Here is a 143,078-nt window from a genome sequence, read left to right as displayed (position 1 = left end):
TAGCTGCCCGGCTTCGGCAGGACAGCCGGTGTGTCGCGGCGATCAAATGTGATGGCCTGCTCTAACCAGTTTAGGTACTGGGGGGCCGGCGGTATGACCGCGTTGACCTCGAGGGAACGGCTCTGCTGGCTCGTCTTGTCCTCGGGCTCGGAGGTGAAGATGGTGTAGGTGGCGTCCTGGGCCAAGTATCGGCCGCCATGGTGCACTTGGTTAGCCTCGTGGTGCTCAAGGTTGGCGTTTTCTGCGCCGGCTTGGCCACCCGGCCCGCCGGCTGGTGGAGGCGGGGGTGGAGGTGGGAGAGGTTCACCGCTTGTCAGCCGCTTCATGAAGTGGCAGTCGCGGGTGGTGTGGTTGGAGGGGTTCTTGCCACTGTGATACTTGCACGGCGAGTCGAGCATTTGCTCGAAGGTGTACTTCGGCTTCCAGGGCCGGTCTTGCTTCTGGCGCCGGCTTCCGCCAGCCGCCGCATGGTCCGACACGGCCGCCACTTGGGTGGAACCGTACCGGCGGTCCGGCTGGTCGCTGTGCCGCTTGCCGCGGTAGTTGTCCCGCCGGCTGCCATGCGAGCCGCCCTCGGCCGGCTTGTTGTTGTCCCGCCTGGCGGGGGCCGGCGAAATTTCAGCCGGAGGCTTGCCGGCTTCCTCAGCCAGCGCGTACTTGTCGGCGATGGCCATCAAGGCGGCCATCGACTGGGGGTCGCTGCGGCGTAGCTTGTGCCACAGCATGGTGTTGGGCCGACAGCCTCCCATGAAGAAGCTGATGGCCTGGATCTCGTGCACGCCCTCGCAGGAGTTGCGCATCTCGCACCAGCGCGTTAGGTACGCGCGATCCGTCTCGTCCGGGCCCTGCTTGCACATCTCCAGCTGTTGGGGCCGACCCGGCCGGCGGTAAGTGCCGGTGAAGTTGCTGATGAAGGCCGCTTCAAAGTCCACCCAGCCGTTTATGCTGCCGGCTGGCAGGTTGTTGAGCCATGTGCGGGCGGAGCCGAGCAGCATGAGGGGGAGTAGCGCACAGCCCAGCGTTTGTTTCCTTTGGCGATGCCGACTGCGGTGGAGTAGTCCAGCAGCCAGTCCTCCGGCTTGGCAGTGCCGTCGTACTTGGGGGTGTCGCGCGGGAGTTGGAAGCCGTCGATCATGGGATCGTTGATGATGCGCGGCCCGAAGCACTTTGGGCCGGCTGGCGCTTCTTCTTCCGCAATGCGGGATTCGACCAGCCGGTCGAGGCGTTCTCTGGCGTCGGTTGGCTCGATGCGCGGGCCCAGCCGGGAGCGTGCCGGCTGGCGTGCGCCGCTTGCTTCTGGAGCCGGCCGGTGCTGTCGGCGGGGCTCGGAGTCTTGCTCCTGGTTCCGGCTTGGAGGAGGCCGGCTGCGGCTGCTGCCGCTCGGCTGGTGGTTCGGCCGGCTCGAGCTTGCGTGTGTGGCCCGGGAGTCACGGTGCCGGCTTGGTGCTGGGGAGGCGGATTCGGCCGTGTCCCTGGCGCCTTCCCTGTCGTTGCCTGCAGCGCCACGAGCGTGAGAAGCTCTGGGGGCATTGACATACACAGGGTCGGCCGCTGCACGGTGGCTGCGTTGAGCAGCTCAGTCACCCGCTTGGTCTGGCGGCGTAACTCTTCGCCTTCAAGGCGGTTCAGCTCTTCTGCGGCGGCTTGTGCCGCGCGCATGTTCTTGTCGGGGGTGTTGTAGACGGGTTGCTCCGCGGACGGAGTCGGCGAAGGAGCGCCGTCGCGGGCGATCTCGGCGCCAAGGTCGCGGCCCCTGCGGCGGATCTGGCCGGCTCGGCTGGGACCGTCGCCGCCTGGAGTGAGGCCGTGGGCGCGGTTGTACTCGCGCTGGGTGATCTCCATCTGGCGCTTAGCAGCAGCCAGTTCTTCTGTTTGCTTGAGGAGGAGCTGGCGGTGCGCCTCCAAATCCGCCACGATGGTGGCGGGGTCGCCGCCAGGTGTGAGTGGGGTGCTCAGCTTCGCTCGGACGTCGTCCAGCCGGGATGGTGGTTGCGGCGCCTTTGGGCCCGAGCCGGACGCGCCGGCCGCCATGTGACGCTCTAGCTCCGGGCCACGGATGCGCGCGGACTTGGTGGGCAGCTCGTCGCCGGTTGCCATGACCTCGTGCATGATGCAGGGGCTGGCGGTGGTGAGGCTGGCGCCGGCTCCGGGAGGAGGGCTTGCGCAGCGCAGGATCTGGCGTGGGTAGCGCGGTGGTGCGACGGTGGCGACGTAGACGTCGAAGCCGCCGAAGCTGATGATGTTGCCGCCGGCAGGGAATGGCCGGTCGGCGAAGCAACCAGCGTTGTCGCTGATGCAGTCGAGGGAGCCGAATCTCCAGATCAAGCCTGAAGCGACCCGCTCGCCGGTGGTGATGGTGAGGCCCGTCCGGATGAAGACACCGGCCGCGGATGCTGAAGGCCCCACGGTGGGCGCCAAATGTCGTGGTATCGTCACGGCATATGCCATAGGGTGGCTAATCGAAGGTGGTTCCTAGATGGTCTCACGGCGGTATCCGGAAGCGGGTATGGGCACGAGCGACACGGCGACGTACCCAGGTTCGAGGCCCTCCGATGGAGGTAACACCTCTACTCCTGCTATGTGTGTATATGGTGATATCACAGTACAATGGTGCTCCTTGAGCTGTATCCGGCTGCTCCCGGGAGGCTAAGGTAGACGAAGGTCTCTCTCACGGGGCAGCGCTAAGACTAGAATGAATGAGAAGTGATCGATCGTCCCCCGCACGAGAGGGGTCGCCCAGCTTATATAGGCGCTGGCATTTTACATAGAAGTCCCTATAGTCTAGTGGCCGGCTTGGCCGGCTCCGGCTTCCACTCCTTCCCGAGGCGTTGACGTCACGGAGCCGTTGAGGCGTAGTGGCCCGTCCCATCCGCCTGCTGGTCAGCGGTATGGCGAGGAAGTGTCCCTGTCGCCATCATGCCCTGTAGCCGGTACGGACCGACGTACGCCATGATGGCCTGTCCGCCGCGTGGCACTGTTGCTCCACAGTGCCCCGTGCTTTACGGGAGATGAGGTCAGCGTGGACCTTTGAACCCGGACCACCTACCCATTTCCTTCTCGTACAAGACTCGCCAGCCGGGAGTCGGTCTAAGGTGTAAACCCCAGTCGGATATGGCTTGTAGAAGCCGGCCCAGCCACAGCGTTGAGGGCCGTGGCCAGGCCGACTAGGACTTAGAGCCAGCCGACTCCTGGGTCAGCCGGCCACGACTCCAGCCGGCTGCTCCTCAGCCGGCCTTGCCGCGAGCCGGCCGACCTCCAGTCGGCTGCTCCGCGTCCATTGCCCTACCCGGGGTCTTCCCCCCGACAATCGAAAATGAGCTTGCACCGGCGAGTCTCAAAAAGCGCCGGCGCAATTTCGAGCCCAATAGAAGGACGGCAACCCCGCCGGCCCCTTGGCGAAGGGCGCGAATCGGGCGCGCCGGCGCCTCGCGGCACGGAAAATTTTGAGCGTGGGAGCCGCCTATCAGTGACGCCAGGGCGCCACACGGGAGATTTCCCGCCACGACGCCAGACGGGAAACTGCCCCGCCACGACGCCGGGCGGGAAACTCTCCCGCCACGACGCCGCGCGGAAGGTTTCCCGCCTCGCCGCCGGTCTATATTAACCCCTCCTTCCCCGCCTCTCATTTCAGTAGTGCAAAAATCTAAACCCACAATGTTCGATGCTTGGAAGGAGGCGACCCTAGAGGCGGCCGTAGAAGTCGTGTAGGAGTTCATGCAGCTTGCATGGTACGAGGCGTGGAAGGAGGCGGCGCTAGCGATGACCGTAGATGCATTTTTCACGGACGAGTGGCAGCTGCGGGAGGCGGGCCGGTGTCACCGGGAGGCGGAGCAGCAGCACCGGTGGGAGGTGCGCCGACGGCGGGGGTGGGAGGAGCTTAGGCTGCGGCGGGAGTTGCGGGAAGAGCAGCAACGTTAGGATGAAGTCTACGAGCGGCGGCGCTTGGTGGAGATGCAGCTGCGGCTACGGAGGCAGGAGGTGGAGCACCGTCGACGGCGGGAGGAGCTGGAGCAGCTGCTGTCAGGAGGCGGCGGCCGCGGATAGAGCGGCCTACTTGACATTCTTGGCGGAGAGAGCAGCGGGGGATCAACGACGGAGGAGCAGCGGAGAGAGCAGACGGCTCAACAGCAGGGGATCGTCCACCTCCATAGAGCCGGGTGGCCAGTAGGTAGTAGGCTAGAGATGAAGCAGGTTCATATATCATCCGGGATCGAGGAGTGAATAATATTTTACTCGGATTTTCCCTTAAACGTTATTCATTCCTCGATCCTGAACAACATGAAAATGAAACTGCAAGAAAATGTTTAGTTTGTCTAAAAATATCCTATCAGGGCCATCGGTTTGGGACGCCGGTATGGGAACAACATCCCTAAATAGAGGATGCAATGCCGGCACCTCTGCGGACGCCTATTTGAGGGCACATGTGGAGATGCTCTAATCCTTTCTGGTTTTTCTTTCTTGGCTTGCATGAGATTTCCTTTCTTTGGAGGGCAGATAACCTATACTAGATGTGGTTGTCCGGTAGAGTGCCGCTAGCCCGCTAGTGAACAGTGAGTTAATTGATCGGGTGGATCTTTGCAGCTTGGGCGGCCTACCTAGCCTAGCTAAGCTTAATGGCTATCTCAATGGAAGGAAGGCTCTTCCTCCACTCCACTGATTCCTTTCCCGTTTGTTCTCCTACTTCACTGCTGCTTTGTTGCTTGCTTGCACCTCAAATCTAATCCATGGGGGTTCCTGCTATGCGGCCATTCGGCCCAAGAGGAGGTTTAGGTTTGAATCTTGTTGGCTGAAATTGGATGGGTTTGATGACGCGGTGAGGGAGGCATGGAACTGCGACCCGGTGATTGTGGATCCTTTCAAACGCCTCGACGCGCTGTTTCGCAACACAGCTGCCTTTTTGCAAACATGGGGCCAGAAGAAAATTGGGAACGTGAAGCTACAGATTGCAATCGCACATACGGTCATTTTCAGGCTGGATGCAGCTCAGGATAGGAGAAGTCTATCTCCAGGGGAGGCGTGGCTGAGGAAAACTCTCAAACTTACAGTGCTAGGCTTAGCATCGTTGGAAAGGACGATTGCGAGACAGAGGTCTCGCATCAGGTGGTTGAAGGATGGAGATGCCAATACGAAGTTGTTCCATATGGTTGCGAATGGGCGTCGCACAAAGAATTACATTCCATCAGTCCGCGTGGAGGAGGAAGTGATCACGGATCAGGATAGGATTGTTCAAGAGTTTACAAGGGCATACACGGGTTTACTGGGCACGATCCAGAACAGAGACCATGCGATCGACCTGGAGGCTTTGGGCTTGCCATCTCATGATCTGCAGGAGCTGGATGATATTTTTACAGAGGAGGAGGTGTGGAATGTGATTAAAGAGTTGCCCTCGGATAGAGCTCCGGGGCCGGACGGGTTCACGGGCGCGTTTTATCAGAGGGCATGGCCGGTGATAAAGCAGGATATCATGGCGGCATTGCTGAAGTTGGCGGTTGGGGACGGTAGGGGCTTTGATAAACTGAACCGTGCGCTTATTACCTTGATCCCCAAGAAGAAGGAGGCGGAGGTGATCGGCGACTACCGCCCGATCAGCTTGGTGCACAGTTTCTCCAAACTGTTTTCCAAGATAGTCGCGAATCGTCTAAGGAGAAGATTGCCGGAACTGGTGAGCATGAATCAGTCAGCATTTGTGAAGGGAAGGAGTTTGCACGACAATTTCGTGCTGGTGAGGCAGGTGGCCAGGAGAATTAACCAAAGAAGGAAGACAGGGGTTCTGTTGAAATTGGATATTGCCAGGGCTTTCGATTCAGTGTCGTGGGGATTCCTGTTGGAGGTGCTGCGACATTTGGGCTTTGGGATTCTGTTCCGTAAGTGGATTGGGCTCTTACTCTATACGGCCACCACAAGAATTACGGTCAATGGCATGCCAGGGGATCTCATCAGACACGCGCGGGGACTGCGTCAGGGAGATCCGACTTTGCCAATGCTCTATGTAATTGGTATGGAAGTGCTAACTCTGATGGTCAGGAAAGCGGTGGACGAACAGCTGCTCACAGGTTTGGCAGGTATCGCGCCGCTACAAAGAGTGTCCATATACGCAGACGACGTGGTCCTGTTTGTCAAAGCGGAGGAGCAGGAATTGCTTGCAACACGATATATCTTGGATGTGTTCGGAAGAGGGACAGGATTGGAGATAAACTACAGGAAAACCACGGCCACTATCATCAGGGGCTCGGAGCAGGACAGGGAGCGAGTCAGGGACATTCTGCATTGCCAGTTAGCGGATTTTCCGATCAGATACTTAGGCTTGCAGCTAGCTCTGCGACCGCTGACTAAGCAGGAGTGGCAGCCATTGTTAGATTCAGTCCTAAACGTGGCACCAGCGTGGCAGAGGGGTCTAATTCAAAGGGCTGGAAGACTGATACTGATAAAGTCGGTGATCACCGCACGACCGATCCATCAGATGCTGGTCGCAGAGGCACCGGCCTGGTTACTTCAGGAGATCTCCAGTTGTTTGAGGGCCTTCTTTTGGGTTGGGAAGAAAAAGGTGAACGGCGGACAATGTCTGCTGGCTTGGGATAAGATCTGCAAGCCAACCAAGTTTGGGGGTTTAGGGGTGAAAAACCTGGAGTTACAAGGACTGGCCTTAAGAGTTAGATGGGAATGGCTGAGACGCACCGACCCTTTGCGACCTTGGCAAGGGTTATCAATGACTGGGGACAGGGAGGCCAGGGATCTTTTCAGTAGCCTCGCTGCAATTGAGATTGGGAGTGGTGCTAGGGTGATGTTTTGGTCGGACAGATGGATCTGGGGTCGCACGGTTGCCGAAATTGCCCCACTTTTGATCACGTTGGTTCCCACTAGGGTTCGTAACAGGAGAACGGTGGAGGAAGCATGCAGGAATAATGCATGGATTCTAGACTGTCAAGGTGATTGGCCAAAGGGAGGAAGCGTGCAATGTGTCCGACTATGGGTTGCTATCAGTGGGATCAACTTGGATGAGACGAGGCCGAACAATTTTCTCTGGAAAGGAGCGAAGTCGGGGAAATACTCTGCCAGAGACACTTATAATCTGCTCTGCCTGGGACAGGTGAAGTTTGGCATGGCAGAGCCAATCTGGCGATCTCATGCGCCTCTCAAGTGTAAAATTTTCGCCTGGCTAGCTCTGAACTATAGGCTCTGGACGTCGGATAGGAGGCAGAGGCATGGACTTCAGATTTCGACGGATGCCTGCGCGGTTTGTCTGCAGGAGGAGGATCATTTAGATCATATTCTGGTGCAGTGCAGTTTCGCCAAGCAGGTTTGGTTTGGGTGTCTAAGGAGGGCGAGACTGCGTTTGCTGGAACCACAGGGGAGACTACTTGGGAGCGTTGGTGGAGCAGTACCAGGGTACAAGTCGCAAAGAAGGATCGGAGAAGATTTGATACACTCACTATTCTGACAGCTTGGATGATCTGGAAACAGAGAAACGCTCGAGTGTTTGGCAACGACAGAGACAGGTGCAGTGAGGCACAGCTGATTGATCGCATTCATGATGAATTCAAGATATGGGAGAGGGTGAGGAGGAGAGGTGGAGGAGAGGAGAGGGAGGTGTTAGATAGAGAGTAGGCTTTTGAGTGTGTTCGAGTGTGTGGGTGGTGGCTGAATAGGTTGCTCACAACCGATTTTAGCTCTTGTATATGACTCTCTTATCTTCTATAAAAATATGGCACGCAATTTGCGTGCTCTCGAAAAAAAAAATCCATGGGGGTTCCGCGCCTCCGCCACGGCGCCACATGCCATAGTCTCCAGTGCACATGAAAAATTCCTCATCTGAGTGGGCGAGTGAGTGAATGCACAATTGTACTAGTATCATATAGATTCAAGTCTTCACATAATTGAGTTTTATTGATCCCTGTTTATGAACTCCACCCGCACAAGCTCGTCAGCTGGAAAATGATGCGATAGGATAACTCAACTTGGAAAACTAAAAGATAGACAACGATCTCTTTGTGTGCTAACTGATCGGACATTGATTGACTGATAATCAGCACATGCTTGACGGCAGAGAGATCCATCGATGCAGTTTCATGATGCGGTTTGCGCGTCATTGAACGCTAGTAGAGCCTTTTTGATTAAATGGCAGTACAATTCGTCAATTGCATGACCCCAATAATCATAATACGACTACCTCCATTCAAATGAATAAAACCTATACTTTTTGAAAAATCAAACTAGCTTAAAGTTTGGCCAAACTCTTATAGACAAATTAAAGGTTCAGTCGAACTTTACTTACCTTAACTGTTCAACAAAAAAAATACAACATATTCATCTGGGCGGAGCGAGTACCTTGTAAGTTCTATTTGATTCCCTAAGGGTTTGTTTGATTCACAATATCTTAGAACACAAGAATAGGAAAACTACCAAAACTATAGAATTAGAATGTCAAGTAGCATTCAACTCACAGAAAAAATAAACAAATTGCAACGTGAGGTTCGAGCGTATGGAAGTTTTCCATCAAAACATAGTGCAAACTGCAATGCACTCCAATAGGAAAAATTCTATGCATTTCTAAGGATTCCAATCATACGAATCAAACAGTGCACATAGAAAAAAATCCTCAAAACGAAAATCCTAAAAAAAATCCTATAGTATTTTTTGAATCAAACAAGGCCTAAAGATTTGGGCACTAGCAATCGGATGCCGATTTCTACTTGTTATCGGACTCATGTTTAGCCATTGGACTGGAAGGAGTTAGACCGTACGATTTTCCAGCTGCTTGACTGTCCAATCCCATTAAATGGAAACCGATTGCATGCTTCATGCTTCCGCCTTAGGGCATGTACAATGGTAGAGAATACACGTCTTCCCTTATACCGCCACATCATCTAGAGATGATAATAGATATAAGTCATACAATGTGTTATCTCTTGTAGCATTCCCTAGCAATTAATGGTAATCACTTAAAATTGGTAGGAAATTATGTTGCTAAGGAAAGACATGTCGTACAATAGAGAAAATGCATTTCCCTTATTTTCTAAGAGATGATCTCTTAGCTAAGGAAAGACAACCTTCTCTCTCTTCATTCTCTCTCCTCCAACTAAGCAAAAATCTAACGTGGCACGTCTAAGGAAAGGCTGACGTCACACCATTATACGTGTCCTTAAATATTCCCGTAATCCACGTCCATCCTGTCTGGGAGATTCCAAAACATAGTATGTGGGTTTGACTTCTTCCTCTAACCACTCTTAATTGATGACTTTTCGGAAACTAGTTACTGATTCTTGATTTTAATAAAACTAGCATAAATGCCCGTGCGTTGCCACGGGTATTCAAATTTCATTTTTCAATGCATATATATCATCTAAATTCAAAACAAATCAGTGATATAATAATGTATTAAGCGGAAATTCAATTCGGCTCCCGAGTGCGTATGCTCCCTCTACCAAAAAAAAATATATTTCGAAATGTCGAAAAATTTGGAAAAAAAATTCTACATGTACATCTCCATAATATACATGCGTTCGTCAAGTTTCACGAAAAACCAATATTTTGTGTGGTCTATATAAAAAAGAGAAATTTTATCTTGTGAAAAGCATTATTTTTAGCACTGAATTTTGTCTTTTTTACACACGTCACATGATAAGTCTATTTTTTATGAAACGACTTTGTGAGCATGTAGCACGTGAAGATGTACGTGCGAACTTTTAGTTTCAATTTTTTTAAAAATTTAAAATGTATGTAAGATGCATTTCGAAATATAGGGAGCGTATGCACCCATGTTCCAAAACACCGCTCCCTGTATTAAGACAATACTGAACACAATAACAAGATATCATTATTGTGCATAGGTCTTCTTATCACTCTTTCACGGTAATTCCCATATGTCGTTTTGGACCATTATACGTGTCAACTCAATAACTTCTCCTTTTAGATCTATTATTGCCTCATAAAACGTCTGCAGACATAGTTATAACTGAACAAATACCTCTTTTCCGATTAGTCAAAACAACACTTCCATATTCAAGAGGATACACTTTGTTACCAAATATAAGAAAATTACAAAAAATAAAAACCGAGCTGAAATACTACATTACTTGGCTTTGTTATTACTGAGTCCCTTGTCCGCACTATTCTCATCAGCTATTGCACTAATTAGAAAAGTTTCAGAAGAGTCCAACTTATGGACCGGAAACACAAAATCTGCTAACCTTGGATTCCCATGTCATAGTGGTTCCCACTTCCTAAGCCTGATGTTGATGTACGAACAGTGAAGCCCCCACCTCTTCATCTTCGTCCATAGCTTGCTTCAAAATATTATGTTGACTAATGCCATAGCTATTATGTTCTCAGTTTGCTCCAAATTTTAGGCTATCTCAAATAAGATACTTCTGCTCAATGTACTACTAAACCAGTATTAGTTTGCAATCAAAAATAAGACATGCATTCATTACATGGAAATAGTAATGCGTATACTTAGCAGCAATTTACTACTCATCTTGTGTCTTAGAAAGCAACTCAAACTTGAAAGGACAGTACAAAATATGAAGCGCCAACATGAAAGACATGGTTCAAGATAGAGATGTGTCACCGGCTGCTGATATAGGTGCTACAATAATCCTGAACCAATTTGTGGATGCCTTGTATCAATTATTTCCAAACCAAATTTCAGCAACTGCAGCCTTAATTTGGCTTTAGGCTTCCTGGATCAGCAAAGAATAAGACTGTTGATCCACGCACTTAATTTGTAGAATAAGCTCACTGTTATAGCTAGCAAATAAGATGGAATATCCAACTTCTTTGGCAAGAAATTTACATGAATTGTATTACCAGCCAGGGAAAATGACCTTGGTGAAGGGTAAAGCGGGGGATGGAATTCCATCAACTGGAACGTGACAGTCTGCGCAACATGAATGAGGCTCTCCCTCCTGGACTTGGACGATCAGCGCCAAGACAGATGTAGTAGCAAGGTTGTCCCAGCTCCAGATCAGGACGGCGTGGGCCTCCGCAGGCTTGGAGGCGATGCCGACCACACTGGAGCTCCAAATCGCCGCGGAGCTGGGTTGATGACTTGCACACGCAGGCGGCCACCAAATCGATCCGGCCGCAACGCAGATCCAAGCAGGGACAATGAAGGAGAAGCTCTGATGGCAGAGGGCGGTCACGGAGCAGATTCTGTAGCAACGTTGCTGGAGCATGACGAGAAGGGGCGGCCATGCCAAACCCTAGCGCCACCTCTCTTTCTTCTCTCCTTACGGGATCGGAGAAAACCGAGAAATAACGACGGGGTCAGATTAGTTGGGCTTGGCCCACTTGGGCAGGTGCGGGGCGATTGGAGATGAGCGGACGAAGCGACCAAACGGGGCGACGTGGTGGCACTGGTGACCGGAGGAAATAAAACCAGTTCTTCCTTTTAATATAGTAGAGATTTAGCATGTAGAATAATGTGTAGGTTGCTTCAGGTTCACTTCTGAATGTGTCCATCTTAATTACCCATTTCTAGAACAGGTGTGACTGAGTTGATAGAGCTCTGAAGACGTTGGAGCAGGAAGTAATTACCAAATAAAAGACATATTCAAGTTTACTTGAGCTCTCTAGCATCAGTTTGTGTAAATCAAATGGCTGCACATGTGGTCCTAACAACCTTATTTGTTGACAGCCTATATGATGTTAACATTATTTAATATACTTCTGCCATTGAGTAACACATCAGTTTTAACCTGAAGCAAATTACTGTGCACTGCTTTAAAATCTTAATTTCACGAAATCCATAGAGGGAATCTTAATTTTACGCGCTTGTATTTTCACTGATACCTAATATTCGCATCGAGAAACTACCATGTAAACCCAATTAGAGACCAGAGGAACTCACAGAGGCAAACTTGCGCAGATCCCTCTCCTCCTGCATCGCCTTAACCTCCTTCTTCCTAGCCACAACCACCGTGGTCCATGGCTTGAAAAATATTTCATTGGCCTGCTAATGTTACAAGGCCTGGAAAACAAGAAGTGCATCACTATGAACAGACAATGTGTTTACCACCCTGAACATGGAATTTCTGCTAACTGAGCATCAAAAGGTATTGAACTTTAGCGAGGTTTGAAAATGGAATGTTCTGGATAGCTAATCCCACATAACACCACATATGTGGTGCTAACTCGCTCAGTAAGTTAGATGCATCTAAAATATGCATAAAAATGACAACTATGTCTTGCAATGCGACAAATCAGCTACTCTAAATTCTCAAGATTAAGCTGAATGTTCTATAATTCTCTTGCTGTCATATATTACTGCAACCAACTTCACACATCATTCTACAGAATGGTTCCTAATGCCAAGCTTTTTTTTGTCATGAAAAACTGTTTACCAAGGATTTCCGAAGCAAGAAAAAAAATATCATTACTTTACAGGCATTGATTTGTAGGCTTATTTCTTACACTAAAATAACAGTATTCATTTTTTCTCCTCATTACAATATATTTACCTAAGAGATCAAATATCTGAAAAATAAAAAACTCTTCTTTCAATATTCGGAACGAAAACAAATGTGCTACCCGTGATTTGTTGATGCCTTCATGTGAAGCAATTTTCTCCAGGTCCTATGCGTCCGATGGCCCTGACATCGGACCCTGGCTCTTCTGTATGGTACATGAAATCGCAGTTATCAGTTTAAGACTACATTTTCGGCAGGAAAGTTTTACAGTTTTCCTAGCAGTTTCTACTGATTCATTTGTCTTAATGCTAAGTGCTAACCATTCTTTTAAAAATGCCTTAAACATATTGCAAAATGCTGGATTAGTACTCACGAAAAAGGAATCATGCACCAATTCTGTACCCAGCACAACAACTATGAAACCAAAATCCTATTCCAAACACATGTGAAGTATGCAACTGGGCGTCCACAAAGTAGCAGCAGATTGCGATGAGGCACAAAACTGATGATACATCGACTTTCGCCACAGCAGAGCTGAAGAGCCATCAAAGTACGCTACCCAATCCAGCAAAACAAGCCAAGCAAGGTTACTCACCGGCAAAACAATCAAGAAAGGCAAGATTCCTCACCAGCAAAACAAATCAACCCCAGGGTCCAGATCGGGTGGATCTCTGGTCCGAGCAGTGCCGAGACTCCTGGAATCGTGCCAACCCTCATCACTTGTCTACATGGATCAGGGTGGTGCCACGAATCGGGGCGGTGGGCGGGGGGGATCAGGGCGCGGAAGCGGTGGGAAACCCCAGGAGAAGAGCCTGGGGATCTTGATGCTGACGGATCATCTGGAATCGATACGGTCCAACTGGCTCGGCCATGGGGTCCGCATACGAGACGAGGAGAACATGCATCTGGCGTGGGTAGTGGATCTGGTTGGATAGTCATGGGGACTACATCCTAGTCCAGTGGCGCTATGGTGGCTGCCGTGCTGCAGACATTGCTCGAGATGGAGTGCTGGTCGGACTTTCAGTGCGATGCATCAGGTAGGTTGTTGCCATGGCGCGCGCGACGGGAGATGCAGTACAAGGCGCAGAGAGGGCTCGTGAGGCGGAGCGGTGGATGAGCAGGCCGCAGCTGCCGGCGGCACCTACCGATGGGATGGCCATCCTCTCTCTCTCTCTGTGGCGATGGCGTCGGAGGACGATGGGACGGGGCGGGGCGGCGGCGGCAAGCCCTAGCACTGCCGCTCACATCTGTGCGGGTATGGGGAAAATTGACGCCCTGGCATACGTACGTATTACGGAGTATGTGATTTGGTGGGAGGGTAAAAAGGTCTTGTTGAAAATATGCTTGACGAAAATAGCGACCGGAGGAAACAGAACAACTTCGTTCTTTTTAAGTAGTAGAGATAGAGATAGTTTCTCTAGCTCCCTTAGCTTATGAATGAGGTTTTGTTTCCAACTTCATTTTACTTTGCATTCAACTGAAGCGAAATTTGCTTGAAACACAATATAATTTTTGTTTCCCTCTAAAGAAACACGATTTCTTTTCCTTGCTTCATCTTATCAAAAATATTAATATATTTTGCTTTTGTATGAAGCACGCCGTGTTAGCCAACTTTGCTTCTTACACGGCCAACAAATGCTTCAAACTTATGAAAGTCCATACACTAGAGAATTTGCTTCCATGTGAAGGAATTACACAAATATTCATACCTATTCATATACTTTGCTTCCTTCTAAAGCACATTTTGTTTCCAAAGAACTTGCTTCAAAGTGAACGAAGCCTGCTTCAACTTCACATAAATGTGTGTCTTATGTAAGGGTACTTTTTTTAAAGCATCCAGATATTTCTTCCATTGTATACAAAGTTGTTTCCATCCAAAAATGCATTTCGGTAAATTACACATGCTTCAAACAAATTGACTAATCTTTTGAAGCAACTACAGATTTGCTCCTACGATTGGCTTCACATTGGCCTACGATACTTAGTGTTTACCTAAAGATTTGGCATGCGAGGGAAGCTCCATAAAGAAAAAATGTAATCATAGTTCCTGCCTAATTGCAAAAAAGAAGGCAAACCATGAATTTAGGGAGATATAAATGTTCTAGCAAGATTAACATTTAAGGACCTCTACGGGTCTCTGGTTAGATGAGCCGCCAGATTTTCTTAAGCCTAAGCTTGTAAAGAATTTGACAATTTATGTTAAAAAAATTATTAAGAAAGCTACCAAATGATTTATTCCAAAAAAAAAAGTGTTTTAGATATTCCCTTACTTTTACTTTACTCGTGTTTTCATAATTTCCTATTCCATTTAAAATTTTCCTAATGTTTTCTAATGTCTATCTTCCCCCAATTTGTTGTAAATCGCAATTAGAAAGATATTGTATATAATTTAAATTGCCCTTAATTTACTTTCACATATTGTTTACTAAATTTCCCAAAGCATTATTCATTTTTCACCTTTCTTCTAGTCAACTGACTTCAACACAACAACAAAAATAGAAATAGAAATCGAATGTCGATGTATTTGTTTATTTTTATTATTTTCTTTTCTTTCTCTGTCTTTTTTCCATCTGTTATGATGACTAGGTTTGCGAAGTAATCATTACCGCTCTTCACTGTAAACTATGACAACCGTTTATGGAACTAAAAATAAATTCAATTAAACTCAGTTTTGATTTTCTTTTTCGATTTCATGAGAAAAGATTCCTAATAACACTCTAGGTTTTTTTCCACTATTTTATTTTAAGAAAAAAAATGCGTGCATGTTACTTGCTCTGGCCCAAATATAATGCACATAGGAATATAGGATGCACACAATCAATACTTTTGACCACAGTTGGTGAGAAAGTATATGATAGATTGTCTTGAGAAAGTTAGTGTGCCATATGTCATTTTACTAGTATTTTATAGGCATACTGTAAACTAAAATCAGATGCAAAGTACATTGTAAGTTTTTTTAAATCTGACACGTCTCATATTTTCTTATGAAGAGAGTATTGTGTAGAACAAAATTTTATAATTTTTGAGGCAATTTTTTTTAGAATACAGTATACAATATTCCTAAAGTACATATCATTTAAATTGATATAAAGATTTCTTAATCAAAGAGTCTCGACATTAGAGAGAGAGAGAGAGTTGCTTGCTCGGTGATGAATCTGATTATAGAATGGTGGTAGTTGGCAAAAGGACGCACCGGAGGCAATGCCGTACGTACGTACGTCTGCCTGTCCTCTCCGCACGCTGCCCTACAAAACTATTCTCTTCCTTGTAGCGCATACGTGAGCCATCGTGGTGACTTGCAAGCGAGAAGATAGAGAGGAGAGGGAGCCCATGCCAGGGCGACCGTGTAGCACCAAGCCAGCCAGCCAGGGAAGGAAGGAAGAAAGGGACCATGTCGTGCATGGTTGACACGACTTTGATGGACGGATTGATGGATGGATCTGGTCTTGGAAAAGGAAGCAAGCAACCCATCCACAACAGCTCAAACCACGACTAGAGAAGGGCAGATGCTGACCCAGTGATTCATGTATAGCAGTTGGACAACTGGAAAAAAGAATCGGTTCAGAGAACTCAATTGGAGTGGCGTGTGCGAGCTCCCAAAGATCCGAGGTTGGAACTTGGGAAGGTGGTGGTGATCTCACACGAAACCATGGCGAGATACCTTTCGGTCGGCGCCGTCAACCAACGTTTGATTAACATCATCATCACCACGGAATCATTAGTTTACACGCCGGATGTGATCGGCTAATTAGCCAGTTTTGTTGCTCAGTACAGCACACAAGTGTACTAGGTGCTTAGTTTAAGCGTGCGTGTCGGGATCCGAAACCGAAAGGTATTCATATGGTCTTGGCAAGGTGAAGCTGAATTAGCATATATATGGTTTGACAATCTATACCTAATAATAAAGAAAATAACGTTTCCTTGGTTCGGTCCGTCAACTTTGCGCTTTCGTCCTACCACGTGTGCGCTTTCGTCCGTCCCAAGTCTTCTTACGCGGGTTTTTTTTCCTACTAACCGACCATGTCACCACAAATAGTGTTCGGTTCAATCCCGTTCTACAAGGAAATTTTTCCTAGCAACGTATTGCAGCAGGAATCCACAATCTGTGTACAACTCGGGTGTCCCTTCTTCTCACGTCGGGTGCCTATATAATTATCTACGGCTAAGCGGACGGGGAGTTACTTGCCACGAGCCGTCGATGCGCACCTCTCCTCGATGGCCGAGGCAGCAGTCTCGGAGGACACGTTCTGGCTTCTAACGGAGAGGCAGGTGGACATGGATGTGAAGGGCGCTCAAGGTCTCCGGCGTCAAGGCCGTCGAGGTCCTGACCGTCTCCACGCCGGCCGGCAGTGGCATGTGAGCGTAGGTCCAGCAAACTCTGATACGGATCAAAATAGGCTAGCTATACGTGGTGCGTACTTCCAGCAAACCATGATCCGGATCAAAATAGCCTAGCTAGGTTGTGTACGTCCAGCAGATTTTGGTCAGGATCAAAATAGCCTAGCTAGCTAGACAGGGATTCGCCTGCATCCAGGTTAATCAAGGCCCTCAACAAGTCAGCAGTTAGAAGTACAGAGTTCAACGAAGACATGTCACGATATAGACAAACGCCTCTTGCTTGTGGTCGTCTTCGGCTTTGTTTTGTGAGTTTATCTGAAATTTGATCAAAGAAAATACATACTCAGGCAGGATTTCTTCGTCCATCCCACTTTCTAGGTCCGTTCCCAACATGCACTCTAATGCTTTTTCAACAATCTTCATATTCCAGTCTGCTGACTTTGTTGATTTGCATTCCTTTGAAATCCATGAAGGAACGGTGGTAGCTCGGAGAAACTTTGCTTCTTCGTTAACTGCCGACCATTCTAACTTGCACTGCTCTGCATTATTCAGAAGAAGAGAGTTGGTTTCTGTTACCAGTCCGCTAATTTGTAGTTAGCTAGCTCAGATTTTATATTCGATCTATTTTCATGTAATTTAACAAGTGATTTCTAAACGATTATTTCGTACTTTGGTCCCACATGATGTATACAGTAAATTAGAATGTAAGTAGTGAGTTTTCTTTACTTTTGTGTGGATTGTAGTGTAGTGAGATATAGAAGAGAATTTAAATTTATGTGAAAATTAACATACTCTTTTGCAACAATTATACAACCAAAACCGATAAATACTTCAAACCTAAGATATCCGATCTATTTTAAACCCATTGCAACGCATGGGCACTTTTGCTAAAACGCTTCTTGTTGGTTCGTCTATTTTTACTCTTATTTTTCAATCAGAATTACAGTCATTGCCGCCGGTTATGTCCAAATAACAGTTCGGTCAACCGAACTAGGACACCGTCCACATTATCCTCTCGCTCGTCTCTCCTCATGGTCGCCGGTGTGATGATGACGGGGTGTCCCGTCGTCCTCGGCGACGACCTCTTGCGGCAGATCTTGCTCCTTCCCACCACGGCGGAGACCATGGAGCTCGAGAGGCAGCAAGGGATGCGATTTGGGGAATTTCCGTTATTCCTGTGCAACGCACGGGCATTTTTCCTAGTTGACACCGATATCATGTTGGTACCTACTGGTTGCCGCCTTTTTTTGACTAATCTAATCCATGGCAAAACTAATACCTCATCTGATCCCGGGTTAAAAATATTTCGGAATCTGGCCCTTGGTCTCGGCGCCAAAACGGATGGAGATAAAATTGTGCATGAGGCTGGGGCTATGTTCCCCATTTTAAAAAAAAAAATTGCATGTTGGTGCCAAGAATTCGCATCGCTAAAAAAGGCCGCAATGTAGGTTTAATATTGTAGATATTGTATCTACTGATCTTATTTTATTTGCATTTCATCAAACTTTAAATATTTTAATTTTAACTAAAAGTTATATGTGATATAATTTGGGAGAGAGGGAGTACAAATATTATATTGAGGGTCTCTGACAATTTTGATTTAGGTGAAACAAACTTGCTTCGCCAAAGAATACAAGGCATATTATTATGTGGATGATCAATGTTTTAGAAGTTTTGAGACCGATATTGTGACATCCTTAAAAGTTATATGTTTTAGAAGTTTTGAGACCGATATCGGGACCTAGAGCCAAAACAATCAGGTGCCGATGTACAAGTCACACATAATTTTTACCTTAGATTTAGGGTTGTCACACACTAAAAATGATTATAACATATCGAAGAAACCAGTTTTTATCAACCAAGTTGGATTGCAACACAGATGTTTTTGGGTCGTAAACGAAATCACAATTGGAAAAAATATAAATTATTAAAATTTGGTTCGTGATTTGTGCTAGTTATGATTTGCAACACGGAAGGATTTGATGATGCCATCTCATTCGACGGAGAATTAGCCACGCCCCTACCAAATTCAGTAAGAAATGTGGATCGTTCAAGATAGGTTTTTAGGGAAGTTAGAAACTGAAATACTCCTCCCGTCCCACTAAAAGTGTCTCAACTTTATCAAAATTATTTGATTGTGATTTGGAATTTCAGAATCGGAGAGAGAGGTAGAGGGAGTTGGTTGCTGTGTGAGGGCATCTCCAGCGGCGCGACGCAAATGGTCGCTGAGCGACAGTTTTCGTCCGCCGTGACCGGAAATGCGTCTGGGCCCTGCTCCAGCGGGGCGACGCAAAGTGACCAGTCCGTTCGCGGAGACGCAAACCTGGCCCAAATATGCACCAGGTTTGCGTCTCCGCGGACGCTTGGCGGACGCGTCGAGCGTCTGATGGCGTGTAACTCACACGTTCGTTGGGAACCCCAAGAGGAAGGTATGATGCGCACAGCAGCAAGTTTTCCCTCAGAAAGAAACCAAGGTTTATCGAACCAGGAGGAGCCAAGAAGCACGTTGAAGGTTGATGGCGGCGGGATGTAGTGCGGCGCAACACCAGGGATTCCGGCGCCAACGTGGAACCTGCACAACACAACCAAAGTACTTTGCCCCAACGAAACAGTGAGGTTGTCAATCTCACCGGCTTGCTGTAACAAAGGATTAACAGTATTGTGTGGAAGATGATTGTTTGCAGAAAACAGTAAAACAAGTATTGCAGTAGATTGTATGCGATGTAAAGAATAGGACCGGGGTTCACAGTTCACTAGAGGTGTCTCTCCCATAAGATAAAAGCATGTTGGGTGAACAAATTACAGTCGGGCAATTGACAAATAGAGAGAGCATAACAATGCACATACATGTCATGATAAGTACTGTGAGATTTAATTGGGCATTACGACAAAGTACATAGACCGCTATCCAGCATGCATCTATGCCTAAAAAGTCCACCTTCAGGTTATCATCCGAACCCCCTCCAGTATTAAGTTGCTAACAACAGACAATTGCATTAAGTATTGCGCGTAATGTAATCAGTGACTACATCCTTGAACATAGCACCAATGTTTTATCCCTAGTGGCAACAGCACATCCATAACCTTAGAGGTTCTTGTCACTCCTCCAGATTCACGGAGACATGAACCCACTATCGAGCATAAATACTCCCTCTTGGAGTTACTAGCATCAACTTGGTCAGAGCCTCTACTAATAACGGAGAGCATGCAAGATCATAAACAACACATAGGTAATAACTTGATAATTAACATAACATAGTATTCTCTATCCATCGGATCCCGACAAACACAACATATAGAATTACAGATAGATGATCTTGATCATGTTAGGCAGCTCACAAGATCCAACAATGAAGCACAATGGGGAGAAGACAACCATCTAGCTACTGCTATGGACCCATAGTCCAGGGGTGAACTACTCACTCATCACTCCGGAGGCGACCATGGCGGTGAAGAGTCCTCCGGGAGATGAATCCCCTCTCCGGCGTGGTGCCGGAGGAGATCTCCGAGAATCCCCGAGATGGGATTGGCGGCGGCGGCGTCTCAGTAAGGTTTTCCGTATCGTGGCTCTCGGTACTGGGGGTTTCGCGACGGAGGCTATTTGTAGGCGGAAGGGCAGGTAAAGAGGCGGCACGAGGGGCCCACACCATAGGTCGGCGCGGCCAGGGCCTGGGCCGCGCCGCCCTAGGGTGTGCCACCTCGTGGCCCCACTTTGTCTCCTCTTCGGTCTTCTGGAAGCTTCGTGGCAAAATAGGACCCTGGGCGTTGATTTCGTCCAATTCCGAGAATATTTCGTTACTAGGATTTCTGAAACCAAAAACAGCAGAAAACAGCAACTGGCTCTTCGGCATCTTGTTAATAGGTTAGTTCCAGAAAATGCACGAATATGACATAAAGTGTGCATAAAAAATGTAGATATCATCAATAATGTGGCATGGAACACAAGAAATTATCGATACGTCGGAGACGTATCAGCATCCCCAAGCTTAGTTCTGCTCGTCCCGAGCAGGTAAAATGATAACAAAGATAATTTCTGGAGTGACATACCATCATAACCTTGATCATACTATTTGTAAACATATGTAATGAATGCAGCGATCAAAACAATGGAAATGACATGAGTAAACAAGTGAATCATAAAGCAAAGACTTTTCATGAATAGCACTTCAAGACAAGCATCAATAAGTCTTGCATAAGAGTTAACTCATAAAGCAATAAATCAAAGTAAACGTATTGAAGCAACACAAAGGAAGATTAAGTTTCAGCGGTTGCTTTCAACTTATAACATGTATATCTCATGGATAATTGTCAACATAGAGTAATATAATAAGTGCAATATGCAAGTATGTAGGAATCATTGCACAGTTCACACAAGTGTTTGCTTCTTGAGGTGGAGAGAAATAGGTGAACTGACTCAACATAAAAGTAAAAAGAATGGTCCTTCAAAAAGGAAAGCATCGATTGCTATATTTGTGCTAGAGCTTTTATTTTGAAAACATGAAACAATTTTGTCAACGGTAGTAATAAAGCATATGAGTTATGTAAATTATATCTTACAAGTTGCAAGCCTCATGCATAGTATACTAATAGTGCCCGCACCTTGTCCTAATTAGCTTGGACTACCGGATCATCGCAATACACATGTTTTAACCAAGTGTCACAATGGGGTACCTCCATGCCGCCTGTACAAAGGTCTAAGGAGAAAGCTCGCATTTTGGATTTCTCGCTTTTGATTATTCTCAACTTAGACATCCATACCGGGACAACATGGACAACAGATAATGGACTCCTCTTTAATGCGTAAGCATGTGGCAACAATTATTATTCTCATATGAGATTGAGGATATATGTCCAAAACTGAAACTTCCACCATGAATCATGGCTTTACTTAGCGGCCCAATGTTCTTCTCTAACAATATGCATGCTTAACCATAAGGTGGTAGATCTCCCTTACTTCAGACAAGACGAACATGCATAGCAACTCACATGATATTCAACAAAGAATAGTTGATGGCGTCCCCAGAAACATGGTTATCGCACAACAAGCAACTTAATAAGAGATAAAGTGCATAAGTACATATTCAATACCACAATAGTTTTTAAGCTATTTGTCCCATGAGCTATATATTGCAAAGGTGAATGATGGAATTTTAAAGGTAGCACTCAAGCAATTTACTTTGGAATGGCGGAGAAATACCATGTAGTAGGTAGGTATGGTGGACACAAATGGCATAGTGGTTGGCTCAAGGATTTTGGATGCATGAGAAGTAATCCCTCTCGATACAAGGTTTAGGCTAGCAAGGTTATTTGAAACAAACACAAGGATGAACGGTGCAGCAAAACTCACATAAAAGACATATTGTAAACATTATAAGACTCTACACCGTCTTCCTTGTTGTTCAAAACTCAATACTAGATATTATCTAGACTTTAGAGAGACCAAATATGCAAACCAAATTTTAGCATGCTCTATGTATTTCTTCATTAATGGGTGCAAAGCATACGATGCAAGAGCTTAAACATGAGCACAACAATTGCCAAGTATCACATTACCCAAGACATTATAGCAATTACTACATGTATCATTTTCCAATTCCAACCATATAACAATTTAACGAAGAAGAAACTTCGCCATGAATACTATGAGTAGAAACTAAGGACATACTTGTCCATATGCAACAGCGGAGCGTGTCTCTCTCCTATACAGTGAATGCTAGGATCCATTTATTCAAACAAAAACAAAAACAAAAACAAACCGACGCTCCAAGCAAAGCACATAAGATGTGACGGAATAAAAATATAGTTTCAGGGGAGGAACCTGATAATGTTGTCAATGAAGAAGGGGATGCCTTGGGCATCCCCAAGCTTAGACGCTTGAGTCTTCTTAGAATATGCAGGGGTGAACCACCGGGGCATCCCCAAGCTTAGAGCTTTCACTCTCCTTGATCATATTGCATCATACTCCTCTCTTGATCCTTGAAAACTTCCTCCACACCAAACTTAGAACAACTCATTAGAGGGTTAGTGCACAATATAAATTAACATGTTCAGAGGTGACACAATCATTCTTAATACTTCTGGACATTGCATAAAGCTACCGGACATTAATGGATCAAAGAAATTCATCCAACATAGCAAAAGAGGCAATGCGAAATAAAAGGCAGAATCTGTCAAAACAGAACAGTTCGTAAAGACGAATTTTAAAATGGCACCAGACTTGCTCAAATGAAAATGCCCAAATTGAATGAAAGTTGCGTACATATCTGTGGATCACGCACGTAAATTGGCATATTTTTCTGAGCTACCTACGGAGAAGCAGGTCGAAATTCGTGACAGCAAAGAAATCTGAAACTGCGCAGTAATCCAAATCTAGTATGAACTTTTCTATCAACGACTTTACTTGGCACAATAAAACACAAAACTAAGATAAGGAGAGGTTGCTACAGTAGTAAACAACTTCCAAGACACAAAATAAAAACCAAGTACTGTAGTAAAAACATGGGTTTTCTCCCATAAGCGCTTTCTTTAACGCCTTTCAGCTAGGCGCAGAAAGTGTGTATCAAGTATTATCAAGAGATGGTGCATCTACAGCGGGATGCGGAGTTTTCTCAACCAGGCATAGTATATTAGATACATAAGTTTTAGCGTCCCCCTTTTCATTAGTCTTGGGCTTGCTACTCTCATCAAACAAATTTTCAGGAACAAGCCAAGCATAATTATTTTCTAGTGCATCATTCATCGCTAGGAGCTTACATGGTATTGGTGCTTTGATCTCCCCACCATCATTAATATTATTAGTGTACTTTATTCTATCCATATCCATCTTTTCAAGGATACTAACAAAATTGGTATAAGAACCAAGCATATCATATTTAGCAAAGACCTTTCTAGCCTCTCTTGCTATACCACCAAATTCTCTAAGGAGGGTTTCTAAAACAAAATCTTTCTTTTCCCCTTCTTCCATATCACCAAGTGTGAGAAACATGTGTTGGATTATAGGATTGAGATTAACAAATTTAGTTTCCAACATGCGAACTAAAGCAGCAGCAGCAATTTCATAAGTAGGAGCAAGGTCTACCAAGTGTCTATCCTCAAAATCGTCAATGGTACTAACATGGTTGAAAAATTCCTCTATATTATTTCTCCCAACTATAGACCCACGTCCTACCGGTATGTCTTTCGTGGTAAAATTAAAAGGAAACATGATGAATCAAGTAAAGTAAATGCAAGTAACTAATTTTTTGTGTTTTTGATATAGAGTGCAAGACAGTAAATAAAGTAAAGCTAGCAACTAATTTTTTTGTGTTTTGATATAATGCAGCAAACAAAGTAGTAAATAAAATAAAGCAAGACAAAAACAAAGTAAAGAGATTGGGAAGTGGAGACTCCCCTTGCAGCGTGTCTTGATCTCCCCGGCAACGGCGCCAGAAAAAGAGCTTGATGGCGTGTAACTCACACGTTCGTTGGGAACCCCAAGAGGAAGGTATGATGCGCACAGCAGCAAGTTTTCCCTCAGAAAGAAACCAAGGTTTATCGAACCAGGAGGAGCCAAGAAGCACGTTGAAGGTTGATGGCGGCGGGATGTAGTGCGGCGCAACACCAGGGATTCCGGCGCCAACGTGGAACCTGCACAACACAACCAAAATACTTTGCCCCAACGAAACAGTGAGGTTGTCAATCTCACCGGCTTGCTGTAACAAAGGATTAACCGTATTGTGTGGAAGATGATTGTTTGCAGAAAACAGAAAAACAAGTATTGCAGTAGATTGTATGCGATGTAAAGAATAGGACCGGGGTCCACAGTTCACTAGAGGTGTCTCTCCCATAAGATAAAAGCATGTTGGGTGAACAAATTACAGTCGGGCAATTGACAAATAGAGAGAGCATAACAATGCACATACATGTCATGATAAGTACTGTGAGATTTAATTGGGCATTACGACAAAGTACATAGACCGCTATCCAGCATGCATCTATGCCTAAAAAGTCCACCTTCAGGTTATCATCCGAACCCCCTCCAGTATTAAGTTGCTAACAACAGACAATTGCATTAAGTATTGCGCGTAATGTAATCAGTGACTACATCCTTGAACATAGCACCAATGTTTTATCCCTAGTGGCAACAGCACATCCATAACCTTAGAGGTTCTTGTCACTCCTCCAGATTCACGGAGACATGAACCCACTATCGAGCATAAATACTCCCTCTTGGAGTTACTAGCATCAACTTGGCCAGAGCCTCTACTAATAACGGAGAGCATGCAAGATCATAAACAACACATAGGTAATAACTTGATAATTAACATAACATAGTATTCTCTATCCATCGGATCCCGACAAACACAACATATAGAATTACAGATAGATGATCTTGATCATGTTAGGCAGCTCACAAGATCCAACAATGAAGCACAATGGGGAGAAGACAACCATCTAGCTACTGCTATGGACCCATAGTCCAGGGGTGAACTACTCACTCATCACTCCGGAGGCGACCATGGCGGTGAAGAGTCCTCCGGGAGATGAATCCCCTCTCGGCGGGTGCCGGAGGAGATCTCAGAATCCCCGAGATGGGATTGGCGGCGGCGGCGTCTCGATGGGTTTTCCGTATCGTGGCTCTCGGTACTGGGGGTTTCGCGACGAAGGCTATTTGTAGGCGGAAGGGCAGGTAAAGAGGCGGCACGAGGGGCCCACACCATAGGTCGGCGCGGCCAGGGCCTGGGCCGCGCCGCCCTAGGGTGTGGCCACCTCGTGGCCCCACTTCGTCTCCTCTTCGGTCTTCTGGAAGCTTCGTGGCAAAATAGGACCCTGGGCGTTGATTTCGTCCAATTCCGAGAATATTTCGTTACTAGGATTTACGAAACCAAAAAGCAATGAAAACGACAAGCTGGCTCTTCGGCATCTTGTTAATAGGTTAGTTCCAAAAAATGCACGAATATGACATAAAGTGTGCATAAAACATGTAGATATCATCAATAATGTGGCATGGAACACAAGAAATTATCGATACGTCGGAGACGTATCAGCGTCCTCCATTTCTTACCCGGTCCCGCAAGTCAGCGAGAGAAAAATCGACCGCTTCGACCTGATTTCTTTTTTCACCCTCGTTGGTGCCTTAGTGCGACGCCCCCGCCCCAATCCCCGCCGTCCGCCGCAGCGCCGCAGTACTCGCCGCCGGCACCGTTGTCGCCGCGCGGGAGAGCAGGATCGTACTCGGGGTTGGCTCCGGCGCGAACCTGCCGGCTGTTTTCGGGCGAAACGTTGCCGGTTGCGCCGCCCTTCCGCGCCGCCCACGACCTGTTCGACCTATTGCGCCGGTAGGTTCCTTCTCGTTTTTTCGGCGCGATTTGTGCGCGGCCATTGATCAACAGTTCGTATCGACGCAGATGGACGCGTGGCATATGGTGGAGAAGTTTCGTGCGGAGATGGTTGACTCCTCTTCGGACGACGAGTCCGATCAGTCGGCGCACACATTGGCAACTACTGCGGCCTCCATGATCCACGAGTTCACCTCAAACCCGGGGCCGCAGCACCGGGGCTCTGTGAAGGGGCGCTCGAAAAACCTGCCGCGCAACAGAGTGGCAGGGCAGGCCCGCCTCCACAAGGACTACTTCCACCTCACCAATCCGATCTTTCCGGAAAAATTGTTCCGGCGCCGATACAGGATGTCAAGGGACCTGTTCTTGGTCATTCTACGGGGCGTCAGGAACTACGACCCCTACTTCCAATGCAGGCCCGATGCAACAGGTGCGCTAGGCTTCACCTCCTACCAAAAATGCTCTGCGGCCATTCGCATGCTCTCATATGGAATGGCTGCTGATATATTCGATGAGTATCTTCGAATGGGTGAGAGCACCTGCCTTGAGTCCATGTACAGGTTTTGCCGAGCCGTGATTGCCGTGTTCGGAGAGTATTACTGTAGGGAGCCAACTGTTGAGGATACAAGGCGCCTCCTATCTATCAACGAGTCTAGAGGCTTCCCAGGAATGATTGGCGGCATAGATTGCATGCCTTTGGGAGTGGAAAAAGCTGTCCATTTGGATGGCAGGGTCGATCTGACGGGCATGAGGAGGGACGGACTGTCATTCTTGAAGCTGTCATATCTCAAGATTTATGGATTTGGCATTCATTCTTTGGCATGGCCGGTTCCAACAATGATATCAATGTGTTGCACCGATCACCGGTTTTCGAAAGGCTCATACAAGGCAAAGCTCCCCGGGTGAGCTATGAGATCAATGGAAATGCATATGACAAGCCATATTATCTTGTTGATGGCATCTACCCTGACTGGGCCACATTGGTGCAGACTGTCCGTAATCCAAACTCCGAGAAGACGAGGAGGTTTGCCAAGATGCAAGAGGCTTGCAGGAAAGATGTGGAGCGTGGATTTGGTGTGCTCCAAGCTCGGTGGGCAATTGTCCGTCACCTGGCAAGAACATGGTCGCTGAAGACCATGCATGAGGTGATGACATGCTGCGTGATCATGCACAACATGATCGTTGAGAACGAGCGTCCTGATGGCCGCAATAAGAACCAGTGAAAATTCCAAGGTGAGTTGGTTGCGCCAATTCCTGGAGCTTCTACTTGGGAGGACTATCTACATATGAATGTAGAAGTCACAAACGATACCGTCTCCAAACAGCTGCAGACGGATCTGACTGAGCATCAATGGACCATGGCTGGCCATGAAGATCATGCCTAGAGGACTAGTATCTTATTTTCATGTAGACTTTTCAAAATTTAAATGTAATAACTATGACTTCGTTGAAATCATATTTGTTGTTTCAAAACTTCATATTTGATGCAAACGCGGAAATGCGTCGCGCCGCTGGAGCCACACCAGAGTGCAAACGGACGCGCGAACAAAATTGGTCTGTCTCGCGTCCGCCGCTCGACGCAAACGGACATTTCGGACGTCCGAAATACGTCGCGCCACTGGAGATGCCCCGATGAAAACCCGTGGAGCGGTGGTGATTGGTGGAAGGACGCACCGGACGCAATGCCGTACGTCTGTCTGTGCGTCCACACGGCGCACGCTACCTGTCCTAGGAAACTATCCCCATTCCGTTCCGTTGTGGCGCATACAAGATGGTGATGACTTGCAAGCGAGGAGAGGGAGGCAGCCCATGCTGGATGGACTGACTTTCTTGGTCGACCGTGCGTCCGTGCATGCACGCGTAGACAAGCCAAGCCAGGGAAGGAAGAAAAAGACCGTGTCGTGCATAGTTGACACGACTGACGACTTTGATAGATAGACGGACGGATGGATGTATTTGGTCTTGGAAAAGGAAGCTAGCGACCTGTCCACGACTGCTAGGGGCCGCCTAGGCGCAACTAGGGGCACCACCCCCCCTCCTGTTGAAGCAGATGTTCATTCCTGTATGGCTGTTTTTTTTTTGACATATTCCTGTATGACTGTTGGACAACTGGGAGGTTCAACTTCAAGAACTCAATTAGTAGATGAGTGGCGTGTGAGAGCTCCCAAGATGTGTGTGGTTGGGAGGAGGCGGTGATCTCACACGAAACCATGGCGAGCGAGCAACGCGGTCGGTGGCGCCGTCGACCAAAGTGCCACTGCAAGCACGTATGTTTCTTTAGCATCATCACCACGGCATCATTAGTTCAGACACCGGTTGATTGGCTCATCAGTGCCTGCTTTTGTTGCTCAGTACGGCACACAAGTGCAGGTGCTTAGTTTAAGCGTGGGTGCGTGCGTGACGGCTGAATCAATGAATTGGCTTAGCGGCGCTTGCGTTGGTACGGTTTGACACTCATCGCAAGTTGGCGCCAGCGGCAGCACTTTTTAAATTTCAGAAAAGAAAACTCAACGGACGGTGGATCCGCTCTTCTGACCTAACAAACAAAACCTCTTCTGAGAGATTATAGGAGTGTACTAAATTAGCTTAGTATGCCGACAGAAACATAAGGTAGAAATTAGCAGGAAACCATGGCGGCCATCTCCTACTCCACTTCTCCACGCATCGCTCCGAGATCCCAAGTTATGCAGCCGCGACAGCCGGCCCATGTGGATCGACCATACATTGCATGAGTAGTACGTGCACGGTTCACCTCACCCACGCACTCCTCCTACTAGAGTACTTACTAACCCTAAAAGCCTAAACAAGCTATCGTTGTCAGAGACGAACATGCAGTAATTCTCTAGCAAGGCCGGCCGACAGTACTCTACTAGCACTAGATCCACACTCTATGTAGAGCTGGAACCACCACCACCACCGAATAGTCGAATTGGATACCAATTGCGGCCCAGATCTTCTCCCTTGCCTGTGCACGAGACGGCACGCTTGGGCAATTGAGGGAGCGAGACGCACGAGCGCACGTACGAGGTGTCGTCTCGGTCGCCGGTTGCGTCTCCGGCCGGGGGCGATCCGGCGGTTGGGATCGGTAACCTCGCCTGGAGTAGCAAGCTGCGTGCGTGTGGTGTGTGTACAGTGCAGGTGTGCACGCCAACGCCATGCTCCCCACAAAGTTCATCAGATTTCGAGACGCGATAGGGCGGTGCACATGATCGCGTGTGCGTCTGCAACAGTTCTGTCTGAAGTCTGAACGAATGGACGGACCGACGCCGGTGACTGACTGATGGATGGGCGGGCGCGGCGGCGATGTGTCTGACGGTCCGACCGTCACAGCCCCCGGTCTGCTGTCGTCCCTCTCTCTCTCTCCGTGTCTTGAATTGTCGGCCTTCCTGCTGCTGTAATCGCCATGTAATACGTACGGCTTTGACTCCGCTGCTCGCTGCCGCCAGGTTAACCCGTTCCAAGGTCAACAAGAATCACTCCCAGCTCTATTTCATAGAAAAGAAGCCGTACAGGGAGTTCAAACGCTAAGGGCATCTCCAGCGGGGCGACGCATTTCGGACGCTCAAAAGTGGTCGCGAGCGTCCGTTTGCGTCGCCCCGCGGACGCCAAATTGACCGCAAGGGGCGAAATGTCCGTTTGCGTTGGGGCTACCTCCAGCGGTTCAACGCATTTTGGACATGCAACTGTTTTTTTTGTGCTACTTCTTTACAGTTTATACTTGAATGATCAAGTTTTAAACGCGAAAAAGATGTACTCATGATGTCATATTGGTCCAATCGAATAGATTATAGCCTAAACAATTAACCGATCGACTAGATTCAAACATATTTAACATACAAATAAGAAGAAATTTAAAAACATATAAACTAAAACTATTTTTGGCCTTCTTGTTCGAAGGCCATGCGTCGTCGTCGTCCTGGAAACTCCTCCGCCTCTTGCTTGTCACCTTGTCGTCGGAACTGGAGGACGACGCGCCCATCGAGGACTTGAAACTGGAAGAAATGGCGTCTTCGTCGTTGTCGTCGGTGAACGGACGACGACGCGCCGTCTGCGCCAACGCCCTTGACTTCTTCCTTGTCGTCCGCCGCCTCCTGCGCCTCCAATCGGGCGAACTTGCTGTCGGAGTCGCTCATACGCTCATGACGTGCCGGTGTTGAAGAAGAAAAGATGATGAAGAAGGAGGCGGTTGAACTTGATTTACCGTAGACGCGGGGGTTATAATGTGCGCGGATTAACGGCAGCGCGTAAAACGAAGAGGCCGGCGGTTGCTCTTCCGCGGCGGTTTGGCGCTCCATTGCGGCGGTTGGTCGCCGGCGGTTGTGAATTCGAGGCCGATCGAACCTAGGTCGCTGCCATGAGAGCACGTGGGGACGCGAGCAGACGCTCGGAGCGACCGCCGAGCGTCCGCGGAGACGCAAACCTGGCGCATATTTGGGCCAGGTTTGCGTCTCCGCGGACGGCCCGGTCACTTTGCGTCGCTCCGCTGGAACAGGCCCCAGACGCATTTCCGGTCACGGCGGACGAAAACGGTCGCTCAGCGTCCGTTTGCGTCGCGCCGCTGGAGATGCCCTAATGAAAACACCTGTTCCCGATCTAAACAGTCCTTTTGCAAACTCTCGACTAGTTTTAACATTTCCTAGAACTTTCAAATTTTCATGGTTCTTCTTGATCACGCCATGCTGGATGGCTTAGCCTAAATGCATAACATGCCAGTTGGGCTGATAGACTGAAATGACTTGCCTATTTTGACCATAAATCAGCTTAATAATGTCATTTAGTTTATCTAGTTTGCAAAGATCTTGAGCTATCTAAGAAGGTTTTCGAACGCTCTGCGTAGAGAACAGGAAGATCACACCATTTCTTATGGCTAGATTCAAATAACTTGGTTACTTTTACCATAGATTTTGAGCAAACCTGTTAACCAAAATGGCGTGACCTTCGTTTCAGTTAACCTATCCTGCATGACGTGACGAAAAATGACCATAGAAATATTTAAGTTTCGGAGGGGGGAAAAGTGATCCCAAGTTAGAAAAAAAGGCCATTTAGGACTCTTGTCGATGAGCTCGGTAAGTTCTCGGTTACGGCCTCCGATTTTGCCACCTGCAACACTTTCCGCCGGTATGCAGGTCCACGCGTCATCCCGTTTCGCCGCCTAAATCTTTATGGCATGAGCAAACAAAATGTGTCGGACAGGGGCACTTCCAGAAGCAAACACACAATGATGACCTAAAAAGTTATTTTCGCATCCAGGGCCCGATGAAAACCAACAACGCGTGATCATTTTTGTTATCGAAATGCGTTGGACCCGATGTGCTCAACATACCCGATGTGCTCAACAAATTTTTGGTAGCCTGCATCGAAATCGTGGCTCACTGCGCCAGCGAGATGGGCTCACCTGCGCGTCGTGAACGGGCCATGGGCCATGAAAGCCGGATCGTTTGGTAGGTTGTGCGAAGGAACCCATGCCGCATCGTTTGGTTGCCCGTTTAACTTGCACGCAACAAAACACGAATCAGCTGTTTGGTTGCTGATGTCTACGCACGCTTCTATTCCTGTAGACAGTGTTGGGCCTCCAAGAGCAGAGGTTTGTAGAACAGAAGCAAGTTTCCCTTAAGTGAATCACCCAAGGTTTATCGAACTCAGGGAGGTAGAGGTCAAAGATATCCCTCTCAAGCAACCCTGCAATTACGATACAAGAAGTCTCTTGTGTCCCCAACACACCTAATACACTTGTCAGATGTATAGGTGCACTAGTTCGGCGAAGAGATAGTGAAATACAAGTAATATGGATGAGTATAAGTAGTAACTGCAATCTGAAATAAAGATGGCAGCAAGCAAACATGTAACAGAACTTGTTGGAAACGGTGTTTCAATGCTTAGAAACAAGGCCTAGGGATCATACTTTCACTAGTGGACACTCTCAACATTGATCACATAACTGAATAAATAAATGCTACTTTCTACACTCTCTTGTTGGATAACAAACACCAGTCATTGTGTAGGGCTACAAAAGCACACCTCAAGCCGAAGTAAACAAGCTCCACAACATCCGGAGTTCATATTTAAGTAACCTCTAGAGTGCATAATAGACCGTTGCAATTTAGACCGAGTACTAACATAGCATACACACTATCAACAATAGCTATGAAAAGGGGGAATAGATCGCATCAATACTATCATAGTAATAGTTAACTTCATAATCTACAAGAGATTACAATCATAACCTACGCCAAGTACTACATGATGCACACACTGTCAACATTACATCATGGAGGAGGAATAGACTACTTTAATAACATCACTAGAGTAGCTCATAGATTAATAGTGATACAAAGCTCATGATCACATAAAGATCACACCATTGGAGAGAGAGATGAACCACATAGCTACTGGTAGAGCCCTCAGCCTCGGGGGAGAACTACTCCCTCCTCATCATGGGAGACAGCAACGGCGATGAAGATGGCGGTGGTGTCGATGGAGATGACTCCGGGGGCAATTCCCCGTCCCGGCGGCGTGCCGGAACAGAGACTTCTGTCCCCCGAAACGGAGTTTCGCGATGGCGGCGGCGTCCCTGGAGTCTTTCTGGAGTTTCGTCAATCGTTCTAGGGTTTTCGCGACGGGGACAATATATAGGCGGAAGGGCGGCCTCGGAGGGGCACCAGGGTTCCCTCACCACATGGCGGCGCGGCCAGGGTGGGTCCCGCGCCCCCCTATGGTGTGGGTCCCCCTTGGCCCTCCTCCGGCACTTCTCTGGCTCTCTGGGTACGCCTCGGTAAAATAAGATGTTTGGCTTTTGTTTCGTCGAATTCCGAGAATATTGCCCGAACACCCTTTCTGGAACCAAAAACAGCAGAAAACAGGAACTGGCACTTCGGCATCTTGTTAATAGGTTAGTGCCGGAAAATGCGTATAAATGATATAAAGTGTATATAAAACATGTGAGTATTGTCATAAAACTAGCATGGAACATAAGAAATTATAGATACGTTTGAGACGTATCAGTTGCTCAAATCACAGTTCCATATCCTTAGCACAATTCAAATAGGGTGAGATTACCATGCCATAGCATGTCACATACAATCAGAGACCACTCAGAAGAACAATATCCTCACGATCACCACAATAAGGAAGATGATAAGGAAGGCGATGATGTAATCTTTGACCCGGCTAGGACGTACCTCCGGTGGTGCTCCTTGTAGAGCATGTACTTCCTGACAAGGTATCAACTTGTCAATGCCTATGGATTGTAGGCTAGGGTTTAGTTGGAAGTAGAGGGTAAGTAGATCTCGAAGGTTTCAGCCGAAAAGTACTCGACGATTGTGAAAACTAGGGTTTGTAGACAATGATTCGATTATCTCTTCGTCCCTCGACTCCCCCTTTATATAGGAGGTGGAGCCGAGGGATTCGTGCTATACAAGTTACAGAGTCCGGGACGGTTTCTAACTCATCCCGCCAGATTACAAATAACACTTCCTATTACAACTCTTAACTTTCCTTAATATATCTTGGGCTCCCGAATCTTCTTATTCTTCGGGTAGTGGGCCTTCAGTAAACCCCGGGTACTATCTTCGGCAGGCCCATTTGGTATGCCTATGTCTGTAGCCCCCGAGATTTTGCTTGAATCGTAGAGTCAGGGAAAATCTCCACTGTTTATTTTTATTTCGAAAGCTTTAACCTTTTTATACTTCTTCACATAAAATTCTATATTGTACAGGGATAATGGTAGTTGGGGCTAGTTCATCTGACGGATCAGGTACTAGTTAACTGCTCTAGTGGCAATTCGCAAAAACCTACTTCAAGATCACGTCCCTGGACATGATCTCGGGATACTGGTGTAAACTTCGACAGGTGCCGCTTAAGGTCTTACCATTCTGTCGAGTCCCAGTCAAATTTATCGGGTACCTAACGCGTCCGTTAGGATTTTTCTTCGTATCTGTTGATACGGATAAAAGTAGCAGAGCGCAGTCTTTGGCGATGCCACGCCCAGCAGAACGGATCTGGGGTCTTACCTTCGCAAATTTGCGGCATTCAGAAATTGATCGCAACTTTGGCGTTCTGAGAATATATTGTCGAGTGCTTTTCCGGCTGTTGGAATGGCACATTTTATCGAGTCAAATATGACTTATATAGCTCTCCCGATGGGAGTATATGTAGAGTTAATTATAACTCGAAATATACTCTCTTGCTTTTCTATCTTTTATTTTTGAACTTCATCGGGTACGCGAACAGCGTTCCCGATGGGAGTAGCCCCCGAGGCTACAGCCAAGAACTTGTGCTTGGTTGTAGGCTCAACATTTTAGTCCACCTTGTCACTATATTGTCATTATGTTCCAATATGATCTTCTTTTTATCTCTCGGGTGCGCGAACAGCGCTCCCGATGGGAGTAGCCCCCGAGGCTACAGCCAAGGACTTGTGCTTGGTTGTAGGCTCCCGCAATTTCTATACTGCCATACTCGAAATTTTACTTTTTGTCGAAGTAGCCCCCGAGCATTTGGGCAAAAACTTGTATTTGATCAAAGGCTCCCGAAGTATTCAAATAACTCCTCATGTCGCCAATCTTCTTTTATTTTCTTGTCGGCATGCTTCCCTTAATCAAATTTACTTCATCTCTATTTAATAGTCGTGATTTTTCTGCCCTGTGGGTCCATTGCTTCTACCACGTTGACACGTCGTGCAAGTGGGGGACACACGTCCTCCGCTTTTCCTGGCGCACGTACTGTAACGCTTATCTCAGTAAAAATACCTTTTTACCCTTTTATCTGGAAGATTTGTTGTCACCACACGATTTCTTCATCCAACGGTGCATTGCTTCACCCGATTCTTATATAAACCTTTCTTCAACCTCCGTTCACTCCCTCGCTTGCGCCGCACATCTGTTCCTCTTCGCAAAAGCTTCCCCTGCGCCCAACTCTCTCTGATCTTCCGCACTCACGAACATTGCTTTGCCCATTGCCGTTGATGCCACCGCGTACGCGACTCACTCGCCACAGCACTCCAGAATCCAAGATGGCCGCCGAAGATCTTGAGTGGGAGAGATCTAAAATCTCCAACCAGGACGTCAACACTCTGAAGAGGCTTGGCCTCATGAAGAAGGAAAACGCCATCCGCTTTCCCAGCGAAGAAAGCTACCCCAACCCTCCAATGGAGTACCGGGTTAGTTTCGTTGATCACCTCATCCGCGGCCTTTCGGCCCCAATTCACGATTTCCTCCGCGGCCTTCTTTTTGTTTACGGGATTCAACCGCACGGTTGACCCCCAATTCCATCCTTCACATTTCCATTTTTATCACACTTTGCGAATGCTTCCTCGGAATCCCTCCTAATTGGGCTCTGTGGAAACACATTTTCTGCCTCCGCCGCAATGGCTCCCACAACGCCACTTATAACATAGGCGGCGTTGTTATTTGTGTCCGAACTGACGTTGATTATTTCGACGTCAAGTTTCCTGATTCTGTGCAAGGATGGTGCAAAAGATGGCTCTACATTCACGAAGAAAGTGCCAACTCTGTGGAACACAACATAATCCCTTTCGACGGAAGTGCCAAAATTCAGCGCCGCCGTTCCTGGGACGCTGAAGCTTCCAAAGAAGAGAAAAAGACGACAGAAGCACTTATGTCTCGTATTCATCAGCTTCAAAATACTCGAGGCAAAGAACTGTCTGGTGTTCAAATCACTGCCTACTTCCTTAGGATTAGAGTGCAGCCTCTTCAGGCTCGCAAAAATCCCCTTTGGACGTATTCCGGAGAAAACGACGCCAATAGAATCTCCAGTGATCTTTCTGCAAAGGATTTGGAGAAGTTGATTCGAAGAGTTTCCCGCTTGGCGAAGAAGGATCCTATTCCCTCCTCTTGTCGCGTGGAACCATACAGCTCCGCCAATCCTCTCCCCGAGGTATTTTGTCTTCTCGAGTTTCTGTCTTGTTCCGAACTTTCCTTGCATCTTATTGTATTGAAATCTCACTAATTTTTTCTTTTATTGCTATTTTCTTGCAGAACCATCCTACTATGGCTTCCCTTCCTCCTCTTCCTGAGGATGGAGAAGTCGAAGAACAGGCTATCGTTGCCGAAGACACCCAATGTTCTTCTATTCCTGAAAGTGAAGTTGCGGGTTCTCACAAATCTGCGGCTTCCCATGAAAAAGAAATTGAATCTGAAGCCAGCGAGTCGACGCAATCCCTTCCTCCTGCTGTTTCCCCAAGGAACAAAAGGAAAAGGAATGATGTCAAGGATTCTGGCACTTCTAAGGCTGAAAAAGTTGTTCCTTCTCATCCGAAGGCAGCTTATGATCCTTATATTGAATCCCTCGTCAGCTCGTAAGTCACCTTTATTTCTCCCTTTTTCTGTACTCGATGTGTTTATCTTGTCTTACTTTTTATGCTGCCGATTTTTGATCCTTATATTGAATCCCTCGTCAGCTCGTAAGTCACCTTTATTTCATGCTCGATGTGTCTCTTCCTGTGTTCTTCTTTAACAGCCCATGATCAAAGAGCTTCTCCGCATCGGATCCCAATTTATTGGGTACCGTGAATATGCTAGCAGAGCCGAAGGTAACAATTTTTATGCTTGCCGTTTTTCCTTGACTTTTTGCGCCTGTTGCTTGTCGTGATTTTTGATCTTTCTTCTCTTTTTTTTTTATCTCGACAGAGAAACTTGCAGAGGCCAACGAACGTGCCGACGCACTTGCTCAGAAACTTGAGCAAAGTGAAGCGGCTCGCAAGAAAGCCGAACTTGTTGCTAGCGAAGCCAAAGCCGAGGCTGATGAAGCCAAAGCAAAAGCTGCTAGTGTCGAGGAACTGCAGAAAAAACTTGAGGATGCTGCATCTGCCTTAAACGAGCACAAAGCTGCACAAGCTTCTCGTGAACAGGGGATCCTCAAGCGCCTGAAATCACAAAGTCGACGCACTTACGGTAATATTATTGATCCCTTCTATTTTTATGAGAGTCGCTATTTCTTGTTGTTTGACCAACGTTTTGTTTTCTTGGCAGATCAAACAAACCAAGATTTTGATCTGGAGAATCCTGTCGATGACCCTCTCCTTGACGCACTTTCCTATCTGGAGCTGCATGGGTCCGAAATTCGTGAAGGCGTGGCAAATGCTAATGCAGGATTGTCGGCGTTGTTCCCCTACTTCTTCCCGAAGAAAGAGGAGCCCACGACTTTCCTTAACCTTGCCAAGATGTTCAATTCACCAGAAGACCTTGGACTGAAGATGCGCCAAGAAAATATGAAAATTGCCGTCGAAAGCACTGTTGCTTTGGTTGCGACGATCAACAGGCTGTTGATTGGACGAAAGTTGGCGACACCGAGCAGATAGAGCAATCAAAATGGAGGTCGCTGATTAAGGCAGCCAAGCCCAACACGAAGAAGATCTTGGCCTATCTCGGGATCAAACCAGCGTCGACTCCTAGCTCATCAAGGCCGGAGGTCTAGTTGCATGCCTCTTTATTTTTCTTTCTATGTTTCTTTTGCTCTTGTCGCCAAAGTAGTCATTTGGCGACACGTACTTCCTTAGCTCCACTGTAATGCTTTTGTAATTATTCCGAGAGATTAATGAAAACTCTATCTTTGCTTGTTGTTTGATGTTGTCTTGTCTAAATTTCAGTTGATATTTGATAACTATACTCCGTCTTCCGCTCCTTCCAATATTTCGCCTTCTTCTTCTCGCTCGAGGAGAGCTTTTGCTGATACTGCACCTGTCGAAGATACCTTGTCGCAAGAACTGGATGAACTTCGAAAACAACTTCAGTATGCGAAGAAGCAAACACATGTGATGATGTACAAGTCTCATAAGTCATACGAAGCCGAAAAATTGCACTTCAGCAAGCTCGCGAGGCCGTGGCTGCTAAGGAAATTGCTGCTTCCGAGGCTGAAAAGGCGACTACTCGAGAAAATTTCATGCTCGAGTTAATGAATGAAGCCAGTGCAGATATGTCGGGCATGCTTGTTTCATCCTCCGATATCTTTCATCTTCATGCTATGTCTCTTAAAGGTTTCTACTTCGTTGTTTTGATAGGTTCCTTTATTGATGCTGCTGCCGAGGAAGAGAGGGTAAATACTAGGACGAACCTCCTTGTTAACCTTTCCCTTCACCATTGTTCTCTGTTTTGGGCTACTCCGGAGAGGACCCGCCAAATCGTCAGGTTTCAGGATCGCACCTCTCAAACTCGCGACTTCCTTGACTTCTGTACCAAGACCTTGTCTATGGTTTATAACTCCATGTTTCCTCGGAACATTCAACCAAAAACTCTTCCTGAGTTAATGGAGAAATTCAAAGAAGCTCACAGGATCCATGACTTCGTCAAAGCTCAATTGGTAGCTGGCGCCAGATTTGCTCTTATCATGCTTCAGATCTGCCACTCAAATCTTGACCTTACCCAAGTTGTTGCGAAAGTTCATCAGAAAGTAAAGCGCCGAAGAGTTGGTGTCGACCGAATTAACACGAAGGTTTCGCCTGTAGCCGAAGAAATGATTGAAGATCTTCTTCGGATGGATGCCGACTTTTTTGCCGATGGTCATTATGCTGATTTTCTTGGCGCTGCTCCTGAAGAAAACAGAATTACCCTTGATGACATACTGAATCAAGACTAATTATCTTCCTTTGTAGATAACTCTTCTTTGTAACCCATGATTGTGATTATATTGTGAAGCAATCATTATATTTCTATATTTGTCTAGCTCCCGAGTGTTTCGGTGGCTATTTACTGTATTTATATATTGCGAGGTTTTGAACCAAGGCATTTATTTAATATGTATTGATGGCGAATATCAGCCCCCGAGCTTCTTTATTGAGTACTATTTTGTATTTTCGTTGACTCACGAGGTACTTTAGTACCAAGGCAAGGCTTTTCTTTGTCGATGAACTATATTGAAATTCGTCGGGTCAGAGACTTTGAGCATGTCGATAAAGAAAAGTTATATTGACACTATCTTTATTATATTGCAGCACCGCGAGCCCGCCTCATTAAAAACCTTTCTCGGTCCCACTCGGTGCCCCAAGAAAGGAAAAGAGTGCGTCTGAAAACTCGCGGGCGTTTCAGTACATTGAAGTTTTACAAGGACTATATTTCGACTCTAGGCGTAGAACCGCCTGAGTTGCGCCACGTTCCAGGGGTTTTGCTCCTCCACCCCTGTCTTCTTGTCCTTTATCCTGTATGCTCCTCCTCCGATTACTTCCGTGACAATGTAAGGTCCAAGCCATGGTGACTCGAGTTTTTCATGACTTTTTTGCGTGAGCCGAAGAACTAGGTCTCCCACCTGAAAAGATCTTGGCCGCAAACGTCGACTGTGGTAATTCTTCAAGTCCTATTGGTATTTAGTTACCCTTGATAGTACCTCGTCTCGAGCTTCGTCGAGTGCGTCGACGTCGTCTTCCAATGCTATCTTGGAAGTTTCTTCATTATACTTTGTGACTCTGGGGGAGTCGTGCTCTATTTCTATTGGTAGTACTGCCTCTGCTCCATGGACCAGGAAAAACGGTGTCTCCTGTGTCGCTGTATTTGGTGTTGTTCGGATGCTCCACAACACACTTGGTAGTTCTTCTGGCCAGGTATGTCGAGCTTTTTCCAGTGGTCCTAACAGGCGTTTCTTGATGCCATTGCAGATGATGCCGTTGGCTTTCTCGACTTGCCCATTGGTTTGAGGATGTGCAAATGACGCGAAGTGCAGCTTGATACACACTTCTTTGCAATAATCTTTGAATTCGTGGGATGTGAAGTTACTACCATTGTACGTGACGATCTTTGTGGGGCACTCCAAATCTGAAGACGAGTCCTTTTATGAATTTTACTGCGGATGCTCCATCTGGTGAATTTATCGGCTTCGCTTCTATCCACTTTGTAAATTTGTCGACAGCTACTAGCATGTACTCCTTTCCTCCTGGCCAGGATTTGTGTAACTTGCCCACCATATCAAGTCCCCATTGGGCAAAGGGCCATGACAATGGTATTGGTGTTAGTTCTGGCACTTTGGAGAGTGGGGTTTTGCGGCAAACCTTTGACACGCGTCGCAAGTTCTTACTATTTCCTTGGCGTCCTCGATTGCTGTCAACCAGTAGAATCCTGCCCGAAAAACCTTGGCTGCGATAGCTCGACTACTTGCGTGGTGGCCACATATTCCTTCGTGTACATCTTTCAAAATTATCCTTCCTTCTTCGGGTGTGACACATCTCTGCAGGACACCTGAAATACTTCACTTGTACAATTCTCCTTTGACCACCGTGAAAGCTTTGGAGCGTCGAATTACTCGTCTTGCCTCAACTGGATCATCGGGTATTTCTTTCCTGAGGATGTACGATATGTACGTCTGCATCCATGGTATCTGTATCACCATGACCAGGTCCTGATCTTCTTCTTCTTCCTCTTGCTTTTCCTTGGTAGCCCCCGAGGGTTTCTTCTCCTTCTTTTTTGATTTTATCGATTTTGTAGATCTCTCTGTTATCTCTTCCCAAAATACACCTGGCGGAACTACAAGGCACTGCGACCCGATGTTTGCAAGGACGTCGGCTTCGTCGTTGCTCAATCTACTAATATGATTTACTTCGCATCCATCGAACAACTTCTCGAGCTCGTTGTACACCTCCTTGTATGCCATCATGCTATCATTGACTGCGTCACATTGGTTCATAACTTGCTGAGCCACCAATTGTGAGTCGCCAAAGATTTTTAGTCGAGTTGCACCGCAGGCTTTCGCCATCTTCATCCCGTGTATGAGAGCCTCATATTCTGCTTCATTGTTAGATGTGTTAGGGAACGTCATCCGAAGGATATACTTCAACTTGTCGCCTTCAGGTGATATGAGTACTACTCCTGCGCCAGCCCCTTCTAGTCTTTTGGACCCATCAAAGTTCATGGTCCAGGTTCTCGATAAGTCTGGAGGTCCTGTGTTTTGCAACTCCATCCACTCTGCGATGAAGTCTGGCAAAACTTGCGACTTGATTGCTTTTCTTTTTTCATACGTGATGTCCCGAGGGGAAAGTTCTATTCCCCAAAGGGAGACACGACCCGTAGCTTCTGGATTGTTTAGTATATTTGACAAGGGAGCTTCATTGACCACTATGATCGGGTGTGCCGAAAAATAGTGGCGCAATTTTCGTGCTGTTGTGAACACTCCATATGCTAGCTTTTGGTGCGAGGGTACCTTTGTTTTGAGGCGACAAAACTTCGCTCACGAAGTATACTGGCCTCTGCACTCCATGGATTTTCCCTTCTTCTTCTCTTTCAACAACTAACACCGTGCTAACCACTTGGGGTGTGGCTGCAATATACAGCAGGAGAGGTTCCTTTTCCTTTGGCGCTACCAAAATTGGTGGTGTCGAAATTGTGCGCTTCAAATCCTCGAAAGCTCTGTCGGCCTCTTCGTTCCATTGGAATTTATCTCCTTGCTTTATCAGAGCGTAAAATGGTAACGCTTTTTCTCCCAGTCTGGCGACGAATCTGCTCAAAGCTGCGACTCGCCCAATTAGCTGCTGTATCTCTTTCAACTTTGTTGGCTTCCTCATTGTTACTATAGCTTGTATTTTGTCGGGATTTGCTTCAATCCCTCTTGCTGAAACTAGGAACCCCGAAGTTCTCCTATTTGGGACGCCAAAAGAACACTTCGTCGGGTTCAACTTCAGGCAGAATTTGTCGAGGTTGTTAAAAGTTTCTTTGAGGTCCTCGATCAGCGTTGCCCCCTTTTTTGACGTTATGACGACATCGTCGATGTATACTTGCACGTTTTTCCCGATCTATGTCGCTAAACACTTCTGCATCATCCTCTGATATGTTGCTCCCGCATTTTTTAGACCAAAGGGCATTGTCTTGTAGCAGAACACGCCGTAAGGTGTAATAAACGCTGTTTTGGCTTCATCATCTTCTTTTAATCTGATCTGGTTATAACCAGAGTATGCATCCAAAAAGGAAAGACGTTCACAGCCTGCCGTGGAGTCGATGATTTGATCGATCCTTGGGAGGGGAAAGTGATCCTTAGGACAATGTTTATTGAGACACGTAAAGTCGACGCACATGCGAAGGACTGTTGTGTGTTTCTTCGGCACCATCACTGGGTTAGCTACCCATGTGGCTTCTGTAGATATCTCTTTGATAAAACCAGCCTTCTCAAGTCGATTTATTTCTGATAGCATGGCTTTGCGGTTTGGTTCCGAAAAACGCCACAAAGGTTGTTTGATTGGTCTCGCTACTGGATCCAAGTTTAGGTGGTGCTCGGCAAGTTCCCTGGGTACTCCTGGCATGTCAGCTGGTTCCAAAATGCGCTTTCCTATGCGATATCCATGTCGTTTGCGATAGATGTCGTCTTTTTTGGGTCTGTCGGGTGAATCTGCACCTCTTTTGAATTTTTCTCGGTATTGAAAGTTGATTCTTTGTTTGGCCTTCCAACGTCTGGCAGTACGTCGTAATCAGTCATGCTTTTTGACGCCAAGTACTCAGCTTGCATCCCGAAAGTTTCTGACAGCCGGTGAAAGTCCTTATCGCACTTATCGGCTAAGGCAAAGCTTCCTTTGACTGTGATTGGTCCCTTTGGTCCGGGCAACCTCCACAGCGGTATGTATAGTGTGGTACCGCCATAAACCTAGCATATGCCGGTCGTCCCAACGAGAGCGTGGTATTGTGCCGGAACATCCACGACTTCAAATTCCAGCCACTCGATTCTGTAATTTTCTCGGGTCCCAAACTGAACGTCGAGATTGATCTTCCCCAATGGATAACTTGGTTTCTCCGGTGTGATGCCGTGGAACCTTGTGTCTGTTGGTTTCAAGTTTGCTAAGGATATGTTCATCTTCCTCAATGTATCTGCATACATAAGGTTTGAAGCTCTGCCGCCGTCTATAAACACTCGGGAGACATCAAATCCTGCGATAACTGCGCGAGAATAAGTCTTGATTGCCCTGGTCGAGGGACTTGCTGCGGGTGATCTGCTATTGTGAAGCCAATATCTTGTCCTGACCAATTAAGGTACTCAACTGTTGGTGGAGGCATTTTTTCTGCCATAAACACCTGTCGTGAGATTACTTTCTGAGCTCTATTGGACGGTCTTCCCTTCTGAATCATTGACACCGCTCCGTTGGAGTTAGGATCAACATAAGGTGGTGGTGGAGGTGCTGCCGCTATTCTGAGCTGATGCCGATTGTCGTCTGTAATCGCGGGAGGAGGCGGCAAGTGAATCTCGCTTCTGGGTTCCCGAGGATTTCTCTGTGTTGCTCGCGCGTTAGCGTTTTCTGCATACCGCAACATTGCCTGAAAATTTCGACGATCTTTCTGCAGTGCCCTGACTGTCTTTTACCGTTGCTATCGAGGAAAAAGTGCATCGACACGGTCCATTCATCATCTCTTCGGGGGACACAAAAGGCCTTGGGAATCTAGGCCCGCTATTTTGCCTGTTGCGTGAATCATCCCTGTTATCACCTCGCTGCTCATTGCTTCTCTGATAATCATCTCTGTTGCTTCCTCCTGTGTTTGCCCGAAAGCCTGCCGAAATTTGCCCTGGAGCGTCATAGTTCGGATACTGCCGAGGAAATCGTCGCCTTGGTTGATAGTTTCGACCGCGGTCCTCCTCTGGTGACCTGTGCCGTTTGTTGTGGACAGCATCTTCTCCATCTGCCCATCTGTTTGCTATCTCCATTAATGCGGATACTGTCTTTGGATTGGTCCTTCCCAAGTCCTCGACAAAATCTCCACGCCTAATTCTTGCGACAAACGCATCTATTGCTCTCTCGTCAGATATATTTTCTGCCGAGTTTTTGATGATATTCCACCTTTGGATATACTTTCTCATTGGCTCGTCTGGCTTTTGTCGACATGCTTTCAACTCCTCTAACGACGCAGGTTTTTTGCACGTGGATCTGAAGTTCTTGACGAACACATCCTCGAAACTTTCCCAGTGTCGATGGATCCCGGAGTGAGTTTCTTTATCCAAGATCGTGCGGCTCCACTCAAATGCACATGGATGCTTTGCATAGCTGTTGCCCTGGTTCCTCCTGTGAGCTTCACCGTCTCCAGATAGTCGACTAGCCAATCCTCTGGATCTTGAAGGCCGTCGAACTTTTTGAAATTATCGGGTAACTTGAATCCTGAGGGGACTCGAGTTTTTCGGACTCTCCTCGTGAAGCATGGTAAGCCGCACATATCTTCGTCGTTAAGCTACGGAGATTGCCGATGATCCCTTCGCTTTGCCGCGCTCTGTCGACCCTTGCTTGTCTTCGTGTCTCTTGCTCCACTTGGTCCTTCGAGTCTTGCCGCCGTTGCTTCTTTGCAGGTCGTGGACTATTTTGCCTTGCCGCTCCTTCGGGAGGCGTTGATACAAACGCTGTCCCCATAGCTCCAACTCCTGCTACCGCCATATTGTACAATGTTTCCCTTGGATCACCTGGAGGTGGTTTAGATGCAAGGATAAAAGCATGTGTCGCCATATACCCAGCTTCTGGTGTCTTAGGGATGATGTTTCCTCTTGTATCTATCGACATGAAGGACATGTCGAGGTTTTGGACCAAGTGTTCTCTTTCTGCTTCGGGTATGTGTTGCAGCCTTGATCTTGCTCTGTTCCGCGCCTCCCTGTGGCTATCACCCGAAGTTCTAGATTGTCGACTTAGATCTGCCCTTCTCCTGCTGGATGCAGAAGCTGCCTCCTTTCTCTGTTCAACTCAATTTATCTGTTTTTCCAATTCCCTGGCAGCTCGTGCGAGCCTATATTGATATGCTTGTAATTCCTCTGGTGTGGCTGTGGTAGCCATTGGTTCTGTACCGTTCATAGCTCTCGCGGCTCGTCCCACGCTGCTTGTGAAAGTTGAACTCTATCTCGCGGCTACTGGCCCGACGTATTTGTTGCCCGAGGCCTTGTCGCAGATTGGAGGGATCGACGTATGGATTTCCCCGGATCGTCGAAAGCCTCGAATGTTTCCTCTTGATCTTCAATGGCATAAATCTGATGATACTTTGTACTCGGATCTATGTTGGGTTTGGTGACATCATCGTTGAGATTGATGAAGACCTTGCCCACTGTGATAGATTTGTCGATGAAGTCATAACTGTCGACATCGCTTGAGCCATCGCTTATATATGAGTCCGCAGATGACTCAAACGACATGTCGTTGAAGATCTTGGCGAGTTTCTCTCTTGCTCTGGTGCTGACGTAGCGTGTCGCCGAAGTTTCTTCTTCTCCTGACTCGGTTGACGATGCATAGCTTGAAAAATCGGAATCGACCGCCGACGATCCCGATGAATTCGGAATTTCGGCACGATACGATCCCTCCTTCTCGACGCGAAAGTGAAACCTTCCGAACGTCATCTCCATGGGCTCCGCCAGATACGCATATGCATCCAAACGGGAGGGTGGGTGAGGAACAAAATCGACAAGACCAGCAGCGATCTGTTTACCTCGATCCATTGTGTTGCTTGCGGTTGACGATGTCGAAGATCTTGAACGTGCCATCGAGATCAGATCCTTACGCCTCTAGTCCCCACAGACGGCGCCAATTGACAAGGTATCAACTTGTCAATGCCTATGGATTGTAGGCTAGGGTTTAGTTGGAAGTAGAGGGTAAGTAGATCTCGAAGGTTTCAGCCGAAAAGTACTCGACGATTGTGAAAACTAGGGTTTGTAGACAATGATTCGATTATCTCTTCGTCCCTCGACTCCCCCTTTATATAGGAGGTGGAGCCGAGGGATTCGTGCTATACAAGTTCTGAGTCGGGACGGTTTCTAACTCATCCCGCCAGATTACAAATAACACTTCCTATTACAACTCTTAACTTTCCTTAATATATCTTGGGCTCCCGAATCTTCTTATTCTTCGGGTAGTGGGCCTTCAGTAAACCCCGGGTACTATCTTCGGCAGGCCCATTTGGTATGCCTATGTCACTTCCTCCGATGGTAGCTGTGCTAATGGCACTGCCTCATCGATGGTATGATCTTCCAGGAACTCCTCTTCCAGGAAGGTGAGGTACTCTTGATGTGCCTCCTCAAATGTTTCATACCCTCGGTAGCTATTGTTAGAGTAGTCATTGACCTGATCTTGATAGACTCTCCATGAGCTGTAGATTCCTCGAACCCGTCAGCGGAACACCACATACCACTAGCATGTCATAAGAAGAAGAAATTATCGATCACAACGATGAAGCAATTCAGAAAAGAGCAATAGAACAACACAAGTGTTGATAGCAAATGATAAACTAACAGGGGCATGCATGATCATTCCAAAAGTGGATCACAAGTTCATCATACACTACCATTGTGCCATCCTACCACCACAATAAAAGTGGGTGTCATCCTAACACCGCAAGTTCACCATCACCTGAGGGGTTAGAATATACCACCTAATCATAGTTACAAAAGGGGGCCATCAAATGTTTTTCATCCTAGCTACTGCCAGAATTTACATCATCATCAGCATCAGCTCCATGCATGTATCCCTGAACCACCCCCTCAAGGGCACCACCACTACACCTTTGAGTGGTACTTGCCAAGGTAGTTCCTCAGCCAGAGGATGCGGTGTGGCTCGATCATGCCGACAAAGCTGGAACCCTGGGCCTTGTGGTCGACGAGGTGGCTCAGGGCGACCATGAGATCATCCTCGGCGAAGCCAAGCATGTCCATGACCGCATTCTACTGGTCAGGGTGCATGTCCGTGGTCTTGTCTCTGATGGCCTGTGCGGCGTCCTTCACAGCAACAGTCATGTTGGTGAAGGCCACCAGCTCATCGTCGGCGAAGGCGCATCTCTTCCTGTTGTCGGCGCTCACCTTCTTAGGCGCGTCGGCAGCCTTCTCAGGTGCCCCATTGAGGTTGAACGTGTCGGACTCCTGAGTTTCAGCATCCTCAGGTACAGGATTTGCTGCAGCTGAGCCTAGGGGCTCACTGGATCCCATGGCGTACTTGCTGGTGGCGAGACCGAAGGAGAAGATGGTATGCATCTCGTCGTAGTTGGCAATGGGAGCATTCAGGAACTCCGCGTCCTTTGGGTGATCCTACGATACGAATGGACAATGGTGTTAGTTCTGCTCGTGGATGATCAAAAGAGTTAGTGAGGTGGACTCAATTAGTGAGGTGCTCACCGCAACGTGCCCGCAGTAGTGCTCACCCTCAAGGATGATGCATTTGGTATCCTCGCACCACTAAGGCCCGCTTAGATCGTGGAGCATGCTAATGGTGAGCCACCTCTGACTCCACTTCCTCAGGTGGTTGTACACCTGAGTGGAGCACACGGAGACACCACAATGGTCAAAAAGGCCCTTCGCGCAGCATTGAGATGGACTTCCTTGAATCCTTTGTCATTTCTCACTCCGCTTTGGATCAAACCGCACATCTTCTCCAACACGAAGCTGGACATGAATGGAAGCCATTTCATGGTGACATTCCTTTCCTTCCCGGTCTTCAAGGCCCTCTCCGCTTCCTTGTGGTTGTTGTTATTTGTGGTGGCCAACCTAGCCGCGACCTCTGCCGCTACCGGAGCCACCAGGTCAGACACAGGCAGAGGGGTGACCGCCACCTTGGAGTCATAGGAGGGTTGTGAATCGGGAACTTGCGAAGGGATCTGAGATCCCCAACGCAGACAAGCGCCTGGCTAAAGTCGTCACAAAAGGAGTCCTACACACATCGTAGTACATATAACGTGAATCTACTTGGAAACAAAGACATGTGAATAGCACAAACCATACCAACAATCATCCTAAATAAGACAAGCAGTTCATTGCAACGGTGAATAGCACAAACTCTTGCAAGATCATGGCAGGTGAGCATATTTGGGACAAAGTAGCAACCGGATATGTCGAACCCTAGCGAGATCATGATAGCTCACCACAATCCGAAGTAACCCCTGCTACAAGACCAAACCCTAGACAAGATCTGACTACTCCTAACCTAGATCTAAATATTACCACGGTACCGGGATAAGGGATGCATTACAGTCATCGTCGGAGGTGAAGATGCGCTAGACCAGGAAGTAGATGAAGCAGCCCAGATGTACTCGCCACCGCCGCCGCTGCAACCTTCACCGACCGGGATGCGTGTACCTCTTACCTGCTTGCCGACGGGAGGAGGAGCTCGAAATTTGGGGGGGAAAGAGTGGAGGAGGGGGTAGAAATAGGCCATGGGGTGCGGCGGGAGGTGACGGAATCCTTCCCGCCCCCATTTTCGCTTTTCGCCGATGCGCGCCGCAGCTCTCGCCATCTCCATTCTCGTCTTCGCGTATGCGCCGAAGATTCCCTTTTGCATCAGCCGCGTGGAAATTTGCCTGCACCGCTGAAAACTACCGAACTGGACGTTTCACCAGGACCTAGCTTAACACTGCTTTAAGAACCGGACCCGGCTCGACCCAAGCAATCAAACGGACGAAAATTGCTAGCCCGAGCCATGGACATGGAGTCTACCAAACGCGCCCCAAGTGACATCGAGCAATCTTTGCCGTGTTTGTGTTGGAGTCCGAGGGAGGGTGTTGTCCCCAGTCAAATTCGTTTGTAATCAGCAAGCCCAACAGATTCCGGCGAGAGAGTTCCATGACATGGCCAGGATCATCTCACAGGCGTCTGAATCTTGTACTCCTAGCTGTCGCCAACCAACAGTGTTCACACGTCTGCTTCAGAGTTCAGATGCTCTCTATGCCACAATCACTATGCAACCACTCTCTCCCCAAAGAAAAGAAAACACAGTGCAGCAAGCTTAAGCAAGCAACTCGTCACGCGCGCGTCATACAACACGAACCGATGATCCCGTGTCTAGTAGAGTCTCTACATAGTTGCGTGTCATCTCGCCCAAACACAGAAAGGAACTTTTCCAACTGTAGTGATACTGTCGAATTGGGCAAAGTAGCTATCAGTAAGCCGCAGTTATTAGCCGGAGAAGAAGACAGTGACAGTGCGAATTCATCATCATCAGAGATACTAATGTCCGAGAGAGAGATTCCCCAAATCTCTCCACCTTATTCGGCTCCGATATGATCCAGAGCCAGCCAAGTGAAACTAGATGGCATGAGATGCTCCGGCATGGATCGATGCTGCGCTGGCCGGAAGGGAATTGTTCGGCCGGACGACGGACGACGGATTCCTATTCGTCTTGCCAATAACGGGGGGTCCCTTGGAGAAGAAAGGCATCTCCGCTAGCGCTAGGGCTGAGTGGAGTCGAGTATCTAATCCAATCTATTGATCGATCAATTGATCCATCGATCAGTAGCGCCATCATCACCGCGCACGCTCGGCTTATCATGCATACCCGCTTTTCTTTTCTGCTTCCACGGACTCAATTCCTCGCCTTTCTGCCCTGCTTTCCTGCACCTCTTTTACGGTTGGTTTTACCTCCTTTGCAGTTACCAGTGGTTCGTGCTTTACTTCTTGATTTGTACAAGAGGAATGACAAGCAAGGTTACTTTCTGGAAACTGACAAGCAAAGCACGCATGAGAGAAGCTGGAAGAATTGGCATAGCTCCTGCCTTTAATCGTCAAAAAAAAAAAAAGCTGGAAGAAGCGTTTTGGTCAAACTCTAATTAACTGACAGTGCACTCTGAAATGATTCGCGGTGAGCTCTCTCATTCATCAAACATAGTGAGGCGTTTGATTTTGGTTTGCTTGGAGGTTGATTTGATTGTCTTGATTGATGGGGTTCGAACTCATAATGATCAACTACTACTAGAAACTTCTAGGGTACTAGCACCACATTAGCGGTGCGGAGCGACGAATTAACGGGACAACTCATTAGAAAATTACAGGGACCATGATTGATCAAAAGTCAGCTCCTCCTCTAATCATCCTCCTCTCGTCACGGACAGCCGTTAGAAGCTAGCGATCTCTTCGTCGCCCTCCACCTCCTCCTCGCCGCGCGCCTCGGTGACGCAGGAGGACGCCGGGGACGGCGCCGCCATGTGAGCGTCGTTTCTCCGCCGCTGTGCCGCGCCGCGGCGAGCCGGGGTGGCCTTCTTGAAAACGCGACAGACCACCCAGTCCTTGGGCTTGGCCGCGGCGGCGGCGGCCCAGGCGCCGAGGGCGGCGGGGAGGAGGCGGTACTCGTGCATGGCCCAAGCCGTTCTTGCGCCGCCGCGGGCGCAGAAGACGAGCGTGCGCTTGGCGCCGACGGGCCGGCCGCAGCGGGGCGCGAGGACCAGGGCCTCCTTCCCGGACGCCCTCCACACGCCGCCGGCGCCGCCCGCCCTGCCGCCACCGCCGCCCTTCCGCCAGCACCGCGTCGCCGGCAGGTGGAAGAAGAACCGCTCGCCGTCGGCGTCGCCTGCAGATCGGTTATATCACAGCGTCAGCGCAATGCGCTTCACCCCGAATCGAATTGGTTAGTTGATGCAGCGTTACGTCAGATAATTACCTGGGAGGTCTGACGGGTGGATGCGCGCGAGGTCGACGACGGGGATGATGTCGGCGGGGAGGGGGCAGGCGAAGGCCTTGCGGCGGAGGTAGTGCAGCACGAGTTCTTCGTCGGTGGGGCGGAAGCGGAACCCGATGGGCAGGCCGCCGTGGCCAGCTGGCCCGGCCGGCACCCGGCATGCAACACCGCCGCCCGTGGCACCCTCCGACCGTACGTCCGCCGGCTGCGCCATGGACACACTCACAACCCAACCCAAGCAAGCAATCGAACAAGATTACTCTCTCTCGGAGTGGATAAATGCTGGTATGAGGCAGGCTCGCATGTCACTCGCTCACGAGGTCATCCATGGAGTGTAGTTCCGCTAGGCAGAGTGGTTGGTGCGGTGCGGTGGTGGATGTTGGCTAGCGGGGAAAGGGGGAGGGGAGGCGGATTTATAGGTGGCAGTGGTCAGTGGCGTGTAGGAGACTCAACCGCCATCAAGGGCAGAGGGAGAGCGTCTCGTGCAGTGCTTAATTACAGGTGAGGTGAGGTGAGGTGTGAGGCTAAGCAACAAGCCTGGGCAGAGGGGAACACGAACAAGGCATCTATTTTTCTTTTCTTTTCTGTATGAGCATTCTCGACTATCTTTTTCGTGTGCGATTCCTTCTTTTCTGGTCCCCTTTTCTCCCCAAATTAAATTCCTCGTCATCTCCTCCCTTGCTTTTCTTTAATTTGTTTTGGAAGAGAAGGAAGGAGAAGCTTCCACGTTACACCGAACCGAGCTTGAGGAGGAGGAATCAAATAAATAAAAGTGGAACCACCTACTAGCTGCCTGCCCTGCCTTGGATTCCAGCGCTGGGGTTTGCTTCTCGCATTAGCCTTCCTCCTCCTCATCGTTGAAGGAATCACGATGGACCGAGCAAGTCGCCGCTGACACGCTCTCGTCCGGCGCTAGTACAAACAAGGGAAATCATGCGAGCGAGCGTTAATCACTCGATTAATCACCCGTTGGAACTTTTGACGAGTCGATTGCGTGCATGGCTGTGCAAGCGGAGTGAGTACATGCAGCAACGGCCGTCCGTCCGCCCGCTCCTCTTTGGGGGTAGACTTTACAGCGGCTTTCCGAGTCAAATGCATGCCCTTGGCCAACGCCGGCGGGGTGTGGGGACCCCGGCGGGTCGTGCGCGTGAGTTTTACTGCCATGGCCATCGTCTCAGTGTTTGGCAGTAGCTAGCTGCCCACTGCAAACCTGCAGCATTGCATCGCATCGCATCGCACCGTTCCATCCGTGTGAGTGCGTGGATGACCGAACCCAGATCGAGATCCATCGGCACTCTGCTTTCTTTCCCGTCGGCCGTCGCGTCGCGTCGAGTCACGTGAACCGCGCCGGCGCGGCTCTCTTCACCACGGTGCATTCGCCGTCCCGGCACCGGCGCTAGCTGCTGTTCCGTCCCAACTCCGGCGACGGGCTGCCGCGCCCGCGCCGTCCGTGAAGCGATCGCGCGCGCGCACTTCCTTTTCCCTTTTCTGCATCGCGCGACTTCGCTAGCTAGCTAGCGTGCGGGGGTCCGACACGACGGGCCCGTTGTCTGTTCCCAGTAGCTGCGCCGTTTCTCACACTGTTTTTTTCTGCAAACAAGAGGAACCGGTGTCTCGGACGCCTCCACTAGTTTCATGTTTTCCTCTTCTTCACGTTCAGGATAGAGACTTGTGTACTGCAAAACAAAGCGTATTCTTTCTTCTTCGGTAAAGCGAAAATACATACTTCCGCGACGTATTTTCTTTCTGCTAAGAGTCGACTTTCTTTTCTGGAGACAAAATGCAAGTGACTGCTCCTGCTCACCGACGCGAGTTCAGTCTTTCTCCCTTCTCCAACTCACGGAGATAGCATCTGGGCCCGGCGACCTTTCTGCTACTGGGCAGAGTGGAGAGACTCTTCTTAATTCGGCCCGCCTAGCACCACCAAAATTGGATCTGCCCTTCACAACACGGGCTTTCTAAAACATCACCAATGCACAACGGGCCAAGGAAGAAACGGGTCCATGCTTCACAGTTGGGCCGAAATGGATGGAGAAACATAATACAGATGTTAATCGATCATCCCTAAAAAAAAGTTGTTAAATCGATCTTATTACTTACCGCAGGATTAGGGGTCACTTGTGAAAATCCCTGTCCCTTCTCGATGCTTGGTAAAACTGGCATTCGGTAACAATTGTTGACTTGTTATTGCTGTTGCTGCATTCAGCATACGTCGTGGTCAGTGGTTGGACCCAAAATCTTCCAAATCATCTGTTAGAGCATGTCTAACAGGCCCCGTATAACCCGCCCACCCCGTAAAATTCCGGCGGGATACGGGGCAGACGCGATTTGGGCTGTCTAGCAGGCCCCGTATTCGGGCCGGCCCGTTTCGGCGGAATACGGGGCCCAGGAAATCGGCCCCATCGCCCCCTACTTATACTGGGCGCAGGTGCGAGTGAGGGGTTAACCCCTCACTCGCAACCCTAGCTCCGTCGTGCACCGCCGCCTCCTCCATCCTTCTCCGGCGAGAAATTACTCGCTCCCCCGCGCCGCATTCCACCCCATCTCCGGCATGGACTCCCGCCGCCGTAGTACCGCGTCGCCGGCGAGCGGATCGAAGCGATCCCGCTCGCCGGACACCATTGAGGAGGCGTGGCGGCTCAAGTGCAAGAGGTCCGCTGCCGGGAGCCGCCGCGCGGCGTGCCGGTACGCCGACGCGCTTTACGTGCCGGATTCGCTCCGGGAGTACGCTGCCGGTGGGCGGTGGTACCGACAAGACCCGCCGCTCAAGCCGATGAGCGGCGGAGCCTTCGAGAAGTGGCTCGCCGAGTGGCAGCGCGACCGCGCGTCCAAGGCGGCATCGGCGGCGACCATCGGCAGCACCAGCGATGGCGGAAGCGGAGGCGGCGAGGAGGAAGAAGAGGCAGCAGAGGAGGAGGCGGCCTTCCGGCGTGCGGTGGCCGAAATCCGAGGCGGATGCCGCCGAGAAAGCTCGGGCGGAGGCAGAGGAGGAGGCGGTGGCCATCGCCGCCGTCTGGGAGTTCGAGGCGCGGGAGGCGCAGGAGGAGGCGGCCTCCATCGCCTTCATCCCCTACGTCATCCTTGACGAGTAGATGTAGGATAGATGTAGTATGATCCGTAGTATGATCGGAATGTATGTATGATCCGTAGTATGATCATTGAAGATGAACTTCCCGGGGTTTTATTTTTGAAAATACGGGACGAAATACGGGGTCTGCTAGACGGAATGGCTCTTCCGTTAACAGTTTTTCGATACGGGGCGAAATGCGAGCGTTATACGGGGCATCGAAATACGGGGCCTGTTAGACATGCTCTTAGTATCGCGACAGTCACACAAGGTGCATGCCTGCAGTATACTGATTTTTTTACAATCAAAGGGGGTTTGACGTTTTTCCAGAAAGAGTTTCGCTGCTCCACCGCCACCAGAAACCCCTATCCGGGACTAGAAACTCCGTTCTGGCAACCTGCCGGGACGGGGAGTTGGAGGAGATCATCGCCATCGCCCCGACGCCTCTCCATCAATCATCCATGATTCCCCCATCCATGTGTGAGTAATTCCCCACTGTAGACTGTAGGAGATGGTAGGGATTGGATGAGATTGGTCATGTAATAGCTATAAGATTGTTATGGGCATAGTGCCTAGTATCTGTTGTTAGTATTTTTGACATTGTTGCAACTTGTTATGTTTAATGTTTGTCACTTTGGGCCGAGTGCCATGATCTCATATCTGAACATGTTATTGATTCATGATGATAATTTTTTATCATACCTGCAAGTTGTATACACATATTGTTGTCCGGAACCCGATGCCCCAAAGTGACAAAAATTGGGATAAGCGGAGGGGATGGCTATGATTTGAGGATCACGTGTGTTCACGGAGTATTAATGTTTTGCTTCGGTACTCTATTAAAAGGAGTAACTTAATTACCAGTAAATTCCCTTGATGCCCCGCTGCAACGGGCTGGAAAAAAGATGTTGTGCAAGTTTCTCCTTGCGAGCACGTACGACTAAACAGGAACACACGCCTATGGTTATTTTATACCTGGATGCTTATATTATTATTACTTGCTATGCCCACGTCTTGCTTATTATATGAACTATCTCATTCATGCAGCGCCTGTTCATCCATTCATGTGCCTACATTATTTTAATCATGTTGTCTACTGCAATCATCGCTACTGCTGTTTTCATTTAATTACTGTTGTTACTTCACTACTACCACCGCTATAAAACTGTTACTAGTAATAAACTATTGCGAGCAAGTCTATTTTCAGGTGCAGGTGAATTGACAACTCATTTGTTAAAGCTTATAAATATTCTTTGGCTCCTCTTGTGTCGAATCAATAAATTTGGGTTTTACTTTCCTCGAAGACTATTGCGATCCCCTATACTTGTGGGTCATCACGCGGCATGGCGATGGAGGAGGAGAGGGCGCCGGAGAAGGTAGAGGGGGAGAGGGCGGCGAAGCAGGTGAGGTCTGCGAGGCCGCGCACGCCGTTTTTTATAGTCGGCGGCCTTGGCTGAAAATTTGGACGCGAGCGCGCATCCTATGCTTTTTCACGAGCGCGGGAATCCCACCCGCCATTGTTGTCCCGTCGAGGCTTGCCATAGCGCAGGGCCACCCAAGGAAGACGAGTCACGTGGCGGCTTCATGGGTCGCCGCGTTGAGCGCAGCGTGCGATCCAAACGAACACGCGAACGCGAGACGTTGTCCTCATGTCCGCACGACCACCCAAACGGTTTAAATCGGACGACCTAACGCATCCATTTAGATCGCCCGTGTTAGACTAGTCACAATGGGAGTATCATAAGTAGTATCATGCATGCCATGTTGGCAAAAATCTGATGTGGCACATCAATTAATGAGGTGAGAGATGAGAGAAGTATCATAATATGATACCGTATCATAGCACGTAAAACTAGAAAACTTAATGACAAACACATCATGTACGCATATTTGCATTGAGATTCTACAAAACATTAAATATAATAATACTATAATACTATCTTATGATACTATGCATTGTGAGGTTAGTATCATAAACTAGTATCATATGCATGATAGTAGTGTATGATATTTCCGATTGTGATTAGCCTTGGAGTGTTAAAGATGCCTTGATGCATTCCCCAGACGTTCAATCCCACAATTTTTTCGAATGCCGGTTTGAGAGATGCTCTAACTTACCGTACCCTGTCGGCACGTACTCGTGGCGTGCCCGTGTACTCGAAAGCATACGGAACGAGTACTCCGTACGGCGGCTTCATGAATGATTGGGCCACGAGGGCCGTCAAAAAGCGTGAGAGAATGTGCGACGCAGGAGTCCAACTGGGCATACTTTTCCGGCGGCCTTTACCACTTTTCAGCCTGTTCTTCCATTCCTGCCCCTACCCATCTCATTGCATCCCTCATCTCTTCCAACGTTTGTTTTCTCTATTAAGCACATGCCATTATTGGTCTAGGGAAACAAGCATTTTTCTCTCTTTTTTTTCTCTCGCAATGCTCAGCTCAGATCAATCTGGCTTCCTTTACGACGAGCTCCTCAGTGGGGAAACTGGAGCGCACGGTGGCAATGATCACATATACCTGAACCATTATTGTTTCCTCTGTGTGCATTTAAGTGAATTAATTACATTTAAGGAGTACAGATAGTGTGCATATCTTTAGATTATTAATTTAACAACTACGATATAAATTATACAAACAAAAATAATACAATTAGAAAATATATCTTCTTAAGTTTCTATTATATACTATCATCCATTCTATATCAACTATCCCACATTTATCTAAATTTACATGTACATTTGTTCCATATTAAAGATTTTTCTAGATTTATGTATTTACACACGATACATGTAAATCTAGATAAATCTGCAGCAGTTATGAAACTTAGATAGTATCTTTTATACTTGTCTATCCTAGATTAAATGTTATAGATTTATCGAAATTTGCATGTACAATAAAACATATCTAGATACATGTGTATCTAGACAAATCTGCAACAAATAATTTATGATAGAGCGAGTGGTATTACTACCTTGTATTACATTGGTCAAATTAACGATCCACGGACTAGGACATATATAATGGGGAATACACATAATTGTCCTAATAATTTTTTTCTCTATCATGGATGGACGGTGTTCCATTGTTTAGATGATATTTGAGTTTGGTTTTCGTTATTAACTGAACTAATTTACCTTAAACTAGACAAAATTTCTTCTTTCTAGCGTGGTCAAGACATGCCAACACTATCGAAGAAAAGGGCATCTGTTTTCCCTTTTGACCTGACAATGACTTGGACCATAACCACTCAGATATCGTACTTACTTTCTCGGAGCAACTTATTTCGTTAATTTCATTTAGCATATGGTGATAATTATTTGGAAAATGATTCGTTGCCCCCGGGGGATAAGGCTCTCCTAGCCCCCGGGTCCCCAGCCGTCGGATCAACCATTTTGATGGTTAGATTTACATGTAGCAAAAAAACACCTTCGGCAGCAAAAAATCACCCCCGACAGCAAATGACTGAAGCAAAAAACGGTTCGTTCAGAAAAAGAAAAATAAAAAGGCTGGGCTCGCTGGAGACCTCCCCACGTAGCAAAGATGAAAATCGTCAGAGACATCGCCGGAGATAACGTAGCAAACATATTATCACGATGTGATGCTATTTTTTTTGCTATAATTGTTTTGTTGTTTTGCTACTTTAATTTAAAAAAATTGCTACGAGCTCTCCGGTGAGATCTCCGGCGAGGTCTCCGGCGAGCTCAGCCTTTTTATTTGATTTTGTAACTGAACCATTTTTTGCTACAATGTAGCAAAAGCGGGTTATGTTTTTGCTGCCGGGAGGTATTTTTTTGCTACATTCAGTAGAAGCAGATCTGACCGTCCAATATAACCAATCCGACGGCTGGCGACCCGGGCGCTGGGAAATCTGATCCCCCGGAGGACGCCCAGCAGTTTTCTAATTATTTTCATGGAGACTAAACACAGCAAATCCTCACTGATCTGTTCACCCACTAGGCCCAAACCTCCTTTTCAGCTCAAAGGATTTGGTGAACACTCAACTATTCAACTGGTACCACAGTTAACGGTTACACTGACCCCAATCAATCAACTTTTAGCAACACAGATCACAGCACATGATCATCCGCTAAACAATTGGGAACTAGAAAGGGCAAAGAAGCTACTTAATCATATTCAAATGAAACGGCGCTACTAATGACCATAAGGGAAAATATTCTATATTCCAGGGGTGTTCGTGCAAAACTAAAAGGTACAGACCTCCCCCTGTTATTACTACACGTCCCCAGCTCCAGACCCCCCTCCATTTGCTCTCTCTTTCTCTCTCTCTCGTGGTGTGTCTGGGCTTCCGACATCGGCGGCGGCGCGGCGGCGCGGGGGACGGCATTGGGAGCTGACGGCGCCTTCGGTGGTCCTCGCACGGGAGGGAGCTCTCCAGCGGCCATGCCCTGATCCGGGCCCGTGATTCTCGCCGCGTGTTGCTGGCTCGCGAGGGCCGCGCGGGGATGAACGGGGCGAACGCCGGCGCTGTCCCCGGCGGCGCCGGCGGAGAGGCGCCGCTGGTGTACCAGGCCTGGAAGGGAAACAATGTGAGCCCAGCGCCTCCCCTCTATCCCCTTCTGTATTTCCCTCTCTCCGTGCATTTTATTTCTTAAATATGTGGATCTGCGTGCTCTTGAGGCGGCCACTCGAATTGGACGGTTCCATTTACTGTCCTCCGTTAGATTTACTTGTGGAAATGCTAGGGTTCTTCTGTTGAGCTCCCTCCGTCTAGATGGTTGCTGATTTTTTTTTACCCTTGTGTTTTACGATTTCGTTTACTCTGTAGTCTGTACTTGGGAATGTGGATTCTGGCTGGGACATGTATGTGGTGTCCTTGTTCCGAGAAGGACAAGAAACGCGAGGGGATAGTCTGATCTTAGTGCTAGTTAATGTGTTAAGGAGTTTTAGCTCAGACTTGATAGTAGTTAATACTACCAGTAAAGTACTAATGTATTAATCATCCTTGCACTTAATGATGTAAAAATGTGAGATGGTTTTCCCCTTCCTTCTGTTCTACTCCCTTAGTACCTCGAAAGATATATACATAGAGAATAGCTGCCTACATAGCCTGAGAGAAGTTTTTATATATAAAAAATCTCCAAATTGTAGTCAAGTCGTTGAAAAGTGTGACTGCGACTGATGGAATGTATCTACTTGCAGGTATTTTTCCTTCAGGGGAGGTTTATATTCGGACCTGATGCGAGATCCTTGTTCGTCACCATGTTCCTCATCATCGCGCCAGTATCCATCTTCTGTGTGTTCGTTGCAAAAGGGTTGATGAATGACTTCTCTTATGGTCTGGGGTTACCCGTGATGGTTGCAGCAGTTGTATTCACAGCATATGTGAGTACCATCCTTACCCCCTTTTAACCATATTTCTGTTGCACTGGTACATGCTATTTGGGGGGATAGTAGGTTGAATCTTCTTACTGGCAAGCTGCTTTTCAAGTTCAAACAATGTACATGCTGTGAATCAATTTGGGTTTCATATGACTAAGTGCCCACTCAATAGATAGTCAGAAACATATGAGTTCAAGTAGGGACTGTCCTCCCAAGAATATGTGCCTTTATTTTTAACTGTTTGTTAATTAACCAATCTGTTCCAGATAATATAGGTCCGAACTACGATATTTGCTATGATGAACTGTAATACCTCCCTTCATCATGCATGGCGTGTTTATTGACCAAGTGATCCTGGTTGCATAGACACAATTGGGTTTGTGGAGATCAAGGAATGGGGCCGTGGTTTTCGTCCCGGGGCAATAGGCCACAACTTGTTGAATCCTTCAACTTGCTGCCCACTAGCATTAGCATATTTTAGTGCTGCTATCCTCTCACATCTTGCAAAAACTGACAAACACAAACAATGTTCTCTTTGTTTGTAAATGTGCTGGTAAATAGAAAAGTGTATATATATTCTCTATGTTATAGCTGCGCTGGTAAATAAAAAACTCTATAGATAATATTCGTATATGTATACTCCATAGTACTCCTTGCTCACTGCTTCAGGCATTTCTGTGATTCTGTCACTCTGCAGGATATGAGTCTTCTGCTTCTCACTTCTGCGAGGGATCCAGGTATCATACCTCGGAATGCACATCCTCCAGAACCTGAAGGTTTTGAAGGCAATGCTGAGGTTGGAGCTAACCAGACTCCACCATTGCGGTTGCCCCGAGTGAAGGATGTTGTTGTCAATGGAATCACTGTGAAGACAAAATACTGCGACACCTGCATGTTGTATCGACCTCCTCGCTGCTCCCATTGTTCTATCTGCAACAACTGCGTAGAACGGTTTGACCATCACTGCCCATGGGTTGGGCAGTGCATAGGACTCGTAAGTTCTTTAACTGAAGACACTCACATTACCAGCATGACCTTCTTTCTTACATTGGTTCATTTTTTTGAATGTCGCTATCGTTATTTGGTTCTTGAGGATTTATCTAAGATTTCCTATATAACCTTTTGCTATGTATTATACAATAGTCTGTCTCATTGTACTCTATGCTTGTTAGTTTAATCACTTGCTTATGCTGAAAGAATAATGTACTAGCAATTTCATATTGTGGATAATATGACTTCTCTTGTTCCAACATTCCAAGTTCTATTTGATATGTTTTGAAATACTTTAAAGTGCTTACAAGGTTGCATATGATTGTGCAGCGGAATTACAGGTTCTTTTATATGTTTGTCTTCTCAACAACTCTTCTCTGCCTCTACGTCTTTGGATTCTGCTGGGTGTACATTATTAAGATCAGAAACGCAGAGCAGATAACAATATGGAAGGCAATGGCAAAGACGCCAGCGTCTATCGCTCTGGTTGTCTACACATTCATTGCGGTTTGGTTTGTTGGTGGCCTGTCAGTGTTTCACTTGTATCTCATGAGTACTAATCAGGTGAATGTCATTTCCTGAAAAGATATTTTCCTAGTTTTGCATGGTAATTCCGTTCTGCCAATTACTAAGCATTGGCGCCTTTTAAATTCTGCAGACAACATATGAGAACTTCAGGTATCGCTATGACCAACGGGCCAACCCATACAACAGGGGAGTTGTGGAGAACATCAAGGAGATCTTCTTCACGCCGATCCCTGTTTCCAGGAACAACTTCGGTGCCAGAGTTCCACAGGAGCAGGGCCTGAGGCCTCGCTCCACGAATGGTTTCATGAGTCCAAACATGGGAAGAGCTGTCGGCGACATTGAGATGGGCAGAAAGCCAGTAGCATGGGACGAGCCAAGGATGGCAGCTGAGATAGGCGATCTTGGAGGTCTGGGCAACTTGCTGGAGGACAAGGATGGCAGGTTCCGCAATGCGTCCCCTGATCTGAGCCGCGATGCCCTCGCAGTTGGAGGCTTAGACGAGCAGGGCTCCTCGGCCATGAACCCACCGCGGACGAGCTGGGGAGTTGAAGCAGGCAGATGATGGTGATCGGCTGATTAGCCGTGTACGCAGACTATAGTGGAGGACTAAGGGATGTTAGTAGTACCAGCTTGTTTCTAATTTGGTGTCTGGTTGAGATTCGAGGTTGCTGATGTTATTAGGCCTATGACCTGGTTGTTGTTATTTTCTTGTGTTGCTTTTGTGTTTCCTGTATCAGTGGTTTTTAAGCAGATTGTTGGTTTGTGAGGTCTCCAGTTTAGTGCAATTCTAATTGTGTCTGTATATAGTTGGAGCGGTGAACTGAAAAAATGGATTGTTTTGCTTGGCTTTGAGTGTCAATGCACGAAATTGTACCCATCAGTTTGATCTGCCACCCCAAAGCTTAAATTAGTTTAGTTTTTACTGGTCAGATGTCACAGTTTTTGCAGTACATATTTGCAATTTGGCATGCGTTTCTGTGGCCTGGACGTTGATGGAGATATCCATTTCTTGGAAATTTCATCTTGTTACTGCACATGAAATGGCAGTGTGTTACTATTACTGCAACAATTCAATTCCTTGTACAAAATTACGGGCAGGGAGAGGCATCACAAGCACAACTCAAAACCAATAAGTCCATCTCTGAATTAAATTTAGGGATTTCTATTTTCGTGACCTCAGTTCCTTAGTTGTGCTCAGTTTTTCCCAGCTCCTTAGTTTTTCCTCAGTTTTCCCCAAGAGCTTGTTTGAAACCCGCAGAAGCAGCTCAGACGGCAGGATTCCCGTTAAGTTGACCGCTCCGTGCTGACGTGTGGGCCGCGTCGTGTGGGCCCGCGTCGCGTGGGGCTGGTAGAAAGGGACCGCGTGGGACAGGACGAGATAGCGTTTGGTTGCACGTGAGCAGGAGCTGGGTTTTGTCTCTCTCGGCCATTGGCGTTGCCCTTTTAAGAGTACCTTTTCTGCCTCCTTCTCTCTGCCTTTTTTCACCTAATTAGTATCAAATCTAGAGAAGCTTGTATTTCTATCTTTCTTCAATTATTATTTGTTCCTTTTGGCCCTCGTTGTTTGCTCAATATGGCAGCAAATCTAGTAGAGAGCCCAATCTAGTACTCCATCTGGTCCATATGTATGTAGTTAAATCTAGAAGCAAATCTAGAGGGAATGTACGATAAATTCACAAGGTCATATAGTAGAATAGGGATAGATAATATAGATAATAAGCTGCATTCAGCAGCCAAACATAGTAGGGTTCGAGGTTCTTCACAAGATAAAGACCATCATACTAACAACATAACAACGAGGGATCCCTAGCTAACAACAAAGGGATCCCAACAACAAAATGGAGGAGGCAGCAGCAGCACACGTCCAGGACTCCGCCTACCCCATCTGCCTCTGCCTCCACTTGTTGCTCCCCTTGGGAGCCTTGGGCTTGAGCGGAGGCATGCGCCCGCCGGATATCTCCACCCGCTGGATGCTGCGGAGGTGCATGCCGAGCGCCAAGTGCTTGGCGCGGAAGGAGTTGGGGTTCACCGACGCGCCGACCTTGGGGTTGGTGTTGCCGATGTTCTCGGCATGCGTGAGGAGGCAGTTGAAGTCAGTGCCGCCGAGCCTCCTAGTGCAGAAGGGGCACCTGTAGACACCCTTGGCTATGGCGAGGTAGGAGACGTACTGGCCGACCTGCAGCCTCCGCAACACCTGGCGAGTCTTGATGTCATGGTGCTCGTCGTCGCTGCCGACGTCGCTGCCGACGTCGCTGCCAGACAGCTGATCCATATCAAACGGGAATTTATTAGTGAATGAGTTGCAACGATGACTAACGTGCATGATAACAAAGTTAGGAAAAATAGAGGCAGCCTCAGTTAGAGTGGACACGATTATATGTCTACAGGGATGGTGTAAGCGAACCAAAGCTCATGCACAACAGATTTGTACACAGAAATGGTTCGCTGAACCCTCCCTGTAAAAATCTGTGCCCACCGATTCATCATAGGCAAAGAAACAGATTCCAGATCTGAACTTGAACACATTCCAGATTATTTGCAAAATTAAACGGTTGATATCTTTTGATTCGTGCATAAAATAACTGATTGAGATCCTATGATTACTTGCATAAATTAACTGATTGAGATCCCATTATTACTTGCATAAATTAACCGAACGGCCGAACCCCAAATCTTAAACGAAATCAAGGAGGGATCAAAGCAAAATGGAATAAAATCGGCGCAAATATTAGCCCAATACTCATCCATCCACAGATCCATCTACACCAGCAAAAATAGGGTTCAAAAAGGAATGGGGAACAAAAAAGGAAGCAAACCGTAGTTACCTCGTTCCATGGGTCCTCCATGGAGGTGTCGTAGGGGTTCGGGGGCGGGACGTACGGCACATACTCGTAGGGGTCATATCCCGGCGGGATCTGACCGCGACTGGTGGCAGCAGCCTCCGATGCACCGGCGGAGGAGGCGGCGACGTTCGTTGAGGGGACGGCGGCGACGTCCGTTGAGGGGACGGCGTCGAAGAGGGAGGCGTCGCGCTTGGAGCCGACGGCGCCGTGGACGATGGGATTGGCATTCTCCTTGTCCATCTCGCCGGCAGAGGAGAGGGAGAGGGAGAGGGTTTTTTGCTTTGGAGAAGATGATGGGACGTGAGAGAGGCGGCGTTGCGTAGGCGAGTGAGAGTGACAGAGATAGTGGGAGGAGGCGTCTATAAAGGCAAGGGGTGGTTAATGCGACACGCGTCCTACGCGTCCACCGCTGCACGTATGCATGTCTTGGACTTCTGCAATGCGACACGCGTCCACGATTGCACGTCTTTGACTTCTGCACCGCGACCGGCGTCTACGCGTCAACAATTGCACGTCTTCCATTTCTGCGAGATAGGCCAAGATGGGTTTTATTGTACAAAACACGCATTTTCCATTTTTTAAATCTCATATTTGAATCCCTTAGTCTGTTTATTACATAGGTGCCCTTGGTTTCTTGATACTACTCAGTTTTGCCCTCTCCCTCCACAAATTCTCTCGCACGTGCAACATTGCCCTGATTGGTCTAGCCCATGTCACGCGGATCGTGCCCGCCGACCGTTGATCGTATGATCTAACGGGCAGGATAACCCCTCTCTCTCTGTCGGCGGTTACCTTCCACTCTCTAAGTATGCTAAAGGGCGGTTTTCTCCCTTTTCTGTATTCATTTTCACGCGCTAAAAATTATAAACTCTTTTAGGCATTACTTTTCACGCAAAAAATGATAAACCATCACCGATTTATTGTAGCCATAAATTTTCACGCAAAAAATGATAAAACATCACCGATTTGTTGTAGCCATTAATTTTCACGAAAAAAATGATAAACCATCACCGATTTGTTGTAGCCATTAATTTTCACGCAAAAAATGATAAACCATCACCGATTTATTGTATCCATTACTTTTCACGCAAAAAATGATAAACCATCACCGATTTCTTGTAGCCATTACTATTCACGGTAAAAATGATAAACGAACCAATCTATCTATCTATGTATTTGAAGTTTGGAAGGGTTCACCATCTAGTTATGTTAACTTTCGAGGTTTTGACCTGAAAACAAATGGGTATTATAGAGGGAAATAAAAGTTCAAAAAAATGTAAAAACGAAACAATCTACCTATCTTTGTATAGAAGATCGTATGTATGATTTTTTAGGTCATTTAGAGAAGGTAGAAAAAAATCCCTTTTGAGAAGGTCAAAAAAACCTAACTTGTTACAAAAGCTGGTTTCAGTGAGACCTAACCAAATTTGGCATACATTATGCCATATCTATAACAACAAGGGAAAGTTTCACAAAATCTAAAATTTATGGCGAAAATGATGCCATACATGATACTATTTTTCGAGGTTTTGACCTGAAAATCAATTGGTTATTATAAAGGGAAATAAAAAGTTCGAAAAATATAAAAATGAAACAATCTATCTATCTAGGTATAGAAGATCAGCTGTATAAAATTTGAGGTCATTTAGAGAAGGTAGAATAAATCACCTTGTTAGAAAAGCTGGTTTCAGTGAGACGAAACGGCATGCGTTTAAGCAAAGTGATTTTTTCGAACATCTCCAAATGACCCCAAATTTGCCATACATGATGCCATACGTGTAACAACAAGGAACCCTATCTAAACAGTGTCAAAAAAGTTTGCCCAACTGTATAGCTCTATCAAAAAGAACCTCACCATGGCGCTAGTATAATTTTGGGCTCCCTAGTTACAAACTTTCGTTAGCTAAACTTCAACACGAAACTTGTTTCAAATCACTTTTGGCGTACAAGAAACAAATCCCTCCTTGATTCGAGCACCACAACCTCCAAACTTTGTCGATGCCGATATCGGCATGGTCAGAACGGCTATGCTCGCCGCCACTGCTAGGTCACCGTCGGGATGCACCCTCAATCCCGTCCCCTCATTCGATCACTGACACACCAGAGATACCGCCGAGGCCAATGCCGAACATGCATCCACGCCGATGTGGGCACGGCCACGCCGCCCCGCTATGCTGGACGCCACAGACCACCGCGAGGTCTTTCCCTTCGCCACCACACTCTTCTAGCACCCATCTATACACGCCAGAAAGGAGAGACACTAGTTTTCTCTACATTGCTCGCGTTCGTGTCGGACACGGTCAGTCAAAGTTTTGAGGTAGTCGTCGATGTCATCGACCATTTCTTCTCTTCTTTGCATGGTTAAACGCGTCTAGTTCATATCTATCTAATGCGTCTGGTCTCGCCTCATGCAGTTCTTTGTGGACGTCGATCTCATCTCGGCACCCCGCAGGCCACCTCCTCCGTGCCATCGCTGTAGAGCTCCGTTTAAAAATCTATTCCTACCCGTGTATTGCCCCTTGTATCAGCGCCATGGCCCACTTGTCATTCGATATACCGAAGCCCCACTCGTGCGCGTTTTGGTCAGGGATACAGCGATGCTTACGGTCAAACAAAGATGGATGGTCTGACGTGTCTTTGCGGGCTCTACGTGGCCCCACTAGTCAGAAGATAACGGTCAACCGTCGGGCAACCGGCCGTTACAACATCTGTGATGGTTTCAGACAAGGTCTTGGGGAAAACTGAGGAAAAACTAAGGAGCTGAGGAAAACTGAGCACAACTAAGGAACCGAGGGCACGAAAATAGAAATCCCTTATATTTATGGATTCGGAAATTTTATTTCTTGTCTATAGTCTCACTACATCCTCAAATTGCCAGGATTCGGAACAATATATTACTCTCATACTGTCAGGGACTAGTATGGGTATGGAATAGTGGGTTATTAGCTGTAAGGGTAGTATCGGTATTCCACCTATGTTGTCATGTTGTAGTTGGTTAGGTCTATATAAGCCTACCCTTGTATCCCCTTGCAATCAATCAAAAATATGAACCCTAAATTTATCTTCACGGATTCTAATTTTCAGCTAGATGAAATTGGAATTGGCTTCAAGTCAGATCCGTGGCCGTCCAATTCCCGCCACGCACGAATCTTAACGAAGCCCAGCTCCTCTGCTCAGTCATCCACCGGTCGGCCGGTCCGGTTCGGGTTTCTTTGGTTTTTCATTTTGGCCGGTTTTTTTGTTCACTGTTTTGAATTTCGGGGTCCGTTCCTTTTTGTTTGTACGCCTTCGCCTTTCCCCATTCATTTCTGTGGTGGAGAGAGGAGTAAGGGGGAGGCGGGGCTGGTGTGGGCGACTCCCACGGCGGAGATCCTCTTCTTCGGCGCCCGGGGTTTAGTCGGTGGAGTCGGCGGAGAGCCGCTTCTCCGTGCGGCCGCGGTCTAGTCGGTGGGGCGTCGGCGTTTCCGCCACTCGTGCAAGCTGCCGAGCATCTCTCCTCCGGCGAGATTTGGTGGAGGGTTACGGTGGGGTGGAGGTGGTGGGGGAGTGAGGGTGTTGGTGTTGGCGACTCGCGCGGCCGAGATCGTCTTCGATCTGCTTTCACAACCATGGGCGTGCGTCGAGTCCAAGGCACCAAGTTCCTCCATGGTGAAGTTTCCAGCGAGCTACCATCCTTCTTAGCTCGCTGTAGGTGTCCTCGTCGCCGACGTCGAGGGTATGTGTTTTCCCATCATCTGTTCTTAGGTCGCATCACTTATGCGGTCGCGGATTTTTGCTTTTCTACTTCCTGTTTTCTTAGCGAGCATCACTGTGTGGTGGTGGATCTTCTTGTTATTAGTTCATAGAGGCGAAGTGAACTAGATTAGGTGGTGGATTTTTGGTTGTCTTCGTGAGGTATCTTCTCTACGTGTTCCAATTTTGTTGATGCGGATCATTTTTATTCAGTTTAAATATCCACACGTATGTGCATTGCAGCGCCTATATCATTGCTCAAGCACATTGACTTTCAGTGTTTTGCTAGTCCATTGTTTTGCTCAAGCTTATTGACCTCATGGTTTGTCACTAGATCTCATCATTTTTTGGTGATGTTGTGAGGCCATTTTTCCGAGTTTTTTACCAAATAGTTGAGTATTTTTGCTATTACTTGGTTAATTGGGAGGCACCTTTTTTCTGCCAGCATCTGATGCTTACTAGGTTCATTTTATATGTACCTTTTATATGTTTTCTGAGTGATTGTAGATTTATTCATTGTGCCCTACCTGCTAGTCCATTGTTTTGCTCAAGCTTATTGACCTCATGGTTTGACAGTGTTTTTACTTAGTGATTCATGGTTTCTACTAGCTTTTTATGTCTGATGCAACCTGATATGTAGCTCTCTCACGTTTTTGGTGGTTGTTTGTGTTATCCTGAATCCTTCAAGCCAACTCACAAATCATCAGTAGCTTTTAGCATTTTGTGTTCAACTTTTGCAGTTCAGTGTACTACACTTAGATTTTAAGTTAGCACTTCATTTGTTTTTTTGACTAGGTTGTTTAGTCTTTTTTCGGGAAATATATTCATGCAAATCCAGTGTTCAGTTTTATGCTAGATCATGGCATGTGGCAGTATTTGCTCATAGAGCTTTTTGTGTTTTTGTATGTAGGCATCATAACTGCGACAACCGTTGCATGGTCTGCAGGGGTGGTCGTCATGTCCCTGACCATTCGTGTGATGTGTCTGATGACAGCCATGATGATATCAGCTTCGAGGATCATCAGTTTCCAGTTATTACTTTTGAAATTTTTCATTTTCTAGCATTTTTTTCAAGGTTTTGTTTCCCTTCTTAGTTACATTAAGTTCCCTGAATTATATAGGGTATTGTCAAGCGAAGAAGGAAGAGGTTATTAGATGATGCTTTGTTTGAGTTTTTCAGTAAGGAGGTAGCATTTTCATTCTATTTTTTCATTCTGCCATTTTTAGGTTGGTACCTTTTTATTGGTTTTGAAGTTCTTTTCTCCTATTTTTTTCCTTTTTGAATGACAGGCAATTAAATCCATGAAGAGGGATTTCCCAAATTTCTGTAGTTGTTCTGATGTATGGAAAGAGGTCTGGTAATTGGTTTTGTTTTTGTTCTTTGTCTTTTTACGCTTTTTAATCTTAGTTTTTGGGTTATAAAGTTTTCCTTTTCTATATCTCTTGATTTTTTCCAGAATAAAAGGTGAAGTTGTCTGGAATTGACAAATCGTGCTTCACTGTATATTCATTCAAGTACTTCTTTGAAGTGTTGCATCGGCTTACTATGGAGCAGAAGTGTGCTATCCAGAGATTTGGTTTTGGTTGTTTACTTGGTCTTGCCAAGACTCACATTCCATCGTCTTTTATTCTCTGGCTCGCTTGTTGTGTTGATTATCATTCTTCGCAAATTATTGTCGACGACAAGATAATAAATATTTGAAAAGATTCTTTTCACTTTGTTCTTGGCTTGCCAAATTCCGGTTCTGAGGTTGTTGAGGACAGTGAAGGCGGAGCTGATTTCATCATGTCTTTGTTCCATTTATCAGAAGTCCCCCACATCACATTCTTTGGTGACATGTTAAAGTCCACCAAACCTCTATCTGATGAACATGTGTTTGTGTGCTTCATGCAAATCGCTATCTCCTGTTTCTTGTGCCCATGTGCCAATGACCGCTTAGATACTAAATACATAAAGCAGCTTGGTGACTTTGACCGAGCGAGCAGTTTTGATATTTGCCAGTTGGTTTACAACCATTTCATTCTTGGAGTTGAAAAACTTTTGAGGTTCATAAAAGTGAAAGGAAGGAAGCCGAAATCATTTGAGTTCTGTTCGTTTGCGCTTGCAGTAAGTGTAGTATTTTTTAGTCATTTCATTTTGTCCATATTAGTCTTTATAATAACTATTTATCTGTTGTTTGTTTACTGAAGGTACAGTATCTTGATTGCCTCGATTTTGGCGCTCACATTGTTGGTAGTGGAGTTCCTAGGGCAGTTTCGTGGAATGGTAACATGATTGTTGAATACTTTGAGTTGGACCGCAGAATCAAAAGATGTTTTGGCCGGAGACGCTTGAGATCTGATCTTCCAAGTGTCTATGTTAATGTATATTTTCTTCTGACCTACAGTTCATTTTTGTTATATGTTTTTGTTGTGATCATTTTCTGTTTCTCATATGAAATTCTTGCCCCTGCTTTTTCATTTGTCAGAGAATGTTCAAGAGCAACATGGATGGCATGAATTATGGTACAAGTTGTGAGCCTATGTCGGAGCAAGTAAAGCAGTCCTTTCATGATAAATTTGGTATTATTTTGGATGGAAAGGTATTATACTGTCACCCTTATAGTCCTTTTGTCATCTTTTTTATATATTTTCCACTGGTACATGTATCCTTTTATCATTTGTGTTTTTCCTGACCTTTACTGTGTTTACTTTTTATATGTCACCCCCTGCAGACTATAGATGGTATATTTGAAACTGTTCAGAGTTTGGCGTCATCTCAATTTGGTAACAAGAACATGTTGGAGATTTTATCTCATAATGTTCTTCAATTTCTATCAAATGCACATCCTTGTTACAAGAGCAACAGCACCATTTCTCCTGCCATTGGTTGTCTTGGTATACATTTCAGCTTTTACATTCCATCTGTTTTGGTATATTTCATTAGCATATCGTCATGTGCATTTCTACTTCTATGTGTGCAGATACTCCTATTGCCCTCACAAGTAATCATGTTGTTCAGAACTTCAACTTGACATGCAATTACTTATTATTTAGCATACTTTTCTATATTTTCTTTTAGAAATCTGTTTTCATTATTTCTTTTCCTTAGTCTGTCCTTCTTTTTAATTTTTCTTCTTGAATGCAGCACCACAAATTCATCCTCTACGTAAGGTCATGTCCAGATTGAGTTTACATTTGCCTGAAAATAATGTTCCTGGTCCTTGTCAGTCCGATTTGATATCTCCCATCGGTCGTTTGAATTTGTCACCTTCTCGTGGTGGCATGGTTAGTGTTCCTTTTGCTTTCACTAATTTTATTTTTGCAATTAAGTGGATAGATTCTATCATGTTGGATCTTTTGTGTAAACATCCCAAATTGGTTTCCAACTCTTTTTCTCTTTCTCCGTTTGTGTTTTCATGTACGCAGGATGCTATGAAAGTACCAGCGACTACTTCAATGCAGAATATTTTACCAAAAGCATCTGATGGAAGCAAACAAGCTCCAATCCCTGTTGGTGACACAACACCTGAAGCCATTTTGGTATTTTTCTTTTTAATTCATTCTTTATAATTATTTAAATCTTGTTCAGCCTTTTCATCATTTTTTAGTTTGTGTTTTTCTGAATTCTAGAAGGCGGATGCATCACCTGGAGTTACTATCACTGGTACATCAAGCTTCAAGGATAAGCAAAAGGAGTTAGCTGCGAAGGGTAATGATGTTTACAACAGGACAGTGCATCCCAGATCGTCGCATGTCAGTAAATCTATGAAAATTGGAGTGGGCGGCTTGCATGTCGTGGAAGAAGGTGTGGAGGTAGTAGATGTTGATAAATTTGTTCAAAAACAGCCTGCCATAGTCAATGGTTTTGTAACTCTTCAGCCGAAGAACAGTCTGGTCTTTCCTTTAGCAGATAATCCACGTTTCCCCGTATCCGACGATGATATCATGCATTTCTGTGCAATTGTTGAGCTGGCGTACATCGATCGAATTCAGAAGTATGTTTTATATCTCTCACTTTTTCTGTTTTGTTCTTCTACTTCTCTTTATTTGTTAAGTATCTTTTTTCCTGCCTTTCAGACCTTTGATTTGTTACCTCACTTATCATTCTTATTTGATTGTTTACCTCACTTATCATTCTTCTTTTTTTCAATTCAGGAACTATGCTCTTAAATATCATGGTGTCCACTGTAGTTTTATTTCTCTTGGGCAGACGCTTATGCGTGATGGACACATTGACAACTTCTTGATCCCGTGTTTCTGTCGGAAGCTATTCGAAGACAACCATCCTTCAAAATCTGGGAGGCATTATTTCTTTTCATATGTTGGGGTATGAGCATCTACACCTTCTTTTCAATATTTGTTGTCTCCTTATTTTTCCGTGTTTTAATCCTGTATGAAAATGCTTTTCATTCTTTTTTCAGGAAAGCATCCTTGATTTATCTGGTGCAATGCAGGAGAACATTGTCCGTACCTCATTTCTTGGTGCTGCTAGAGCCAGTAAAGGGAAAAGACTTGATTTATCAGATAGAGTGTGTAGACTTGATTCAACTGCTCCAAAAAATTTATACTATATCTGCTAATGTACATGTGTTTAATTTTTGTATACATATCCCATGCAGTTGTTCTTTCCCATATGTCATCTCGATCATTGGTTTTCTTTCGTGGTAGACTTAAAGTTCAAGCTTTTTGCGTTTCTTGATTCGTTCTACAGTGAAAAATTGGATTATCAAATTGCAGTTCGTGCCCCTTAGTATGTTTTTCTTGATTCTTCTATATTTATTTTCATTTTATCTAGACCTAAGCTTATTTATTTTTCATAGTGTCTTACTATTTTTTTTTCAATAACAGATTAGGAATTTTACACTTCTTTGGAAGAAGATATTCAACAGCGATGAACCTGATTTCAAGAAATTTAGTGTTATGACTCCTAACATGCCACGCCAGGGGAATGCGTAAGTTCTGTTTTAATGTTCTTTCTAGTCTAGTTCATACAAGGTTTCTTTCTATAGTGTTGAATGTTGTCTTTTTTGTAACACTGGTAAGTTTACTTTTTAAATGGACACCATGCTTGGTTTTGTTCAACTTCTGCTTATTTTTTTCAAAATGTGTTACATAGAATAACTAAATTTATGCCCATATTTTTTTGATCAGTCACGATTGTGGTGTCTTTACAATGAAGTCTGTTGAAGTTTTTGAACCCACCAAGGACCTCCGCAAGGAATTTAGTAAAGATGACGTTCTCCACTTGCGTATTCAGTATGCAAACCGTCTGTTCTTCCATAGTGGCAATACAGTTGATCGTAGCATAGTTACCAACTACTATGTGAAGGTAACATTTTTTCTGCATTTTTCATTGACTCATTACCTTAATGTCGATGAAGCTGATCGTACGCTTATTCATTTTTTTTCGTTTTTCTAGGAGGATTTTGTGCGCTAGCTTCGTTGATGTAGATCGTCAATATTGTTCTGCTCCTCATCAAGACTAATCAGATGTGTCACGCTTTTCTTTCATGAATTTTGTCATGTTCTTTTTCCATATGATATGTGTGTTTTGAACATATTATGTGTTGTAATTCAGCTATCATGAGCTTTGTGTAGTTCATGAACATCCTTTTTCGCCTTTTCTTGTTTTGGCACATATATATCTCTATTTTTTCATGTACAGGAATTATATGGATATCTTTTTTGGTTCTGCTTTTTTTGTTTTGTCAGGGGTGCATTTGTTCTTTTCTGGGGTTTTTTAGGGGGTGGGTAACTCCACCTACGCCATTTCTTCCTTACTTCGTTTTTACAAGGATGGTGTAGCCGGTTCCAAGCCCGGGAAAAGGAGGAGGAAACACACTTTAGTTTTTGCTATCTTTCTGTTGTGTTCCATGAGATACCATGAAATTCCAGCACAACAAAACACATTTGAAGTCTATGTAGTGCACTAATTTTTCAAATCTATGACACAATATGTAACACTTATGGTGCAATTCCAGCACATTTTTGTCTCTGCCTTTTTGCAAAGCTCCCCGATATGCACGGAAATACTTTTAGTGTAGCACAACTCATTGATAGGCACATAACTCTCCACACATGGTTACATGATTCCCACCTATTCATTTTTTTTGGGGTCTGAGCAAATGCATACAGCCATGAATAGATTTGTTTATACAAATCTCTGTTACAATAAATAAGAACAAAACACATTTTTGTGCTTTTTCTCTGCCATCTACTAATACATCATTCTACGCAATCAGGTTCGATTTCTTTTTGGAGCGGTTGTCTGCTTTGTCTTTTTTCAGTCTTGAGTTTTGTCCCTGGACTTGACTGCTTCAGCTTCTTGTCCTTCTTTTTGTGTACCTGGTACAAAAGCAGTTTATATCATAATTAGTTATAGTCTTTTTGCTTTCATATCTTTTTCTAGTAATAAGAATTATTCGAACCTTCATTCTGTTTCTTCTTCTTCTTTCCTCTGTTCTTCTTTGGCAAATTGAAGACCAAATGCAACTGATACGTCCAAAATGTATGTACTTTCCCGAACACTTTTGCTATTGTTTTGCCTCTAATTTGTGTATTTTGGATACAACTAACACGGACTAACGCTGTTTTCAGCAGAATTGCTCTGGTGTCTCATTTTTGTGCAGAAAACCAACTTTCAGGAAAATCCCCGGAATTTATGTCGAAGGTCTTATTTTTCCAGAAGAATTACGGAGCCAGAAGGGCAAGCCAGGTGGAGGCCCGAGGCCCCCACACACTAGGCCGGCGCGGCCCAGGAGGGGGGCGCGCCGCCCTACTATGTGGCCGCCTCGGTTGGCCTCCGACGCCCTCCTCTGGACTACTTAAGGGGTTTCGACCTAAAAAACACGGGGGAGAAGTCGAAGTCGCTAGAAACCATCCAGTACGCCGCCACCGTCGCGAAACTCCGTCTCGGGACCAGAAACTCCGTTCTGGCACTCCGCCGGGACGGGGAATTGGAGGAGATCATCGCCATCATCACCACCGACGCCTCTCCATCGACCATCAATGTTTCCCCCATCCATGTGTGAGTAATTCTCCCGCTGTAGGCTGAAGGGGATGGTAGGGATTGGATGAGATTGGTCATATAATAGCATAAGATTGTTAGGGCATAGTGCCTAGTGTCCGTAATTGGTACTTAGATGATATTGTTGCAACTTGTTATGCTTAATTCTTGTCACTAGGGCCCGAGTGCCATGATCTCAGATCTGAACATGTTATTGTTTCATGATGAAATGCATTGTTTTATGATCTTACCTGCAAGTTGTATACACATGTCGCTGTCTGGAACCCGAGGCCCCAAAGTGACATAAATTGGGACAACCGGAGGGGAAGGCAGTGATGTGAGGATCACATGTGTTCACAGAGTGTTAATGCTTTGCTCCGGTACTTTATTAAAAGGAGTACCTTAATTTCCAGTAGATTCCCTAGAGGCCCGGCTGCCACCGGCTGGTAGGACAAAAGATGTTGTGCAAGTTTCTCATTGCGAGCACGTACGACTAAATATGGAACACATGCCTATGGATTGCTTAGTACTTGGACACCGTTTTATTATTATCTGCAAATGCCCTACTTTGATTGTTACATGAGTTTCTCTCAACCATGCAACGCCCGTCATCCATCCTTGTGCCTACAGTATTTTAATCCTGTTGTTTACTGTAATCACTAATGCTATCTTTGTTACTCTGCTGCTGTCATTTCACTACTGCTACTGCTATAAAACTGTTACTACTGATAAACTCTTGCGAGCAAGTCTGTTTCCAGGTGCAGCTGAATTGACAACTCCGCTGTTAAGGCTTTCAAGTATTCTTTGTCTCCCCTTGTGTCGAATCAATAAATTGGGTTTTACTTCCCGCGAAGACTGTTGCGATCCCCTATACTTGTGGGTCATCAAGACTATTTTCTGGCGTCGTTGCCGGGGAGCATAGCTTTATTTGGAAGTTCACTTGGATTGATATTGTTCGCTGCAAATTCTCCATCATGGGTAAATCTCGCGATTCTAAAGTCGCCATATTACCATCCACTACAAGAAAAGGTACAACTCTGAGTACCTCTGCTGCTCTTGATTCACCATCTGTGATAAGTCAACTTGTTTCACCACCGCAAGCTTCACTTGCTGGTACTTCTGCTGAATCTGAAAATTCTCATAATATTGATGATGTTTCTGCTGTTCTTGATGATAGTGGTTCATTGGGATCTTTTCTAGATGCTACAATTGCTAGGTCTAGACAAATTGAAAATACTGAAACTCCTAATGAAAATGCTGCTACACCTGGTTATTCACCTAAGCTTGAATAATCTAGTGATGATCCTGATGAGGATTATGTGGAGCTTGATGACGATTTTATTGATAAATGCAATGATATTACTGATGCAAGAAAAATTAAAAAGTTTCTCGCACAACATACTGTTAGATATAAGCTGTCTCCTGATCCTAAATTTGCCACATCTCCTATAAACATTAAGGATAAAGATTATGATTTTTCTCTTGATCTATCTCATATAGCTATTGTTGAGAAAACACCCTTTTGTGGTACTGAAAAAGAAAGTGCTGTAGAACACATGAATGAACTTTCTTCTATGAGTAGCTTGTTTTCTGATGATGTCAAGTTGCGCACTTATTTTGTTGCTAAAATTTTTCCTTTCTCATTAAAGGACGATGCTAAAACTTGGTATAATAGTTTGCCTCCTGGTTCTATTAATAGTCCAGGTGATTTGCTTGATGTTTTCTTTCGGAAATACTTTCCTGCTAGTGCTCAACATGCTGCTTTACAGAAAATTTATAGCTTTGACCAGGAAGATGGAGAGAAATTGCCTGAAGCTTGGGCAAGATTTTGCTCTCTTATCAGAGCTCGACCTGGACATGATTTGGAAAAGCATGATTTACTTGATATATTTTATAGTGGACTAACCGTTGAGTCTAGAGCATATCTGGATAGTTGTGCTGGTTGTGTTTTCAGGAAAATAACTCCAGACGAAGCTGAAGAATTATTGGCTAAAATAGGCCGGAATCATGATGATTGGACTACACCTGAACCAACTCCAGCGCCGATATTGAAGAAGAGGGGTTTAATTAAATTAAATGATGAAGATATGAGGGAAGCCAAGAAATCTCTTAAGGAGAAAGGTATTAAATCCGAAGATGTGAAGAATTTACCTCCCATAGAAGATTTATGCAAGATAATTCCCCCTTCATCCATGATTGAGGTAAACTCTCTTCAACGCTTTACTAGGGAAGATATTCCGTATTCAAAACCTCCTGCTCAATGCTTAGATGAGTTTGATAATTATATTGTTAAGCAAGAAAATTTTAATATGAGAGTAGAGAATCATCTAATGGAAAATTCTCAAGCTATTAGCAATATGCATGATGTTGTGAAGAGAACCTCCAATGATGTTAAGATGCTTGTTAAACATTTTCAAATGGTTTAAACTCAAATTGATCAACTCACTAAAGTGCAAAATGACTTGTTAAAAAATAATTCTAAAGAGAAACATGCTTATGAAGTAACAACTAGAGGCGGTGTCTCTACCCAGGATCCTCTATATCCTGAAGGGCATCCCAAAAGAGTTGAACAAGATTCTCAACGAATTGAACCTAGTGCTCCTTCTAAGAAAAAGAAGAAGAAACATAAAAATGTTGTAGAATCCTCTGAACCTGTTAATGATCCTAATAGTATTTCTATTTCTGATGCTGAAACTGAAAGTGGTAATGAAAGGGAACCTTGGGTACAAAAGCAAATGCCTTTTCCTGCTAAGAAACTAAAATCAAAGGAAGAAGAACACTATAATAAATTTTGTGATTGGATGAAACCTTTATTCTTGCAAATCCCTTTGACTGATGCTATTAAATTGCCTCCTTATTCAAAGTATATGAAAGATATTGTCCCTAACAAAAGGAAAATTCCTAATGAGGAGATTTCCACTATGCTTGCTAATTACTCTTTCAATGGCAAAGTTCCAAAGAAGTTGGGCGACCCAGGTATACCTACTATTCCTTGTTCTATTAAGAATAATTATGTTAGAACTGCTCTATGTGATTTGGGAGCCGGTGTTAGTGTTATGCCGTTTTCTCTTTATAAGAGACTTTATTTAGATAAGTTGATACCGACTGATATATCTTTGCAGATGGCTGATAAATCTACTGCTATTCCTGTTGGTATATGTGAGGATGTTCCTGTTCAAGTTACTAATAACTGCTTGATATTAACTGATTTTGTTGTGTTGGAAATGCCTGAAGATGATAATATGTCTATTATTCTTGGGAGACATTTTCTTAACACCGCAGGGGCTGTTATTGATTGCAATAAAGGAAAAGTTACTTTCAATGTCGATGACAAGGAGCATACCGTTTATTTTCCCAAGAGGATTGATAAAGTATGTGGAGTTAATACAATTTCTAATGTGAGAACTATCAAAGTTGGAGCTATTGATTGTCCTATATATGAACCTAAGGAAGGATATCAAAATATTATGATTGGATCCATATCAATACAATTCAAGGTAACATGATTGATTTGAGGTTTATTTCTTCTTATGCTATGTAAAATTTATTTGGTGGCAAGACTTGATCAACCTTGTTAACAAATACTTTTTATATGCATAGAGGAGCTAAACAACATTTGTTTCTTCCTCCACTTGTTCTACTTGCCGTAGCACTTTTGTTTTGCAAAGTTCTTTAGTCAATTGGCGATTTCAAAATCTTTTTCTGCCCAGTAATAATAAATTTAACACCCAAAAATGTGCATTTTTCAAAGTTTTCAAAAATTCACAAAAATTATACCGTTGGTCCAATTTTTCGAAGACGCGCCTGGGAGCACCTGGGGATGACCAGTGGGGCACCCCAGGGTGGCACCCCACAGGCCGGCGCGGCCAGCAAGGGGGGCGCGCCACCCTGTTGTGTGGGCCCCTCCTTGCCCCACTACTTCATCTCTTCCTCCCACTCTCTTCTCTCTCCCGAAAAAACTCGCACCAGCTTTCTCTCACTCGTGTTTCTGCTCAAGATCTCAAGATTTCTCGATCTCTTTGCTCAGCCCAGATTTCTGTCTGAAATTTGGCACATTTGCTCTCCGGTATGTGACTCCTCCGATTATCCAAGTAGAATTTTGTTTGGTTGAGTATATCTTGAATATTTTGCTGCTGTAGGTAACATGTTTAGTGAGCTTGCATGCTTGTTCTAAGTTGTAAAAACTAGTTTTGATGCATGATTAGTACCCTAGCAAGTTCCTATAGTAGTTTCCCTCAATTATATGTCACCAAATCAAAATTTATAATATTTGTTGAAAATTTTCAAAAAATGGAGTGGAATAGGCATCAACTAAACCAACAAGAATTGGAGGTGCAACAAGTCATGAGAGTTAACCGCGAAGAGGGAGTATACCCCTCTTTGTAGGATAACGTTGCATAGAAAACAAAAAAATTCCTACCGCGAACACGCAATCCAAGCCAAGATGCAATCTAGAAGACGGTAGCAACGAGGGTGTATCGAGTCTCACCCTTGAAGAGATTCCAAAGCCTACAAGATGAGGCTCTTGTTGCTGCGGTAGACGTTCACTTGCCGCTTGCAAAAGCGCGTAGAAGATCTTGATCACGATCGCTTCCGGCGCCACGAACGAGCAGCACCTCCGTACTCGGTCACACGTTCGGTTGTTGATGAAGACGACGTCCACCTCCCGTTCCAGCGGGCAGCGGAAGTAGTAGCTCCTCTTGAATCTGACAGCACGACAGCGTGGTGTCGGTGGCGGTGGAGAACTCCGGCGGAGCTTCCCTAAAGCTACGCGGGAGATATGGAGGAGAGGGGGCGGCTAGGGTTTGGGAGGGGGTGGCCGGCCACTTCAATGGGGCGGCCAGCTTGTGGTCTTGGGGTGGCCGGCTTGTGGTCTTGGGGTGGCCGGCCCCCTCCCTTGGCCCCTCATTATATAGGTGGAACCCCAAGTGTTGGACTCCAAGTCTTCGAATAAGACCCGAAACCAAAACCTTCCATATGAAAAGGAAACCTACCTAGGGTGGGAATCCCACTTGGGGTGGGATTCCCCCCTTCCATATGGGAGGGTGGCCGGCCCCCTAAGGGGGAGTCCACTTGGGACTCCACCCCCACTAGGGTTGGCCGGCCATGGAGGTGGAGTCCCGGGGACTCCACCTTCCTTGGTGGTTTCTTCCGGACTTTTCTAGAACCTTCTAGAACCTTCCATAGAACCTTCCGCATCATTTTAATTCACATAAAATGACATCCTATATATGAATCTTATTCTCTGGACCATTCCGGAACTCCTCGTGATGTCCGGGATCTCATCCGGGACTCCGAACAAATATTCGAACTCCATTCCATATTCAAGTTCTACCATTTCAACATCCAACTTTAAGTGTGTCACCCTACGGTTCGTGAACTATGCGGACATGGTTGAGTATTCACTCCGACCAATAACCAATAGCGGGATCTGGAGATCCATAATGGCTCCCACATATTCAACGATGACTTTAGTGATCGAATGAACCATTCACATACGATACCAATTCCCTTTGTCACGCGATATTTTACTTGTCCGAGGTTTGATCTTCGGTATCACTCTATACCTTGTTCAACCTCGTCTCCTGACAAGTACTCTTTACTCGTACCGTGGTATGTGGTCTCTTATGAACTCATTCATATGCTTGCAAGACATTTAGACGACATTCCACCGAGAGGGCCCAGAGTATATCTATCCGTCATCGGGATGGACAAATCCCACTGTTGATCCATATGCCTCAACTCATACTTTCCGGATACTTAATCCCACCTTTATAACCACCCATTTACGCAGTGGCGTTTGGTGTAATCAAAGTACCTTTCCGGTATAAGTGATTTACATGATCTCATGGTCATAAGGACTAGGTAACTATGTATCGAAAGCTTATAGCAAATAACTTAATGACGAGATCTTATGCTACGCTTAATTGGGTGTGTCCATTACATCATTCATACAATGATATAACCTTGTTATTAATAACATCCAATGTTCATGATTATGAAACTAATCATCCATTAATCAACAAGCTAGTTAAGAGGCATACTAGGGACTTCTTTGTTGTCTACATATCACACATGTACTAATGTTTCGGTTAATACAATTATAGCATGATATATAAATATTTATCATAAACATAAAGATATAAATAATAACCACTTTATTATTGCCTCTAGGGCATATCTCCTTCACTCTTACTACCCGTGCACAGATTTCATGAGAAGTGCAGGAATCTTGCGAGATGTTCAGAAGGGATGAAGCTTGCTACCCGCATGGGTAGCTACACACCCATGCATTACACCAATATGCAAGCCATGTTTACTTGTTTTAGCTCGGTTTCCTAGTAGAACGTGGAATTCTAGTGTATAAAAGTGGTTTCCGAATTTTGATTTGAACTTTTTTTTGTCAAAGTCAACTCAATATTCAAAAAGTCAATGCAAAATACGTTGGTGAGTTGACTTTGATCAAAAAATATTCATATCAAAATTCGGAAACCACTTTTGTACACTAGAATTCCACGTTCTACTAGGAAACCGAGCTAAAACAAGTTAATATGGCTTGCATATTGGTATACTGCATGGGTGTGTAGCTACCCATGCGGGTAGCGAATGCACTCTCATGTTCAGAATCTAATTTCTCGTGCAGGGTTGGATGATTTTGTTGTTGGAGAACCACTCCAATATGCAAAATTGACTATGTCTGTTGTGCATGATTTTGAATTCAATTGGTCGCAATCTAACCCCATGGTTCGGTACAAAATTTATAATAAAACTGTCAACTTGCCATTCGATGATTTTTGTGCAGCAATTAGAGTGCCACAATGGGGATCATGCGAGAAGATAAGGGGATCGCCGCAAGAGCTCTTGAACCTCTTCGAGATAATTTGTCATGGAAGAAGCTTCTCAGAGGATGGTGGTAAAATCAGTAGCATTCAACTCCCGGCTATTCGCTACTTTGCTTATTTCATTACTAAGTGCGTTCTTGCTAGAAAGAATGCAAGTAAATTATCTATCCAGGATTTAGCTTTTCTAGCTGCTGCATTGCAAGGTAATAAGGCCTATAATTTGGGTGCTTTGTTAGCCTATAGACTTGCCACTAACCGTGAGAAGAGCAGAATTTGTGGAGGTCTCATCGCCTCTCGTTTATTGGCTATGCATGGTGTAGAACCTCACCATCTTGATATTCAGCTTCCCATAGAGAAACTTGACATAGTCTCCATGATTAAACATGAATTTGTTTCTGATTCATCTAATTTGGGTAACCTGTCTTACAAGATAACATTTTACAAGAAAACTTGGAGAATAACTAAGAAAACTGAAAAACTAGTAGGATTGCCTGCACCTGTTCTATTTAACCTTGATTCCAGGGAGGATTGGTCAGTCACGGAAGGTGCACTGAATGCATAAATAGAGGGAGGAGACCATCATGCAAGAGACAACACGGAGGAGGCCGAGGAACACCTCGACTCGTCATCCGATGCAGCAAGCTCTTCGCATCAACATTTTGGGCATGTGGAGCCTTCACCCTTTTCTTCTGCACCGGGACCTTATTATGACTACGCCATGTATGATCCACCGGAGTGGAACAGCGACCCTCGCTGGGGTTGATCTCCACTTAGGCCAAAAGCCTAAGCTTGGGGGGATGTATACCGGCATCACTCATTCTTTGCATATTATGGTTGCTGGATACTTGTATATACTTGTTTAGTTTCTTTAAGTGGTTTTTTAATAAGAGGGAGATGATATTTGGGGAAGTGCTGCCTGAAAACAGATTCTGGACTTTTACCAAAAAAAAATTCACAAAAACAGCCAGAACGTTATTTTGCGAAGCCAATTTTTGTGCATGTTCCCCAGGTTGTTATCTAACTTTCATTAGTTGAACACTTTTCGATTTGGGCAGCGGAAGAATTTCTTAAAAATCGATTACTATACTGCTGTCAAGTTTGACGAATTCCTGCTGCTTTGTGTTTATGTGACTCTTCTAGTTTTCATTTTCTTGTTTTGGCTTTGTTTCTTTCCTAAAACACAAAAAGACCAAAAATATTTCTGTTGTTTCTCTTTACCATTTGTTTATTTTGGTTTCTTGCTTTTACTTTGCTTTATTTGCTATCGTTGGTTTGCTATAAGAAAATTCAAAAAGATTTTGCTTTGTTTGCTTGTTTCCTTTTGTTCTTGTTTCCAATTCGAAAACACCAAAAATGTTTGCTGTTCTTCTTTGGTTTTGTAAAGTTCATTATGAGTTCAATGGTCTTCGGTGGCTGGAGCGTGGTTTTCATTCTATATTATTCAAGCCACACAAGTGAAAGCCAATAATGACGATCTACGACAATTCGACTGTGGTGAGAGGCTGGTATGAACTCTATTTGTTTTCATTTTTGTACATATACTCATCCATGTGAGCATGCTTAGTTGGTTCATGTGAGGTATATGTCATTTAAGAAAGTCTAGTAGTTCATGATCTCTCATGTTTAGCTCCAATTTATTAATATGAGTAGCATGTCATGGATGTTTGCTTGCATTGTTTTATTCATAAATAGGTATGACATTGTGGTATCCTCCTCTGAATAATTCATTTGAATCGACTTGGCACATGCTCACGCATGCATATGACTGAACAAAAGTCAATTAAGCCTTGATGATTTATTTTTCCTCAGAGTTCTTGTATCACTTTTATGCCCCCGTTAATTTATTTTGCCGCAAGCATGATTATGACAGTGACCGCTCTCTTGATTGTCGCTCCCCAGTCTATTGCTAGCCTTCACTTGTACTGAGCGGGAACGCTGCTCGTGTTTCCAAACCCATGAAAACCAAGTTGTTCCAAAGTGTCCACCATAAATACCTATGTATGGAATTTCAAACCATTCCAAGTAAATTCTCATGTGCTACCTTTAAAACCTTCAAAATGCTTCTCAATTTGTGTTAATGTTTTATTGCTCATGAGGAAGTATGTGGTGTTTATCTTTCAACCTTGTCATTTACTTTTGACAGACTTTCATAATAAGAGCTGGCAACGGGGTGCCCAGCCCCAACTAATAACTTCATTAATAATTCTCTTCACATGTTTTGCTCTGATTCATCAGTAAGCAACTTAATTTTTCAAATAGACAGTCCTCCATGGTATGAGATTGATGGAAGGCACCCGAGGATTCGGTTAGCCATGGCTTGTGTAAGCAAAGGTTGGGGGAGTGTCACTCATAATAAAAACTAAAGTACATGTGTAAACAAAAGAGAAGAGGGATGATCTACCTTGCTGGTAGAAATAACGTCCTTCATGGGAGCCGCTCTTGAAAGTCTGGTTGGCGAGGTAGTTGGTGTACCCATTACCATTCGTTGACAACAACAAACTCCTCTCAAAATAATTTTACTCTTGTTTTAAAAATGAAAAGCTCTAGCGCATGTTAATCCCTGCTTCCCTCTGCGAAGGGTAAATCTTTTACTTTCATGTTGTGTCACCATCCTTTCTTTGAGCACTTTCTTGAGAGCACAACTGTCATTCTTAGTATAATATGCTTGTCCCAAAATATGATTGACTGTGGTATAACTTTGATGCTTTTATCTTTGACAATCTCTATTTCTAGTCTTTCTATGAACTTCAGAGGTGCCTGGGAATTTATGTTTTGCTGTTCAAATTCGGGCAAGCGAGATACCACTTTATCATATCCTTTTATGAACATTGCAATCCTGCTGATAGACATGATTCATGATGCTTATTATTAATTTGTTGGTACCTTTTCATGATTGACATAGCTATTAGATGATCTTATTTGCATGTATCTTATTATGAATTGCCTAAGTACTTGTCAATATCATGAGAATATTTATATCATATGAACAAATGCGTTCGTGAAAGTTCTTTTATCGCACTCATTTGTTAACTGAATTGCTTGAGGACAAGCAATAAGCTAAGCTTGGGGGGAGTTGATACGTCCAGAACGTATCTACTTTCCCGAACACTTTTGCTATTGTTTTGCCTCTAATTTGTGTATTTTAGATACAACTAACACGGACTAACGTTGTTTTCAGCAGAATTGCTCTGGTGTCTCGTTTTTGTGCAGAAATCCAACTTTCAGGAAAATCCCCGGAATTTATGTCGAAGGTCTTATTTTTCCAGAAGAATTACGGAGCCAGAAGGGCAAGCCAGGTGGAGGCCCGAGGCCCCCACACACTAGGCCGGCGCGGCCCAGGAGGGGGGCGCGCTGCCCTACTGTGTGGCCGCCTCGGCTGGCCTCCGACGCCCTCCTCTGGACTATTTAAGGGGTTTCGACCTAAAAAACACGGGGGAGAAGTCGAAGTCGCTAGAAACCATCCAGTACGCCGCCACCGTCGCGAAACTCCATCTCGGGACCAGAAACTCCGTTCTGGCACTCCGCCGGGACGGGGAATTGGAGGAGATCATCGCCATCATCACCACCGACGCCTCTCCATCGACCAGCAATGTTTCCCCCATCCATGTGTGAGTAATTCCCCCGCTGTAGGCTGAAGGGGATGGTAGGGATTGGATGAGATTGGTCATGTAATAGCATAAGATTGTTAGGGCATAGTGCCTAGTGTCCGTAATTGGTACTTTGATGATATTGTTGCAACTTGTTATGCTTAATGCTTGTCACTAGGGCCCGAGTTCCATGATCTCAGATCTGAACATGTTATTGTTTCATGATGATATGCATTGTTTTATGATCTTACCTGCAAGTTGTATACACATGTCATTGTCCGGAACCCGAGGCCCCAAAGTGACAGAAATTGGGACAACCGGAGGGGAAGGCAGTGATGTGAGGATCACATGTGTTCACAGAGTGTTAATGCTTTGCTCCGGTACTTTATTAAAAGGAGTACCTTAATTTCCAGTAGATTCCCTAGAGGCCCGGCTGCCACCGGCTGGTAGGACAAAAGATGTTGTGCAAGTTTCTCATTGCGAGCACGTACGACTAAATATGGAACACATGCCTATGGATTGCTTAGTACTTGGACACCGTTTTATTATTATCTGCAAATGCCCTGGTTTGATTGTTACATGAGTTTCTCTCATCCATGCAACGCCCGTCATCCATCCCTGTATCTATAGTATTTTAATCTTGCTGTTTACTGAAATCACTACTGATGTCTTTGTTACTATGCTGCTGTTATTTCACTACTGCTACTGCTATAAAACTGTTACTACTGATAAACTCTTGCGAGCAAGTCTGTTTCCAGGTGCAGCTGAATTGACAACTCCGCTGTTAAGGCTTTCAAGTATTCTTTGTCTCCCCTTGTGTCGAATCAATAAATTGGGTTTTACTTCCCGCGAAGACTGTTGCGATCCCCTATACTTGTGGGTCATCAGCAACTTATCACATTTTTTCTTTGTGTGATTAGTAGAACCACAATGGCTGCAGGTATAGAACTTATTTTGCTTAATCCTTTCCTTTATAGTCAGTAATTTAGGGCGGCCCTTTGTATCAGCAACATCTGGGTCAAGTAATTGTATTGTCGTTCCACTTTCACTTGTAGGATCCAGATTGACTACTGTTCTTGATGAGCTGTTCTGTCCCATAGCTGACATATCATCTGTGTCTGTGTCCATTCTGGCCATTTCTGCCTCAAGTCTTGGTATCTCTTGTAGCAAATATTGGTATTTTCTTTTGTTCTTAGAACCATTTGAAGCCGTGTGTCCTAACATTCTAGAAAGAACATTGAATCTTAAAACTGTGCTGTCCTCATTTAGTGGTGGAACAATATGTTTTAGAAGTTTTCTTTCTTTTTTCCGCCACTGTCTATTATGTACTTATCTGGGATCTTGTTTACCTGCAGTTGCAGCATCACTTTGAGGATATGTGAGCAAAGAAGACCATCTTTATCAAATTTGCAGCAGATGCAAGAATAGTCTTCTGTTTCTTCATTAACTTGTACTAGGTATTCTCTGTGCCTATGCTCTCTTACAGGATAATTTGCTTCATGAAACACCCAGTACATCTTCCCTTTAACATCTTCTCTTATTTGGAGTCTTGTTACATCATTTAGGACTAGCTGGAACTTTCTAAAGATTGCTAAATTGTACAGCTCATGCGCCTGCCGTTCAATGTAGTATTGAGTGATGAATTTTTTCTCCCGGACTTTCTTGTTAGTTGCATTATGATCCAACTCGTTTTCATTTGCATGCATGTTATCCATTATTCTTTGGTATTCTCTCAAGAAGCTTGTCATGCTAAATTGTGGTCCAACTCCCTTCTTGAACAATGCATTAGTGCCTTCGCTTCTAGCCGTTGTTTGTATGAATGGGAAGAAATGATTCTTGAAGTAAACTGGTACCCACTTCTCTCTGCTTTTCCAAAGATCTTGGAATATTTTAATATGTCCCACATTGTACTCATTTATCATTTGCTGCCATAGTGTTTCGAATTCATGCACTGTCAAGGACTTGTCAATTATGTCTTGAAGTTCCTCATACAGGCCTTCATTTGCTTGAAATACAGTGCCTCCCTTGTCATCTATTTTCTTCTTGATATGAAACAAACAACATTTGTGTATAGCATTTGGGAAAATAGATGGTATTGCACTTGCCATGCCCTTGTCCTGGTCAGTTATAATTGTTTTTGGTGGCTTTCCACCCATTGCTGCTTTGAATTCCCTGAAGCACCGCTGAAAACTTTCTGATGTTTCGTTGACTATGAATGCGCATGCAAATAGGTAAGTTTTTCCGTGTGGCAACACTCCAACAAATGGTGCAAAAGGGAGATTGTACTTATTTGTTAGGAATGTCGTGTCAAAGCTCACACAGTCACCACATATGTCATAATACTGTATTGCCCTTGCATCTGCCCAAAACACACTCCTGACTTTGTTTTCTTTGTCCAAGTCAAGCGAGTGATAGAATCCTGGATTTTCAGTTCTTTTCTTTTTAAACCAGTCCAGAACTTCCAACATGTCATTGTTTGTTAATTCCCTGTTTATCGAATTGCTGTAGTTGCTAACCTTTCTCTTGTTGTATGGTAGTTGTTCCATCCCTCCTCTTATGAATGCCAAGACAGCAACCATGTCTCTAGTAGGCATGTTGCAATATTTCATTGTCCGTATCATTTCCTTTTCACCGTTAGACATATAGATGTGTGATCTGAAAAACCTGCTTTGAGGGCTGAGTTGATGGTTGTGCAAAAGGTTTAGTCCTGTAATTTTCCAGAATCCTTTCTTCTCACTGACCACCATCTCAACTTTGCAATCACTTTTCGCTATGACCGTGCTTTGTCTCTGTGCTACAACTTGCTCAGTTTCTTGTTCATTTATTTTCCCGTACTTGTTGCACTTCATAGTGAATCGTATGACTTCATTGTTTCTTTTCTTACTTGTAGTACGGTAGGAAGAGACAATGCTTACTGAGAAGCCAGCGGTGTATGCATACAAGTTGAAGAACTTCCGAGCTTCTTCTCTTGTCTGAAATTGCATTCCTTTTTCAGGTTTTAACTGGCTGTCACTTTCATTTGGTGTATCCTCCTCCATTTCCTTTCCCTCAGCAGCTAACTCTTCATTTTGTAGGAATATGTGTATATCTTCTTCAGTTATGTCCTTGCGCTGTTCTTCAGTTTGATTGGGTGAGTTGTCAGTAAACGTGCTTGTCGATGCTTGATCATGGTAATCCTCTGACATTGGGTGCTTCATCCCATAGTTTTGCTCTGTACTTGGATTATCAGTAACCTGCATGCATGTAAATTTTTATTTTTATCAGCTGTACTCTTTGAGGTTTCTTTTATTATAAAACAGAGTTTTTAATGTTAATAACCTGATCTAGGTTCATGTTGTCAAACATGTTTAAATTCCATGGATCATCAATTTCTTCGTCCAGGAACGAAGTAGATGTGTCCACCTTGTCATCCTCTGTGTCCTTCCTAGTTTGTCCCTGCATTTAATCGGTTAGCAATAATTTTAAGTACTTTATTTTGTGTTTATAATCGGTTTGTTCGAAAATACCTGGTCACCGCTTATTTGATTCACTTCATTTTTTTTCATAGTTCCAAGAAGCAATCCTATATATGAAAATCCTTCCTGCGATAAGATGTTATTTAATTAAGCATTGTTATGAATGTAAGTTATTTAATTTTCTCTTGTTTCATTTATTTTTTCATCATACCTGATTGAAGAAGTCATCTAGCATATCATTGTTAACTGTTTGTGAGTAATTTCCTGTATCCTGCATAAGAGAAATATACATGTTTTTATTAGTAAAGTCGTGAATACTGCATAACAATTTTATTTGCAAGCATAAAAGCACATCGCACTTAACATTTTCGAGCTCCCTATTGGCTAGCCGTCTTGGTTCTGTGGCTTTTCTGTTTTTTCTGTGGCTTCAGTTATCAGTTTTTGTTTTGAAGTTTTGTAATCTACAGCCTATATGGACTACAGATCTCATCAGTTGCATTCTTAGACATATATGGCAACCATCTAAATATGGCCACACAACAGATGCCATAGTATCCCAAGTAAGGCAGGCATGCATTGCCAATCAACAGAACTTAACACTACCAGCCATCACAAGTTCATGCAAATATATGAAGATGTGAACAAAACCTTATGGTGCTCTAGATTTATTTTGACAAGTCCTTAGTATTCAGTGTTATTTCTATGTTCCTCATTCTTCATGCCTCATTACTTGTCACTTATTCATGAATAATTTGCTTTTCCCAGTCTTAGTCTAAGTTTTATTCTTCAGTTTCTCGCTCATTCTCCGTTTCTCAGTTTCATTATTCAGTTTTTGTTTAAGATCAGTGTCAAGTCTTCATTTACTCGCTCATTCTCCGTCTCTCATTACTTGTCGCTCATTATCCGTTTCAGTCTAAGTTAGATTCTTCACAGTGTTTTTAGTCTCAGTTTCAGTCTTTATTCCTCAGTCTTCAGTTTTCAGTCTTGATTTTAGTTCTTCTTTTATTCAGTCCAGAAGTGACATTTTATCGAGTCGTCAGTACTTCTTTCTTCAGTCCTGATTTTAATTCTTTGCTTCAGTTTTCGGTTTTTATCATTGCCTCAGCTTCTCAGTTTGCTAAGTCTTTAGTTTCTCAGTCTTCAGTATTCTAGTTTGGTCAAGCAGAAGGATCTGATCTCAGTCAGTTAAATATCAGTCAGTTTTCCTTTTTTCATTTTCATTCTTCAGAGAGATCCTTCTTCAGTGCAAAGTGACTCAGTCTCAGTATCTCTCTGTTTTAGTCTTCATTATTTGCTAATCTCATTCACCACTACAGACATGCACCCAGACAACATGGTATGTCTCAGTACACTACCTCCATCTCTGATTCTCCATCTCTCTTTTTAGATTTGCTATAATTTCTAGGCAAGCATAGATGTATTTATCTTCAGTGTTTCTCTATTTCGGTGTATTTATCTCAGTCCTCCATCATTCATTATTCATTAGAATAGTCCCTCTAAGTCTCTCGGTTTTTTATTCTCATTACTTGTTAATCTACAGATAAGAGAGTTGTGAATTTATCTGCCCCTCAGTTTTGCATTGTCATTATAGTCTTCAGTGTTCAGTTATCGGTTTTCATATATTCTAACTACTTTCTTCTTTCTCTGTCCAGTGAAAGGTGCGTCTCGTGGTTTTTTGGCATGATGAAGTGCAGCGAGCAGCCAGCCAGCTGAGTTGAGATCGATCGGAGAAAAGGTGCAGACGCGTGGTCACTTGAAGTATGCAGAACGACCTTGCGAATAGAGCCAGCGATAGTGACCAAGGACAAGGGTGCGCGTGTGGTGGAGCAGTGCATGTGTGCGTGTAGCCGTTGCTTGCCCTTGCGGCACGATGTGACAGGTCATTCACTATTTCTCTGTCCAATTTTCTTAGTCTTTCAGTTATATTTGCTCATTTTTTCTCAGCCTCAGCTTAGGTCTCTCATTTCCTATATCAGTATTTTGTTGTGCAAAGAATCCAGTTTCCTGTACAAACATAAACTTCCTTTTTCTGCAGTGCTTGCTATACTTTGTTGTCAGATTTTTGTGACTACTGCACCTGATCAATTTTGGCCCCATTCTTTGCAAAAAACGACCCAAGCAGGAATACTGGTGTTCTAGTTGGGGAAACCTGGGAAGATCGCCTTGAGTGCAGGCAATGGGGTGCTCATTTACCTCACGTAGCTGGTATTTGCTGGCCATTCCACACATGGTGCTCAGTCAGTAGCACTCTCAGGAGGTTACATAGATGTTGAGGACCATGGAGAATGGTTACCGGAAGGTTTGCTAGTTTAACCACTTTTTATCCTTGTACTTTTGTGTCTGATCCTAGATATCAGCCTCAGCTTAGGCCTCTCAGTACATGTGTGGTGCAGGTGGTGGTTTCGGTACTGGTGGCCGTCAATACATGTGTGGTAGGTACAGTCCAAGCTAACTACATCCTTTTGCTCCGGAAAGATGCATCAGGTGTTTTGTCTCTGTTCGTTTTGCGGATCGTCACCTAACAAATGACCACGGGATGCACAGCCAAATCAAGATGAACTACGACTCCGTGCATGGCCACTGGATGCACAACGACATCAAGCTCAAGAATGACCTTGACTCTCCTCTTGGGGTGGAAGGAAGTTCATTTTTCTTCAGTGACAGGTACTCATACGTTACAGGTTCTTCTTTCGAACAGTTTAGCCAAGGTTATGTGGAACTGATGTTTTTAACCTCTGTCATTCATTAGGAACCCTGGGTAGATCCCATGGGCTGAGGCTGCTGCCGACTACATTGCTAAGTTACTAGGTGCTCACTTGAAGGTATAATTCAACTTTCAGTTTTCATCTTCCTACTAGTATATTATTACTTTTGACTTTATCTAATTGAAGAAATCCAATGACAGAGGTCAATATAGACAGTCTATTCAGTAGTAAGGTCATAGTATGAATGTACTAGTTTTCAGTCATCTCAGTTTTTGTAGAGTAGTTTGTCTATAATTTATCAGTTAACTTAGAAGGAATGGTGGAATTGATGAATTAGACTATATGATCTGATTTTTTTCTGAAACATGCTGCTGGAAACGTAATAAGCTAGAATCAATTTGAGCAAGACAGTTTCTGTTTTTGGTCAGGTACATGATGTTGATCAACAAGCACAGCTGTACTAAAAGACCAGATGGATGAAGAGGAGGTGGAGACATACCTGTGCTGAGACGGGAGGGGCCTTCCCAGCAGCATCCATGTCCACGTAGGTCCTTCCTTCATTGCCATCCATGTCTTCTTTTGGATCTCTCTTGGTCTTGCCCTCTAAATTTCGAGATCCCCTTTTTCCCCTTACTTTTTCTGATCTCTTTTCCCGGCCGGCGTCGCCACTGTGTTGCAGGTAGTTTACGTGAGGAGGAAGAAGGAGAAGAAAGGTGACGTGGAGATGTCGTTTGTTAGAAGTGGCCTGAAGGCCTGGCCGAATCTGTAAGGCCCAGGAAGCTACAGCAGGAATGAAAAAAACTAGAAAAACCGGACCGATGGTTTGTTGGGCCGGACTGAGCGGAGGTGGAGCCTTTTTGACTGAAAGGGGACTGAGGGGGAGGGGGGGAATGAATTGGGCTGGGTAAAATCTGACTTGAAACCAATTCCATTTTCAGCTAGATGATGATTAGACACTCCCTTTATCTTTCATTTCCAGCAATTTATCTTAGTTTAATTCCTGCAATTTATCACTTTTATCCTCAATTGCCATCAAATTATTGTTCTTCGTGATCCTCTCCGGTCAGATCCAACGGGATCCTGACACATACTCTGTTAAAGTGTGAAGTATGCTTTATTTGATCATGGCAGCATCTCCAGGAAAGATTTGACATTCCGCGTTACTGCACGTTTCACTTTTCTTTTTCTTCAATGCAGAGGCTATCTCTGTGCCTCCTTGTTCAGCTGGAAAGGCCATGGAAGCTAAGCAAAAACTTCTGTTTGTGTCCGTTTTCCATCGTAAATGTGGTGACGAATATGACCCAAAAATTGTTGTTACTGTGGGACTCCTAAATAAGTGTCTTAGAAGCGACCTACCCCTAAAACATGCAGTACGTACCAACATCTTCCTTCCATTTAAGGATATATTATCAACTATCCCATCAACTAAACATGCACATATTTCTGGTCCTGCCATTGACATATGTTGCTACAATGCTTGCCTGTTAAGAAACCTAAATAACTGCAGGCTTGTCTACCTTGATTCCTTCCACTCCACATTACAACTTTAAAATAGTTCTGGAAACGCTCCGCATTACAAGTTTACAGTTTGCTGAAACAGAGAATAGTACAAGCGACTGCGAAATGCTTATGGATTATTACACTGAACTTTCATCAGATTGTGCCGTCATAGCTGCAAGTAGTCTTGGCATCCGGGGCATATCAATCTCCTGAAGACCCTCGAGAACCCAGACCACTTCACCCATTGTAGGCCGATCGGACTCATTAACCTGGATGCACCAGCACGCAACTTTGCAAACCCTCTCAACCTGTTCCACATCGAAGTCACCATTTAGCTGTGGATCCACCAAACTCCGGACATCCCCCTCGTGAAGCTTGCTGATGGCTTCCACTGGGAAATATTCTGCATCACAACTACTGCTAGTGAATGTTTCAGATGCATTCCTCTTTCCTGATATGATTTCCATCAGTACCATGCCAAAGCCGTAAACATCGATTTTTGGTGTAATAGCAACTCCGCTGAGCCACTCTGGGGCAAGATAACCGGCAGTTCCTCTGAATGTAGTTAGAAGTCGGCTAAAATCCCTTCCCTCAAACGCTGCCATCCCGAAGTCCGCGACTTTAGGAACAAATGATGCATCCAGAAGTATGTTTTCCGGCTTAATATCACAGTGTATGATGCATTCATGACAGCTCTGATGCAAGTAAGACAGTCCTCTAGCAACTCCTAGGGTTATTTGATATCTGGTATTCCAATTTAGGACAGATTTGCTTCTAAATAGATGACCATCAAGAGACCCGTTTAACATGTGTTCATACACAAGTAACCTTTTATCACCTTCACAACAGAAGCCAATCAGTTTAACTAGGTTAATATGTTGGATCAGTCCAATTGAGCTCACATCAGCCCTGAATTGCTTCTCTCCTTGACGGGCACCATCAAGCGTTTTCACTGCTATAGTAGTCGAGTCACAGTCACTTAACACTCCCTTGTATACAGCACCAAACCCCCCTGCTCCCAGCTTTTCAGAGAAGTTTTTAGTAGCACGAACTAAATCACTGCATCTAAAGGCTATAATCCCTCCACTACCTTGATTGTCGTATACTGGCAAACCACACCACTTGAATTTGTTCTTCCAAAGCAGTATCATCAGCATCAGCATTAGCAACCCAAAACCAATAATGCTTGCAGCAGCAATAGCTCCAACGTTTGGTTTTCTTTTATTTTTTCTTATACTTGGCAGATCTTCGGCGGCAAGGCCAAGGTAAAGAACATCTTCAGAAGTATTATCAATGCCATCATTCAGATTTACACTAAGCAATTCCCCATGCCAGACAGAGCATCTGCTATTGTTATAGGAATAAGCAGTGCAGGAGCAGGAAGTGAGACAAGCTTCTTCACATTTGCTCTGAGTGGTAGCAACGTCTATGCTTTGCATGTTGTAGGGCAATGTAACTCGAGCAATTGGGTGGAAAATGTCTGTTGAACTTGTGATGTTTTCATTGCTAGTGCAATGTAATGGTGTATTTCTGATGCACCCTCCTGTTCGATCGCTTAACTCCCAATCCTGCAGTGACTTGTGAGAGAAGCTCTCCATACAGTCACAGGGTGGTTGTGCATTGCCGTTGCAGACCGTGAAAGGTCCGCAGGTAGCAGCAGGAGTGCAGGGATCGGCCGGTTGAGCATATATGCTTTCCCAAGACTGTTTGGCTTGCGACCAAATATTTGGCTTTATCTGACCAGAGATGTCTAGTGAGACAAATATGGAAGATTCATCTGGTGAAGTGTACATGTAGTACTCCTCTTTGTTGTTATTAACATATGATGGGTCAATCAAACCTTTGATCCGTGGATCTGAGTCTATGATCGACTTGAGTATTGGGATAAGTTTCAATGACGATGTTCTGGAGGATGACCAATGCCAATACACAATCGAGGGGTTGCGGCGCTTGAGGATGACCCCACTGGTGTCTAGTTCAATGCTGTATGAGCCAAGACCCAGATCAATGAGGCTCTTGATTGAAATGGCCAGGCTATTCAAACCGGTGACCTTGTTCCGGCCAAACTTGGCGCCAGGAAGCAGAACATCTGTTGGGTAGTCGAAGCTCTGCCACAACAGTATGTTTGATGATGGACTCGCTGTGAGGGCAAGGTTTCCGCTGTTCAAGAGAACGACACTAGTGGTGTTTATGTTGGTTTGTCTCCTATTGACAATTTGAGTGGACCAAACTACAGACTGAGTACCGGCATGGTTTACGATGACAAGATTGCCATCACCTGAGATCTTGAGCTGTGTTAGGGGGTTGGTGATGGGTTCCTCCCTATTGGCAACCCACACAGTAGTAAAAACTGGGATCTTATTGAACCATATGCCAAGGTACCAGCTGTCGTTGTGGGACTTACTGATGGTGCTTGCTGGCTGGAAGAAGCCAAGCGCGAACTTGCCATTTCTTGAGACAAGCTTGCCTCCAACAACGAGCGCTTGGCCTGCCGTGAGAGTATCATTTGCAGCTCCAGAGGAAGGAGTGTGCAAAAGGAGAAGCCCCAGCAGTATGTACAGGGGATGCATCAGGCATGTGTACATGACTTGGAGAAGAGAGGAAGCTGTATGGCTGAGACACGCTGGATGGATGCATGCTCTGCTCTGCTGCTTGGAGAAGGAAGAAGAGGATGTAGAGTGCACAATTATGTCATGCTATGCTCAACTGACTGACCGAGAAGCCACTTGGGATCTACTAAATTCAGATGGTTGGCCAAGACAGCGCTACCCTGTACCATATTTGGGCTTCCACTTGAAGCTGTACACGCACATGCTAGTATGCTACCTCTCTGTCCGGTTAAAACCAATGAAGCTTCCCACCAAGCAGCTGGAAGTCAACCACAAGGCTTCAATCAAGCTTACCAGGGAAACTTTAGTGAGCTCTGTCTGGGAAGTGCCAACCATACCATTCATGATCCCGGCCTCATGGCTTGTCAAAGGTCAGCCAACAATAAAAGCAACAGCCTGAATGATCATGGTATTAACCTAAACCAGAAAAAATAAACCATTACTTCTCACTTATTCAAGGGTTATCTTCAAAAACAAATTGTAAAATCCTTTCACTAACCAAACCCACAAATATTTGCTTCAATTAATATAGAAAAATGAATATTCAACAGATATCAACACAAAAGACCAAAAAAAAGAGAGACAAAAATATGATTAAAGAAATACGACAATTATTGTAAGCTAAAGTCAGCAAACATAGAACACATAAGTGCTAGAAAAAAAACAAATGAACATGGTAACATGGAAAGCTAAAGTATCAGAGTACCAGGTCCTCAAGACTCAAATTCAACTCATACCTAGACAAGCTATGGGACCGTCCCAGGCTCATTGGACCAAGGTCTTGTTCGCCTAATCCAGATGTAAGCTCAGTGAGTTGATTCATTGTCACACACTAACTGTAAAGGTAATCAATTTTCTGCAAAAGCGCATCACACTTGTAAGTGGTAATGGCTAATCACAGTTATCACACATAACCCTAACAAATAAGGCCATGAGTAGTGCTAATAAAATTCCGGAAAAATCCCACTTTATTTATAATATACAACATACAGCCAATAAGAGCACTTGTTTTGCAAATTCAGAGATTGTGTTTCTTGTCTACTTTCTACCATCCATCTCACTTCATTGTCGAGTGGTTAGGATTCACAAGCAAATTTTTGGCTGCGAAGTATGGTGCATTTGATCATTCAGAGCTTAGAGAAAACGGGCTTCCGCTTCTCCACAAAAGCTTTGATGGCCTCCATCAGGTCATTAGATTTCAGCATTCCCGCATTCCACGTCGCTACATGCTCCAGCCCCTGCTCTACTGTTATATCTCTGCTTCTCAGCAGAACGGCCTTCGTTCCCATCACTGTCAAAGCTGACTTCTCTGATATTTCTGAAACGATCACACAAATTTGTCTTTTAGTATATCATTGATTGGAGCTTATTGAGTTGTATAATTTCTGGAGATTAAAGCAGCAAAAGGTGGTAGGTATGGTAAACAAAGAGCTGCTTATCACGGTGCAGGCGTCCTATGCATGCATCTGAATTCTGAATACACCCTATGTCTATGTACACGGAACAATACTGAATAAACCCTATGTACACGGTGAACCATACTTACAAGTTACAACCATACCTACATGTGTGCATATACTTCGACTTGGAGGGGAAAAAATCTAATTTGCTTCTGGCTCAATAAAGGGTTGGTACTGGTGAATTTCAAATCCTTTAAACCATCATAAACTGTTTTGTTGGATTGATTCAAGTAGCCCTGACTTCAAACTAATAGTATTACCTATTTAACCGAAACAGTCCAATTTAATACCGTTACGTTGGGAAATGGAGCAGTACGTGTCTGCAGCCGATGAAGAGAGTGATGGATCATGCTGTTTAATCTAGAACAAGGAACTTTTAGCTCGGTACTTATATGAATCTAAGCAAACTAAAGCAAATTCACAAAATAAAGCAGGGAATGCAAATAAAGACGAATCTTCACAAAAGCTAGGAGCGCTGGAATCCTAGAAAGCTCGTCAAAATTTTAAGCTGAGCCACACAGTTGTTTAAAACACTGGCAAGTTACCAACTGTATTTCAACGATTTACCCATGCTAGAAATGCTTTCTAAAATATAGTCATAGTTAATTTTAGAGCGAATGGTAGAAGAAACATGATACTGAATAATAGAAAACCAAGCAGACTTTGCAGACAAGGACGTACCAATCAGAACTTCAACTAGAGCACGAGGAGGATTCGTCAAAATAAAAGGGCTACAGAATGCAGATACCCGAGAGAGAACTCCTAAGGGTTGGAGCTTTCTTAGCTACTTATACACTAACCAAGACAGAGTTATAAAGTGTTGATTTCTAGCGCAAGGTAGTAGACTGGCTGTCTCTACAGTCATGTTCAAACTCTGGCACTGGACACCGCTCATATTGTACTATCGACATGAACTACATAATGATCTAATGACATCTCAACTCCAAACAAGGTCAAGTCCTTATCAATTCTGAAGTTCTAGTAAATACCCTACATGATTGTGCAATTATTCGGAACCAATTTTGGAGAATCAAGAGCATGTACACATACGGTAAGATTAGAGTAAATATACACTTGTATACCTTTGGCGATCTTTGCAACACCGGCGTCCAGCTCCTGCTTGGAATCGAAGACCCTGCTGACGAGCCCCATCTGCTTGGCCTCCAGCGCGGTGATCCTGCGTCCGGTGAGTGCGAGCTCTGCGGCGTTGCCGTAGCCGACGATCCTCGGCAGGCGCTGCAGCGCGCCGAGGTCGGCGACGATGGCCATATCCACCTCCTTGAGGACAAAAGTCGCGTCCTTGGAGCAGTACCGGATGTCGCAGGCGGCGACGAGCTCGACGCCGGCGCCGACGCAGGCGCCGTGCACGGCCGCAACGACGGGTTTCCGGCACAGCTCGACGGCGGTGAACGCGGCCTGCAAGTCGAGGATCGCGCGGCGGAGTCCCTCGGCGGCGGCGGCGGGGTCGGTGCCGGGGGACGAAGCGAGCGGGCTCCCGGGCGCGCCGAGCTCGATGCCCGCGCAGAAGTGGGGGCCGGCCGCGGCTAGCACGACGGCGCGCGCCGCGGGGAGGCGGTCCAGGAGGGACATGGCGCGCGGGATCTCCGCGAAGGCCTCCGGGCTGAGCGCGTTGCGCTGCGCCGGGCGGTTGAGGCGCACCTCGTAGACCGCCGCCGCGGGGTCCGGGCGGGACACGGCCAGGGTCTTGAAGCCCCGCTGGAGCTCCGTCTCCGCGTCCGACGAGCCGCCGCCGGCCATCTGAGCTACCTGGCGTGTGGGTGGTCAAACTCTAACCGCCGCTTGCTCGGCCGAGTCGCTGCCCACGGGCGGGGCTTTGGACAGATAGTTCGTCGAGAGCATTCCCACCACTCCACCAGCAACACGAAGGGCTGTTTGATTTGCAGATAGGAGAAATATAGGAATAGAAAATGTATAGGATCGGAATGTGACGGTTATTTGAATTATATAAGAAAATAAAGTGTGTTTGATTGTAGCAAACGGATTTTTTGTGAGGAATAACCTCATGTTTTTCCTATATGATTTACACAATAAGATTTATAGAATTTATTCTTGTAGAATATGTTCCTATAAATCAAACAATATATATAAGAATTTTTTTTGTAGGTACAATTTCTATAACTATGAACCAAAGAAGCTCGAAAAGTGGAAGAGGAACAGGTCTCGGTGTACGCACTTGGTTCATTTGGACAAAATCTGGTCACACCACCAAATTTCCTAGAGCAACTTCCAGCCCCTGGAATCCAGGGAAGGAACCCATGCCAGCAGAGTTACTGCCTTTGGAGCCATGGTCCTGTATGTTGATCAATCTTAGAGCATCTCCAGTCATGTCCTCTAAAGCGTCTCCAAAGCAATTTGGGGCGCACCGGACCAAAAAACGGTTCCAGCCGCGTTTCCCAAAGCCAATTTTTGTCCGGCGCGCTCCGATACGGTGTCCGGCGCCCCGAGCCCGTCCCCGTCCCACAGGGGACGCTCCGGGCACGCCGGACACAACGAAAAACGAGGCGAACCGACGCGGGCCCGACCCGTCAGTGGCTCAGTGAAAAATCGTCTCCCACTCCCGCCAAATCCCGCCCCTCCCGCCATATCGCGCCTATCCCGCCGCGCATTTCTGGCCTCCCAACACATATCCCGCCGCCGATATATTTCTCCTATCCCGCCGATTTGTTTCTCCCTCCCGCCGTCCACCTGCCGCCGCTACCCTCTTCCCATTCCATGGCGCCGCCGACAGCCCCCAAAAAGATGGCCAAGCAAGCGGCCAAGAAGCCGTCGGGCAATGCGAGGAAAGGGGCGAAAGCGCCGTTCGCGAAGCCGCGGAAGGCGCCGGCTCCGAAGAAGAAGCCGGAAGGATGGACCGATGATCAGTGGCATCAAGACTGTCTGCGCCGGAAGATGTCGACGGCGGAGCGGAAAGGACGGAGGGTGGCGGAGCAGGAGAAGAAGGCTCTGGCGGCGCGCCAGCACCAACACATAATGGCCGGGTGTCTCGCCGCCACCAACGCGAGCCCATATAATACGAACGTGCCGGTGTACGTTCCGGGAGTGTTCTCTCCGTCGTCATCCGCCTTCTACAACGACGGCCCCTCCGGCACTCCTGGGTGCGTGACGCCTAACTTGTCGCCCCACTACCAGGATGCGCTGCTGCATGGCGGCTTCAACCCCAACAACCTCTACTCCCCGGCGTACGAGCAGCGTGAGTCAGGACCCGGTCCGGACGACGACCCTTTCACTGGCCGCAGGGGGCCGCTCGAATTCGACGGCGCCGGTGATGAGGGTGCTGAGGAAGAGGGCGGGGGTGAGGACGAGGAGGACGATGAAGAGGAGGAGGTGGAGGACGAGGACGAGGATGAAGAGGGCGGCGAGGAAGAGGACGAGGAGGGTGCCGGTGACGATGATCTCGTGGAGGTAGACGCGGACGACGTGAGGACGAAGAAGAAAAAGAAGAAGAAGGCGTCGGGCACACGAGGCCCCAAGTGGACGGTTTTGGAGGATCTTTGTCTGTGCGAGCCGTGGGCGACGGTGAGCCATGACTCCATCATCGGCGCCAACCAAAAATACGGGAAGTATTGGGCGAGGATCAAGGCTGAGTTCGATGAGCGCAAGCTCATCAAGAGCCACTACAACAAAGTGACAATGAAGAGGAGCCAAAAGGCAATGTCGACGTGATGGGCCATCATCCAGGGGTCGGTGAACTCCTTCCATGGATACCATCACGACTTAGTGATCAGAGCCGACAGCGGCGCCGACGTCTCCCAAATGGTACGACTCTTTCTTCCATAATCTGTAGCGCCTACATTGTGTTCGATGAAATGATTCCGCTTCCTTTGGCTAGTTTGATAGGGCCATGAAGGTTTACCGGAGGAACTCGGATGGGCATAAGTCGTTCTCGTTGATGCATTTCTATACCAAGCTCAAAGGGAACGAGAAATGGCGGTTGACGCGCCTGTCGCTGTCCTAGGGGAAGGACGCCATTGATCTGGACGCGCCACTGGCAACGTCGGCAGGGCGTCCTACTGGCAACAAGGCTGCCAAGGCCGCCTTGGCCGACACCGCGTCGTGTGAGAAGACGCAGGCGTTGATCACGAAATGCCTCGCCGACGTCTCCTCGACCTTTCTCTCCCGCGACAAAAAGGCCGACGAAAGGTGGGCGGAGCTGCTCAAGGGGCAAGAGGAGAAGTTGGAGCTCAAGAAACGCAGGGACGACATGTCCCCGCTGAGAGCGTCGACAGAGGGAATGTCTCCCCGGACGCGGGCGGCGCACAACTTTTTCAAAGGCCAGATCCTCGACGACATCGAAGCCAAAATGGCGGCGGCCGATCTTTGCCGGCTGGCCGACGCGCGGCCCAGGAAGCGGCAGCGGCAGCAACCGCGGAGCAAGAGCCGGCTGACGCGTCTTCGACTGCTACACCTGCGTCGGCCTATGCGACGGCGGCGGAGCAGACGGAGCATGCACAGCACCAGGCAGATCGCGACGAGGTCATCGTGATCGACGGGCCTGCGTCGACTCAGGATACGTCACCGTCGGCCAACCCCTTCTTCTAATTTAGCATGCACTATGGTTTGTAATATGATCGCGCGCCCAGTACTTTGATCGCCGCTACTCTGATCGCGACGATTCGACGGGAACGATCTCTTTTGAATGCAACAATTTGAATTTCTGATTGGGGTCGGCGTTTGGGGGACGCGGCTGGGGAGTGACGTCCCCCAAACGCGGCACAAACAAAACACGTCCCCCAAACCCTCAATCCGGCGATCTTTGGGGGAGGTGACTGGAGATGCTCTTAGCATGTGTAAGAGTAAAGCATCAGATAGAAGCACAACATAGGGACTACCGTTTATACTAGTTGCTTTGATCCATATTACTTGACGCTAAAATGGCATGAAACTTGCGCGGTTACATATGAACAAAGCATCTTCCCAGGAAGTGTACTAACTTTAGAATCTACTACGGCAGAGTAGCTTAATTCAACATTGAAGCACGACGAATTTGTATTTCTCATCAGAACAACAGCATTATTCTCTTTATTATTCCTCAACAACATGCATAACCAATTAACCCTACATATATTCTACGCTGAAACAACAACCTGTTAAAGAAAACAATTACAATATGGGACCTATACTTCTTTGATTCAGCCAGCACTTGTTTTGCAAATACAGAGCTTGTATTTCTTGTCTACTTGCTACAATCCATCTCACATTATTCTCAAGTGGCCAGGATTCACATCTAAATTACAGATGCAAAATATGGTATATCTTGAAAATGGTATATTTTGATCATTCAGAGCTTGGAGAAAACGGGCTTCCGCTTCTCCACGAAAGCTTTGATGGCCTCCATCAGGTCATTAGACTTCATCATTCCCGCGTTCCACGTCGCTACATGCTCCAGGCCCTGCTCTACTGTTATATCCCTGCTTCTCAGCAGAACGGCCTTCGTTCCCATCACTGCCCATGCCGACTTCTCTGATATTTCTGAAAAAAAATAAATTGAATTTTAGTTTATCATTGGTCGGCGTGTTGAGTTGTATAGTTGCTGGATAAAATGCAGCAAAAGGTGTTAGACATGGTAAACAAGGAATTTCTTATCACGGCGCAGGGATGTCTCATGCATGCATCAGTACAGTACATTTGAATTCTGAATATAACTAATGTACATAAAACTATACTTACAGTCAGACCTGCATATGTGCATGTACATAAAACTTGGATGAACAGATTCTACTTGCTTCTGACTCAATATAGGGGGGTGATACTAGAGAATTTAAAACCCTTTAAACCATCATACAATGCTCCGTTGGATCGATTCAAGTGCCTCTGACTTCAAACTAACAACACCAACTATATGATCCAGACTTCCCAGTTTACCTTTGTTATATTGGGAAATGGAGCAGTGCACCTCTGCAGCTGACCAAGAGAGTGCTGGATCATACTGTTTAACTTTAATCTAGTACAAGGAACTTTGAACCCAACACTTGTATGAAACTCAGCACACTACAGAAAATTCACATAAATCTAGTACTGACCCCTTGCTCATATGTAAATGACATCTCTCAACTCCAACCAAGCTCAAATCCTTACTGGTTCTGAAGTTCTAGTAACACCCTTGCATAATCCCATATGGTACAGAATACCCGTCGAGATAAGTGGGCTACAGAATACAGATACCCAAGAGATAATGCTTAAGGTTTGGAGCTTAGCTACCTATGCATCAGCGAAGGGTGAGTTGTAAATGTTCAGTATGATTTGTAGCACAACGTAGTAGACTGGGCCTCTCTACAATCATGTTCAAGCTCCAGCACTGGACCTCTTGGTCAGCTCATATTGTTCTACCCACATGCACCACATAATGATCTAGTGGCATCTCAGCTCAAATCCTTATCCAGTTTGCATTTGTTATATTGGGAAATGGAGCAGTGCACCTCTGCAGCTGATCAAGAGAGTTCTGGATCATGTTGTTTAACTTTAATCTAGTACAAGGAACTTTGAACCTGATACTTGTATGAAACTCAGTACACTGCAGCAAATTCACATAAATCTAGCATTGACCCCTTGCTCATACGTAAATGACATCTAAAATCCAAACAAGCTCAAATCCTTACTGAAGTTCTAGTAACACCCTTGCATGAGTATGAATTGTGCAAATGGGAACCAATATTTGTGGAACAGAAAAAGCAACTCGACCTACAACTATAAGAATTAAGAACATGAACCCATATGGTACAGAATATGCATCGAGATAAGTGGGCTACAGAATACAGATACCAAAGAGATAACCCTTAAGGTTTGGAGATTAGTTAGCTACCTATACATCAGCCAAGAGTGAGTTGTAGATGTTTAGTATGATTTGTAGATTGGGCCTCTCTACAATCATGTTCACGCTCCGTCACTCGACCTCTTGGTGAGCTCATATTGTTCTACCCATATGCACCACATAATGATCTAGTGGCATCTCAGCTCAAATCCTTATGAAGTTCTAGTAATATACTGCATGATTGTGCAAGTAATGGGGTATGGGGACCAATTTTGTGGAGTATTCTAGCAAATGAACCTGCAAGAATTAAGAACATGTACCCATGCATTTTGGTAAGGTAAAATTGGAGTAACGAAGACAGAAGTGTATACCTTTTGCGATCTTTGCAACACCGGCATCCAGCTCCTGCTTGGAGTCGAACACCCTAGTGACGAGCCCCATCTCCTTGGCCTCGAGCGCGGTGATCCTGCGTCCGGTGAGCGCGAGTTCGGCGGTGTTCCCGTAGCCGATGATCATCGGCAGGCGCTGCAGCGCGCCGAGGTCGGCGACGATGGCCATGTCCACCTCCTTGAGCACGAAGGTGGCGTCCTTGGAGCAGTAGCGGATGTCGCAGGCCGCGACGAGGTCGACGCCGCCGCCGACGCATGCGCCGTGCACGGCGGCGATGACGGGCTTCCGGCAGAGCTCGACGGCGGTGAGCGCGGCCTGCATGTCGAGGATGGCGCGACGGAGCCCGTCGGCGGCGGCGACGGGGTCGGTGCCGGGGGGCGCGGCGAGCGGGTTCCCGGGCCCGCCGAGCTCGATGCCCGCGCAGAAGTGCGGGCCGGCGGCCGAGAGCACGACGGCGCGCGCGGCGGGGAGGCGGTCGAGGAGGGCCATGGCGCGCGGGATCTCCGCGAAGGCCTCCGGGCTGAGCGCGTTGCGCTGCGCCGGGCGGTTGAGGCGCACCTCGTAGACCGCCGCCGCCGGGTCCTGGCGCGCCACGGCCATGGTCTTGAAGCCCCGCAGGAGCTCCGCCTCCGCGTCCGACGAGCCGCCGCCGCTGGCCATTTGAGAGCTACCGTGGCGTGTGGAGATCGAACTACAGCCGGTGACGATTGCTCAGCTGAGTCGTTGCTCTGCTGCTTGTAAATAATGTGAGGAAGCCATGAGCAAAGCAGAGTACTCTCTTGTTCTTGTGCGGACACAACGAGATGAGCAGCACATTAACTTAGCGAAAATTACCTGAAATTTTGACTCATCGTAAGCTCGTAACTACGCTGCCTCGGCCTGGCCGAAGTGTAAATCCATCTTGAATATTTTTTACAGCGATTTTCCCAAGATTTTTCGCAGCACTTCTTCTACTACTGGTAAAGTAAGTAAGAACAGAAGTATAGACCTCACTGCCACCGGGACCCACAACACCCAGCCTCATCGTCCCGGTTTCCAGAGAGAACGCAGCCCACTTAGGTATCGACGAAAGAAAGGCCCGCTGTAGGATCTTTGCCTAACTTGGCGGCCCATACGCGAAGCGGCAGCCGAGCAACGTCGCCCGTTCCCGTAGCAGCAGTTTTTAGTCCCACATCGACGAGCGGGAGAGCAGATGGAGCGCGACGAGGCTATAAGAGCACCGGGTGGCTGCCGTTGCAACTCATACCTTTCTCGGCCTTTTGGCTAAGATCAAGTGTAGTATCTGTTCTTATCAGTTTAATATCTGATATGTGGGCTCATGTGTCCACACGATATTAAATTAATTTTTTCTTGGGGGAGGGTCCACAACAGTGGCTTGCCACTGGGCCCCAGGCGTCGCTCGTGTGTAGCACGAGCTAGGCGCACCCCAACCAAATCAAATCAAAGCTTTTGGGTTGTTTGAACAGGAATTGGTTTGTTAGGTGCAATTTGCCAGCAGCAAAAGAATGGTGAGAGCTGTGGCAATGCACGCTGTTTGTCCAGGCGAATGCTCGCTTGACGTAAGTCTCAAAAAGAGAGGAGTTGATCACTTTGCACAAAAAGCCTTGCAAAAGAAGAAAATTACAAAGAGGCCCTGAAGATCTCTGTGCAGCACAGTGACGAGCACCTCCTCCTGCAGCCGCCCAAGACGCCGGAAGGGAAGGAGATGGCCACCACACGCTAGAACTTGGATGAGCACCCTCGCACTCACCTCACACCGCTGCTTTGTGGACCTCAATCAGCACCCGACAGGATTGCTTATTTTGGGGAACATCGGCCGGGGCGACGCCACCGGAGCCGATCGACAAGGTCGATGGAAAACCGCCGCGTCGCCCGCCCGCTTCCACACAACCCGCATCGGCCAAGCCAGCCTCTGGAGCCTGCCGGCGACTAGCACCGGCGCTACTCCTGTACATGACCTCCCAAGCTCCATGGCGGCGTTGGAGTGACCGCAGCAACGGCGACGAAGTCGGAGGACAAAATCCAAGGGAGAGGAGACGTCATCGCCGCGCCGACCCCCCAGGAAACCTAGACCCACAGATCCACCTGATCCATGGGTCGACTCGGCCTCCAGCTCTCCGGCGCCGCCATGGAGAGCGCCGCCGGAACAGAGACTTTTGTCCCCCGAAACGGAGTTTCGCGATGGCGGCGGCTCCCCTGGAGTCTTTCTGGAGTTTCGTCAATTAGTGTAGGGTTTTCACGTCACGAGAGATTATATAGGCGAAGAGGCGGAGTCGGAGGAGCCAGGGGCTCCCTCCCCATAGGTCGGCGCGGCCAGGGGGGCCACTCGCGCCGCCATATGGTGTGGGTCCCCTGCTGCCCTTCCTCGTCTCCCCTCCGGACTTCTGGAACCTTCCGTGAAATATAAGATCGTGGGCTTTTATTTCGTCCAATTCCGGGAATATTGCCCGAACAGCCTTTCTGGAACCAAAAACAGCAGAAAAAGGGAACTGACACTTCGGCATCTTGTTAATAGGTTAGTTCCGGAAAATGCATAAAATCATTATAAAGTGTGAGCAAAACATGTAGGTATTGTCATAAAACTAGCATGGAACATCAGAAATTATAGATACGTTGGAGACGTATCAGCCGGCGGGGAGAGATTGGGGAAACGAGGCTTCTCCTTTTCGCCTCTCACTGACACTGTAGCGTGGAGAGGAGAAGAGGAAATCAGACTTTGTGAAGTTCGATCGCTGGCTATGAAACAACAATGATTTAGCAAAACTATAACTCGCATGGCATGTTCCTACTCGACCTCTCTCATTCACTGCAAACCCAGCTTGTATCCTCTTCCTACCACTTCACCATCTCAGTTGCATAAGAAATTCTGATCGTACCACCGATTATTGACCCAAGGATTTCACTTATGCTTGTCAACTGTATCCGCCAAGAGATTCATCACCGACGAGGCAACTCCTTCCTCCAGCTTGCTGCCAATACTAGGACCATCCTCTTCGACCACCAGCGGTCTGTGGACCCGCTGTTGGGGGGATGACCCCCGGTATGCCAAAGGCATGCCAAACCGGATGGTTTGAGCCATTGAGATACCGGTTTAATATCCTAACCGCAACACAAAGGTAAGAGTTTAGGCTAAGTGAAGCTAACCCGGTATCCCCAAGAGGGGTATACCGGAACCTGGTAAAGAAGATACCGGAGAGAAGGGCACATCGGCAGGACTGGTCAAAGATTCTCTTCAGAGCAAGAAGACAAGGATGAGCTAAGCAAAGTGGCTTTAATCAGAGCCCTGGCGCCAAAGAGAGAGATGACGCTGAAAGAAGCTGGAGGACGTCAGCGTCCCTGATTAAAGAAGACTCCGGCGTCATCTATGATTAAAGTAGCTTTGTAAAGTAGTTTGTCCAGTCAAAGATGCCATTAGGGTTTCTTGTTCTGTAAGCCACCCTCTCCCCTATATAAGGAGAGGGGGCACTGCCTCATACGCGGGTGTTGAAGGAGATATGCCCTAGAGGCAATAATAAAGTGGTTATTATTTATATCTTTATGTTTATGATAAATGTTTATATATCATGCTAGAATTGTATTAACCGAAACATTAGTACATGTGTGATATGTAGACAAACAAGAAGTCCCTAGTATGCCTCTTAAACTAGCTTGTTGATTAATAGATGATTAGTTTCATAATCATGAACATTGGATGTTATTAATAACAAGGTTATGTCATTGTGTGAATGATATAATGGACACACCCAATTAAGCGTAGCATAAGATCTCGTCATTAAGTTATTTGCTATAAGCTTTCGATACATAGTTACCTAGTCCTTATGACCATGAGATCATGTAAATCACTTATACCGGAAAGGTACTTTGATTACACCAAACACCACTGCGTAAATGGGTGGCTATAAAGGTGGGATTAAGTATCCGGAAAGTATGAGTTGAGGCATATGGATCAACAGTGGGATTTGTCCATCCCGATGACGGATAGATATACTCTGGGCCCTCTCGGTGGAATGTCGTCTAATGTCTTGCAAGCATATGAATGAGTTCATAAGAGACCACATACCACGGTACGAGTAAAGAGTACTTGTCAGGAGACGAGGTTGAACAAGGTATAGAGTGATACCGAAGATCAAACCTCGGACAAGTAAAATATCGCGAGACAAAGGGAATTGGTAATATATGTGTATGGTTCATTCGATCACTAAAGTCATCGTTGAATATGTGGGAGCCATTATGGATCTCCAGATCCCGCTATTGGTTATTGGTCGGAGTGAGTACTCAACCATGTCCGCATAGTTCTCGAACCGTAGGGTGACACACTTAAAGTTGGATGTTGAAATGGTAGCACTTGAATTATGGAATGGAGTTCGAATATTTGTTCGGAGTCCCGGATGAGATCCCGGACATCACGAGGAGTTCCTGAATGGTCCGGAGAATAAGATTCATATATAGGATGTCATTTTATGTGAAATAAAATGTCGCGGAAGGTTCTATGGAAGGTTCTAGAAGGTTCTAGAAAAGTCCGGAAGAAACCACCAAGGAAGGTGGAGTCCCTCCATGGCCGGCCAGCCCTAGTGGGGGTGGAGTCCCAAGTGGACTCCACCATAGGGGGCCGGCCACCCCCCACATGGGAGGTGGGAATCCCACCTTTGGGTGGGAGTCCTAGTTGGGCTAGGTTTCCCCCCTCCTATGGAAGGTTTTGGTTTCGGGTCTTATTCGAAGACTTGGACACCAACACTTGGGATCCACCTATATAATGAGGGGCCAAGGGAGGGGGCCGGCCACCCCAAGACCATAGCTTGGCCGCCCCCCTTGAGTGGCCGGCCACCCCCTCCCAAACCCTAGCTTTGCTCCTCTACTCCATATTGCCCGCATAGCTTAGCGAAGCTCCGCCGGACTTCTACACCGCCACCGACACCACGCCGTCGTGCTGTCGGATTCAAGAGGAGCTACTACTTCCGCTGCCCGCTGGAACGGGGAGGTGGACGTCGTCTTCATCAACAACCGAACGTGTGACCGAGTACGGAGGTGCTGCCCGTTCGTGGCGCCGGAACCGATCGTGATCAAGATCTTCTACGCGCTTTTGCAAGCGGCAAGTGATCGTCTACCGCAGCAACAAGAGCCTCCTCTTGTAGGCTTTGGAATCTCTTCAAGGGTGAGACTCGATACCCCCTCGTTGCTACCATCTTCTAGATTGCATCTTGGCTTGGATTGCGTGTTCGCGGTAGGAAAATTTTTGTTTTCTATGCAACGTTATCCTACAGTGGTATCAGAGCCGTGTCTATGCATAGATGGTTGCACGAGTAGAACACAATGGTTTGTGGGCGTTGATGCTCTTGTTATCTTTAGTTTGAGTACTTTGCATCTTTATGGCATAGTGGGATGAAGCGGCTCGGACTAACTTTACATGACCGCGTTCATGAGACTTGTTCCTCGTTCGACATGCAACTTGTATTGCATAAGAGGCTTTGCGGGTGTCTGTCTCTCCTACTATAGTAAAGATTCAATTTACTCTTCTATTGAAAACATTAGTATCAACGTTGTGGTTCATGTTCGTAGGTAGATTAGATCTCTCTCGAAAACCCTAAACCACGTAAAATATGCAAACCAAATTAGAGACGTCTAACTTGTTTTTGCAGGGTTTGGTGATGTGATATGGCCATAATGTGATGATGAATATGTATGAGATGATCATTATTGTATTGTGGCAACTGGCAGGAGCCTTATGGTTGTCTTTAAATTTCATGTTGAGTAGTATTTCAAAGTAGTTGTAATAGTTGCTACATGGAGGACAATCATGAAGACGGCGCCATTGACCTTGACGCTACGCCGACGATGATGGAGATCATGCCCGAAGATGATGGAGATCATATCCGTGCTTTGGAGATGAAGATCAAAGGCGCAAGAACAAAAGGGCCATATCATATCACATATGAACTGCATGTGATGTTAATCCTTTTTATGCATCTTATTTTGCTTAGATCGCGACGGTAGCATTATAAGATGATCCCTCACTAAAATCTCAAGATAATAAAGTGTTCATCCTTAGTAGCACCGTTGCCAAGTCTTGTCGTTTGAAGCACCTCGTGATGATCGGGTGTGATAGATTCAATAAGTACATATGACGGGTGCAAGACAGTTTTGCACATGCGGATACTAAGGTGGCCTTGACGAGCCTAGCATGTACAGACATGGTCTCAGAACACGTGATACCGAAAGGTAGAGCATGAATCATATGGTTGATATGATGAACACTTTGAGTGTTCGCCATTGAAATCACACCTTTTCTCGTGATGATCGGGTTTAGGTGCGGTGGATTTGGTTCGTGTGATCACTAAGACAATGCGAGGGATATTGTTTTGAGTGGGAGTTCACTTAGGTTTTTAATTATGTTGAATTAAAATTTGAACTCAATTTGTCATAAACTTAGTCTAAACTATTGCAAATATATGTTGTAGAGATGGCGTCCCCAATCAATTTTAATCGGTTCCTAGAAAAAGAGAAACTTAAGAGCAACGGTAGCAACTTCACCGATTGGTTCCGTCATGTGAGGATCTTCCTCTCTCGGCGGAAATCTGCAATTTGTGCTTGATGCACCGCTAGGTGACCCTCCTGAGAAGATGAATCCGATGAAGTAAAAGCTGTTACGCGACTCGGAAAACTCGGTACTCTCAAGTTCGATGTGCCATCCTGTGCGATGCGGAATCCGATCTTCAAAAACGTTTTGAGCACCATGATCCTCATGAGTTGATGAATGAGCTGAAAGCTATATTCGAGACTCATGCGGCCGTGGAATGCTATGAAGCATCGAAACATTTCTTCAGCTGTATGATGGAAGAAGGCAGCTCCGTTAGTGAGCACATGCTCGCCATGACCGGGCATGCGAAGAAACTCGGTGACTTGGGAATAGTGATTCCTAACAGATCGGGATTAATCGTGTCCTTCAATCACCGCCACCAAGTTACAAGAACTTTGTGATGAACTACAATATGCAGTAACATGAACAAGGAGTTACCTGAACTCTTTGGCATGCTAAAAGCTGCTGAGATTGAGATCAAGAAAGAGCACCAAGTGTTGATGGTCAACAAGACCACCAGTTTCAAGAAACAGGGCAAGTCTAAGGGAAAATTCAAGAAGGGTGGCAAGAAAGCTGCCACGCCTCCTATGAAACCTAAGAACGGCCCTAAGCCTGATCTTGAGTGCTATTCGCAAGGAGAAGGGACACTGGAAGCGTAATTGCCCCAAGTATCTGGCTGATCTGAAGAGCGGCCTTGTCAAGAAGAAGAAAGAAGGTATATTTGATATACATGTTATAGATGTTCATTTCACTGGTTCTCGTTCTAGTACACAGGTATTTGATCTTGGTTCGGTTGCTCATATTTGTAACTCGAAACAGGAACTAAAGAATAAACGACAACCGCTGAAAGATGAAGTGACGATGCGCGTTGGAAACGGATCCAAGGTCAATGTGATCGCAGCTCGGCACACTTCCTCTACATCTACCTTCGGGATTAGTTTTAAGCCTAAATAATTGCTATTATGTACTGCGTTGAGCATGAACATTATATCTGGATCTTGTTTAATGCAAGACGGTTATTCATTCAAGTCTGAGAATAATGGTTGTTCTATTTTTATGAATAATATCTTTTATGGTCGAGCACCACAAAAGAATGGCTTATTTCTATTAGATCTCGATAGTAGTGATACGCATATACATAACATTGATGCTAAGCGAATTAAACTTAATGATAATTATACTTATATGTGGCACTGTCGTCTTGGTCATATTGGAGTGAAACGCATGAAGAAACTCCATCTTGATGGATTACTTGAATCACTTGACTTTGAGTCACTTGATAGATGCGAAGCATGTCTAATGGGTAAAATGACAAAGACTCCATTTTCTGGTATGATGGAGCGAGCTCTTGACTTATTGGAAATCATACATACGTATGTATGTGGACCAATGAGCGTAGCATCGCGCGGTGGTTATCGTTATGTTCTAACCTTCACGGATGATCTGAGTAGATATGGGTATATCTATTTCATGAAACATAAATCCGAAACTTTCGAGAAGTTTAAGGAATTTCAAAGTGAAGTAGAAAATCAACGTAACAAGAAGATCAAATTTCTACGATCTGATCGTGGAGGTGAATATCTGAGTTATGAGTTTGGCATGCATTTAAAGAAATGCGGAATACTTTCACAATTGACACCGCCGGGAACACCTCAACGAAACGGTGTGTCCGAACGTCGTAATCGAACTCTCTTAGATATGGTTCGTAGTATGATGTCTCTTACTGATTTGCCGTTATCATTTTGGAGTTATGCATTAGAGACAGCCACATTCACTTTAAATAGAGCACCATCAAAATCCGTAGAAACGACACCATATGAATTATGGTTTAATAAGAAACCTAAGTGTCGTTCTGAAAGTTTGGGGTTGCGAATCCTATGTAAAGAAGTTACAACCGGACAAGCTAGAACCCAAAGCGGAGAAATGCGTCTTCATAGGATACCCTAAGGAAACTATAGGGTACACTTTCTATCACAGATCCGAAGGCAAAATCTTTGTTGCTAAGAACGGAACCTTTCTTGAGAAAGAATTTCTCACTAAAGAAGTGACTGGAAGAAAAGTAGAACTTCGATGAGATTGATGAATCTATACTCGTTGATCGAGTAGCGCGATCGGAAGTTGTACTGTACCGCCTACACCGGCAACGAGAGGAAGCTAATGATAATGATCATGAAACTTCGAACGAGGAAACTGCGAACCTCGCAGATCGACAAGGGAACGTGCCACTCCTGATTGGTATGATCCTTGTCTAAATGTCATGATTGTGGATAACAATGATGAGGACCTGCGACGTATGAAGAAGCGATGATGAGCCCAGATTCCAACAAATGGCAAGAAGCCATGAAATCCGAAATGGGATCCATGTATGATAACAAAGTATGGACTTTGGTAGACTTACCCGATAGCCGTAAGGCTGTCGAAAATAAATGGATCTTCAAGAGAAAAACAGATGCTGATGGTAATATTACCGTCTATAAAGCTCGACTTGTCGCAAAGGGTTTCCGACAAATTCAAGGAGTTGACTACGATGAGACATTCTCACCTGTAGCGAAGCTAAAATCTGTGAGGATTTTGTTAGCAATAGCTGCATTTTTCGATTATGAGATTTGGCGTATGGATGTCAAAACGGCGTTCCTTAATGGAGACATTGAGGAAGAGTTGTATATGGTACAACCCAAAGGTTTTGTCGATCCTAAAAATGCTTGACAAAGTATGCAAACTTCAGCGTTCAATCTATGGACTGAAGCAAGCATCAAGAAGTTGGAACCGACGCTTTGATAAGGTGATCAAAGACTTCGGGTTTATACAGTGTCATGGAGAGGCCTGTATTTACAAGAAAGTGAGTGGGAGCTCTGTAGCATTCCTGATATTATATGTAGATGACATATTATTGATCGGGAATGATATAGAACTATTAAGCAGTGTTAAGGGTTATTTGAATAATAGTTTTTCAATGAAAGACCTTGGTGAAGCATCGTATATATTAGGCATCAAGATTTATAGAGATAGATCAAGACGCCTAATAGGGCTATCACAGAGTACATATCTGGACAAGATTCTAAAGAAGTTTAGAATGGACGAAAGTAAGAAAGGGTTCTTACCTATGTTACTGTGCAAGGTATTGAGTAAAACTCAAGGACCGGCTACGAGAAGAAAGAGAAAGGATGTGTAACATCCCCTATGCCTCGGCAGTATGATCTATCATGTATGCCATGCTATGTACTAGACCGGATATAGCACATGCTGTTAGTTTGACTAGCAGATATCAAAGTGATCCAGGAATGGAACACTGGACAGCGGTCAAGAATATCCTGAAGTACTTGAAAAGAACTAAGGATATGTTTCTTTGTTACGGAGGTGACCAAGAGCTCGTTGTAAACGGTTACACCGATGCAAGTTGGAACACCGATCCCGATGACTCTAAGTCACAACTGCAGGTACGTGTTTATATTGAATGGTGCTGCGATGGCTGGGCAAGCTCGAAGCGGTGCACGGTGGCGAAGTCTTCAACGAGAATCGTAGTACATAGCGGCTTCGGAGGCTTCATCGGAAGCGGTATGGATGAAGAGGTTCATTGTAGAGCTCGGTGTGGTTCCTAGTGCATTGGACCCATTAATCATTTCTTTGTGATAACATGGGTGCCATCGCCAATGCACAAGAGCCAAGGTCACACAAGAGGCTGAAGCATATCAAGCTGCGTTACCACTCAATTCGCGAGTACATCGAAGATGGAGAAGTAAAGATTTGCAAAGTACACACTGATCTGAATGTAGCAGATCCGTTGACTAAAGCTCTCCCTAGGGCAAAGCATGACCAACACCAGAATGCCATGGGTGTTAGGTATATTACAATGTAATCTAGATTATTGACTCTAGTGCAAGTGGGAGACTGAAGGAGATATGCCCTAGAGGCAATAATAAAGTGGTTATTATTTATATCTTTATGTTTATGATAAATGTTTATATATCATGCTAGAATTGTATTAACCGAAACATTAGTACATGTGTGATATGTAGACAAACAAGAAGTCCCTAGTATGCCTCTTAAACTAGCTTGTTGATTAATAGATGATTAGTTTCATAATCATGAACATTGGATGTTATTAATAACAAGGTTATGTCATTGTGTGAATGATATAATGGACACACCCAATTAAGCGTAGCATAAGATCTCGTCATTAAGTTATTTGCTATAAGCTTTCGATACATAGTTACCTAGTCCTTATGACCATGAGATCATGTAAATCACTTATACCGGAAAGGTACTTTGATTACACCAAACACCACTGCGTAAATGGGTGGCTATAAAGGTGGGATTAAGTATCCGGAAAGTATGAGTTGAGGCATATGGATCAACGGTGGGATTTGTCCATCCCGATGACGGATAGATATACTGGCCCTCTCGGTGGAATGTCGTCTAATGTCTTGCAAGCATATGAATGAGTTCATAAGAGACCACATACCACGGTACGAGTAAAGAGTACTTGTCAGGAGACGAGGTTGAACAAGGTATAGAGTGATACCTAAGATCAAACCTCGGACAAGTAAAATATCGCGAGACAAAGGGAATTGGTAATATATGTGTATGGTTCATTCGATCACTAAAGTCATCGTTGAATATGTGGGAGCCATTATGGATCTCCAGATCCCGCTATTGGTTATTGGTCGGAGTGAGTACTCAACCATGTCCGCATAGTTCTTGAACCGTAGGGTGACACACTTAAAGTTGGATGTTGAAATGGTAGCACTTGAATTATGGAATGGAGTTCGAATATTTGTTCGGAGTCCCGGATGAGATCCCGGACATCACGAGGAGTTCCGGAATGGTCCGGAGAATAAGATTCATATATAGGATGTCATTTTATGTGAAATAAAATGTCGCGGAAGGTTCTATGGAAGGTTCTAGAAGGTTCTAGAAAAGTCCGGAAGAAACCACCAAGGAAGGTGGAGTCCACAAGGGACTCCACCTCCATGGCCGGCCAGCCCTAGTGGGGGTGGAGTCCCAAGTGGACTCCACCATAGGGGGCCGGCCACCCCCCACATGGGAGGTGGGAATCCCACCTTTGGGTGGGAGTCCTAGTTGGGCTAGGTTTCCCCCCTCCTATGGAAGGTTTTGGTTTCGGGTCTTATTCGAAGACTTGGACACCAACACTTGGGATCCACCTATATAATGAGGGGCCAAGGGAGGGGGCCGGCCACCCCAAGACCATAGCTTGGCCGCCCCCCTTGAGTGGCCGGCCACCCCCTCCCAAACCCTAGCTTTGCTCCTCTACTCCATATTGCCCGCATAGCTTAGCGAAGCTCCGCCGGACTTCTACACCGCCACCGACACCACGCCGTCGTGCTGTCGGATTCAAGAGGAGCTACTACTTCCGCTGCCCGCTGGAACGGGGAGGTGGACGTCGTCTTCATCAACAACCGAACGTGTGACCGAGTACGGAGGTGCTGCCCGTTCGTGGCGCCGGAACCGATCGTGATCAAGATCTTCTACGCGCTTTTGCAAGCGGCAAGTGATCGTCTACCGCAGCAACAAGAGCCTCCTCTTGTAGGCTTTGGAATCTCTTCAAGGGTGAGACTCGATACCCCCTCGTTGCTACCGTCTTCTAGATTGCATCTTGGCTTGGATTGCGTGTTCGCGGTAGGAAAATTTTTGTTTTCTATGCAACGTTATCCTACAGGTGTCCACGGAGGAGATTAGAGGATAGACCTTGTATCCAAGCACCTGTAATCATGTTGAGATCAATGAAGCAAGCGATCTAGTAAAGAGTTCTTCCTCTTGTCTCTCTTCTTGCATACCGGCCTTTGGTTGTGTTCTTGAGGAAAGCATCCGGAAGTTCATCCCATCTAGTCGCAAACCCTCCCCCGAATCCTCTAGCGCCCATTCGGCCCCAACTTAAGCCATCCCATGGCATCTGCTCGTTCGCCACGACGACAGTTGGCGCCCACCGTGGGGCATGAAGTGGCGCTTGCTGGAGTTCACATTCGGGCGGGCATCCTCGATGTCGCCGGTCAGCGTACGGTCTCCGCGTTGGTGCAGCACATCTACGCCATGGACTTCATCAACGACAACGCGGGCTGCTTCGCCAACGGCGGCATCTTCCCCAAGAACGGCCGCATCATCGAGTTCGGCAGTCACCGCATCTACTTCGGCACTGTTCCTATGCGTCAGTGCCTCTCGCCGGTGCTGGTGGCGCCGGATCCGCCAAGGTGGCTACATGCTGGCCGTGCTCCAGGGAGCGTGGAGGTGATGATGGCAGGCGCGGTCGACGCCGGCAAAGAAGCAGCAGAAGAAGGCGCTGGGCGTGCGGTTTCGACCCGTGCGGCCAAGCCACCGCTGGAGCGAGGCGCAGGCGCAGCGGGAGCATCATCCGCACCACCGGAAACACCGCTCCAAGCGGCGATGAACGTCCTCGCCACCCCCATCGCGCACAACATCGACCCGGCAGCGGCTCAGGCGGAGCTGGAGGCGCAGCGCCAGAAGATGCTCGAGAGCGGCAAGGACATCGCCAGAGCGCAGCGCGAGCTGAACCTAACCCTACGTGAGTACAACGCTGCCCATGGCTTTGCTTCTGTTGACGCGCATGCCGCTAGCATACCAGAAAACCGGCTTAAGGCTCGCAATCTAGATCAGGACCTGCGCAAAGAAGTTGCTGCCGGTAAAACTATCTCTGCATCTGTGAGCGTTGTAGAGAAACCTAAGTACAGTAGCCCGGATAAAACGATAAAAGCTGCTAAAGCCGCCGTAGCGCTGTGTGACTCGCTCTCCGGGGACGCTCTGGCAAAACAACAGGAGCGTGTCCGGGAACTTCTTGAAACTATCGAGCAACAGCATGCAGAGCAGCTTGATAGGCTAAACAAGGCTATGGCTTCAAAATCCGCGCGTTCGACAAGGAATGCCGGTAGCAAGTCCCATGGGCAGGCTTCGTCCCCCCATCCGGACAGAAGAAGAGAAAAGGAAGTGAATGCGCAGCAGATGACTGTGTACGATCCAGTTCTTGCCGGAAAGCAACAAGCCGGGCAATATGATGCCGGCAGAAAAGGCCAAGGGGCAAACAGAGGCTACGCCAAAGAGGGCTATGCCGGAAACAAACATGCCGGTAGACAAGAAACCGGGCAAAATTATCGGGCTGCAAGGGCAGCGTACGATGAGGAGGAAATAGGTCCCCCGAGGTACCGGCAGGCAAGGGCCGCGGTACCGGAATGTTATGATGAAGCTGATTCTGCAAGACCGGCAGCATACCGGAACTCATTGGGAGAACGCTTGGGAGAAAGGTACCTACCGGAACGGGATGCGAGGCACCGTCTGGATAGAGTGTACTTGTCAGAAATGATCGAGGAGGAAGGTCCCCCAGGCCCAAAATGCTTTGGCCCAAGGATCATGAAGGAAAAACCACCAGTTCGCAACTTTATGTTGCCCCGTGACACAAAAACATATGATGGCACCACAAAGCCGGAAGATTGGCTCGCGGATTACGTGACCGCAGTATACGTCGCAGGCGGCGGAGGAACCGTAGCAGGAGGGGGAAATCGACGATGGGCCGTGAGAATCATACCATCATTCCTGGTTGGGCCGGCAAGAATCTGGCTAAACAACTTGCCGGCAAAAAGCATAAATGGCTGGCTGGATTTTGAGGAAGCCTTTGTGAGCAATTTTAGCAGCACCTATCAGAGGCCAAACAGGCCGCAGCAGCTCGCTCTATGCATACAGCGCCCGAACGAAACAGACCGGGATTACCTGGCCCGGTGGAACACCACAAGGAACTCCTGTGAAGGGGTAATCGAGGCACAAGCCATTGCTTGGTTTAGCAGTGGGTGCAGGAGAGGTTCACCGTTGTGGCAAAAGCTACAGCGGAACATGCCGACAATGTTGGCAGAGATGATACGTGTGGCAGATAGCTATGCGTTGGGAGACCCAACGCAGCCGGCAGTGCAACCTGAGCCGGAACAGCAGCGCCAAGAGCAGCACCGGGATAACCGGAATAACAAAAGAAGGGAAGATTTTCCGGATCGAAGGTACGGTCCGCATCAAGTTGCTGCAGTGCAAGAAAACTCTGAGACCAGCGGCAGTCAGAGGCAGAGAACCGGATCGCAGCCATGGGCGGGTCCTAAAAAACAGTGGGTAGAAAAGAAGCCCTGGGTTCAGAAAAGGAACTGGCAAGAACCCGCGAAGTACACCATGGAAGCTGCCATGGACCAACCTTGCCGGTGGCACACACCGAACCCGGCACACCCGTCAAACCATCTGACGAAGGATTGCACTTGGACCAAGTACTTGATGCAAAAAGGAACGGCAAAAGATGCACAACCACCACAAGACATGCCGCGGCAACAACAGCTACCACCACCACCACCGCTTACCGGGGCAAACGCCTTACCAGTGCAGCCAAACCGGCAGCAGTACCAGCAGGTTAACCAGGTGATGGAGGGCAATGACCAACCACCTCCACCGGCACCTTTGGGCCGGAATATTTACAAAGATCCAGATATGTGCTACGTTGTATTCGTGACTGAGCCAACCGATAAACAAAGCCTGTATCGCCGTTCTATGGAAGTGAACGCAGTGATGCCGGCAATACCAAAATACATGCTGTGGTCTGATCAAGAGATCTCGTGGTCCTTCAAGGATCACCCTAAAGTCATGCCGAACCCGGGTGGCTATGCCCTCGTCTTGGACCCAATCATGCAAGGGCCAAACGCTCGAGTCAAGTTCAGCAAGGTGCTGATAGACAATGGGAGCAGCATAAACATCATGTACAGGCACACCATGAACATGCTGGGCATAACAGAAAACATGCTTCAGCCAACGCGCACAACATTCCATGGAATCGTTCCGGGACTGTCCTGCGCACCGGTTGGAAAAGTCCGGGTGGATGTGTCGTTTGGAGGACGTGACAATTGCCGGGTTGAAAACCTTGAGTTTGAGGTGGTGGACTTAGATAGTCCTTACCATGCTTTGCTGGGAGACCGGCGTTGGCTGCTTTCATGGCCTCGACTCACACGGCGTATCTCAAGATGAAGATGCCGGCACCTCGTGGACCCTTGACTGTGGTGGGAAACTACAAAATCTCACTGGAAACAGCTTCCGCCGGATCAAACCTGGCAGAATCGCTGGTGATTGCTGAGGAGAAGAGGAGGATGCAAACCGCGGTTGCGCTAGCTCAGTCCTCGCAGCTGCGCTTAGCGGCAATGAGTGCAAACTTGGGCACACCGGTGTTCAAGCCAACAAAAGAGACAAAAGACATCGTGTTGGATCCAGCTTACCCTGAGCGCACCGTTCGTATCGGTGCCGGTATGAATGAGGCATAGGAAAGCGCGCTCGTCAGCTTCCTCCGTGAGAATCGGAATATCTTTGCCTGGTCTACTGATGACTTGGTAGGTGTTCCGAGGGAGCTGGCTGAGCACTCACTAAATGTCCGGAAAGATGCAAAGCCAGTGAGGCAGCCGCTGCGCCGGTTTGCTGAAGACAGGAGAAAAATCATTGGAGGAGAGGTGACAAAGTTACTGGTTGCCGGTTTCATTGTGGAGGTACTGCACACCGAGTGGCTAGCTAATCCGGTGCTGGTCGAGAAGAATAAGGAAGAAAACATGGAAGCAAAAGCTCCAAAGGTGTGGCGCATGTGCATTGACTACACCAACTTGAACAAAGCTTGCCCGAAAGACCCTTTCCCCTTACCCAGGATCGATCAAGTGATTGATTCCACTGCAGGATGTGAGCTGTTGTCTTTCTTGGATGCTTATTCCGGTTTCCACCAAATCCCCTTGAAAAAGGAAGATCAAATAAAAACTGCGTTCATTACCCCGCACGGGGCTTATTGCTATGTCACTATGCCTTTCGGTTTGCGCAACGCTGGTGCGACGTACCAACGCTGTATGCAAAAATGCTTGTTTGATCAAATCGGAAAAAATATGCAAGTGTATGTGGACGATGTGGTGGTAAAAACGAAGGTAAAGGAAACCTTAATCGATGACCTCCGGCAAACATTTGATAACCTAAGAAGGTTCCGGATGAAGCTCAATCCGGCAAAGTGTACCTTCGATGTCCCAGCCGGTAAGTTGCTTGGTTTTCTCGTATCAAGCCGGGGCATTGAGGTAAATCCGGTAAAAATCCGGGCAATCGAAAGAATGACAATACCGCGCGATCTAAAAGACGTGCAAAAGTTTACCGGTAGCTTGGCATCGCTAAGCCGGTTCATAAGCAGGTTGGGAGAAAAAGCTCTGCCACTCTATGCTCTCATGAAAAAATCTGACACGTTCGTCTGGACCCCTCAGGCAGACGCAGCGTTTAAAGAACTGAAAACAATGTTGGCCACAGCACCTATACTGGCTTCGCCTCTAGAAAGAGAGCCTATGTTATTATACATAGCAGCAACAAACCGGGTTGTGAGCGTAGTGGTTGTGGTTGAAAGAGAAGAGGAAGGAAAAACCGTCCAGAGGCCGGTATACTACCTGAGCGAGGTGCTCTCCCTCTCAAAACAAAACTACCCTCACTTCCAAAAGATGACTTATGGCGTGTACATGGCCGCCACAAAACTCAAGCATTACTTTGAAGAACATCCTATGAAGGTGGTGAGTGAAGCACCAATCTCCGATATCATGTGCAACAAGGACGCTAGCGGAAGGATTGCAAAATGGGCAATCCAGATATCACCATACGTACCAGCATACGAAAGAAGAGATGCCATAAAATCACAGGCTTTGGCTGATTTCCTCGTCGATTGGGCGGAGATGCAATACAAACCGCCAGATCAGAAGATAGAATACTGGAAAATGCACTTTGATGGATCCAAACTCAGAGAGGGTCTAGGTGCTGGTGTGGTGCTTACCTCGCCAAAAGGAGATCATCTCCGGTATGTTTTGCAAGTGCATTTCAGGGCATCGAATAAGGTCGCTGAATATGAGGCCTTGATCCATGGATTAAAGGTCGCAAAGGAAATCGGTGCGCACCGGATCATTTGCTATGGAGATTCAGATCTTGTGGTGCAGCAATGTTCCGGCGATTGGGACGCGAAGGATGCAAACATGGCCTTGTACAGATTTCACGTGCAAAAGATTGCCGGCTTCTTTGAGGGCTGTGAGTTTCACCATGTGCCAAGGGCAGAAAACGAAGCTGCGGATGCTTTGTCCAAGCTGGGCTCATCTAGGCAGGAAATTCCTCCTGGAATAGCCTTGGAACACTTAAGAGTACCATCAATCAAACCAAGCCCGGAATCGGAATCAATTTTCGTACCGGAATCGCATGTAGTACCCATGGATATCGATGAAGGAAACCCGGGGGCTGCACCGGTAAACTCGGGGACTGCACCAACAAGCTCGGGGACTGCTGTAGTCATACCGGAAGAAATGATGCTGGTAGATAGCATGGAAATAGATGCACCGGTGTTTTTGGTTCGAGAGACACCGTCGTGGGTTAAACCTATTAAGGAATTCCTGATCAACGGCACTTTGCCGGATGATGAAAATGAGGCAAGAAGAATCCAAAGAAGGTCCAAGGCATACACGTTCATCAATGGTGAGGTGTACAAGAGAAGCGTTACCGGTGTCCTTCAAAGATGTGTGGAACCGGAAGAAGGAAAAGAAATGCTTGAGGAGATTCACCAAGGAGAATGTGGGCATCATGCTTCATCAAGGGCGCTGGTAGCAAAAGTGTTCCGGCATGGGTTCTATTGGCCCACTGCTTTGGAAAACGCTGAAGATTTGGTAAGAAAATGCAACGGGTGCCAGAGGTACGCCAAGCAAAATCATACCCCAGCGTCCGGTTTAAAAACAATACCATTAACATGGCCGTTTGCCGTTTGGTGCCTCGATATGGTCGGTCCATTCAAAACTGCAAGGAGCAGCATGACTCACATCTTGGTTATGGTGGATAAATTCACCAAGTGGCTCGAGGTGAAACCTATAGCAAAATGTGATGGGCATACAGCGGTGAAGTTCTTAAAAGATGTCATTTTGCGGTATGGATACCCGCACAACATCATCACTGACAATGGGACCAACTTTGCTCAAGGTGAGTTCAAAAGGTTTTGTGAGGACAATAACATCCGGTTGGATTTGTGCTCAGTGGCACACCCACAAGGCAATGGCCAAGTGGAAAGAATGAATGCTTTGGTACTTTCCGGTATCAAACCAAGGCTCATTGAGGCGGTAGAAAAGTCACCGGGGTGTTGGCTTGATGAGCTACCATCAGTGTTGTGGAGCATAAGAACAACTCCAAACCGGTCCACTGGGTACACTCCATTCTTCATGGTATACGGAGCAGAAGCAGTCATACCAACTGACATCATTCATGATTCACCAAGGGTACAGCTCTATACTGAGCAAGAGGTCAAAGAGGCCAGAGAAAATGATGTGGACTTGCTAGAAGAAGCAAGAGAGCTGGCTTTGGCAAGAACAGCCATTTACCAGCAAAACCTCAGACATTATCATAGCCGGAAGGTTAACCCGAGAGTTTTCCGGGAAGGAGATCTGGTGCTACGCCTAGTGCAGCGCACTGAAGGCAGGCATAAGCTTTCACCACCATGGGAAGGTCCCTTCATTGTAAGCAAAGTGCTTCACAATGATGCATACTACTTGATCGATGCACAGGAGTGGAAAAAAGGAAAGGCGGACAGGTCCGGAGAGGAGAGCAAGCGTCCATGGAACGTAGCTCTGTTGCGTCCTTTCTACTATTGAAGTTGTGGAGTAAGAAGTTCCTTTTTGTACCTTACATGCTATGAATAAAAGATGTCGGAACCTCAAATGAATCTCGGGGACTACCCCAATCTAAGTTGCATGCAACATGTTTATTTTTTCAGTTCACCGGTTGCTTGGTGAACATTTTTTCTTTTCGGTTTAGTAGCGTGCTAAACCTACCGGAGTCTTCGACTCTGCTGCTGTCCGCAAACCGGCTTCATGGCAAGCAAGATAAACCGGTAGCGACTAAGCACGCGAACCGCGAAGAGAGAGAGTGGGAACAAATAATCCGGAAAAATTTAACTAACCCCGGTTAAACCGGTTTTTTGCAAAATTTCGAAGTTATTTCTAAGTTCAAGAAAATGCTTGTTTGGTGAAAGAACCTTGTGCTCATACGCCAAAGAACGCCCAGAGAAGGCAGGCAGAGCTAAGGCAAAAGAACCAAGTGTGCATCGAATTGGATGCGGAAACAATTTGGAAATCTTTGCAGTGCAGGATAAAAGCAAAACCAAAAGCAATTATACTAAGGCAAACTTAAGATAATTGACTACCGGTATAACTTACCGGCATAAACTGTTGTACGGTAACCAAAAGCGAACTTAGAGTTTTACATCATAAACCCCGGCATACCGGGGTAGAATTTAACGGGACATTGTTTTGAGATAAGCAGGACCAAAGAGCATAACACAGGTAATGATCAGGCAGCGGGGGCTTCAAGAGGGGCATCGCCAGCACCGGCATCGCCCAGAGGCTCCTCCTCAGCTTCATCCTCCTCCTCGTCGAGATAATCTTGGACGTCAGGAGGGGGAGGGATGAAGGTGCGCATGTCAGCGTACTCCGCGATGTGGTACGCGCGATCCTGCCGCTTAGCGGTGAGAATCGGGTCCAGATCGGTTTCCGCGCCTTCGCGCACTCCGGGGAGGGCATCCAAGTTCAGCTCCGGATACCATGAGCAAGCGACGCGGAGGGCAGAGTCAGCTCCAGCGCGGGCAGCAGAGCACTGCCACTCGCGGATCCTCCTGCCGGCGCCCTTGAGGCGGTCGCTGATCAGTGAGAAAGTATCCGGCACCTCCTCGCCAGGCCACAGAGTCGTGAAGAGCTGGGTAGCTACATCAGGAATGTCAGACAGGTTGCGATCTATGGCGCGCATATGAGACACCTGCGCGTTCAGCGCGACCAGATGGTCATAGGGGGTCCATGGCACGCCAAGATTCTCTTGGGCCTGGGCAGTGCGGTGCTCGTCAACCTTCTTGACAGCAAACCTCTGAGAGTCCGGGAAGAGGCCTGTGCAAAGAAAGAAAAAGGCTAAGGAAAGGAATCCGGAAGAAAATGCAACCGGAAGGAGAGATAACGAAAAGAAAATGCGATCGGAAGAAAAAAGGCTTGTGGGCAGTAATCGGAAAGTGCAAAGGGAAAGGACTTACGGTAGGCGAGTGTGTCAGTTTGCACGACCAGCCGGTCGTACTCCTTCTGCTCCGCCTCCAGCCGTGCAGCTTTTTCCTCGGCAGCCTTCCGGGCTTTGGCCAGCTCCTCCAGCCCAGTCCGCAACACCATGTTGGAGTTGCCGGCATCTTCAAGAGCCTCATGCATCTTGGCCGCTGCATCAGCTTCAGCAGCTTTGAGAGCCTTAGCATGATCAAGCCCCAGCTGGATGAACTGGGACTTGAGCTCGTGGTAGCTGGTCTTTTGGGCGCTCAGCTCCTCCTGATGCTGCCGGATGAGCTGGTCCTTCTCCCCTGAAACCCAGAAAAGAAGGTGTTAACAAAATTGTGCTGATTAAGATGAAAAGAAACCCAAGCTAACAGGAAAGAGGGAAAATTGTACGTTGGGCGGCGGCCAGCTGCTCCTTGAGAGCCTCAATGGAAGCTTCCGGGATCACTGTTAAGCAAAAATTATAAATGTTAGGAGGAAAAAAGGTTTCCGGTAAGAAGATGCCGGTGGTACAAGAACTTACCTTGGCACTTATCATGTGCCTCAGCGAGGTCCCGATGCTCCCATAGAAGCTCCTCAAAGAGGACCTTCCGAGCGTCAGCCGTGAGCTGTTCAAGAAAAAGAGATTAGCTAAGTTTTGCGCTAAGAACAAGGTTCTTAACCCGAAACTCGGGGACTGGCAGTGCTAGTTTCGCGCGCTTTAAGCTAAGTTTTGCGCTAAGAACAAGGTTCTTAACCCAAAACTCGGGGACTGGCAGTGCTAGTTTCGCGTGTTTTAAGCTAAAGTTTTGCGCTAAGAACAAGGTTCTTAACCCGAAACTCGGGGACTGGCTGTGCTAGTTTCGCGCGCTTTAAGCTAGGTTTTGCGCTAAAAACAAGGTTCTTAACCTGAAGCTCGGGGACTGGCAATGCCGGTTTCACGCTAAGTTTTTAAGTTAAAGTTTTGTGCTAAAAGCTGTGCTCTCACCACAAAACTCGGGGACTGGGAAGATAGACAAGAGAGAAACCGGCATGAAACTGAAGAAAAGATAGAAAAAATCCGGAAGTAAGGGAACCGGCAAAAGATGAAAAGAGTGCTGGAAACTTACCCTCAGATTGTTCGTGGAATCAAACCACGCGTTGTCAAGCTCTTTCACGGCTCGGCGGAGCCGCATGAAATGCTCCTCGGAGCATCGGTCCCCGGCAGGATCTGGCAACGGCTGCCTGTCCTTGCCCACGCCGTGGGTCGCCCGGGTCACATCCGCGGCGTTCCATTGCTGGGCATAGGGCAGCAGATGCCCCAGCTCCCGGCCCCCGCGCCGGAACTCAGTGATGCGGCCGAGCAGGCCGGTGGCCTTCTCGCTGGCAGCACCGGCGGCCTTGGAGACATGCAGCACCAAGGGCTGCTGTCCACCGGAAGGGGCCTTGGAGGCCGTCGCCTTCCCCTTGACTAGCTTGGAGAGCTTGGGCGGCGGCGCAGTTGGAGCAGCCCCGGCAGGTTTGGGGCGAGGCGCGTCCGGTGGCGGCGTTGGAGTAGTTCTTGGAGAAGGGGGTGCGCTAGGGGCACCACCCAAGTTGGAACTTTCCGGCACGGAAGTTTCCGGCGCGGAAGTTGTCTTCTTTTCAACGACGGGAGGAGCCGAAGGCTCCGCCCGCCCGGCAGCTTTTTCCTCGGCGCCAATGTTGCTGGCGCCGGTATCCTGGTTCTCTGGAGGGAAGGAAAGATCCTCCTCCGTGCGGTGTTCTGGCGGTGTAGGGGCCGCACGCCCCAAACTTGTTGTGCCCCCCAGAGGGGAGGCAGAGGTGTTGCCGGCACCAGATGGTGCCGGGCTTGAGCGAGGAGGAGGGGTTGAGGTCCTTGTGGAACCTTCAGAGCCCGCTGGCCTTGAGCCAAGCTTGAGCGCAGGGCTGAGAAAAAGAAAGAAAAACAGTTGGAGAAAAGCAACCGGAAAAAGAAATTGGCAAAAAGAGGCAAATAAGAAAACAAGAAGCTCACCCGGAGGCAGTCGGCATCTGCTTGCGCCCGTAGCGACGCATGCCCACTTCCTTCTCCCCCAAGGGCTCAGTCCGGAAGCGCTTGGAGGGAGGGGCCTGACTGGAACCGGCATCAGATGCCGGCATCTTGTTCTTTTGGCCCTGGGCCATGAGTTTGTCCACAAACTCGGAGCCGACCTCGGCGCGCAGGTGTTATCACCAGAAATTGACCGAGTCAAAGGTGGGCCACGATCAAGATGGGCTTGAAGAGTATACATGGAAGAATATACGTGAATCGGCCTTATATGCAAAGTTTGGGCTAGTTTGCCCTTGTATCTGTAATATAGTAGGATACGTGTCGGTTAGTTAGAATTTGGCTCGTGCACGGTTGGGATTATTCCCACGTTAGAAAGTCTACGGACTATAAATATGTATCTAGGGTTTATGAAATAAACAACAATCACGTTCACCACAAACCAATCTAGGCGCATCGCCAACTCCCTTGTCTCGAGGGTTTCTTCCGGGTAAGCATCATGCTGCCTAGATCGCATCTTGCGATCTAGGCAGTACAAGTTTATTCGTTGTTCATGTGTTGCTCGTACTGAAGCCTTTTTGATGGCGAGCAACGTAGTTATCTTAGATGTGTTAGGGTTAGCATTGTTCTTCGTATCATATGCTATCGTCGTGCAACCCTTAGACATCTAGCCGCCCTTACGCCTATCTTAGGCGTAGTGGAGGCTCACCGCTTGATCATTATTTAGTAGATCCGATCCGTTATGGTTGCTCCTTGTTCTTCAAGGATTAGTTTAATATCTGCATAGTTAGGCCTTACAAAGGGTTGGAGGATCCAGCGGCGCGTAGGGTGTAGTTTGCTAGCCCTAGACAGGATGTTCCGGGGATCAACCTCGTGTTGGTTTTTAGGCCCTGTCTAGGATCGGCTTACGATCACCGTGCGCGGCCGCGAGGCCCAATCACGAGTAGGACGTTCCGATTATGCGGTGAAAACCCTAAATCGTCGTAGATCGTTTTAGCTTTATCTTGATCAAGCAGGACCACCATATATTCGTACACCTCGTGCGAATCATGGGTGGATCGGCTCTTTGAGCCGATTCACAGGACAACCTGAGAGCCGATCGAGGCTCGTATTTAATGTTTATGTGTATGCCATGCAGGAAACTAAGCGAGGCATCTCCATCACCCTCCTGACCAGGTATAGGTCAGGTGGCACGCCCTTGCACCAGCATCGGACGTGCGTGCCGGAGTCTTTGCGGGCCGTCGCTCGGAGGGACCAGGGCCAGCCGCAGCCCTAAGTTGCTCCCGGCTCTCCTGTGTTGCCCGTCGCTGCTCGCCGGTGGGTTTCTGACCGCAACAGCAGGGGCGGCGCGTGCTCATGGACCTAAGAGTTAAAAATGGCTAAGAAGCGATTCGCGAAAAAGCAACAATGAAAGAAGAAGAAGAAACCGGAAAAGAAAAATACCTCAAGCATGGTCAGATCATCCGAAGAACCGGTTGGCTTCGGCGGAGACCTACCAAGGCGCGAGGCTGGGGTCTTGCCCATCTTCAGATCCTTCCAAAAAATGTAAGGATCCGGGTCGACGGAGTCAAGGGCGCGCTTCACGCAGATCCCACGCCGCTCTGCTTGAATGAGGGGGAAGCGGTCCTTGGCCTGAAACACGAAAAAAGAGGGTTAACAAGAGCGAAAAGTTACCGGCAAAACCGACCCTAATTGCGTAATCTCTTACTTCTTGAGTCGGAGGGTTAGTAGTGCTGAGGGGAAGGAGGCCCCATTCCCAGTCAAACGGCATGGCAGTCTGGCAGATCTGCCTAGCCTTGCGGACGACGTCCTTCTTGCTAAGGGGACGGCCTGTGATCTTGGTGGGATCGCCAGGACCGTACATCTCGCTCATCCTATGCACCCGGCGCTTGAGAGGAAGCACCCGGCGCGAAATAAAAGTGCGGATGATATCATCCGAGCAGATGTTGGTCTCCTTCTTCAAGGTGGCCATGAAGTGTACCACCCGGTTGGTTTCGGGGTGATCCGCCTTCGGGTTATAGCTCCAGTTGGCTCTACTGGGAGGCCCCACTTTGAACGGCGGAAGATCAATGAGATTCGCGCGGCCGTTGTTCTTCACGTAGAAGAAAGTTCCTTGCCAGGCGCGACAGGACTCGAGGCCGGTGAACTTAAAGAAAGGGCTCCCCTGGCGAGAGCCAACGATGCAGGACCCGCACTCCACAGGCGGCTTGGGCTTAGGAATTTCCTTGCCCTGAACGGAATTAATCCGCAGAGAAAAGAAGCGGGCAAACGTCTCACGAGTGGGACGAATGCCGATGTAGGCCTCCATGAAGGTGGCATAGCAGGAAAGGTAAAAGATAGCATTGCCAGGAAGGTGATGAGGTTGGAGTTCATAGAAATCTAAGAACTCCCGGAAAAAAGGTGAAGCGGGAAGGCCGAAGCCACGCTCAAAATGAGCAAGGAAAACAACGTGTTCACCGGGCTGGGGCTCCGGTTCAATTTCGTCACCGGGAAGCCGGCAGGTTACTCCTTCCGGAATCCTGCGGGACCGGTATAGCCAATCGATCTCGTATTCGGTAACGTTGGAGCCCATCCAGGCTCCACGAGTGATGGGGGAAGGCTCTACGCCGGAAGCTTGGCTAGAGCTACCGGATTCTAGGTGGCTACCGGATTCTTGGCGGCTACCGGATTCCTGCTGGCTGCCGGAATCGGTGTCCATCGGATCTGAAGCCGTAGATCCACCGGAAGATTGTCTACGCCGGCTACCGGAGGAGGAAGAAGAAGAAGCAGAGGAAGATTCCTCGCTAGACATCGGTTTGGAGGCGAAAAAACAGAAATCCCACAGTTGAACCCCGCGCGAAGATCTACGAGTAAGAAGAAAATCAAAGAAAAAGAGGAAATAAGAACACTGTCGACCCAAGATCTAGAAAACAAGCAAATGGCAAGCAGAGTGAGATTGGCACTAACCTCGAGCGGCGCGGTCGCTGGGGAAGGCGTTCGCCGGCGAAGGAGCGGGCCTACTGTCGCCGACGAACACCGTCGACGGTGAAGCAGAGAAGGGCGCGAAGAAGAGAGAATGCGGCGGTCGCAACAGAGGCGCAGCGAAGGATTTCCGCACGGCGAGGTCCGGCGGAGAAGCAGCGCGAGTTCGCCGGGCAGCAAAGCTCGAGCGGATGACGGCGGACGGAGAACGGCGGAGGCACAGCGAGCGAAGAACACTATGCGCGAAGGTTGGGGAATGCAAGAAGAGAGACAAGAAGGGGCGGTTCTCCTTATAAAGAAGAGAGAAGGTGGGCCGAAAACCGCCGGGCCGCGGCGGTTCGCTTCGCGGGCCGCGACGGTTCGCACCACGGGCCGCCACGTGGCGAGGAAGTACACGCGAAAAAATAAAAAGCCACACGGAGGCACACACAGATCCGAAATGGCTAGTGGGATCCGCAGTGGTGCATTTAATGAACGCGCGGGAGTCGAAGCGAAGTGACAACTGACACTGGCGCGCCAGTTAACAGTGCGCATGTCACTGACAGGCGCGGGGCCCGAGATATTCTCGACTTCGCCGAGGAAAGAGTAAATGCGAATGATACCGAAGAAAAGAGATGCCGGGGAATGCCTTGCAAAGAGAGAGAAGACAAGTAAGGGAAAAGATGCCGGATCCAAGTTCAAAGCCGGAGAGATTAAACCGGTATCCTAAAAAAGATAAAAACCTGGCATGGTCTGTAGGATAGAATCCGCCAGACTATACCAGCTTCGGGGACTAATGTTGGGGGGATGACCCCCGGTATGCCAAAGGCATGCCAAACCGGATGGTTTGAGCCATTGAGATACCGGTTTAATATCCTAACCGGAACACAAAGGTAAGAGTTTAGGCTAAGTGAAGCTAACCCGGTATCCCCAAGAGGGGTATACCGGAACCTGGTAAAGAAGATACCGGAGAGAAGGGCCTGTCAGCAGGACTGGTCAAAGATTCTCTTCAGAGCAAGAAGACAAGGATGAGCTAAGCAAAGTGGCTTTAATCAGAGCCCTGGCGCCAAAGAGAGAGATGACGCTGAAAGAAGCCGGAGGACGTCAGCGTCCCTGATTAAAGAAGACTCCGGCGTCATCTATGATTAAAGTAGCTTTGTAAAGTAGTTTGTCCAGTCAAAGATGCCATTAGGGTTTCTTGTTCTGTAAGCCACCCTCTCCCCTATATAAGGAGAGGGGGCACTGCCTCATACGCGGGTGTCCACGGAGGAGATTAGAGGATAGACCTTGTATCCAAGCACCTGTAATCATGTTGAGATCAATGAAGCAAGCGATCTAGTAAATAGTTCTTCCTCTTGTCTCTCTTCTTGCATACCGGCATTTGGTTGTGTTCTTGAGGAAAGCATCCGGAAGTTCATCCCATCTAGTCGCAAACCCTCCCCCGAATCCTCTAGCGCCCATTCGGCCCCAACTTAAGCCATCCCATGGCATCTGCTCGTTCGCCACGACGACACCCGCCTCTCGAATCTAAGTAGAGAGGAATTGTGGAAGAAGGTGCCCAGAAGCTTTCCAACCCGAAAAATGGCCCAAAAACATTGTGCTCCAACTTTAGCTGGGGCTTCACCATATCTTGTAACGTAAAGAGCAAGCCGAAGAAAATCGTGTTGATTCAACGTTCAAATCAAAAGGCCACTCAATGGTGCATCGTTGATCGGTGAAAAAATAGAACATTCTGGTGGCCCACTGGTGCAGGCGGCGCCGAGGACTGCTGATGGTGCATGAGCCTTCTCGGTTCCTCCCATCCTAGACTGCATGCGCGAAGATGCAAGCCCCTACTCTGAGCTTTGTGGAGGCGCGAAGCAAACTGCTTCAGCTTTCACGAGGAAGAACAACCATGTGATGGGTAAGTGCTAGGTCTCCAACGTATCTATAATTTCTGATGTTCCATGCTAGTTTTATGACAATACCTACATGTTTCGCTCACACTTTATAATGATTTTATGCATTTTCCGGAACTAACCTATTAACAAGATGCCACAGTGCCAGTTCCTGTTTTCTGTTGTTTTTGGTTCCAGAAAGGCTGTTCGGGCAATATTCTCGGAATTCGACGAAACGAAAGCCCAAGGCCTTATTTCCCCCGGAATGTTCCAGAACACCGAAGGAGAGCCGGAGGGGGGCCAAGGGGGACCCACACCATAGGGGGGCGCGGGTCCCACCCTGGTCGCGCCGCCATGTGGTGAGGGAGCCCTGTTGCCCCTCCGACTACGCCTCTTCGCCTATAAAACCCCCGTGACCTAAAAACCCGATACCAATTGACGAAACTCCAAAAAGACTCCAGGGACGCCGCCGCCATCGCGAAACTCCATTTCGGGGGATAGAAGTCTCTGTTCCGGCATGCCGCCAGGACGGGGAATTGCCCCCGGAGTCATCTCCATCGACACCACCGCCATCTTCATCGCCATAGCTGTCTCCCATGATGAGGAGGGAGTAGTTCTCCCCCGAGGCTGAGGGCTCTACCGGTAGCTATGTTGTTCATCTCTCTCTCCCATGTGATCTTTATGTGATCATGAGCTTTGTATCACTATTAATCTATGTGCTGCTCTAGTGATGTTATTAAAGTAGTCTATTCCTCCTCCATGATGTAATGTTGACAGTGTGTGCATCATGTAGTACTTGGCGTAGGTTATGATTGTAATCTCTTGTAGATTATGAAGTTAACTATTACTATGATAGTATTGATGCGATCTATTCCCCCTTTCATAGCTATTGTTGACAGTGTGTATGCTATGTTAGTACTCGGTCTAAATTGCAACGGTCTATTATGCACTCTAGAGGTTACTTAAATATGAACTCCGGATGTTGTGGAGCTTGTTTACTCTGGCTTGAGGTGTGCTTTTATAGCCCTACACAATGAATGGTGTTTATTATCCAACAAGAGAGTGTAGAGTAGTTTTATTATGTGATCATTGTTGAGAGTTTCCACTAGTGAAAGTAGGATCCCTAGGCCTTGTTTCCAAATATCGAATCACCGTTTATTTACTGTTCTACTGCATGTTTACTTGCTGCCATATTTATTTCAGATTGTTATTACCGCTCATATACATCCATATCACTTGCATCTTACTATCTCTTCGCCGAACTAGTGCACCTATACATCTGACAAGTGTATTAGGTGTGTTGGGGACACAAGAGACTTCTTGTATCGTTATTGCAGGGTTGCTTGAGAGGGATATCTTTGACCTCTACCTCCCTGAGTTCGATAAACCTTGGGTGATTCACTTAAGGGAAACTTGCTGCTGTTCTACAAACCTCTGCTCTTGGAGGCCCAACACTTTCTACAAGAATAGAAGCGTGCGTAGACATCAAGCTATTTTCTGGCGCCGTTGCCGGGGAGGTAAGGTAAAAGGTATTCACATCCTCTGACTACTAAGCTATTTCCTAGCACTGTTGCCGGTGTGTGAGTGCTCGAAGCTATTTCCTTTAGATCCTGCAATTGCATCTTTTTGTTTCTTGTTTTTATTTCACTAGTTAGGCTTAATGGAAAACAACAACAAAATTAGAGATCTCTATAGTATTTATCTTGAGTTAGGACATGAGGTGTTTGAAGAGAAAATTAAAAAAACTATGGAACTTTATATGCATGCTAATGGTAATGTTATTAGTATGAATGCTTTGAACACCATTGTTGCTAATGCTATGGAAAATTCTAAGCTTGGGGAAGCTGGTTTTGATGAGCATGATATTTTTAGTCCCCCAAGCATGGAGGAGAAAATTTACTTTGATGATACTTTACCTCCTATATATGATGATTACAATGATGACTATCATATTTTCAGTCCACCCACTATTGAGGAGAAAATTAATTATGATTACAATATGCCACCTATATATGATGATTATGGTGATGAGAATAATAATGATAGCTATTTTATTGAATTTGCTCCCACTACAATTAATAGTAATGACTATGCTTATGTGGAGAGTAATAATTTTATGCATGTAGCTCATGATAAGAATGTTTCATCTGATAGTTATATTGTTGAGTTTGTTCATGATGCTACTGAAAATCTTTATGAGAGAGGGATACATGGTTTTACATATCTCAATAATATTAAGTCACCTCTCTTTTTGTTGAAAATTTTGAAGTTGCACTTGCTTTGTCTTTCTATGATAGTAGCTTCATGCGTCAATAATTTGTTTTCTTACAAGATTCCTTTTCATAGGAAGTGGGTTAGGCTTAAATTTGTTTTGAATTTACTTTTTGATGCTCTCTTTTGCTTCAACTCTTATTTCTTGCGAGTGCATCATTAAAATTACTGAGCTCATCTTAATGGCTATAAAGAAAGCACTTCTTGGGAGATAACCCATGTTTTTATTTTGCTACTGTTTTGTTGTGTCTTGGAAGTTGTTACTACTATAGCAACATCTCTTTATCTTTATTTTTTTGCATTGTTGTGCCAAGTAAAGTCTTTGATAGTAGGGTTGATACTAGATTTGGATTACTGCGCAGAAACAGATTTCTTGCTATCACGAAATTGAGTAGCCCCCTCTGTAGGTAACTCAGAAAAATCTTCCAATTTACTTGCGTGATCCTCAGATATGTACACAAATTTCATTCAATTTGAGATTTTTCATCTGAGCAAGTTAAGTGCCTCTAAAAAATTCGTCTTTACGGACAGTTCTGTTTTGACAGATTCTGCCTTTTATTTCGCATTGCCTCTTTTGATATGCTGGATGGATTTCTTTGTTCCATTAACTTTCAGTAGCTTTGGGCAATGTCCAGAAGTGTTAGGAATGATTATGTCACCTCTGAATATGTGAGTTTTTGATTATGCACTAACCCTCTAATGAGTTTGTTTTGAGTTTGGTGTGGAGGAAGTGTTCAAGGATCAAGAGAGGAGGATGATATATGATCAAGAAGAGTGAAAAGTCTAAGCTTGGGGATGCCCCCGTGGTTCATCCCTGCATATTTCAAGAAGACTCAAGCATCTAAGCTTGGGGATGCCCAAGGCATCCCCTTCTTCATCGACAACTTATCAGGTCACCTCTAGTGAAACTATATTTTTTATTCCGTCACATCTTATGTGCTTTACTTGGAGCGTCTGTGTGCTTTTATTTTCGTTTTGTTATTTTCATTCTCTGAATAAATTCATGCTTATGTGGGAGAGAGACACGCTCCGCTGTTTCATATGAACACTGATGTTCTTAGCTTTACTTTTAATGTTCATGGCGAAGGTTGAAACTGCTTCGCTCATGGTTATTTGGTTGGAAACAGAAAATGCTTCATGTGGTAATTGGTATATTGTCTTGAATAATTTGATACTTGGCAATTGTTGTGCTCAATAGATCATGTTTAAGCTCTTGCATCATGTACTTTGCACCTATTAATGAAGAACTACCATAGAGCTTGTTGACATTTGGTTTGCATGATTGGTCTCTCTAAAGTCTAGATATTTTCTGGTGAAGTGTTTGAACAACAAGGAAGACAGTGTAGAGTCTTATAATGCTTGCAATATGTTCTTATGTAAGTTTTGCTGTACCGGTTCATACTTGTGTTTGTTTCAAACAACCTTGCTAGCCAAAGCCTTGTACTGAAAGGGAATGCTTCTCGTGCATCCAAAACATTGAGCCAAAACCCATGCCATTTGTGTCCACCATACCTACCTACTATGTGGTATTTATCTGCCATTCCAAAGTAAATTGCTTGAGTGCTACCTTTAAAATTTCATTCCTTGTCTTTGCAATATATAGCTCATGGGAAAATAGCTTAAAAACTATTGTGGTAAATAATATAGCTTATGTATCTTATTTCTTATAAGTTGCTTATTGAGCGGTAACCATGTTTCTGGGGACGCCATCAACTATTACACTTTTGTTGAATATCATGTGAGTTGCTATGCCTGTTCGTCTTGTCTGAAGTAAGGGTGATTTATCATGATTAAATGGTTTGAGTATGCATATTGTTAGAGAAGAACATTGGGCCGCTAACTAAAGCCATGAATCATGGTGGAAGTTTCAGTTTGGACATTAATCCTCAATCTCTTATGAGAATATTATCTGTTGTTGAATGCTTATGCATTAAAGAGGAGTCCATTATCTGTTTTCTATGTTGTCCCGGTATGGATGTCCTTAGTTGAGATCTATCAAAAACGAGAAATCAAATGCGATCTATCTCCTTGGACCTTTGTACAGGCGGCATAGAGGTACCCCTTTGTGACACTTGGTTGAAACATATGTTATGCAATGATAATCCATGTAAATCCAAACTAATTAGGACAAGGTGCGAGCACTATTGGTATTCTATGCATGAGGCTTGCAACTTATAGGATGTCTTATGCATAACACATATGAATTATTACTACCGTTGACAAAATTGTTTCTATGTTTTAAAAATGAAAGCTCTAGCACAAAAATAGTAATCCATGCTTCCCTCTGCGAAGGGCCATTCTTTTACTTTTATGTTGAGTCAGTTTACCTACTTCTTTTTATCTTAGAAGCAAACACTTGTGTCAACTGTGTGCATTGATTCTTACATACTTGCTTATTTGCACTCATCATATTACTTTTGTGTTGACAATTATCCATGAGATATACATGTTGAAGTTGAAAGCAACTGCTGAAACTTATATCTTTCTTTGTGTTGCTTCAAAACTTTCTACTAAGAATTTATTGCTTTATGAGTTAACTCCTATGCAAGTCTTATTGATGCTTGTCTTGAAAGTACTATTCATGAAAAGTCTTTGTTATATGATTTAGTTGTTTAATCATTGTCTTTACCATTGCTTTGAATCACTTCATTCATCTCATATGATTTACAATAGTATTGATCAAGATTATGATAGTAGCATGTCACTTCAGAAATTATCCTTGTTATCGTTTACCTACTCGAGGGCGAGTAGGAACTAAGCTTGGGGATACTTGATACGTCTCCAACGTATCTATAATTTCTGATGCTCCATGCTAGTTTTATGACAATACCTACATGTTTTTCTCACACTTTATAATGATTTTATGCATTTTCCGGAACTAACCTATTAACAAGATGCCACAGTGTCAGTTCCTGTTTTCTGTTGTTTTTGGTTCCAGAAAGGCTGTTCGGGCAATATTCTCGGAATTCGACGAAACGAAAGCCCAAGGCCTTATTTTCCCCGGAATGTTCCAGAACACCGAAGGAGAGCTGGAGGGGGGCTAAGGGGGACCCACACCATAGGGGGGCGTGGGTCTCACCCTGGCCGCGCCGCCATGTGGTGAGGGAGCCCTGTTGCCCCTCCGACTCCGCCTCTTCGCCTATAAAACCCCTCGTGACCTAAAAACCCGATACCAATTGACGAAACTCCAAAAAGACTCCAGGGGCGCCGCCATCGCGAAACTCCGTTTCGGGGGATAGAAGTCTCTGTTCCGGCACGCCGCCGGGATGGTAATTGCCCCCGGAGTCATCTCCATCGACACCACCGCCATCTTCATCGCCATAGCTGTCTCCCATGATGAGGAAGGAGTAGTTCTCCCCCGAGGCTGAGGGCTCTACCAGTAGCTATGTTGTTCATCTCTCTCTCCCATGTGATCTTTATGTGATCATGAGCTTTGTATCACTATTGATCTATGTGCTACTCTAGTGATGTTATTAAAGTAGTCTATTCCTCCTCCATGATGTAATGTTGACAGTGTGTGCATCATGTAGTACTTGGCGTAGGTGATGATTGTAATCTCTTGTAGATTATGAAGTTAACTATTACTATGATAGTATTGATGCGATCTATTCCCCCTTTCATAGCTATTGTTGACAGTGTGTATGCTATGTTAGTACTCGGTCTAAATTGCAACGGTCTATTATGCACTCTAGAGGTTACTTAAATATGAACTCCGGATGTTGTGGAGCTTGTTTACTCCGGCTTGAGGTGTGCTTTTATAGCCCTACACAATGGATGGTGTTTGTTATCCAACAAGAGAGTGTAGAGTAGTTTTATTATGTGATCATTGTTGAGAGTGTACACTAGTGAAAGTAGGATCCCTAGGCCTTGTTTCCAAATATCGAACCACCGTTTATTTACTGTTCTACTGCATGTTTATTTGCTGCCATATTTATTTCAGATTGTTATTACCGCTCATATACATCCATATCACTTGCATCTTACTATCTCTTCGCCGAACTAGTGCACCTATACATCTGACAAGTGTATTAGGTGTGTTGGGGACACAAGAGACTTCTTGTATCGTAATTGCAGGGTTGCTTGAGAGGGATATCTTTGACCTCTACCTCCCTGAGTTCGATAAACCTTGGGTGATTCACTTAAGGGAAACTTGCTGCTGTTCTACAAACCTCTGCTCTTGGAGGCCCAACACTGTCTACAGAAATAGAAGCGTGCATAGACATCAGAAGACACATCCGTGGATGACACAAGCTAGAGCTTTGTAATCCATTTCAGAAGAGGCAGCGACAAGAGAAACAAAGGATCTGAAGCAATCCAGGAAGTGATTCAACACGAGAGGTGGATGAGGAGGCAATCAGCCATGGGTCCGATGGTCAACTGATAGGTGCGTATGAGCGCACTTGTCAGGAGCCATGATCGCCATGGCCTGGAACCCCCGAGGGGTAGGCGACTCCCGGACGGTTCAAGAGCTCGAGCGCCTCATATGCACACTAATCGTCCTCAACTCGTGTTCGTGTCAGAGACTCACCAAAGGAAGGATGTAGTCGAAGCTCTCTGTTGTAGATTAGGCTTAAAACATGTAGTTTCGTTTCATGAGAAAGGGAAGGGGGAGTTATAGCCCTCTTTTAGCATGAGAGTTTAGATGTCGACTTGTTCAATATGGAGGTGCACGTTTGTTTATGGAGAGCCTCGTGCTCACCTCCACCACCATATGTGGGATTTGCTTAGAAGAATAAAGCCTATGCATAATCTTCCATGGCTTATGATGGGAGACTTCAACGATACTATGTGGCGAAGTGAACATTTCTCAGAGACAAGAAGAAATGAGGAAAAAATGCTGGACTTTAAAGAAGTTATGTTCTATTGTGACTTACATGATCTGGGATATACAACACCACAGACATTTGACAACAAAAAAGAGGAAAAAAGGAATGTCAAGGTGAGGCTTGATCCCTATTGCATCTCTAGATTGGTTAAACATTTAGTTGGTTGTCGGCGTTGATCCGTCATTTGGCGCCGGTTGACGGTCGTCATAACCTACGTCTACGACAAAAACCGCCAGCCTAGACAAGACACGCGTCACATCGTGGAGCTCTAGGGGCATTACTACGCCGATGACAAAGTCGTCCACGCAATGACGTTGGCGTAAATATGGATCTTCCGCCATCCGGTAGGCCGTCAGGATGGGCGGTGGGAGAGCCCACGTGGAAGAGCTACACTGACGGTCGGCTGAGCGCCGACAGCCACCCTCAGCCAACATCGTGTTGGGCCATGTCCCTCCACATGAAGGTGTGTTGGCAGCCCAAGATCAGCCCAGAAAGTACAACACGTACCAACCGTTGATCGAGATTCACATCCAACGGTTGTGCTGCCTCCTTAAGAGCTAGATAAGGAGAAGACCCTAGCCACCTTGGTGGTTGTAACTGTGAGAGCAAGAGCAATCCAAAACGTGGCGGCTGCTATGAGAGGGTGAGAGAACACACTGGAACATCACAACCAAGTGAGAAGAGAGGAAAAAGAAAGAAAGATTATTTCTGTCTAGATTTCTAAGATCTGATTGATCTGTTTTCAAGCTAGTGTTTGGAGGCTTAAACGTTCTTGGATCGGCTCCAAACTTGATGAGCTTGTTCCTTACTTTGAGTATTTCGATCTAGATAGCTGGTTTGAGATTTGGGTCAGAGGAGAATCATATTTGAGAGCGGTGAAGTCAGTTCGGACACCTGCAGTTTCAGCACATAGTAGTTTTGGGAGACAAACTATTTGGGCAGGCAAACGGTGTCCGATTGAGTTGATTTTTGGTCAGTAAGTTGGGAACTCATATTTTTTTTGTCTGTAAAGTTGGGTGCTGATTGAATCTGCGTTTTAAGAGCAGTTTGTTGATTGCCGAAGATGATAGAATCTGTGATATCTCTGCTTTGTTGTATCTTGCCTCTTGTGGTTGTTGTTGTTATTGCCGGTGGGCAACAAGATGAAGTGTGTTGTAATCTCTAGATATTCTGGAGAAAACTCTATACCCATGTTGCTCATAGTGAAGCTTGCGTGGACCGGTTGGTCCACACCCGTGGTTTTTCCGTCCTCAAGTTCATGATATTTTCCACGTAAATCTTTGTGTTACTTGTGCGTGTGCTTGTGTTTATTTTTCTGATGCATCTATTGATTGAATCTATCCTCGAAGTTTATCTAAGTTTTTTACACATGCATAGTAGGGGTGGTTGTGCGCCACGCCCCAGCATGGCCACTCCCATCCAACGCCGATAGGCGATTGTAAGCTGACGGCTAGGTCCATCTACGTCGATGGACATCTCCGCTCCTCTCCTCGATAAGTACATCAACGGCTCCTAAAAAGCTATCGGCATAGGTTCCAGGCCATCGGCATACGTCAATTTTCCTGTATTGATTGACTTTTGATTGAAACCCTGAAGCACAACATTGTTCATCTTTCGGAATGAGTTTGCTCTATGTGAGAGCAGACTGTGACGCCGCCCCAGCTAAAGTAGGAGCACGATGTTTGGGCCATTTTTTTATTTAGGTTGGGAAACTTCCTGCCCCTATTGTATTATGATCTAAATTCATATACTAAAAGATGGCTAACTTCTGACGAGTGGAGTGAGGCTCATCCCCGGTAGGTTTGAGCCACCGCCTATATATACATCTTCTAAATCGCCAGCTAGGGTTTATCAAATTATAAGATATCCCACGGCATTTGTAAACACTCCCTGATATAGTAAAATTTTGCTGGCTGACGTCCGTGATTTTTCCCCTTCTGTGTTGGAAAAAGTTTTTCACGTTAAATCTTATATCTCCACTACATCTTCCTTTATCATTTTTCGTTATTTGCTTGTCGCATTTTTAACATCCTTCCGCTCTATAGCCACGAGGCGAGTCTACGGAGTACGGACCACAAAGAGCCATGGACCGTGGCGATGGAAGTGTGACTTGAGTTGATGGGAAATGGGAAGCTTCCCAACCCGAACGAAAATGGTGGAACGGCCGTGCTCCAACTTTTTGCTAGGCTAATACCATCTCTAGCAAACTAATAACTCGCGTGCCATGTTCGATCGTTTTCTCAGTGACTGCATGCAACCACAGCCCATTATATTTTTTAAAATCAGTTACATTCGTAATAAGCTATCACATCCATTTTTAAGTATAATTTTTTTAAGAAAATTAATTTAACTTTCTAGATTTTTTTTATATTTTCAAACGGAGGGTTTTTCTAATATGAGGAACGGAACCCAAGCCTCTACATTGAACGATGCACAACACCTTTATTTATTATTAAAATAACAAAGTCTGGCAAAAGCCACAAAGACCATACAAACTAAGACTGTCAAACAACATCGCTAAGTATGAAGATGGCAGCCCATCGTTAGATCCCTACAAAATCTGAAAAACCCCAACCACCTCTTGCTAGCTAGGAGCCCAAATTTACGAAATCCGAAAACCCCAACCACCTCTTGGTAGCTAGGAGCCTACCCTGGGTGTGATAGCCCAAGATCGGCTTTTGGGAATGACAGATCTAACGAGTGTCGAAGCAAGAAGACGGGTGCTACAAAAAAGGCATATGTGGCTTGATGGTTGCCCCCCTTTGCCTGAGTCTGTCTTTGTCGGCGCGGTGTAGGTATGTCATGTCTGTAGTGTTTGTTAGTGTGGCCTTCTGGTCTCATGCATGTGTTGGCTTGAGTGGATGTGTTCCTGTTGGTTGGGTACTTGGGTCTTTTGTTAGGTTCGGCTGCCGGTGAGTGTGGTTGTTGGTGTTTGGATGGGCCAATCATGTTGTTGTAGTTTTTCGCTCGATTTTATCTTAAAAATTAGGCACCTTCTTCTTAATTAATGGATGAGGCAAAGCTTTTACCTCTGTTTCAAAAAAAAAATTGTCCAGTATATAATGATGCCAGCGCAATCGCTCTAGATGTCATGCTTCCCGATAGAATTAAAATATTACCGTTGCTACAAACTAGTGTGTGGCATGATGCACCTCCAGATTTCGTATCCCAAGCTTTTTTAGATGATGTAATGATACTTAATAGCTAATAAAATCTCCTTTATGTAAAAAAAAAAGGATGTAGACTTGCCATTCTCTTTTGCAGACCACCGTGGCACTGACCCCGTTGTAGAGCGGACGAAGGTGATCCGAAGCTTCTCCACCCGAACAGAAATGGCCGAAACATCGTGCTCAAACTTTAGCTGGGGCGTCACCTGTCTCCTATCACGTAAAGGGCAACCATTCTCAAAGGTGAATTCAATCAGAGGGCCCACTCACCCCATGCTACATTGTTGCTTGGTGCGGCCGTTGTTACTCACCAAGATAAACATGTCAACATCCAACCAAAATCCCACTGTTCAACAGTAATCGTTTATATGTTAAGTCTCCCAAAACAAATATATGCCGATCAAAAGCAAATTTTTAAACTACAAGCAGGATACAGTGAAACTAAATATTATCGAAGATAAAAAAAAAAACAAAGAGGAACAGACTAGGCATGCTATTTGAGAAAGGCCATCGTTGTGCATCCTCCGGGGGATTGGATGCCTGGATCCCCCGCCTCGCTTGTCGTTGGAAGGATTCACGATGATCACCTGATCTACCGCTTTGTCTCTAGGTTTTCCTGGTCGCATCTCGTCTCCGCCTAACTGCCCCGCTTAAAAAAAAAGTACACACACAAAATTCCCATAACTTCTCTACTCGCACGGCCCGCACAACTCACGCATGAATCCTAAAACACCGGTAAGAGGCGCCGGCGAGTGGCCGTGGTGGTGCTTGGAGCTACAACTAGACATTTCGTAGCATCCCCACATGGCACTCGTAGCATCATAGCCGTCATGTTGTAACACCGCCGGTAGAACCTAATGATCTCATGCACTAGTGCACGGAACAAACATTAGAGCATCTCCAGCCGCGTCCCCCAAAGCGTCCCCCAAAGTGATTTGGGGCGCGCCGGACAGAAAATGCGTTCCAGCCGCGTCCCCCAAAGCCCTTTTTTGTCCGGCGCGCCCCCATTCGGTGTCCGGCGCCCCGAGCCCGTCCCCGTCCCACAGGGGACGCACCGGGGACGCCGGACACAACGAAAAGCGAGACGGGAAGTGGCGGGGCCGACTCGTCAGCGGCACAATAAATTTTTAACCTAACCGTCGCCTACCTCGCGACGAAAGTTATTGGCGGTGCAGTTCCCGCAGCGACACACCGACGGTGCAGTTTCCGCAGCGACGCAGCGACGCGTCCCGTCGCGCCTAGCTCTGCGTGCCGGCGTTAATGCGCGCCACCGCTCCCCGCCTCCCTCCGGCCTATAAAAGGGCCGCCTCTCATCGTCCCTCTCACACACAAACCCTAGCGCCTCTCTCCCAAACCCTAGCCGCCACCATCTCAACAAGACTCGACGCTATGTCCGGTAGAGGCGGAGGCCGACCTCGCGGCCATGGTCGTGGTCGTGGCCGCGGCAGAGCTGAACGCTCGCCGTCGCCTTCCACGCCACCGGCTTCATCATCGTCGGAGATGGACGTGGAGCCGGACGTGCGGTTCGAGTTCATCCTCGTCCTCAAGGGCGACCCGCGCGGCATCCAGAGGCTGCAGGACTCCTTCGCCGACTACGTCGCCGGCGACGATCGCCCGCGCACGATGCATCTGCGGGAGGCTGCGTGCGGCTACTACCGGTGGATCGTCGACGTGATCTACGACGCGCGCGGCAAGATGTACCTCAACATCGGCTGGGAGAAGTTCGCGCGGCACCACAGCCTCCAAGCCGGCTTCATCCTCCTGTTCTCCTACTTCGGTGACAGGGACATGAGCGTCAAGGTCTTCGACGAGACGCGGTGCCGCCGGGACTACCACGGCGATAGCACCGACGAGGAGGACGACTGAGTGTTCTTTCTTCCCAGCGAACACGTGCACGGACCTGTCTGTTCGCCTCATCGGTAGAACCAACAAGGGCACCATCCTCCCGCTGGATTTTCCAGTTTAGGTGACTGGGTGTGCCCTCGAGTGTTCTTTCTTAGCAGCGAACATAGGAAACCTTCGATGCACGGCCTAGTTAGGTTTAGTTTCTTTGCAAAATTTTATATTTGTGTCCACGACGGTTCAAACTATGTATTAGTTTGTGGAAAACCACGTTCCCAATTATGTTTTCGTGTAAACCACGTTCCAAATTATGTATTA

The 143,078-nt window shown here is 46.4% G+C and overlaps 6 protein-coding genes, 2 long non-coding RNA genes and 1 other non-coding gene across 9 annotated transcripts; 3 read left to right on the top strand and 6 right to left on the bottom strand.

The window, feature by feature from the left end:
- Positions 1-9,963: 9,963 nt before the first annotated feature.
- On the bottom strand, positions 9,964-13,650 carry LOC127345446 (uncharacterized). The gene is made up of 3 exons (XR_007878682.2): positions 13,037-13,650; positions 12,529-12,612; positions 9,964-11,968 (listed from the first exon to the last, which is right to left on the bottom strand). It is a non-coding gene; the product is annotated as an uncharacterized lncRNA (long non-coding RNA).
- Positions 13,651-49,545: 35,895 nt separating this feature from the next.
- On the bottom strand, positions 49,546-50,807 carry LOC127345445 (NAC transcription factor NAM-2). The gene is made up of 2 exons (XM_051371922.2): positions 50,355-50,807; positions 49,546-50,264 (listed from the first exon to the last, which is right to left on the bottom strand). Exons 1-2 carry the CDS (start codon positions 50,584-50,586, stop codon positions 49,813-49,815), a joined length of 684 nt encoding a protein of 227 aa, XP_051227882.1. The 5' UTR covers positions 50,587-50,807; the 3' UTR covers positions 49,546-49,812.
- A 6,895-nt stretch (positions 50,808-57,702) lies between these two features.
- On the top strand, positions 57,703-61,190 carry LOC127345444 (probable protein S-acyltransferase 7). Its single transcript, XM_051371920.2, has 5 exons — positions 57,703-57,986; positions 58,600-58,782; positions 59,477-59,773; positions 60,100-60,333; positions 60,428-61,190. The coding sequence occupies exons 1-5, from the start codon at positions 57,903-57,905 to the stop codon at positions 60,857-60,859; spliced, it is 1,230 nt and encodes a 409-aa protein (XP_051227880.1). The 5' UTR covers positions 57,703-57,902; the 3' UTR covers positions 60,860-61,190.
- An 8,785-nt stretch (positions 61,191-69,975) lies between these two features.
- On the top strand, positions 69,976-70,973 carry LOC127340269 (uncharacterized). The gene is made up of 3 exons (XR_011754339.1): positions 69,976-70,139; positions 70,281-70,394; positions 70,485-70,973. It is a non-coding gene; the product is annotated as an uncharacterized lncRNA (long non-coding RNA).
- Positions 70,974-73,079: 2,106 nt separating this feature from the next.
- LOC127340268 (protein FAR1-RELATED SEQUENCE 5-like) lies at positions 73,080-91,020 on the bottom strand. Its single transcript, XM_051366039.1, has 6 exons — positions 90,949-91,020; positions 87,956-88,015; positions 87,796-87,870; positions 87,608-87,724; positions 85,639-87,522; positions 73,080-73,199 (listed from the first exon to the last, which is right to left on the bottom strand). The coding sequence occupies exons 1-6, from the start codon at positions 91,018-91,020 to the stop codon at positions 73,080-73,082; spliced, it is 2,328 nt and encodes a 775-aa protein (XP_051221999.1).
- An 892-nt stretch (positions 91,021-91,912) lies between these two features.
- On the bottom strand, positions 91,913-95,409 carry LOC127345441 (G-type lectin S-receptor-like serine/threonine-protein kinase At2g19130). The gene is made up of 2 exons (XM_051371917.1): positions 95,296-95,409; positions 91,913-94,975 (listed from the first exon to the last, which is right to left on the bottom strand). The coding sequence occupies exon 2, from the start codon at positions 94,532-94,534 to the stop codon at positions 92,087-92,089; it is 2,448 nt and encodes an 815-aa protein (XP_051227877.1). The 5' UTR covers positions 94,535-94,975; positions 95,296-95,409; the 3' UTR covers positions 91,913-92,086.
- A 99-nt stretch (positions 95,410-95,508) lies between these two features.
- LOC127345443 (delta(3,5)-Delta(2,4)-dienoyl-CoA isomerase, peroxisomal) lies at positions 95,509-97,908 on the bottom strand. Its single transcript, XM_051371919.2, has 2 exons — positions 97,101-97,908; positions 95,509-95,876 (listed from the first exon to the last, which is right to left on the bottom strand). The coding sequence occupies exons 1-2, from the start codon at positions 97,774-97,776 to the stop codon at positions 95,686-95,688; spliced, it is 867 nt and encodes a 288-aa protein (XP_051227879.1). The 5' UTR covers positions 97,777-97,908; the 3' UTR covers positions 95,509-95,685.
- A 3,092-nt stretch (positions 97,909-101,000) lies between these two features.
- LOC127345442 (delta(3,5)-Delta(2,4)-dienoyl-CoA isomerase, peroxisomal) lies at positions 101,001-103,947 on the bottom strand. Its single transcript, XM_051371918.2, has 2 exons — positions 103,159-103,947; positions 101,001-101,508 (listed from the first exon to the last, which is right to left on the bottom strand). Exons 1-2 carry the CDS (start codon positions 103,835-103,837, stop codon positions 101,318-101,320), a joined length of 870 nt encoding a protein of 289 aa, XP_051227878.1. The 5' UTR covers positions 103,838-103,947; the 3' UTR covers positions 101,001-101,317.
- Positions 103,948-104,419: 472 nt separating this feature from the next.
- On the top strand, positions 104,420-104,607 carry LOC127346387 (U2 spliceosomal RNA). The gene has a single exon (XR_007879552.1). It is a non-coding gene; the product is annotated as a U2 spliceosomal RNA (small nuclear RNA).
- Positions 104,608-143,078: the final 38,471 nt, after the last annotated feature.

The sequence above is a fragment of the Lolium perenne genome, chromosome 3, assembly GCF_019359855.2.
Source record: "Lolium perenne isolate Kyuss_39 chromosome 3, Kyuss_2.0, whole genome shotgun sequence".
In the NCBI taxonomy this organism is placed as follows: domain Eukaryota; kingdom Viridiplantae; phylum Streptophyta; class Magnoliopsida; order Poales; family Poaceae; genus Lolium; species Lolium perenne.
Note: the sequence above shows the minus strand (reverse complement) of the source record. Positions and strands in the feature narration are given on the sequence as shown.

What these genes read in the sequence shown, in the direction of transcription:
- LOC127345445 (XM_051371922.2), bottom strand. Translation starts at nt 50,586, where the DNA reads ATGGCGCAGCCGGCGGACGTACGGTCGGAGGGTGCCACGGGCGGCGGT. An exon ending in CCACCCGTCAGACCTCCCAG is followed by an intron (nt 50,265 to 50,354) that starts GTAATTATCTGA and finishes ACCGATCTGCAG; the next exon opens with GCGACGCCGACGGCGAGCGG.
- LOC127345444 (XM_051371920.2), top strand. Translation starts at nt 57,903, where the DNA reads ATGAACGGGGCGAACGCCGGCGCTGTCCCCGGCGGCGCCGGCGGAGAG. An exon ending in AGGCCTGGAAGGGAAACAAT is followed by an intron (nt 57,987 to 58,599) that starts GTGAGCCCAGCG and finishes ATCTACTTGCAG; the next exon opens with GTATTTTTCCTTCAGGGGAG. An exon ending in CAGTTGTATTCACAGCATAT is followed by an intron (nt 58,783 to 59,476) that starts GTGAGTACCATC and finishes GTCACTCTGCAG; the next exon opens with GATATGAGTCTTCTGCTTCT.
- LOC127340268 (XM_051366039.1), bottom strand. Translation starts at nt 91,020, where the DNA reads ATGGATGGCAATGAAGGAAGGACCTACGTGGACATGGATGCTGCTGGG. An exon ending in TAGATGACTTCTTCAATCAG is followed by an intron (nt 87,871 to 87,955) that starts GTATGATGAAAA and finishes ATCTTATCGCAG; the next exon opens with GAAGGATTTTCATATATAGG. An exon ending in AAGTGATGCTGCAACTGCAG is followed by an intron (nt 73,200 to 85,638) that starts GTAAACAAGATC and finishes CTTTTGTACCAG; the next exon opens with GTACACAAAAAGAAGGACAA.
- LOC127345441 (XM_051371917.1), bottom strand. Translation starts at nt 94,534, where the DNA reads ATGTACACATGCCTGATGCATCCCCTGTACATACTGCTGGGGCTTCTC.
- LOC127345443 (XM_051371919.2), bottom strand. Translation starts at nt 97,776, where the DNA reads ATGGCCGGCGGCGGCTCGTCGGACGCGGAGACGGAGCTCCAGCGGGGC. An exon ending in TGTTGCAAAGATCGCCAAAG is followed by an intron (nt 95,877 to 97,100) that starts GTATACAAGTGT and finishes TGATCGTTTCAG; the next exon opens with AAATATCAGAGAAGTCAGCT.
- LOC127345442 (XM_051371918.2), bottom strand. Translation starts at nt 103,837, where the DNA reads ATGGCCAGCGGCGGCGGCTCGTCGGACGCGGAGGCGGAGCTCCTGCGG. An exon ending in TGTTGCAAAGATCGCAAAAG is followed by an intron (nt 101,509 to 103,158) that starts GTATACACTTCT and finishes ATTTTTTTTCAG; the next exon opens with AAATATCAGAGAAGTCGGCA.